Here is a 110,765-nt window from a genome sequence, read left to right on the forward strand (position 1 = left end):
CCAGCACTCTCATTATTTTAAGTGTTATAGTGAATGTTATTTGTAAATACTTTGAAACTAAGCAAAAACAGCAAATAAACATGAACAAAGTAGCAGAAACCAAAATGACCCTTAGAGCCACCTTGTACCTGTTTGTGGCTGACAGAATTATAGTGCTTTATTCTGAAACTTATTTTTGTTCTTAGCTAGCTTTTGAGTTAAAAAATTGGCAAGCATAATGGTTGACGAGTGTGTCATTATACGTTTGTCAAAACCCATAAGATGCACAACACAAAAAGTGAACTCTAATGCAAACTATGAACTTTAGTTAATAATGTGTCACTGTTGGCCCATCGACTCTAACCAGTGTACCACATTCTGCAAGATGGGGAAAGTGAGAGGTGTAAGGGAACTCTGTACTTTCTACTCAATGTTAAATCTAAAACTGCTTTCCCAAAACTATTACTTAAACAAACAAACAAACTGTAAGCAGAATAGCTTCTGTATAATGGTAAAGAAATTTCCATTTCTCTAAACTTGAGGTTCAAGAGCAGAGATCAGCAAATGTATGGAACAAATCTGGACTGCTGTCTGTTTTTCCAAGGCCTTCCAGCAAAGAATGGTTTTCATATTTTTTCAATGGTTGGGGCAAAAAAAAAAAAGGAACAACATTTTGTGACTTTTGAAATTTACATGAAATTCTCCTTTTGGTATCCATAAAGTTTTATTGGAACATAGTGTAACAAATGAGTGTAAATTATGGCTGCTTTTGTACTACAATGGCAGAGCTACAAAGACTGGTTATGTTACACAGATTGCATGGCCCACAAACCCTCAATATTGACTACCTGGCTCTTTATAGAAAACATTTATTGGGAGTACCCTGGCAGTCCAGTGGTTAGGACTCTGTCCTTTCATTGGGGGTTAGGAGGGGCACAAATTTGATCCCTGGTAGGGGTCCCACAAAGTGCACTAGGCAAGTAAAAAAAAAACCACAACAACAAAGAGTTAATTCCTGAGTTAGAGAACGCAGCCTTCATGGAGTCATGAGATCTGAGTTCTAATGTGTGTAAACGTGTGATGTTGGGTGAGACACTGCTCTCCTACAAGATTTTTGGACAAAGCTTTTGGGACTGCCTTCACAGCTTATAAATTCTCTTCAGGTTGGATTTGACTTCCAGTCATAGCCAAAAGCCCTGTAGTAAGGCCCAGTAAATCAAGCTAGATATTATGGTTTTGTCTAAAATGAAGTGTAACAAAAGACTTTGTTATGTGACTTGCAAACTGGCAGTTCCAAATGCTTCCCAAAACATGTTCACAGCAACAACAATAAATTAAGTAGATAATGCAACTAGGCTACTATGGGAAGATGAGCTTTAAATGGATATACTCTGTTTTGTCTTTTTTTTCTTAAAAAAGTTTGTTACTCCATATTCATTTATCCCTGTGTACTTTCCTATTCTTTTTCCATTTCTCATCAGCTTCTGCAAATTGCCAGGTATGTGACATTAGGAGCCAGAGATATTCACAAATTTCAATATTGTGTAATATAGTACTAGAATAAACCTTATTAATGAACTTGTTACAATTACCTCCTTTGTTGCTGATATATAATAGTTTGTTACTTCATGCTTTGTTAAAATAAAGGGCAAAAGTTAAGTCTTTACTTTGCCCAGGACCTATCATTAATTTATAATTGACCTTAGTGAAGAGTGAGCAAACCCTATCAGTCAGGTCAGTTGCTCAGTCGTGTCCGATTCTTTGTGACCCCATGGACTGACGGCAGCATGCCAGGCTTCCCTGTCCATCACCAGCTCCTGGAGCTTGCTCAAACTCATGTCCATCAAGTCAATGATGCCATTCAAGCATATCTCATCCTCTGTCGTCCCCTTTTCCAGCCTTCAATCTTTCCCAGAATCAGAGTCTTTTCCAGTGAGTCAGTTCTTTGCATCAGGTGGCCAAAGTATTGGAGACTCAGCTTCAGCATCCATCTTTTCAATGAATATTCAGGGCTGATTTCCTTTAGGATGGACTGGTAGGATCTTCTTGCAGTCCAAGGGACTTTCAAGAGTCTTCTCCAACACCATAGTTCAAAAGCATCAATTCTTCAGTGCTCAGCTTTCTTTATAGTCCAACTCTCACATCCATACATGACTACTGGAAAAACCATAGCCTTGACTTGAGGGACCTTTGTTGGCAAAGTAATGTCTCTGCTTTTTAATATCCTATCTAGGTTGGACTTCCCTGGTGGCTCAGATGGTAAAGCGTCTGCCTACAATGTGGGAGACCTGGGTTCAATCCCTGGGTCGGGAAGATCTCCTGGAGAAGGAAATGGCAACCCACTCCAGTATTCTTGCCTGGAAAATCCCATGGACAGAAGAGCCTGGTAGGCTACAGTCCATGGGGTTGCAAAGAGTCGGACACGACTGAGTGACTTCACTTTCACTTTCAGGTTGTTCATAGCTTTTCTTCCAAGGAGCAAGCATCTTTTAATTTCATGGCTACAGTCACCATTTGCAGTGATTTTAGAGCCTGAGAAAATAAAGTCTGTCACTGTTTCCATTGATTCCCCATCTATTCAGTTCAGCTCAGTCGCTCAGTCGTGTCCGACTCTTTGCGACCCCATGAATCGCAGCACGCCACGCCTCCCTGTCCATCACCAACTCCCAGAGTTCACTCAGACTCACGTCCATCGAGCCAGTAGCCATGAAGAAATGGGACCGGATGCCATGATCTTAGCTTTTTAAATGTTGAGTTTTAAGCCAGCTTTTTCCCTCACCTCTTTCACTTTCATCAAGAGGCTCTTCAGTTCCTCTTCACTTCATGCCATAAGGGTGTTATCACCTGCGTATCTGAGGTTATTGATATTTCTGCCGGCAATCTTTATTCCAGTTTGTGCTTCATCCAGCCCAGCATTTCGCATGATATACTCTGCACATAAGTTAAATAAGCAGGGTGACAACATACAGCCTTGACGTACTCCATTCCCAATTGGGAACCAGTCTGTTGCTCCATGTCTGGTTCTAATTGTTGCTTCTTGACTTGCATACAGGTTTCTCAGGGGAGCAAACCCCATAAGAGAGACAAAACTATTTGACTGCTATCCTAGTGTATCAATATGTTCTGAAAAAAGGGGACATCAGGCATTTTTTAAAATTTCCTAGACATTTTAGAAGAACTGAGTTTGCTATTTTTAAAAGATAGGACTTAAAATGCTAAAAGAGTGATAATAAGGGCAAAAGGGGAAAAGAGGTTATGGCTCTTCATTTGAAAATTTTTAGGATTACCACATTAAACTGTAAGCAACCTAAACCTAATCTCTTCGTTTTAGGGAGCTGGCTTGTGGTTTGGATTTTAAGGATGAGAAGGAGGTCAGCTGGGGGCCAACTGCAGGGAGAGCGCCCTAAGCATAGAGTCTGATACCTTCCAGTCCTTAGATCCCAGTGGGCTGGTGAGCCAGCCAAGAAAGATGCCAGCCCAGCCTTGCTAACAGCCTCCTCTCCCATCTGCCTTCCCTCACCCCAGCGCCCCCATCGCAGCTCTCTCTTAACGTTCAAGCCCGACCCTACTCCAGCCTCCTCCAACACCCTTCAGCCTCCCCTGCAGCGCGGCCTCCCTCAGGCAGGTGTCTCTCCCGGCCTCTGCCATCAGTTTGTGGAGCCTATCCTCAGTGTCTTCCCTCTCTTTGAGGGCCTGTCATCAATCCCTTCTTAAATTTTTGGACGTCTCCCTCTATTTTCAGATGTTTTCCCTCAGGCTCAACTTTCAGCCTTCCCTCCGACTGTTCCCTCCCTCAGTCCAAGGAATCCCCTTCCTCAGCCTGCAGGTCTCCTCGCTTGGTCTGAAGTGTTTCCTCTCCGTCTTCGGGATCCCAACTCTCGGTCTGTGAGGTCCCTCTCATTTTGAGGTGTATCCTTTTCGGTCTTCGGGGTCGCCTCACGGTCTGGGGGAGGTTCCCTCTCGGTCTGAAGTATCTCCCCTCTCGGTTTGAGAGGTCCTCTCTCCCGGTCTGAGATTTCTCCTCCAGATTTCTCCTTCCTCGGTCTGCGAGGCTCCTTCCCTCCGACGGAGCGGTCCCCTATCTCAGGTGTGCAAAATCTCTTGTCAGCCCTCACCCTTGGTCTGGGGTGAGGTGTGGGAGGGTGGGCGGTGGTGGGGTCTCATCTCTCCGCGGGCTGCGAGCACCTGCTTTTCCCACTCACCGCCCCGCCACCAGCTCGCTTAAGCTCGCTCCCGCTGGTCACGGCTTGGGGCGCGCACGCCGGGCGGCGGCAACGCGTGACCGCGCGCGCAGCGTGCGCGGTGACGTCAGTGCGCTGGCGGCGGCGGCGGCGGCAGCGGCGGCACGGCTGTTTGTTCTGCTCTCCCGCAGCCGAGGAGCCGAAGCGGGGGCTGCGGCGGCGGCGGCTGCCGGCAGTGCCCGCGGCCGAGCTGGGCCTGTGAGCGCGGCGGAGCGGCGGGCGGGCCCCGGCGCCGCGCAGGCAGCCCGAAGAGGAGGGGGCGGCGGCGGGCGGCCGGCGGGGGCGGCGTGCGGCCTAGCGTCTCAGGTGAGGACCGGTGCCCTTCGGGGCAGCAGACGGCGCGGGGCAGCCTGCTGGGGCCCGCGGCGCGGTTCGCGTAACCTGCATTGCGTAATGGGGCTGGTGCGCCAGGAGCTACGCCATCGGCGCGGCGCGGGGGCGGGGAGGCCGGGGCGACGCGGGCTCCGGCCTGCGGGCCTCCCGCGTCCCCGCGCCGCTCGCGCCGGGCTAGGGCCGCTTGCGCCGTTGGCGGCGGGGCGGCAGGGCGGCTCGCGGGCGCCCCGCCGTTGGCGCCACCTCACCCCGGCTCCGGCTGGACGGTCGGGCAGGGGCGCGGGCGGGGGGCGCGGGCGCAGCGGCTGGGCGGGTGGCCGGGGGCGGGCGGGGGGCGGGCCGAGGCGCCCGGCACTTCCTGTCGCCGCCATTTTGTCAAGTGAGGAGGAGGAGGAGGAAGCGGCCGCCGCGGAGTCCGCGGTGCGCCAGGCCCGGGTAAGTCCGGGCCCGGCGTGGTGGTCACGAGCGCCACTGTTCCCGGCCGCGGTCCCCAGGGCGGCCTCGGCCCCGGTGTTCACGTGGGGCGGCCCGACGCGCCCGCCCTCTGGAGCTTTGGTCCTCTGGCTCAGGCCGGGGCAGCGCGCCCCCGCCCTCATTTCCTCACCTTCCGGACTGTCCCCCGGAGCTCTGCAGAGAACGGAGCTGGTCTCCAGGTGGAGGGAGGAGTCTGCCGCCGTACACCTACCCGGAGAGAGGCCGTTGGGGGCAGGAGCCGTGCTCGGAGGGGCGAGCCTGGCTCCCTTTACCCACCCACTCCCGGCCCAGCAGCCCCTCACTGGGTGCTTTGTTTTGCTCGGTCGGTGCTCGCTGGCGTCCTTGGCCACCGTCTCGTCTATTTGCAGTATTGTGCGTGGTGGTGGTTTGGGGTGGGGATATGGGGGAGTTGTGATTCAGCGAAATAAAATGACCCTCCCCTCCAAAACGGAAATAGCACAACTTCTCCCGACTGAGATACCCCTAAGGCCCAGGCTTGGATGAAGATGGGAAATCCCACTCTGGTGTAGTGGACTGTACAGATACTTGTGTTCAGGCCTGTGGATGAGTCATGTGCTTTTACTGTGTGGCTGACCTCTCTTTTACTCAAGATCACGCATTTGTATTTTGAAGTGTTATTTTTGTTTACTCATTTAACGTTTTGTGCAACCTGGTCCTGTGTATGGTCTTGGCCCTTGGGTTGCTTTTTATATGTGTGCTGGATGCAAGAAGTAACCTCTTGGAGTCTGCGCCTCATGAGAATTAAAGTGCCTTTGCTTACCTTCAAGAGGGTTTTCCCTGCCCGTTGTTTACAAAGACCATCAGAGTACCTCTAAGCCAGTGGCTCTTCGGTGCTGTAATAATGTTTGGGAGATTTCTATGAATGGGGCTGTCAGGTTCCTTAAATTGTTGGTACTTGGGATTTAGTTCTTGGAGGTTGTAAAGAAAGGAATTACCAGTAGGATTTATGAGTATGTTACCAGTCTCAAGAAGTTTTTGGATGGCACAGTCTGTTTTATGACCTTGCCAGTCATATGATAAAACATTATTTTTGGTTGAATTTGGATGGGGTTTATCTTTCCACCAAGGTTTTAGGTAACTAACCTGTTCTCTCCGCGGTCTTCAACCTGGGAAAGATAAACTTCTCCGATGATTTCCCTCAACCAAATCGAGAGAAGTGTGATCTGAAACAAATGCATTGCTCCCTGTTACCTGCCATACCCACTTAACCTTAGTAGGAAACAGTATTTAAGGGCTCAAGCTGTGGAGTGAGTCTCTTAAGATGGTTTTAGTTTGTCTTATCTGAGGACGTGAACCCACATGTGTGCATCTTGCTAGAATTCAGCCCCAACCAAATTGCTGAAGATAAGAAATTTTGCCAACAGATGAAAGTTAGAACGCGAAAGTGACTGCATTTTAAGGATGGGTTGGCTGTTTGAAGTGTCTTTAAGGCTACTCTCCCTGGTTGAGAGGGTGATGAGAAAAAATATTACTCAAGAAGTGCAAGAGAATCATTGGCCGCTTTGTAAAATTTCCACTAAATTATTGAATTGTTTAATGGAATTTAGACTTTGTTTCCAAAAGTTACCCTTTTGAGCCAGTTGTTGTGATCTTTGAACTAAATTGCACTTTTGCTTTTGGAGGTAGAGGAGATGCAGTATTTTCGTGTTACACAATTCAGGTTATTGAATGACTTGAGATTATGAATTTTAGAGGGAGATTGGAGTGTTTATTTAGATTTTCAGTAAAAACCACTTGGTTTCGATGATTTGAAGACCTTGGGCTGCTAAATCTGCTCTGAGAGCCCACTGTCGTCGTCTGTATCAATAGACGTTGTCTGTATCAACGTTTCAAATTCTGATTTTGAATAAAATTGTAGACGCATTTGTCTTTATGTTCCAGGCACATCTGTAAAACTTGGGAAAAGGGGCCTGTCATTGAAAACTGCTGCTGATGTTTAATAAATCTTTGTGATTTTTAGTGTTTAGAAAAGACTGGACATTTGCAAGGTGAGAATTGGGATTCTTTGCTGATGCTGACATTTAATTCATAAGACATGAGTTTGTTAAATAAAATTTCGTTAAATTGTACTTTAAAAACAAAAAACTGGAATGTGAGTTCTATGAGGGCAGGGTTTTGTTTGCCAGTCTTTGCCTATTTTTATTCTTTAGTGTATCCTCAGCACCTTTGAAGAGCAGCTGTAATATTCTTTGAGTGAATAAACTGGAGAGATAATTGAAGAATTTGGCATGCCCATAATAACAAATGCAAATAATTTTTCTTAAATCAATAAAATATTAACTGGGTATAATTAGTAGTTACTTTCAGGGAATGTGAATTTTAACTAAGGTAACGTTAAGGTCTCTCATTGTGGTAAACTTATTAATAGTCGAAGCAGCATGGCCCGCAGTTGCCTCCATGCAGTGTCTACTGCACATTTCCCACTTTGCAGTTTGAAATGTGGTGAGTGGGTTTGGGTTGTGGTTCAGTCCTGACCTGGGAAAAGTATTTTAAGAGGGAGGTGAAGTGGGTAATGTTAAGTATGGGTAGCATTTCTTAATGTGAATCTCATTTTGTCAGTAAAAATAATTTTTTTAAAAAAAGCATCGAGTCCTGATTTCACGTAATTGACCAGTCTGTTTCATCGATGATTTTTTGAGCTCCTACTATTTATAAAGGAAGACAAAAAGATATCTGCACAATGATTTCTTTATGGCACATATAATTTACCCCCTTTCATTGGATATAAATTATGTGTATTGTGAGCATTATACTATTGTAAACTCTTGCTGTTTTGCTTTTAGTCATTTTGTAATAGCTTCATTGAGATACAATTCACAAATGATAGTTCTCCAATTTATAGCGTACAGTTCAGTGGTGTTTTAGTATATTCAGAATGGTGCAGCCGCCACCACAACCAATTTTAGAACATTTTCATCCCTCCAAAAAGAGATCCCTATTAGCAGGCACTCTCCATCCCTTCAATCCATGGCAACTGCTGATGTACTCTGTGTGTCTATAAATTTGCCTATTCTGGATATTTCAGGAATTGTATAGTATATATAACCTTTTGTGTCTGGCTTCTGTTACTTGGTGTAATGTTCTCAAGGTTTTGCATGGTGTAGCAGGAATCAGTACTTCATTTCTTCTATGAGTGAATACTGTTTCCTTCTATGCATATGTCACATTTTATTTCTCTGTTCTTCAGTTGATGGGTATTTGGGTTTCCACTTTATTGAACTATGGTGAATGGTGCTGCTCCAAACATTCACGTACAAATTTTTGTGTGGATGTTTTGTATTAATTTCCGTTGGGTGGATAGCTAGGAGTGGAATTACTAGATCATGGCACTTAACCATGCTCAATGACTTTTTATTGCAGTGATTTTTCTAGTGCTTTCATGGAGGGGGTTAAAAAAGAAAAAATCTTAATGGAATGTGGTGTAGCCATCTAAAAGAACAGGGAATGGAAGTACAAGGATGTCAGCACGTTGACCTGTGGTACAGTCTGTATGCTTTGATCCCCGTTTGATTTCTTAATTTTAATTGTTAGAGAACAGTGCAAAGTGCTGATGAGGCACAGAGAACAGTCTGGAAGGTGCACCCCTGACTTGTACCATTGCTGTAAAGTGTTTGAAAACACTTAGGGTTGTTTTTTCCCTGAGTCCAAACAGGCTTCAACTGATTAAACTTGATTAAACTGCATCCACGTCTCCCAGTGTAAATCAGGGGATGTATTCCATTCTAAAGAAATAGATGGAGAGTGAGTTCAGTCTCAAAGTTAGGGCAAAGCAGCCATCTGTCCATCTGTCCTGTAATAACACTGGTTGGTCCACATCATCTGCAAAAGAGATTGTAAGGGTTTTTTGTGCTTAACTTTTCAAAAAATATTACACTGTGAACATTTCCAAAATGCTCTATTTTAAGTGGGTGTCTAAAATTCTATTATGTGAACATACCATAATTCTGCTGTTCCTGGTCATGATTTTCAAGTTTTCCCCTTTTTTCATATCTGGAAATGAAATTACCAGACCAGAGGGGATGTGTTTTTGGAAACTTGGTACAATTTAGTTTTCTGGAAAAGTTCTGTGACTTTCTTTTTATCCAATCAAACTTTACAGTGTCTTGTTTATAAGGATGAGGCTCTTAACAGTCCCCCAACCCCCAACAAATAGCAATTAGGTAAAACCCAAGTGTGGTCTTTGTGTTCTGTGAAGCTTTCTGAGAAGCAGAAGTGTCTCTGAGATCTTGCTCTTTGACCTTTCTTCTCTCCTGCCCAGAGTTGGCCTTTGCTTCCTGAAATCAGGTCTCAGAATTCCTGACTCTGTGATAGAAGTCCAGTGTAATATGAATGCTCTGGGGAAGGCTTGAACAGCCTCTTGGCATCCAATCCTGTCTCATTTTTGCTGACCTGCTCCAAGGACTGATACTGTTTGAATCCTGGCCCTGTTGCCTGCTGTGTGACCTTCAGCCTGTCACTCAACCTTCCCCAAACTTCACTTGTCTATCTTTTAGTTAAGGGTAAAGTGAGGTGGTGCTCTCTTAAGGTTATTTGCTGTCATTACCCGGGGTGAAGAATAGAAGTGGGGAGAGGTAGCCAGGTATTAGAAAGGAGAGCAGCTGAAGGTTTGGAAGATGTGCCAGCTGACATGCCTGGACACTGTGTCATCAGGTGATACCAAGATCAGTGAGGCGCCTTTCAGATCCCCCTCTGTCCTGTGTCTTCCTTCGAGTGAAGTCTTGAGTAGAGCTCAGTGGGGGAGGTGATTTAAAGTGTGGATTGGATTTTTTAAGTGAGGATTTGTCTTTAGCTGATAATGAGATTAAAAGTGGAGGGTAATGGGATTAATGGAAATTCAGCAAGTTCTGGGGGTTCCGACCCTGGGATATTGTTGGGTGCATAGTTTTGGAGAAATGATCCAGCTGGGGAAGGTGGTCCAGTGTATTCTCAGTCCTAAGATGAAACTTAACCATTTCATTAAAACCCAGTTATGTGAACAATGGCAACAGTCGTCCAAAGTTGCTGGTCGAGGAAGTTTTTCCAAAGCACAAGCACAGCATCTTTCTATACCTTCCCTGCCTATTTTGACTCTGAATTAAAGTATGTTGATGTTTGGACATAGTGAAAGGATTCTGGTTTCCAGGAAGGTTTGTATCACAAGTCAGGGACTCCTTGGAAAAGGAGGCAGGCAGTTGTGTGGTGGTCCAGGAAAGTGGAGTTCCTGGCTGGGAGGTTAAGTCCCTGCTGATGGACTCTGGGCCTGTTGGCCAGAAGAAAACCAGTCAACGCCAGTCAGCTTTACTGGGGGCTATCAGGATCCAGTTCCATGTGGAATGCGTTGTGTGTGTGTCTGTGTGTGAAACCCAATTGGAGAGTCTGTTTTTTTCAGAGATTGATCAGATAGGAGCGTTTAACTGAAAATTAAGAGCACCTAAATGAATATGCATTTCTTCTTTTTGATCTGTGACATACTTACAAATAAAGGCTTTTTAAAGGTCATCCTAGGTATAGGTTATTCTGTGATCTGTTCCTTGACAAGTGTTGGCCTGTTCTCAATGTAGGAAGTTTCAGGACTTTGCGCTATGGCTAGCAGAGTTGGGCTTGGGTGGAGCTGTGTACTGAAAAGGGAGAACTGTGGAGTCCTTGTCGGGGGATCAGCCCCAGCCCCACCTCCTTCTGACCTTGACCTCAGCCTCAGGCAAGTTACATAATTTCCCTACACCTCAGTTTCCTTATTGGTAAAACAGGATCTGTATGTTTAAGCATTGACTGGGTAGACAAAAGATGGGGGTGCCTGGCATCTGGGTTGTACTAAGATGGGGAAGGGAAGGGGGTCTCTGACTTGTACTATATTTGTTTGGGGTGGGGGAGAGTGCTGCTTTTGCTCTGCCGAAGGGGTTCAAGAATAGCTGAGCAGGCCTCACTGTGCCTGTGGTCACTTCTCTTGTCTTGGTGTGCACTTAAGGCTGAAACTATTTGTTTCTAGTTGCTGTCATGCCAAGAGACACTGGCACATTGTGGAAGTGCCGTCAGGAAGAGGTGTTGGGCTTGGTATTATGCAATTTCTAGAAACAGGAATTCGTAGTTTCTGTGTCTTCGTGTGTGGCTAACATCCCCAGTTGTCATACCCCAGGCAGTAACATATACATGCCTACAGGCGAGTTGGGCTTTGAGATTATTTTGTATAAAAGAGAGAGTAAGATAAATTGGGGGATTTTACACTTAAAACATTTCCCAGTATGTTTGAGGAAACATATATTTCGGGTGAGCAAATTCTGAAGGTTGAAACCAGAGGACTGCATGGTGTGTGAACCTGCCAGTGCCCGTTGTGCGAGCCGGTGCCTCCGCTCACAAGAGGGAGAGAGGAAGGAGCTGGGCGGGACTCTGGATCTGCTGTGTGCCTGCCTCGGACAAGGTGCATCCTTCAGGCCTCAGTTTCTCATATGTTCAGCTGCTCAGTCGTGTCCGACTCTTTGTGACCCCACGGACTGCAGCACGCCAGGCCTCCCTGTCCCTCACTAACTCCCGGAGCTCACTCAAACTCATGTCCATTGAGTTGGTGATGCCATCCAACCATCTCATCCTCTGTCGTCCCCTTCTCTCGCCTTGAATCTTTCCCAGCATCAGGGTCTTTTCAAATGAGTCAGTTCTTTGCATCAGGTGGCCAAAGCATTGGAGTTTCAACTTCAGCATCAGTCCTTCCAATGAATATTCAGGACTGATTTCCTTTAGGATGGACTGGTTGGATCTCCTTGCAGTCCAAGGGACACTCGAGTCTTCTCCAACAGCATAGTTCAAAAGCATCATCAGTTCTTTGGCGCTCAGCTTTATCGTCCCACTCTCACATCCATACATGACTACTGGAAAAACCATAGCTTATATGTAAAATCGATACCTCATATGTAAAATGAGGTAATAGATTTGGGCTCCAGTGAACTTTGACCACAGTCTAGGTTTTAGGAGAAAGTAAGTCTTGTTTTGGGTCTTGTTTTTCAAATTCTGGTTTATGAAGTGAATTTAGTAGGTTGCAATCATTGTTGAAGGGGGGAGAAGAAGGAAATGTCAAAGGGTGTTACACATTCAAGGGTATTTCATAAAACCTTTGCTGTGATTCTGTGTATTGTGTACATGGCGATATCTGTTTCCTATTGTGAATCTTTTCAGACTAGTATGAAATAGCCTTGTTTTAGATACCACTCATTGTTAACTGTAGGTACCCTGAATTTTTCTTTTCTTTTTTTGATGGTCATTTTACCATCTATTTCTTTACCATTTGCCCAAAGTGATTGTCCTGGATATGCTTTCTAGTAGCATGTGAACTGCACTGGTCTTTAGTTTCTTTTCTTCCTTGTGCTGTGCTTGCTAGAAACTCTTTGGAGGGTAGAGTGGGATGGGGAAGTTGAGGAGGAGGCATGTGGGGAAGGCTGTCAGCAGATTGCAACAAGCAAAACAGTAAATATGTAAAGAGTAGTTTGTGTGTGTGTTGGGGGGCAAGTTATTTTTACCCTTGAGATAGTGTCCTTCCAACTTTTTAATCAAGCAAGATGTTAGTTCTTAAGGAAATGGCTATATTGGCTACTTACTTATGGTATCAATAACAAACATGAAACAAAACGGGATTTGTTGAAACAAAATGGAATTTACTGGTTGATGTAGTAAGTCTAGAGTGGACCTCAGGCACAGCTGAAATCAGGGACTCAAATAGGGACATCAGAACTGTTTTTTATCTCTGATATCCTGACTTCAAGGTCAAGAGTGATTCTTCCCCAGTAGTGCTCTGATGACAGAAGACATGGGCTTGGATCATTGCCCATCCCTGACCATGTTCAGAGTGGGAATGCCAAGCCACCTCAGTTGAATATAACACATTCATTCATCTCTGCACTCCACTTGCTCACCTCCAGTGGTAACCCCAGCAGCATCTTGCTCCTCATTGTGAGTCATGCTAGATGGGATACTTTTTTTGAACAGTCTACATTTTATGTTTGAAGTAGAGTGTATCCCCTATTTTGAAGCAGTAAATTTTGGATGGCTGAAGGGAAGTTGATTTTCCATACTTGGTCATAAAAACCAGAATTAGCTGCAATCAGCTTATAACGAGTTACTCAAGAAAAAGGATAAAGTGAAGATAGTTAAGGATGTGGGTATTCCAAATCCTTGGTCCAGAATTAAATGAAAGACATGATTTATACCAGGTTCAGGCACAGAGGAGTTTGCTGTGGGGACTCAGGGAGGAGTCAGGCCAAGTCTCAGTAGTCTCTTGGTGGGGCAAGAAGACTCCAGCCGCTGGTGATAGAGCCTAATTTGATCAGTAAACAGCCCTTAGAAAGCACAGGGCTGAGATACGCTTATAACATGGAAGGAAGTGCAGGGGAAGACTGGGTTAAGAGACCAGGTAGGTGAACATCAGCATATGCATTCATGAATGAAATTGTAATGGAGACTGTGTCTGTCAGTAGACTGAATTCATCTTTGTCCACACAAAAACTGCATTTGTAATTTTGCCATTTGTTAAGCTGTTTCTATACTTACATTCTTGTAAAGTCTGCTACTTGGCATTCCTCTAGTATTACCGAAAGCTTACTCAGATTTCCATAATCAAAAACAAGTGTTAAACATTGCTAGAGTAATCATCTTCCTACAGTTCTGTCTGTTGGATTTATTCAGTTTTTTAAGGGACTCAAAATAATTGAGGATCCAGTGGCCAAGGATAGATCAGCTCTGCTTCTCATTAGAGCATCAGTTCTTAACTTAAGGGGAGGTTGGAGGTCCCTTTGAAAGGGTGACAAAGCTGTGGATCCTTTCTCCAGAAAAATGCGTATGTGTGAACATTGAATAGTTAGGGGTAGAGGCATTTCTTAGAACCCTAGAGCCCATCCAAGAAGCATGTACTAAAATGAATTTCCTGGAGTTTACTTTGAGATTGAGAAATTATTGTTATTAAATGACCCTTCATGATTTCGAAGACTTTTGTTTTTGCGTGTATCCTGCTTTTCCAAACATTTGCAATTTTTATGACCCTAGGAAACAATGTGGAGCCCCCATTTTGGTTTATCTTTGTCGAAAATCCTCCAGAGACTTTCACAGAGCTGTCAGCCTGTGTCAGCTGTGGTGCAGATCTGCCCAGGGGCCTTCTACACGCCTCTTTTTCAGCTTGTTCTCTTTCTTGGGTATGAGGAATGTCTCAAAATGCCAGACGGGGCCTATTGCAGTGGATGCAGATGAAGGAACGTTTTTGTTCTAGGGCTCTTCACTGAAGCAACTTCTGCTGTTCATAAAACTGTTTCCAAGATTTGGTGTTGGCTTGGAGCCTTTGCTGCAGAAGGTGATCAGTGGCCTACTAGCTAGCCTGATCATTTGGTTGTGCTGGATATGGATAGACTTAGAAAGACTCGTGGCTATGGTCCCTTGTGTGGCTTAGCGCCTCCTCTTAGCTGTGAGGCCTTTTTTCCATGCTTGCATTTGAACCTGCAAACTGAGGGAGACAGAGCTTGTGGGATGAGAAAATACCATTCTTCAGCGTGATATATTTGTGCTTAGGGATTGAAACATGCTGCACAGGTGGTGTGCATGATACCATTCTTCTCTCTTCCAAATCCTTTGTCTGGTAGAAGGAAGGGGAAATTCAGTGTCATTAACTTGAATAATTCATGCTTTGTAATTGGGGCAGAGTTGTCAAAGGATGGAAAATAACTACTACTTCTAGGAATATAGTGCATATTGTTTTAAAAATTCAGTGGAGTAAATTTTAAGATCTTAGGGACTTTCTTCAGTGATTTGTGAATGGGCAGCATCCTGTCTAGCAGATAGGGAGGTGCTCCCATGGAGCTGTACAGAGGAAAGACAGAGTGTGGTGGGGGAAACTAGGCCGCCGAAAAACAGATTGCTTGTGGCAAGGTCACTTTCTTTTTAGGGATGGCAGGGGTCTGTCAGGCAGATTACCTCACTAGTGCTGACCAGGTGATTCATTTCTGGAAGAGTAGAAATGAATTAAGCTGTGGTTTGTTGACATGGGGCTCATTTTGGGCCTGTTGTCCTATTTTTAACAATATCAAAACCTCTTTGCTGCTAAGTCACTTCAGTCGTGTCTGACTCTGTGTGACCCCATAGATGGCAGCCCACCAGGCTCCCCCATCCCTGGGATTCTCCAGGCAAGAACACTTGAGTGGGTTGCCATTTCCTTCTCCAATGCATGAAAGTGAAAAGTGAAAAGGAAGTTGCTCAGTCATGTCCGACTCTTCACGACCCCATGGACTGCAGCCTGCCAGGCTCCCCCGTCCATGGGATTTTCCAGGCAAGAGTACTGGAGTTGGGGTGCCATCGCCTTCTCCACAAAACCTCTTTACTCTCCCCTAATCTCTAAAGTTTGAATTAAATTTATATGTGCTAATGGATATTTCCCCCATTCATTTTCTGTTGGTCTTTGGCTGTAATGAATTCGTTTGCTCTGCCCAGTTGAGTTACATGTGTAGGTTGTTTTCATTCATAATCTTCATTTAAAGTTATTTAGCTCTGAAGTGCTTTCAGTTATATTAAAAAAAAAAAAACGACTAAGTAGTGAAGTTTGCATATTTGTCTTCATTTTGCTTTTGATTCCAGGAAACTATTGGGCTCACAGACTAGTTGTCTGGAAATAACACCACCTTCATGTTCATCTGTTTCAAGATAATAGCTCATATATATTTGTAATCCCAGGAGTGCAGTTTTGAATTCTTAACATTGGAGCTGATAGCCTGCTCTTAGCTTGCCTGTCCTCAGTGTCATTTCTCAGGACACCTGTGGGCCTCTGCTCTGGGAGCTCATCTGAACACCCTTCCCTTACACTTGTGAGAGCTGGGTACTTCTTTGGCCTATGGCTCTTTAAACACCCCCGCCCCCGAATTGTTCACCTTGACAGTTGCTAATCTTTGATCATTGACTCTGTGTGAAAAGGACTTTTAGCAAGTAGTTGCCTATGAACAGATTTTCCTTCAAAGGGTAGAAATACCTTTTCTGAATAAATCTTTGTTTCTTGTTTAGTTACCAAGGCGTGTCCAACTCTTGTGACCCAATAGACTGTAGCCCGCCAGGCTCCTCTCTCTGTCATGGCGTTTTCCAGGCAGAAATACTGGAGTGGGTTGCCTTTTTTTTGTTTCTTCAGTTCAGTCTTGTGTGACTCTTGGCGACCCCATGGACTGCAGCGTGTCAGGCTTCCTTGTCCATCACCAACTCCGGGATCTCACTCAGACTCATGTCCATCGAGTCAGTGATGCCATCCACCCATCTCATCCTCTGTCGGCCCCTTCTCCTTCTGCCTTCAGTCTTTCCCAGCATCAGGGTCTTTTCTAGCGAGTCCGTTCTTTGCATTAGGTGGCCAAAGTATTGGAGTTTCAACCTCATCATCAGTCCTCCCAATGAATAGTCAGGACTAGTTTCCTTTAGAATACAGTGGTTGGATCTTCTTGCAGTGCAAGCGACTCTCAAGAGTCTTTTCCAATACCACAGTTCAGAAGCATCAGTTCTTTGGCGCTCAGCTTTCATCATAGTCCAACTTTCACATCCATACATGACCATTGGAAAAACCATAGCATAGCTTTGACTGGACGGACCTTTGTTGGCAAAGTAATGTCTCTGCTTTTTAAAATGCTGTCTAGGTTGATCATAGCTTTCCTTCCAAGGAGCAAGCGTCTTTTAATTTCATGGCTGCAGTCTGTTTCTTACTGCTGGCCTATTCTGAAGTGGTAGATTTGAACAGAACTCATTCTGCTTGCTGTCTGAGTCAGCCTTCATGTATGGAACTGCAGGGTGAATCACTTCCCTTTCTCCACTATATTCCCCTGCACAGATGGAGCTTGTGCATCCGTTTATGGTCACTCCATTTTAGTGAATATTTGAGTGATTACTGTGTGCCAGGTGTACTGTATGTTGAATTTCTAAGACCTTCTGTATTCTTAAAGTCCTCTGAAGATAGGTACTGGTATCATTTGTATCTTACGGGTAAGAAATTTGACGTCCAGAGAGCTCAGTCACTTGGACAGGGTTGCTGTTAAGTGTCAAGGCCTGGCTCTAGAGCCCAAGTGTTCATGACTAGGGAGGAAGGAATGTAATGCATGCAGATAATTGGAATGGTACCTAATAGCATAAGGTAGATCTTGGAAGTACTCTCTGAGAGGTACAGGCCAGGCAGTCCTGGAAGGAAGAGTCCGTCCAGCTGTGAACATTGGAAAAGAACTGATGTTTAGGCTGCTCTGTCAGTGAGGATAGCTGAGGCTTGGATGGAGACCTGGATAGTGCTGCAAGCAAACGAGACAGTCTGCATGGCAGAGAATTATCAGAGGAGGGTCATTGCTTTAACTGGACAGATCTTTTCATCCAGAATTCTGTGCCACTCTCCTGAAGAGTCTCATGAGGAAATTCAAACAAGTGGAATTAAGCTGCACCCTCAAAAGGTTTCCACCAGTGCTTTGATTTGGTTTCACCTCCATTTTCCCCTTGATACTCCAGTGGAAGTACGAGTACAGAAGAGGAATTTTGGGGGAGTAGTAAGCTGGAGTGTCACCTTTAGCCCAGGCACTCCATCCAGGCTTGTTAAATTGGTGTGAGCTGGATGATCTCTTATGATTACTGTGAGCTCCACAGTCTCTGAGCTCTGCTTTTTGCAGGGTGAAATTGAATTCCAGCTCTTGGGTGCTTATTTCCCACTTAGGCACTCTTATTTACAAGGAGTTTCCTGCTGGAAGCAAACTTGCCGACTTGGACGATTCCTTCATCGTGTGTGCATGGAACTTCCTGCGTAATCAGGTACTGGGTTCAGTATTCTGTATGTGCAGTGAGGATTCAGTGATGAGTAAAAGTGTCTCCTGTGTTTGTATGCCATTACATTTAAAATGTGATTGGGGCTTGAGGGAGTGAGACAGGTGTTTCAGAGATCTTACTCTCTTTGGTGGTGAGCAGCAACCCAGTGTTAGAACGATGGTAATTCATTTAACAAGTGTGCCTTGAAGAAATAGATGTTTCATTTTACTTTTAAAACTTTTCTTTCAGTTTGTAAAATGACAAATGATCTCATTAAATAAAGGTTTGGCTTTGAGTATCTGAGAAAAAAATATCCAGTCAAGAGAAAATAGTAGATGTTAAACAAATTCCCTGCAAAACTTGACTAGTAAGCTAGTTAGAAAGTACTGGGTCGGCCAAAAGGTTCATTTGCTATTTTCCATAAGATAGCTGTAGTAGTGGTTAGCTGTCTTTAATGTCATCCGAAACAACTTTTGTTGGATTGTATGGTGACGCCTGTCATATCAGCATGCATTAAAAAAAAAAAAATTTAATGAAATTGGTTAATTTTTGTGTAGTCATCTTAATATTGAAGATGAAATAAAAAGCAGCATTTTCAGCATATTATGCTTTATTGTTTCAAGAAAGGCAGAAATGCAACTGAAAAGCAAAAAGATTTGTGCAGTGTATGGAGAAGGTGCTGTGACTGACTGTGTCAAAAGTGTTTTTCGAAGCTTTGCGATGGAAGTTTCTCACTGCATGGTGCACCATAGTTGGGTAGAGCAGTTGAAGTTGCTGGCAATCAAATTGAAACATTAGTGGAGAATAACAATCAACGTTACACCACGTGGGAAATAGCTGATATACTCAAAATATCCAAATCAAGCGTTGAAAATCTTTTGTACCATTTTGGTTATGTTGATCACTTTGATGTTTGGGTTCCACATAACTGAAGCAGAAAAAAACTTTCCTGACAGTATTTCCGCCTACAATTTCTCTACTGAAATGTAACAAAAATGTTGTTTTTTAAAACAAATTGTGATAGACGATGAAGAGTGGATACTGTACAGTAATGTGAAATGAAAGATTGTGGAGCAAACGAAATGAACCAACAACCACACCAAAGTTCGGTGATGTGTCTATGGTCCTTCTGGAAAATCAAACAATTATTTCTAACCAGTACTGCTCCCAGTTAGACTAGCTGAAGGCAGCACTTGAAGAAAAGCATCTGGAATTAATCAACAGAAAATGCATAATCTTCCATCAGGATAATGCAAGACCACATGTTTCTTTGGTGATTAGGCAAAAATTGTTACAGCTTGTCTGGGAAGTTCTGATTTGTCTGCTGTGCTCACCACACATTGGACCTTTGGATGTCCATTTATTTTGGTCCTTCTAAATTCTCTTAATGGAAAAAAATTAAATTCCCTGGTTGACTGTAAAAGGCACCTGAAACAGTTCTTTGCTCAAAAAAGGTAAGTTTTGGGAAGATGGAATTACAAAGTTGCCTGAAAGGTGGCAAAAGGTAGTAGAACAAAATGGCGAATACATTGTTCAATAAAGTTCTTGGTGAAAATGGATAATGTCTTTTAGTTTTACTTTAAAAACCAAAGGAACTTTTTCCCCAACTCAGTACATTATCAAAATATAATAGATTTATTGCTGCATAATTCTGTTGCTCTAAAACTCTAAAATTGCATATAGGATAAAATTGAAATTCCCATCCTGTGGTACTGTGAGCTCCTGGCTTTTGTCCCAAGACCGTTGCCCAATTCCATGGCTTGATTCTTTGCTGCTTATGTACTCCCTCCATATTTTAGGGTCCAGTTTGGAGCATTCTTATTTTACAGTGATCTGCCCAGTTTCTAGGGTTTCCCTTGTGGCTCAGCTGGTAAAGAATCCATCTACAATACGGGAGACCTGGGTTCCATCCCTGGGTTGGGAGGATCTCCTGGAGAAGGGAAAGGCAATCCACTCAAAGCAGTGCTCTCCAGTGGAACTTTATACAGTCATAGAAACATTTGTTTTCTGGGTTATTTAGTGTGTGAATACTACACTAATGTGGCACATAAGGCCTTGAAAGTGGCTGGAAGACTACCAATTGTGCTCGGTTTGACAGATGTTAGAGAAGCTGGACTCATTTTAGTCCCATGGTGCTTTCAGGTATCTATGTTAACATTGGCCTGTGGGCAGGTGGATGTGCAGTTCTAGAATTCCGGGGAGGGTTTGCCAGACTTGGAGGCTTTGGGCAATTGTCAGGAAGGTGAGAGAAGTCTCCCTGGGGCTGTGGGGGGTGGAAATGAAGGACCTGGGGCCAGCATTTAGATGAGAAGATAGTGGGGACTGAATCCTGATTGATGGATAGGCAAATTTCTCCTCTGTTCCTCTCCCCCACCCCTAGGAGGTTGGAAGAGGAATCCCAGAAAGGGCCTGGACTTCAGAGCCAAGCCTGTTCAGGATGAGAACTCAGAGAATTAGCCCTCATCAGGGTGAGGTCTTTGTCTTTGGAAACTATTCATCCTGGAGTTAACCTGGAAAAGATCATATTCTCTAGTCTCTGCCTGTCTTTATAGCCTAGAAAATCCCCCATTCCTCTTTGGAATTTGCTTTACCTGTCATCTTCCCTTCCACTCTCATTTTCGTGACCTTTCGGGGCAGGGCTGGGTCATTTGGCCCCATTTCCTGTGTGTGGAGAATGTGAACTAAGGTTCAAGCAGAGACTGAAGACGGAGCTGTGACTCCAGAAGGTGCTGGTGGTGGGTCCACCTGGAGTGAATCCACCGAGCAAGGTGGGCAGGAACCCACCCACTGAGCTGTTGCTAGCGGGCTGCCTTTGGTTTTACATGTTTCCTAGTTTACAGCTTGTGAAACGTCAATATTTTCAGAGTTAATAGTGTTTATCGAGCACTTTCTGTTGCATCTTGTTGGCTCTTACACAAGCCTTGTAAGGGCCGTATTTCCATTTTAGAGTTGAGGAAGCAGTGACGCCATCTACCTATTTTTTCTGGTCAAAAATGCATAAGACAATTTGCCATCTTAACGTTTGTAAGTGTACGATAGTGTTAACTATGTGTACATTGTTGTGCAATAGATCCTGAGAGCTTTTTCATCTTGCAAAGCTGAAACTATAGCCACTGAAACTCTCCCCTTTCCTCTCTGCCTAGCCACTGGCAACTACATTCTACTTTCTGTTTTTAAGAAGAGTTTGACTGTTTCAGATACATCATACAGTGGAGTTATGCAGTATTTGGCTTTTTATGACTGATTTGTTTCATTGAGCATAATGTCATACAGGTTCATCCGTGTTGTCATAAATGCCAGCATTTATTTCCTTATTATTTCCTTACTTTTTAAAAGGCTGATTACTAGTCCACTGTATATACACATTTTCTTTATCCATCCAGTTGTTTGTTGATGGACATTTAAATTGCTTTTATCTCTTGGCTATTTTAAATATTTATTTATCTGATGGGTCCTTGTTGCATCATGTGGGATCTTCATTGCGGCTGGTGGGCTCCATAATTGAGGCATGCGGTCTCTGGCTGGTTGCAGTGCATGGGTTTAGTTCCCCATCCAGGGATCCAGCCTATGTCCCCTGCATTGCAAGGTGTATTCTTAACCACTAGACCACCAGGGAAGTCCTTGTAATTTTGAAAATAAGTTAGAACTTGAAACAAGCTTGCAGAGGACTAAACTTCTCATGTTCTAATTTTGCTGTGAAACTGATTTGTGGTTGGGGGATTTTTATCAGGCAGCTATGAAAAATGGTCAAAAGGTATAGGAGATGGTTCAAGCGGTGGCACTGTGGTATTCAGCCAGCTGTCTTTCAGGACATCCTAAAAGAAGCGACTGGTTAAAATTGAAATGGATCCCACCCTATCTTGGTTTCTCAGGGTCTGTCAGTTACCCCACAGCCCTGGCTTCTCAACCCCTAAAGTACCAAGACAGCCTTTTCCACAGCAATTGGTTTGACGGATGTATTTTTCTTTCAATTGTGGTATAGTTGATACACATTATTATATGTTTCAGGTGTACAACATAATTCACACTTTCAAACAGTTATATTCCATTTATAGTTATTATAAAATATTGGCTATATTTTCCGTGACTTGTATCTTGATTTCAACCAGTCGAACCCTAAAAAGACTCACAGAATTATTGTAATTGAGCATTTCTCCATGCATTGCCTCAAAATGTGACCAGAGCAGCTTACTTTTTAAATCCTGTAAGTGGGAGGGCCTTACCAACTCATGAGCAGACATATCAGAGTTGAGAGGTACCTATAGCACCAGTCTCAGCAGACCATGTCTCTGCATTCAGTGTTCTGTGTCTTAAGCCTGGACAACTTTAGTAATTTTTTAATTTATTTTTGGCTGTGTTGGGTCTTAGTTGAAGTACCCAGGATCTTCCTTGCAGCATGCAGGATCTTCCTTGCGGCTCATAAGCTTCTCTCTTGTGGCATGTGGCTCAGTAGTTGAGACTTGGGGGCTCAGTTACCCGATGACCTGTGGGATCTTAGGGATGGAACCCATTTCCCCTGTCTTGGAAGATGGACCACTGGATCACTGGAGAAGTCCCAAGCTTGGGTAACTTGAATTGCTTCATCCTGCATCCCTGTGCCTCCTGAGTACCAAGCATCTCCTTCAGAGGGGAGTGCAATAAGCTAGACAATTTGCTCCCCCAAAAGGAAGCAGCTTAGATTCCCTCCCCCCCCCCCCCCCCCCCGCCACCGTTTTCAGAAAATCTGGTTATATCGTTATGAATACGACTATCCATCAGTTCATGAACATTTTAGTTTCTGCCTTTCGGCTCTTGGGAATAATGCTGCTGTGAACATTCATTTGCAAGTTTTTGTGTTTTTCTTTCTCTTGGGTGTATAGCTATGGTAGTATTTCTGCATCATATGTACTTTTGAGGAGCTGCCGGACTGTTGTCAGAAGTTGCTGCCCCATTTTACATTCCCATCAACAATGTATGAGGACTGCAAAACCCCTTATCCTTGCTGGCACTTAGGAATAATTTTTTGATCATAGCTTTTTAAACCTAGCAGAAGTTAAGTAGTTTTCAGGTTTTGTCTTTTTTTTTTTTTTTAAACTTTCTTCTGATCTGTGAGTTGACCAGCAACTGCAGGATACTTTGTTTTCTCAATGTTTATGAAGGCTGTTTCCACCCAGATGAGTCTTGTCATGTGACACAGAAGGTACAAGGTGACTCTGAATGCGTGTGAAGCACCTGGATGCACGATGTTTCAAAGAGGTTGAATTTTAAGTGTTTAATGGACTCACTTTCTGTAAACTTTTAGTCTAGTAGTGTCTTTTTTTTTTTTTAATAATACAGTGTTGGGATCTTGGGGTGAGGGTTCCCATCCACACACTCCCTCCTGGTTTTTAGTCATAGGCACACATGCGTATCTGAATATAAAGATGTGTTTCAGAATCCATCTTGTTGTACGTGTTGCCAAACAGCTTCTAGTCAAGGACAGAGGATGCAGACTTGATTCATAAGGATCTTATGCAGACTGCATCAAGTTTTGAAACCAGCAGTAACTTTGAAGTCACTTTTTTTAACTGTTAAACTGCCAGTGTCATTTCTTGTCCTGGGAAGGGAGTGAGCTAGTCACTAAGTGTTTCTGCTTAGCTGACGTTCTCTGTACCTCCGATGTGTTTTATGCTGACCATTAGTGCATGCTGAAAATGGAATGTACTACCTAAGGAGGTGAGCAGATGAGCTGTGACTGATGGTATTGAAGCTGAAAATGGACTCAACAAATTTTGGCAGTGATCTGGCAAAGACCTCTCGCCTCTGTTCCTCTATCAGTAAAATGGGATGATAGCAGCACTCCACCTGCCTGGAGATGGTGAAGATTTGTCTGGTATCAAGTAGCCCTACTGTTAGGAGAATCGGGGACAGCAGAGCATTGCTTTTGCCTACTCTGGGGTGGTCTGATTGCACAGAAGATACTGTAGTCATACTGATTAAAGCTGCAGTGGTTTTCACTTTAAATTTGAATGATTCTAATTTGTTTTCCACCTCCAGGGGACCTGGGACTACCTCATTCATTTCTGGTTCCATTGTGTTCCTTTCCCTACACATTTTCTTGCCCCACCCTGAATTTTGAGGAGACCATCTGATACTTTGTCTCAGTTGCTTGTATTGCTGAACTGTATGTTGTTCAGTCTTGTTTTTCAGCTTTGTTATCAATGCTGCATACCATTTGCAGACTTCTGCCACTTCTTCATTTAAAATTCATCCGTGTTGTGGTAGCTGTCTGGGTAACTTATTTATTTTCACCTAAGTGTGAGTGTATCACAGTTTAGTCCTGTTGGTGGACATTAGGTCAATAGATTTGCTTTTATTGAACAGGGAAGGAAGGGTGGAAGAGGTGCTATTAATAAGCATTCTTGCTATCTAGCGTTCTCCTGCATGCTTGCGTGCATCCAAGGGGTATGCAGTTAGTTGTCTCAAGTAAGTGCCCTGGGAGTGGGATTACGAGGCCCTCAGGGATGCCTTAATGCCAGATTACTTAAGAAAAAGAAGCAGGTGCATCTGTTTACCTTCCCACATTGGAAGATGTTGCACCGTGTTTTCACCAACATTTTGACATTAACAGACTTCTTATATTTGCAAGTTAACTCAGCTGTGAGCATCTTCTCATGTTTGTTTATTGCATTTGTTTGAAATAACCTGTTTCTGACTTTTGCTCATTTTTCTTTAGCTTGTTTATCTTTTAAAATTGATTCGCAGCAGTTCTTTTATATTTGAGTACCAGATCTTTGTGGATAGTACATTTTACAAATATTTCCTCCTAGTTTGGTATCTCTACCACCACCACCACGTACACACACTTTTTAGTATCTTTTAAAAAAAATATTATTTGACTGTATCAGTGTTTAGTTGTGGCATACAGAATCTTTTGTTGCGGCACTCAGTGTGTGCAGTGTGCTTGTGGCACACAGGCTTAGTTGTTCCAGGCAGGTGGGATCTTAGTTCCTTGACCAGGGATTAAACCCACATACCCTGCATTGCAAGGTGGATTCTTAGCCACTGGGCCACCATCTTCTAAAATTGATCAGGTTTTGCCTTTCATCCGTCAGGAAATGATTTGGCGGTGTAGGGTGAAGAATCATGTAGCCTCTGAATTCCTTGCTGGCTTGGTGACCTCATGTAAAAGTCTGATTTCTTCTACATCAGTGTCCTTGGCTACAGAATGAGATTGTAATGCCTACTGTGTGCAGGGTTCTTGTGAGGTCAGACAGCAAGCCTCAGTAAGCATTCAGTAATTGCTCCTTGTTCTGAGTCCAGCTGCATTCCCTAAGCATGTGGACACTCAGGGAAAGTTGGCACTTAACTGGGAAAGTTGTTGGTAGTACATTGCCTGCCAACTGCTACAGCCATTGCAGCCAGGCTGGGTTTGACTGCTCAGCAAATCCCCCGGCAGGGCACTGGTGGCTTGCAGAATGTTCAGCAGCTTGCAGACTTGCCTGGTGCAGGCAGGTGCTCGGTTTTAGAGCTTATTAGTGTAGATCTGATGCATTGTAGAAGTGACTGCTTCCTAACTCTCCCATACAGTTTGAGTTTGGACATTCTAACCAGGAGCTGTGGTCCTTGAAAGGAGCTTAAGTGACTGCCAATGACCACAAGTGCAGACATCCAGAGTGCAAATCCTGTGAGCAAACAGAAGGCTGGGGATCTGGTGATGTTTGGCATTTGTGTCACAGTATGCTTTCTCTGACTCGTGGAGAGAATGGGCTGGGATTGTGTGGTGAGGTACAGTTAGAGATCCCTATGATCAAAGAGGCTTTGCTTTTTCCTCTGGAGGAGAGTAATGACAGTGAAGGATGGGTGGACATTTTTCCATGTGTTCTGGGAGATCAGCTGTCAGAGGATACTGAAGGCATGGATTTCAAGCATTGCTCATGGAGTCTGTTATGGTGGTTACTGGCCTCTCTTGAGCCGTTTCCGGTTTCACTCTCCAGCGTTCTGCTGCCATTTTGATCAGGGGCTTGTCATAACACCTTTCACGAAGGAGACCACAGAGCTGAGCAGTTAATATTAAGCCATCAAACATGTGTTGAGCCTTCTCAGTCCTGTAATGTCCATACTTGAAACACTGGAGATGTCCCAGTGTAAAAGTGCTAAGGAGTAGTGAACTTTGCCCTTTGGAGTGGCTGTCAGGGCCCATGGAAAGGTGATAGGCAGGGTCTGTACGCGTGTCCCGTCAACGCCAGAGCACAGTATGAGGGGAGTATTGACTATAAGTGACCCTGTGAGTTTACCCATGTGAGAATAGATGTTCATGCTTTAGGGTGACCTTTCCCCTACTTCTAGCTTTGTTACATTTTATTATAGTAGCACCTAAATGTTTTAATCAAGAGCTCTAAAAATATAGAGCAGAATTGCCCTGTTTAACATTGTTTGTTCCTCCTGAACTGGAAGCTGTTCTTCTGTCAGGGTGAGTAGGCCGTTTGGTTCTCTGGCACTTGTTGTCTGGAAGTCCCACTCCCAGCCCTGCAGCAGCAAGTCTTTACTAGTTTTTGAGATTTAACCAAAACTGTAAAATTGGACTGAAGTCCTCAAGGAAACATTTACTATGAAAAATTGCTCTGCAGAATAGCTTTGTTCTATAAGGGTAACTTAATTTTCTCAAAAGATTAATAAACTTTCTTGTACATTAAACATTCTTGAATAGCCAGGTATCAACTTTCTGAGCTAGGAGTAGCCTCATGTCCCCATGGATGTGAGTGCAGGAAATGTTGGGATTGTGCAGCCCACAAGGATTTTTTTATTACTCCTTTAAGATTGTTGGTCTCGCTGTTTTGTTGTCTTAAATGTAAACCACAAGTCATAGAACCTATTCTTTACCTTAAACTTTCCTTTCAGAAAAGCACTTCATAACACTTAGTTGTTAAGCAGTGCTCCAGTAGCTGCTCTCATCTTGGAGGTGTTTCCAGTCTGCACAAAGTGGATGGCTCATTCCCACAAAGTAGAGCAGTTTGGGTCTTTCTCAACCCCACCCCCCTCCAAAAGCTGTGATGGAGCAGCACTGGGCACTGCACATAAGGCAGGCACTGTCTGTAAGCCTTCTAGACTTGAGGCAGTCCTAAGGATGGGCCCTGGCAGCCACTCTGTCTCACAGATGAGGAGTCACAAGTCTGATGACAGTGTCTGTTGCTGAAAGTTTCAGAGATTAGCTCTGGAGGTTGACCGGGCTCAGGCCAGCCTGCTTTTGTTCTTCATCTGCAGGTCTGTCTCCACGTTCCCTGCACAGTGTAAAGTCTGAAGTAGGTGGGGGCACAGACGTGGCTTGTTTGTTTATTCATTTTCTTAAGTGTGTATGCTATAAAATTCACTCTGACAAATTCACCACTGCAGTCAAGATAGAGTATTTCCAGCATTCTTCCAAACTCCTTTTGTGCTGCTTTGCAGTCAGCCCTTCCTCCTGTCCCCAGCTGTACACATGAGGGTTTAAAGCAAGATCCCTAAACAGTTCTCTGTGCAGCTAGAGATGAGCGCCGCCGCCTTATGAGCTCTCTCCAGAGCGGCAGTTATGTCATGTTTTTGCCTATGAGCCTGCTGGGTAAGATGCAGAAGGAGGTGACCACTTGCTGTAAGGAGAGATAGCCCTGGAATATTGGGCCTTGTTCTGAGTGGTGCTGCCTGCCTGCTGTTGTCGCTGCCTTGCCTGGGGAGGGAGGAGGAAGTGTAAACATCGTGCCACAGAGTGCACTCGTGCTGAAAGCTATGAAAGTGTGTCCCCCTTGTGTGCCTGCCTGCGTTTGTCCATATTGGGAGTTCTGCCTGAGGCGAAGGCTTCTCTTGCCTGGAATCACAGAGTAAACTGCTTTTTAGCTGATACTGGCCATAGCTTGGATGCCCCAGGTCCTGTCCTATCCCTTCTGCCCCTTCATCCCCTCCCCCACCCCTCCCCCACACCCAGGGACTCTTGAGTTGGTTACTGTGCCTATGGAGCACAAAGAAAGAATTGTGTGAAAATTGCGAAATTCTCTAAAGAGAGGATTTTTTTTTAATGGCGAGGAGGGGTGCTCTATCCATTCCATGCATGATGGTCCCCTTCTAGTAAAATGCTGGGTCCTTCTGCTGTGAGATAGTCACATGGGTCACAAGTGTGAGCGGAGCCAGTCCAGAGCCTAAGGCATTCAGGTGGGCAGTTGGAGGTAGCTAAGCACGTCTACTCCCCAAGGAACGTCTGTGTCCACAGGTGTTCATAGTGCCTGGCTCTGTGCCAGCAGAAGAGGGCTGTTGGCGACGGTGCCAGAGGCACAACATACAGAAGTGACGGGATGAAGTGTCAGCGGTAACCCAAGGGCTGGAGTCCAAGGAGGTAGCCTGGACTGCTTCGGGAGCTCTCAGTGTGGGACTGATTTTCTTTCTCGAGGCCTCGGGTGGAGTTGGATTGACTTTGTATTCTACTCGGGATAAACGATTTGGCTTTCTTTTTATTAACGCCAATTTTCTGATTGTAGGAAATAGATTGTTATAATTTGGTCTAGTTCACAAGTGTTAGGGAGGCTGTAGAGAAGTGTAGTTTCATCCCTTTTTCAGGGAAAGAGTGAGGAGAGGAATGATGTGACTGCAAGCTTTTCTATTAAGTACTCAAGGAAAGCATTTTGTGATTCTTTTCTCAACTACCATTGGCGTTAACCACAGTCTCATATAGACTTAGGCAAGATTTGGGCAAAAAGAAACCTAGTATTCCAGCAGTACTTACAGTAAATATTTCCGTTTGTGGAATTTTATCCATGTTTGTGTGTGTGTGTAGAGCCCACCAAAAAAACCAGTTTAAGAATCAAGTCCCAGTTGGGTTGTGAGTCTTTGCGCCTGCCGTGTGCCCCATTGCCTTTGTAGAATAGGCACACAGGAACCTTTATCACAGTTAGCTGCTGCATACCTGGTGCCTGGCCGCCTGTTGTACTGTGGCTCATAGTGGTTCTCCCATCTGGGGATATTGCTGGTTGTAACAGCTCCCTGTTGTTAATACCTTCACCTCAAAGATGAGATTGCAGAAATGCCCGAGATTGGGAACGAGGACCTGCAGACATCACCTCTTCCTTCCTGCTGTGAGGGTGTTTGCTTTATGGGCTGGGCCCATATATGCTGCTGGTTCCATTTTCAGTTTCCAAGTGAACCAGCTGCTTTCTGCCTTTTGCCACCTCAGATAAGAGAAAATGAGGACTCTCCTAGATGGAGCCTACCTCTGTTTTCCCTTTATCAGCAAGTGGGGCATCTCCCACTAGACCTGAGCCCCTTATAAAGATAAATCTAAAAGCTGATGACTGAAGCCTTGAAATCAGAAGACTGTTGCTCCTTAGCAGGAAAGCTATGACAAACCTAGACTCTGCAGGTTGAAAAGCAGAAAAGTTAACATTACTCTGTCCACAAAGGTCCATATAGTCAAGGCTGTGGTCTTCCCAGTGGTCATGTATGGTTGTGAGAGCTGTACTGTAAAGAAGGCAGAGTGCCAAAGAACTGATGCCTTCGAACTGTGGTGCTGGAGGAGATTTCTGAAGGTCTCTTTGACAGCAAGGAGATCAAAGCAGTCAGTCTTAAGGGAAATTAACCCTGAATACTCAGGGTTTGAAGGAATAATGCTGAAGCTGAAGTTCCAGTATTTTGGTCATCTGATGTGAATAGCTGACTTGATTGGAGAAGTCCCTGATGCTGGGAAAGATTGAGGGCAGAAGGAGAAGAGGGCATCAGAGGATGAGATGACTGAGTGGCATCACCGATGCAATGGACATGAAGTTGGGCAAACTCTGGGAGATTGTGAGGGACAGGGAGCCCTGGCGTGCTGCCGCCCATGGGGTCGCAAAGAGTCAGACGCGACTGGGTGACTGAGCAACACCACCAAAAGCTGATGAAATGTCAGCAAGCCCCTGAAGGAGGGTTAAAAGTGAAACTGTTAGTCTCTCAGTCATGTCTGACTCTCTGCAACCCCGTGGACTGTAGCCAGGAACCTGCCAGGCTCCTTAGTTCATGGAATTTCCCAGGCAAGAATACTAGAGTGGGTTGCCATGACTCCTCCAGGGGATCTTCCTGACCCAGGGATTGAACCCAGGTTTTCCACGTTGCAGGCAAATTCTTCACCATCTGAGCCGCCAGGGAAGCCCGAAGGAGGCTTATTAACTATGCAAATAGAAAGTTCCTTGTACTTGTCCAATAGAATAAAGGAGGGTATGGGAGTGTGTCAGGCTTTGATAAGTAGAAGACTTGAGAAGCAGCTGAAGCTATCCAGAGATTTACAGACTTTGTGAAGATAGGTCTGGGGCGCTAAATATTTCTGTCTTGTTTGTGCATTGCTTGTTTGTGACGATAGGGGGTAACATATTCTACCTGACCTTTTCTTAGAGACCGAAAAGAGAAAAAGCTCTCATTAAGTTTAGAACTGTGAAGGAACAGCTTGGAAAGTCCTCCCAGTTTGTGTGGCCTGGGCGGCAGGATACCCTGGCCTTTCTGACATTTGGAAGTGACATAATGCAGTGATGCCAGACCTGGGTGCCATGCTGTGCCCCCCTCCTTTTTTTTTTTTAAAGAAGCAACTATTCCTCTTTTTTAAATTAATTTTTGGTTGCACTGGGGCTTCATGCTGCGTGAGGGCTTTCTCTAGTTGCAGCAAGCAGGAGCTACTCTTCATTGAGGTGCGTGGGTTTCTCGTTGCAGTGGTTTCTCTTGTTGCAAAGCACAGGCTCTAGGTGCACAGGCTCAGCAGTCATGGAATGTTCCTGGCATGTGGAATCTTCCTGGATCAGGGATCGAACCTATATCCCCTGCGTTGGCAGTCGGTCTCCTATTCACTGTAGCACCAGGGAAGTTCCATGCTATGTCTTTTCTGAGGATTATGACACTTGTAACTGAGGGCTACTAGTGTTTCACAACTTCTTATTACCTATTTGTGTGTGAGAGGTGAAGGAACTTTTTTTTTCTTTACTCTTTTGCTGGAAGCTGTGCTGACTTCTTATCTTTTTTAGTTTTCAGAAGAACACAAGAAGATAAGACAAAATCCCAGGAGAAGAAGGCCCCTGGCTAAGGTGCCTGCCTAGGGTCACACAGGCAGGATCTGAACCAAGGTCTTCCTGGCTTTGAAGTATTGTTAAGTCTTTCACCAGGGGGAATCACCACCATCAGAGACCAATCCCCCAGGAAAGGGAGGCAAAGGGAGTTATGTGCTTAGATAACCAAATTAGAGGTGCCTTTTCCACACATCTCATTTGTTAAGTGGATTTTCAGAAGATTGAGAGTAAGTTGGTCTGTCTCCCCTTTGTTGTTTAGTCGCTCAGGCTTCCCTGTCCTTCTCTATCTCCCAGAGCTTGCTCAAGCTCAACGTCCATTGGGTCGGTGATGTTGTCCAACCATCTCGTCTTCTGTCGTCCCTTTCTCCTCCTGCCTTCAATCTTTCCTGGAATCAGGGTCTTTTCTAATGAGTCGGCTCTTTGTATCAGGTCGCCCAAGTATTGGAGCTTCAGCATCAGTCCTTGCATTGAATATTCAGGATTGATTTCCTTCAGGGTTGACTGGTTTGATCTCCTTGCAGTCCAAGGGACTCTCAAGAGTCTTCTCCGACACCATAGTTCAAAAGCATTAGGTGTCTGGATTTCCCAAACTCAAATTTAAAGCTCTGTCCTTGGGTGAAGTGCTGCTTCAGAAGCTCAGTCTGTTCAGGAGGTCAGTACACTGCACATTGGGCTTCCCAGGTGGTGCTAGTGGTAAAGAAACTGCCTGCCAATCCAGGAGACAAAAGAGATTTGGGTTCGATCCCTGGGTCAGGAAGATCCCTTGGAGGAGTCACAGCAACCCCCTCCAGTATTCTTGCCTGGGGAATCGCATGGACAGAGGAGCCTGGTGGGCTGCAGTCTATAGGGTTGAACAGAGTTGGACACGACTGAAGTGACTTAGCATGCACACACTCACACTGCATATTGTGGCGCCACCTTGATGATCAGTGATTATCATTGTTGATGATCCAGCCCCCACACTGATCCTCTAGGTTCCCTGTTCACATTAGCTGACATGTCGTGCTCTGCATTACTACTGTCTGAAGACACGCTGATTTGCCTGCAGACGTCCTGCCCTCCCTCTGGGGTTGGGATGCCTCTGTCCCAGGCTTTGGGCTTTGTATAACTGGCAACTGTGGTTGGTTTCTAGCTTTCTTCTAACTTTTATTGAGACCTTTCCACCTGTCAAACACTGACTTGATGTTGTCGGTCGCAATATGAACTTGGAGAAGGAGAGCAAACATGACGACAGGTCTGTGTGCGCTGTGGTTATAATTTCCAAGGGTTCATTGCTGGTGTATAGGAAGGTGGTTGACTTTTGTACATTAACCCTGTATCCTACAACTTTGCTCTAATTGCTTCTTAGTTTCAGGTGGTGTTTTTGATTGCTTTCAGATTCTCTGTAGATGCAATCATGCCATTTTCAAATAAAGGCAATCTTGTTTCTTCCCAGTCTATTCCTTTTATTTCCTTTTCTTAATGCATTTGTTAGGACTTACAGTACAGTGTTGAAGGAGTGGCGAGAAAGGACATCTTTGGACTTCCTGCTGGTCCAGTGGCTAGGACTCTGCCCTTCCAGTGCAGGGGTCCCAGGTTCTATCCCTGGTCAGGGAACTAGATTCCACATGTCACAACTAAGAGTTCTCATGCTTCAACTAAAGATCCTAACATACCACAACAAAGATCGAAGGTGCTGAGTGCCACAGCTAAGACCCAGTGCAGTCAATAAATAAATAATAAATAATAAATATTGAAAGAAAGAACAGAAAGGACATCCTTGCCCTGGTCCAAGATCTTAAATGTCTAGTTTCTCAGTAGTAAGCAGATCCTGTGATTGTGATAAGACAAAATCTGGCCACAGGAACTCTTGGGAAAGCCACCTGCGGCACACTTGGGGTGGCGAGGGGTTGGGGACTCAGCAAAGGCTTCTTGAAGGAGAGTGGTATGCCAGGATGGGTAGCTGTGGAGGGCAGGGTGTTTTTAGACAGGGAAGGCCTAGTATCGTGAAAAGAAGATGTCAGATGTGTCAGAATGGTACATATGTGAGTAGCAGCAAGCATCTTTTTGAGAAAGATGGGGACCAGGAGGTGGGTTCTGGCTAGAATCCTTGGGCTCCTGTCCAGGGCCCAGTGCCCTGAGATGCCAGGGCCAGTACCCGCAGACTTCCGGAGGAGTTCAGTTGTGGTGCAGCCCCCTTCAGCATGCTGGTTCTCCGGAGTGGGCAGACTCTACCAAGGCTTGGCTTCAGTGTGTGGCCTGTTCCCTGGGCCACTGGCCCTATTCGTAGCACCTCCAGCCGGGACCTGATTTTGAAATTCTAAACAAGATGAGTAGTAATATGGTATTAAGTGTTGAGACAATTGAGGAAGCGATCATAACTGAAGAATAATTTTATCTTTTCTCTTTTTAAACACAGATGTGTTAGTTCTTTGTTCTCTGGCCTCTGGGGTCTTGGACAGCCTGCCCCACCATTCATTAGCCTTAACTGTATCCATGACTGCTTTGCCACTTCACCACACAGGGCCCAAACTCCAGGCCTTGCCTCACACTAACTCTCCGCATCCTGGGAATGAATCTTGGATGTCAGCCAGATATTAGAGCCCTAGGCTCCAAGGAAATCAGCCGGTTCATTTTGGATTAGTCCTGGCACCCAGCCATCTTTTACAGCATTCTTCCCTGGGAACCCTGCAGAGACATCCCAAGAGCTACTTGATGAACCTTTGGAACAGGAGCCTACCCTAGGTTGCTGTGGTATATTGAGAAAACTTTTTTGGAAAAAAAAACAGTGGGAAGAGGGAAATTCCACACCCAGAAGTTAGCCCTGGAATTATAGCCAAGTTTCAGTTGTATTCAGTGCTGGCCCTGGAATCGTATTCCTCTTCCTGTCTCCTTGGCTTCTGGATTGGAAAGGAAACAAGGACCCAGGAAATCTCTGCACAAGGTGGTTTTCCTCCTAGTTGGCAGAGGTCACAGACGGTATGACAGATGTGTTTGTAGAGGCCAGCATGTCTTTCTCTTCTGTGAACTTGCACCTTCAGACCTTTATTTTATCAGTTACAGCTGAGGAAATGCAGGGGGAAGGAGAACTTTAGACTTTGGTGTTTTCATTTGTGTTTTACTCAGCATATAGTTGGAGAAAGTTGTGAAGTACATTTGTGAGAACTCCAGACCACTGGTGTGTCCTGGCGTTGGCACCCCAACTCTTGGTTTGTACAGTAGGTCAGTCTTGGCCTGAATGTTAAGAATCCCCTTGGGAGCATGTGAGACTCCTAATACTTGGCCCTTACCTAAGACTCTTGTCACCGGACTCTCTGAGGAGAGGCCCAGGCGTCTTTATTTTCTTTCCTTTTTAAAAATGTTTTCCAGATGCTGCCAACTGTACAGGTCTGTAAACTATTGTTTACCCAGATGTCACCCCAAGTTGAGTGCTGAGTATTGAGAATCTGGAAGCTGCACAGTCTTGTGAAGAGAGACATACACTGGGCAAGTCACAGACTCTTCTGGGCATGCTTGGCTTAAAGGCACTGGTTTAAATCTGGTACTGGATTTTTCCTTTGCTATCTTCATTGTAGAGCATCTTCTCAGTGTGAGGGCAGAGGGAATGGTGGTCTGGTTTATTATTAAAGCCCAGTTAACTATTTGGGCTATATTTGGGCCTTGTTAAAATTGGGGATGCAGGCCCCTGACTGACTGAAGTGTTGAAGCCGTTTCTGTCAGTCAGTTGGAGGTGGACCACATTCTGAACTGAACTACCAGAATCTTTGTCCTGAGGCAGAAAGAGCTGTGCCCTCACCATTGCTCGTGCCGCCACTCCTCACAGTAGCAAAAAGCTAGAAGCAGTCCAAATGTCCGCTTGATGAGTGGTTAAACAGAGCGTGGCATCGCCATATAATGGAACATCATTCACCTGCAAAAGGAGGGAAATTCTGACATGTGGTTACAACATGGACAAACCTTAAAGACCCTGCTAAGTTAAGGAAGCCAGACACAGGGCAGACACTGCGTGACCTCATCTATGCGATGCCTGCAGCAGGCTAATTTGTAGGGACAGGGAAAAGAACACTGCTTGCCAGGAGCTGGGGGGCGGAGGGGAGTGGGCGTTCTTGTTTAATGGGGGCAGAGTTCATGTTTAGAAAGATGAAAAAGTTCTGGAAATGGATGGCAGTGATGGTTGAATAACTGTGAATGTGCCTCATGCTGTGGAGCTTTACACTTTAAAATTGTAACCCTTATGTATATTTTACCACAATTTAAAAAAATTAACGCGTGTACCTTATCTCTTTCAGGTGACTAGCTGTATATTGATCATGTTCACTGCAGACTAATGGCTTCTGGTCTGCACAGGTGGCCAGAGGCTGTTGTTCTCTGCCATGGTGGCAGTTAAATTGTTGGCTCTTTTTTCCTTTAGTAAAACAGTGTAATTGTCTCCTTGTCTGCTATCGCATTGCCAGCTGTTGCTTCCTCCTGTGCCTTCAACTGCTCCTCTCTGCTTTCAGTGGGCTGCTGCTAATCTGGTGTCCCAGGAATGGAGATAAGCTTGTCTTCTCAGTGGTGTTGGGCTCTGTGGTAGCCTTACCTGATGCCACCCTCCTGGGCCTTCAAGTAGCCAGAACCACCTCCCTCTTCCAAATAGCTACTGTGGTTGCTGGGTTTCATGGTTTTCCCAGCTTCGGTTTTACACTGTTTTCTGAGGTTCAGCTAATCTTGTTTTGAGTTAAAGGTGACTTTATTATTCATGGATTTTTTTCTATCTGGGTGTCATTGACTCGAGTGGTGCTTCTCTTGGCCCCCTTGAGCTGCTGGCATCAATGGTAGATGGCTGTTGTCAGGACCCCCACGTGTGCACTGGCATGGTGGTCTTGCACGAACCAGCCCTTGCAGGGGCACTGAAATCCAGAAGGAGGTGTTCGCCCTCCTCCCTGCCCAGTGAGGAGGACAGATGTGCTCGTCTTCCTTTGCTGGGATCCTCTGCGGCCTGAGACTGTGAAACCCAAGGCCTGGGCAGCTTCAGGTTGGGCTCTTTGTGCTTGCCTCATGTGCTCACAGTGCTGTATTTGGCAGGTTTCTTCACAGCGCATTGCTTAGTCCAAATAATGACAGGGACTTTCCAGCAGCAAAGAGGAGACCCCTAGGGTGTAGACTAAATCCCCCGAGTCAGCAGTCGTGGATAGGGGTTGTGAAGGCACCTCCCCAGGTGAAGGCACATTTTTACTTTTGGCACATGGGAGCTGTGAGACTTCCGAGGATTCTGAGATAGACGATTAGGATAGGGAATGTGTAACAGTGGCTTGTTATTACTAGGGTACTCTCTTTGACCTGGTTTCCTAATTAAAGGTGGAATATGTTTGTGAAATGAAAAATCTGGCTTTGATCAACTAAGAAGTTGTCATTCGGCAAGGCTTACAAACTGTGACATTTATTAAGGGAATCATTTTGTTTTTAGTTACTAAGTCCTGTCGCACTGCATAGTCTGTAGCCTGCCAGGCTCCTCTATCCGTGGGATTTCCCGGGAAAGAATACTGGAGTGGGTTGCCATTTCCTTCTGCTGGGGATTTTCCTGACCCAGGGGTTGAACCTGTGTCTCCTGCTTTGTAGGCGGTTTCTTCACTGCTGAGCCACCAGGGAAACCCATCATTTTGTTATTGCCACCCAAGTAACTGGTGTACCAGAAGGAACTGCATTCTTCTGGCTGTAACAAGGTAAACCTAGGATTTGCTGTCTTTGTATCCTGCCTGAGGGGTGGAATCAAGGATGACTTGCCTCTCAGACACGACTCTGCAGGAAAATATGCTTGTATAATAAATGTGAATGGGCTTCCCAGGTGGCGCTAGTGGTGAAGATCCTGCTTGCCAATGCAGGAGACATTAGAGACACTCGGGTTCAGTCCCTGGGTTGGGAAGATCCTCTGGAGGAGGGCATGGCGACCCACTGCAGTTTTTGCCTGGAGAATTCCATGGACAGAGGAGCCTGGCAGGCTGCAGTACATAGGCTCACAAAGAGTTGGACGCAACTGAAGCAACTCAGCGTGCGTGCATGCAATAAATGTGTAGGCAAAAAGTGAATTTGTAGTATGGAACTGGCTTAATGAGTTCTTTTGTCTTATATGTAAATTCTTTAAGGTAAATTAATTCTGTCCTTTTTCATTATCTTTAAAGGTGAGTCTGTCACTGAATGAAAGCTGTGGTTTTAAGTAAGCCACAAGCCCCTGAGTTCAAAATAGATACAGACCTGGGAAACCATCTTTAGAGTAATTTGCACACGAATTAGATATTTTAATGGAGAAAATGTGTCAGCTAGATTCCTTGAACACATAATATAGATGAAATGGGGAGAGCTCAGAAACCAGTCTTGCTTTTTGTGAAAGTCCCAAGGAGTAGTTACTTGTAAAAGCTCCAATGCTATATGCCCCCTATCATTTCTTTTTTCGATATACATCACATAATTTTAGTTGTTGTTTTAGGTGTTGGTTGCCTGTCTGTCTCCATTGCCCCACCTCTCGGCCAGAATGTAAGCCCATGAGGGTAGGTGTCTTCGTGCTGAATCCCAAGAGCCTGTAGAATTAAGAGATACACAGTATGGTGTTTGTTGAAAACTGTAGCAAATCCAAAGTTTTCACCTAAACTAGGAACACCTCAAATGACAGGGTTATACCCAGTTATCCCCAGGCCTCTGCTGCTTGGCCAGACTGGACCAGTTGGTTTTCACCTTGTTCTTAATCTTCAACATCATCTCCTTACATACTCACACAACACAAATACGTGTTGTATTAGCATATATCTGTGTAGTGAAGGAAGCAAGAGTAAGAAGCAGGACAGGCCAGATAGATACTGGTTAGTGAGAAGAGCTGCAGTTGGATCACAGAAGCAGTTTAACAAGAAAGAGGAGCAAGCTCAGCCCTTTTCAGAACCCCTTGATTTGGGGTTCTGCAGGGTCTGTAGTGCCGTCGTGCCTATCTCTTTCCATCTAGGTCTGCTGGGGACCGTTACCTCTGTAATGCAATAGGCTTTTCTCTTTTTAAAGAACACTTTTTAAAATGTTTCAAATCATGCCTTGGGTTGAAGTCAAATCTATAATAGCTTATATCTCTGTCCTTACTCACTAGAGGTAGTGAGCCCAACTCACTAGGGAACTTGAATCTACTGGGAGTTAAAGCTTATGCTTCCAAATATGGGTCCATCTGAAAATGGAATACATCAGGAATAATAGAAGACTGGGCTTGGAGTGGGGATGTGTGTGCATGAGCTCTGTTGCCTCTGATGTGTGTGCCCAGGCTGGGGGCCGGGTGTGGAGGGTCCTGGTCAGGATAGTTGGGCCAGGTTGGCTGTATTTCATGGGAGGGTCTTCCACAGGCCTGGTGTTCTGCGTTTGTGTTGAGTGAAATTTCTCTTTCTTCCCTAGACCTGGAGCACAGCTGTTCGAGTTGTGTTCTTGGTATACTTATACCCATTTATTTTTAAAGGGATTTGAGTTTGAACTGGGTTTGATAAGGGTTTTTCTTAAGCACCTATGGTGCGTTTCTACACCTGAAAGTATAATACATTTTGATGCCATTCCTGTGGCAACCAGTGAACTCCAAAGGAACAGATTCTATTTTTGTGCTCTAACATGGTAACAGGATTAGTGAAGGCACATCAAAAATACCATTATAAGTTTGTTGCAGTTTGAAGAGAATTTAAATGGTCCAGCGCCAAATTTTCAACATTGAGTTCATTTGAGTCCACTTCCAATAATCAGTCAGCATGGCAGTCAGGTTAGTCTGGTTTTAAATGTCATTTGGGTGGGTGTTGGGGGTGTTGATGGAAGCTTATTTTTAATCCAAAATGGGTCTCCTGTAAAATGTCCATTCTCTGGGTTTCAAAACTTTGTTTAGAGGCTTCTATCATTGGAAATTCTTGTGTTCAAGCATGTAACTCTCTACCCCAGCCTGAGCCTGGAGATCAGGTGATTTTAACTTAACTTATCCTGCCTCTCCAAGAGACAAAAGGTGAATTCCTTCCTCAGGAACCCTTCCTTGACCTGAACCCCTTTGGCACGTGGAGAGAGAGTGCCCTGGGCCTTCCTCTCTCTGTGGATATGGTCTTGGCAATGGGTGGTGCCCCAGGGGGAGAGAGCAGTGGCCTCCACAAACCACACCTTTCCCAGCTTCCATTCTCTTGATTTCATCAGCTTGAGCTATCCTGTTAGTAGTTTGGGGTTGGGGAAATGATGCCTGCCTATTTTCTGATTTTAAGTTGGTAAGAAGCCTAGCTCTCTGCTGGAGTCATTTAGAGGCATCTTGGTGAAGCATCTCTACCCTCGCTGGCTCTGGGTGCTGATCATGTCTAAGCTGAGGAACGGGGTCGGGGTGGGGGTGAGCTGGGGATGTGGAGTTGAACAGGGCAGCCACAGTTGGAAGTTATGAAGCGATCTTGAGATGGCTCCGCACTTTGGTTTCCCCACTTGTTGCAGAGACTGTAGCTCACGTGTTGCACTTCATGTTCAGGCCTTGCCTGCTCCAGCAGCCTTGGCAGGGTGGAGAGCCAGGTGGTGGTTTCCACCCGGCTCTGGAGGGCTGAGGATGCAGTGCCTGTTCTCTGACCTTTCTCTCCCCATAGCAGATGGCACTGCTGCACACTCTCCTTTGCCAATGAAAGAGCTCATTCATGCCATTCGTTGAGGGTGGACTCAGAGCTCTGCCTTCCTCCATCTGCCTGGGTCAGTGCCCTCCACCCTATTCTGAAGCCACCCTCATGGGCTGACTTCCTCACATCCGCCTGGTGCAGCACACGATCCTGCGTAGCACCAGCTGCTGAGGCCAGAACAAGGGAAATGCAGAATGGCTCCGTGTTCCTTTATATTAGTGGGAGGAGCCACCCGAGTTTGTGGAGGGCTCAGGGCAGGGTCAGTAGTTCTGGCTGAATTCTGCCTTGTCTCACAAAACAGCCTCTGGGAAGGAGCTGAGTTTATAACTAAAACTTGTGTTCTAGTCCCCACCCTCTAGTTATGAGGAACGTGGGGGCCCTGCAGGATCATAGCCCAGGCTCTGGAATCTTCTTTGAAATTTATTTTCTTTTGGTTTTTTTGCCTTGATCTAAAATTCTCCTTCCGTGTCTTGATGTGTATCTAAAACGCTCTTTCAGTGACTTCGTGTATCTCACATTTAACGTTTTCTGACATATTTTCCACTTCCTCCCCTTTCATATCCATTATTCAACTCTTGGAGGACAAAATTCTATGGTTTGAGTCTCCCTACTCTCGCCCCAGGTTGCCAGCCGACTCATTGAAAACCCAGGAGCAGCCGTGATGCCTGAGACCGTGACCCACACTTGCTGCCTCCAGCCTGTTTCTGTGGTGTCGCCATTCAGGAGGCTGCTGATTCCAGGGCCTCTGTCTACCTCCCTGGCAGGGATTTCAATTTGGGGCACTCTTATCTCTGGGCATGGTGTCCTGAATGGCCTCACTCAGCCTGGCTACTCAGCTCTGCTGTGCTCTGCTCCTATGCCCGGATGCAAGTTTGTCTTATGATGGCTCATCAGTTAATTCTGGTCTTCCTTTGGGCCTCAACAGCTGGGATTTGTGCCCTTAAGTTGTCTTTGGGTCTGACCCCATCGTCCGCACGCGCCTGCCCTGCCCCGCCTTGGTCTTGCTTTGTCCCTGTGGTAGCCTCCATGATGAATTTGCTCTCCAACCCCTCAGTAGTGTTCCCAAATTGTGGGATGCCTAACCCCTAAGTGGAGTGACTTTGGCAAGTGCCAGGGCTAGCAGTCCTCATGAGAGAGGGGCGCAGTTGCATTTTCGGTCTCCCTCAGTGCTTCTGTTCACTTTGTGGAAAAAGTGTCAGCTGTTGCTAATCTCTCTTGGTGCACTTCTAATGCCAGTCAGAATCTTGGGCCAGTAGTCATGCCAACATTGCTTTCATTGTCCTTTTTTTTACATGGACTTTCTCTTCTTAGCAGCTGGTGCTTGTTTTTAAGTTAATGACTTTTTCTTTTGAAATTTTTCATAGCTTCAAAAAGTAGATTCACCAATTAATATTTTGCCACGTTTGTTTTGTTTTCCAGTGCACAGGTTTCCTCCCACCCCAGTAGTTGAAAGTAGGTTGCAGGTGTGATATTTTACCTCATGTACTTCACCAAGCATCTCTTTCAGAATAAAGGTGTTTTCATGAAAGCAGGGACTCCCAGCAGATGTTTGTGTACCCATGTTCATAGAAGTGTTGGTCATAATGGCCAAAAGATGGAAGCAGCCCAAGTTGCCGTGGAGGGATGAACGAACAAATACAGTCTATCCACATGATGGAATATTATTCAGCTGTAAAAGGAAGGACATTCTGAGACATGCTATGTGTATGAACCTTGAGGACGTTATGTGAAGAAAAAGATCCAGTTACAGAAGGACGAATGCTTTGTGATTCCACTTGCATTAGGTAGTGAGAGTAATTGGTTTCATAGAGACGGAAAGTAGAATGGTGATTCCTAGGAGCTGGAGGGTGGAGGAAATGGAGAGTTAGTGTTTCATGGGTGTGGAGTTTCGGTTTTGCAAGATGAACAGTGTCCTTGAGTTGGAGAGTGGCGGTAGTTGGCCAGCTGTGTGGTTGTGCTTAGTGCCACTCAACTGTATGCTCGCGTGCGTGCTCAGACGTGCCAGTCAGAGCCGACTGTTTGTGACCCCACGGACTGCAGCCCGCCAGGCCCCTCTGTCCCTGGGGTTCTCCAGGCAGGAGTCCTGGGGTGGGCTGCCATGCCCTCCTCCCGGGGATCTTCCCAGCCCAGGGAATGAACCAGTGTCTCCTGAGAATCCCACGTTGCCACTGAGCCACCTTGCAAATAGTTAAAATGGTAAATTTCATGTAATGTGTATTTTGCCACAATAAAAGGATAAATAATATAGAAGCCTACTGAAGTTTTTATTTTATTTTAAATAAGGGCATTGTCCTATTAAACCACAGTAAACATTATGGAAAATCAACAATAATTGCATTCCATATTAAGAATGCCAATGTTGTCTCAAAAAATGTCTGCCTCCCATTCAAACAGGTTGACACATCACATGTGATATGTTAGCATTTTCTTTTAAATAAATAAATTTATAAAAAGCAAGTTGATGTAAAGTGCAGGTGGATCTGTGGGTGATGAAGGTGATGGGTTTGAAATGACTAGGGGCAAACCAACCCTGAATGTGTAGTGATCTGGGTTCTTTGGCCCCGGAGCTGAGTTTCTGACATGAGTGCCCCAGCCTACCCGGCTTCCGCAGGAGGAGCCTTCTGCACCTTCACAGTCAGTGTCAGTGCCAACCTCGTTGGGGTTTTAGGCCTCATCAAAATGCGGAACTGCGGCTAAGGGACTGAATTTTAAATTTTTAATGAATTCTAATTAAAAATTTAAAACTGGTGCCACCATTTAGTTTTGGAGAACTTTTTAAGTATGTTTGGAACATCTTGGGCACGTGCATCTATTTTTTTCTTTCTTTAGCCATGTAACATGGTATGCAAGATCTTAGTTCCCCGACCAGGGATCGAACCCTTGCCCTGTGCAGTGGAAGGTTGGAGCCCTAACCACGGGGCCTCCAGGGAAGTCCGTGAATCTACTTTAAATGTCAAACTGTACACACAGATCAAATATTTTGAAGGAAAATTTAGCTCCTAAATTGAGATGTGCTGAAGGTATGGAGTACACACCAATTTAAGACGTTTAGTATGAAAAATGTAAAATGTCTCAGTTTCTTTTATGGTTACACATTGAAATGGAATTTTGAGTATATTGGGTTCCACAAAATACGCTGTTAACTTCACCTTTTAGCATTATAATCTGGCTACAAGAAAATGAAGGTGCTTGAATGGTCACATTTATTTCTGTCAGACACATGTAGATAGGATGTGTAAGAGTGAAGAATTTCTTTCTCTGTGCGGCTGCCTGCACTGCCATCTTCTACCAGGTCCTTCTCTGACTTCTGAGGACTCCTGAAAACTTTTGGGCCCTGCTGTTTTTTTGGTGAATTCTCAGCTGGATTCTCTTTCTCATTTCTGTCCTTCTGTCTTAATAAGGCCTGGGAGCACCTCTTGAAACCTTTGCTTCTCCACTTAGTGTTAGACCGGTGGAGGGAAGGGGCCCAGCCACATCTCATCTGTGTAAGGCGTGTGGGGGATGGGAATTACATGGCAGCCCATCTGTGTTCCTGGTTAAACGGGAGGAGACCGTTTCTTTGCTCCTCTTCTGTCTAGCTCTTGGCCCCAGGTCCCAAGCTGCACAGAGTTGTGGGGATCGTTGGTGGGAGCGCACTGAGACCCCAGAGAAGATAGTGGGGTCACTGGCCCTGTTCAGCTTTGCTCTCTTCTAGGTGAGACATACCTGACATGGAGTCTAGAAGGACTCAGAATTCCAGAGAGTTATGTGGAGAGATGGGGAAGGGCGACGGGCCTCAATCTGCCCAGCATGTGGGTCTCCAGCTTTCCCCATGCACTGGGAAAACCAGTTACTAAATCCAGTGAATGCAGGTGGCATTCCCAGCCAGAGACGTGTGTGCACACATTTTTTTATTCAGTCATTCTGTGCACTGGACCTTGGTTTGAAGCTTCATGTGGTGTATGTTAGTTCCACATCCTTAAGTATTTTTCCTGATATTAATAGAAAAGTGGCAGAGAGTTCCAGGAAATACTGTGGGTTCATTGGGAGTGTGGTAGTCTGTGCACTGGGGCAGGGGTTTTGGCTTCTGATGGGCTGAGAGCTCCTCACCAGTGAGCAACCTTTACTTTCCTAAGTGGACACTTAGGACAAGCTGACCTGACTGTGTCTGCCAGGGAGTAAACTTGGGCTGTGCAACAGGATCTGAGCCTGTGAGATTCAGCTGCAGCTGAGGTCCCCCAGGGCAGAGCACTGCCTGTGGCAAGGCCCCTCTGCCCAGAGCACAGTGGCTGAAAAGATCATATGTGCTTGGTGAGGTTTGACCTGTTCTCTCCAGCACCTGTATCCACCTTCCTGTCTGTCAGAGTTGGGGCATTTGACTTCTGTGAATCAGTTGCTTTGGTGGAAGTTAGGTGGAATTAATGACAAACAAAAACATCAGTTTTTACAAAGAAACAGATCCCTGTCAGCTTTTTTTTTTTTTTTTTTGCTTCCCTTGCTGTTCTCATCTAAAGCAGTGTTGAGTTTTGTCCTTGATTGGCTTTGCACTCTGAAAGTTACTGAGATCTAGAGGAGGTTGGTTGTTTAAATGCACACGTCCTTCTCAAGCTGACATGGTGAGATTGTGAGGGCAGAGTCAACACTGAGTGTTTCCTGAGGGTAGAGACCTCCTTGCAGCACATGGAGGTGGCTTACCCTTGCCTGAGAGAAGCACCTGTCTGGAAGTCAGTGCATTTTGGAGGCCAGGGCCCCTCGGTCTATTTCCCTGGTGCAGCTTGACTCTCAGAGCACCAGCCTTGGCTGTACCCTTGGCAGTGGATATCTAGTTCAGACATTGTCAGCTCTCGCTATTATTTGAGTTCTGTACCTGGTGAAAGGTGAGGGGAACAGGTCATCCTAGCTGGATCCTCCTCTTGAGAGTGCCTGATAATGACAGATAATTCCTTTCTTGAGAGTGCCTGATAATGACAGATAATTCCTTTTTCTGAGATTTTTCTTTTAAAGTTCAGCTTCACAGTGAAGGTCAGAGGGTAGTATCATTAAAGAAGAGGTCACCCATAAGCATCTGCTCTTCATCAAGGTAACTAGGCTCTCCTGCTTCGCTAAAGCCCGAGTCATTGTGTGCCCTTGTCCTTGATCAATGCATCTGTTCCTGCCTCCTTGTGGTCATGGCTGAAGAGGTTGGGGTCATGGTGTCTTGGGAAGCTCTTGTGTTAGCCCTCTTCCTGGGCCCCTTCTGTCCCCAGCAAGTGCAGTTTTAAAAAATACTTATTTAGCAGCACTCGGGGTCTCTAGTTGCAGCATGTGAGCTCTAGTTGTGGCATGTGGGGTCTAGCTCCCTGACTAGGGATCAGGCCTGGGCCCTCTGCGTTGGGAGTGCCCTCATAACGGGACCACCAGGGAAGTCCCAGTTCAGTGTAGTTTTGAGTCTCCCTCTCAGCTTCCATTCTGCTGCTTTGGAGAGATGCTTAGAGCCATGATACGCTTTTGTGGGATATCTCTCACCTTTTAGCTTGGCCTTCTTGTGGAGACTGCTTCTCGTTTCAGGGAATGACTTTGTGGGAAAAATTGGGATGTTGCTGTTTCCACTTAAAGCAGACCTGTATGCCTGTGAGCTGGCATGTTCTGGAACATTTCAGCCACAGACAGTAGACTGCCTCTCCCCCGTGTGGTGCTTCCTGTTGCCTGTTGCAGGTGGTTCATCATCTGCAATTCATACCTTCCTCTTGGCCTCCCAAATTCCCAAACAGCTCGATTTTGACCACTAGCTTGAAGGTTAACACTAACGTGTTTTCCTGGTGTTTGGTGTGCTAGAAACACCACAGTTGTCTTTCTTGTACTAGTTTTAGTTTTAAAGTTTGTTCATGAGGATCATGAACTTGCTTTTTATCTTTTTGTTGGAAATGGGAGGGTTCTAGAGAGTCAGTGTGCCGGTCCCAGAGCACCAGTGTAGCATCGCCCTCAGAAGCTTTATGGCTGCATGCAGGCCACCCACGGCACTGCTGTCAGCCTCGTTCGGCTGATCCTAGTTTCTCACTCCTCAGACGTTTTCTTCGTTTCACACTTTCTCTGTGTTGCGAAATGAACACCAGCTCTCGTTCTTGCTGCCTTGCAGATTATTCAATTCTGCATTGTTCCCTATGCTTCCTTCCTACTGGGAAGCTCTCATCTAGGCAGAGGAAGTGCCTGGCCTCTCTGCCTGCCTTGGCTTTGCGGTCTGTGTGTCTCTGGCCATATTGGAGTCCACCTCTTAAAGCGAGCAGGAATTTTCTGCATGACATGACAGTCTGTTCTATTGGCATTACGTGTTGTAGTGTGGGTTAATCTTAGTGTTACATACATCAAAACAGCTCTTTTGGAAAATAAAATCACTAAAAATAAAAGGTTTAAAAGTAAAGGCAGATAGACTGGTAGGAGTAATAACTTTAAAAGAGGCAACCAGAAGAAAGTGTCACTCTTACCTTACCTATGAAGGGCACAACCTTAGACCTAGGTCCGTGGGAATGGAGAGTTTGAATTAATGGCAGATTATGTTTCTGTCAGTCTTCCAGCCTCTAATTTGTAGACTTGGGCAGGTCAAGGCTGCTTTGAGAAGCAGTGCCTGGAGGCCAGCTCACCAGGTAAAGAGGCAGACAGATCAAAAAACCACCTCAGCAGAGGTCAGTGGGGACTTGTGAGAGGGGGGCATATTGTTGGCTGGTTGGTTTTTAAATGGAAGTAGGTATAGTCACCCACAGAGCTGCCACCGTGTCTCACTTCCATTTTACGGTTCCGTGTGCACACCCAGTTGTCTGTCTTTACCTAAGTTCACCTGTAATTGTGTAATTTCATCTGCTTTTCTAACATAGCACTCCTGTCACTTACAGTTTCTTCATTTTGACACAAAGTCTAGAAATCTATGAAATGGGTTGTAAACTAAGGCCTGCCCACTAGTCTGAATTTTACTGACACACAGCCACAATTCCTCGTCCCAGGATTGTCAGCAGGCTGCTTTCATGATACAGCAACAGCAGAATGAAGTGTTACAAAGACTGTGTATCCTGCAGAGATGACTATTTTCTCTCTGGGAAAAATTAGCGTCCCCATGCCGATGTATGTTTTAGTAGTTTTGTTTTCTTTTTAACTGCATGCCCATCTCAGGAACACTTTAAATTCACAAATCATCTGTCCAGGTTTAACCGTCAATGCCATGATGTAAGCCGTATGTAACAGTGGACCCTTTTATTGTACCTCCAGCTGCTGGCAGCTTTCATAGGGAAGTTAAAGACAGTGCACATTTCTCACTGCCTCTGATGTAGTGTTTCTGCTGATTGGTTTCTAAAGCAGAGCGAGGGGATTTCTGATTGGCGGGGTTGTGGCCTGCCCAGCCTTCTGGGTCCTGATCTTCCGGCTGCAGGGTCCCCATGGGCCTGCTTCCCTCCAGTGGGGGACAGAGAGCATGAGTGAGTCTGTGCATGCTTAGCAGCATGGCTGACTCATTTCCACCGGGAGCTGCCGGGCTCAAGGCAGCTGCCAGCTTGACTCTGAGGTGATGGGGCCCTGCTTGGCAAGTCCGGGGGTCAGGGCATGTACAAGCTGCAGGGAGGAGGATTAAGGCTTCTGAGAGCTTCCTCAGTGCATAGCCACTGGCCAGCCTCCAGACACCTCAGTCTGGCTGATGACACGATTGCTGTTCTCACCAGCCGTCTGAGCCGGTCAGATGGAAGAGTAATCCTGTTTGTGCTTCCCCGCTGACACAGATCGCACAGTGAAACAGGCCTTCACTGTGAACAGGAAGCAGCTTCTCCTCTGGGACCAGGAGGAACATGCTTTCTGATATTGCTGTTCCATAACCATTGTAACTAACATTTCAACAAAGATGTTCCTAGGACAGGCTACAATTTGCTGCACATTAAATAGTAATGAGAAATTGCCAGGTTTTTTTGTGATTTTTTTTTAAAACCAGAATCAAGGTCCCCTATCGTCTTCTGTGTCTCCTCATTATTATAGAAGAACCTTGTAGTAGTGAGGAGGGGATCTCCTTTGTTTGAAGGCGTGCTACTGTCAGCTTATACATTCAGGAGACACTGGGGTCATCCGGCATTGGCCAGCTTTTTTTCTTGGCATGAAAACAGTTAAAGCCACAGCCCCTCCAGCCCTTTGCTGCTTGGGAAGCATAAATGATTTCGTCTCCACTCCCCTTGGGTGACCCTGCTCCCCATGGCATCAGCAGGGGAGTGTGCTGCTGATTTCACCTATGATGTTGGCCAAGTCACAGATGGCCAGGTGCTGTGAGAGTTATCTTGACTTTGGTTCGTTTGCACGGGTGAAATTCTTTGGAAGCTAACCTCATTTACTCGAGGGTCATATGACATTCAGCTGCTTCTGCAGAGAGAGCAAGTCTGTTGATTAAATACATGCCAAGGGCTTCCCTGGTGGCTCAGTGCTAAAGAATTCGCCTTCCAGTGCAAGAGACACAGGTTCAGTTGCTGATCTGCCGCATGCTGCAGAGCAGCCAAGCCCCTGTGGCACCACTGCAGAGCCAGCGCTCCAGAGCCTGGGAGCTGCGACGAGAAGCGGCTGCGGTGAGAAGCCCGCACAGCACAGCCAGAGAGGAGCCCCTGCTTGCCTCAGCTAGAGAAAGCCCATGCAGCAACGATGGGCCAGCACAGCTCAAGTAAATTTTCTAAGAAATAACATGCCAGAATATGGAAGTGGGGTGCCTTCAGCTAAACCGCACTCTCTGGGCCCAGCAGTTGACTGGGCCTTTGCCCCTGCGCTTCGTGAACAGAAGCAGCTGTGAAACAGAGCACTCGCGAGACACACAGCCATGGGCGATCTCCTGCTGACCAGACTATCACCCACTATGCTGCTTTGTTGCCAGGACGATGAAGGCGGTAATGCCACCACCTCCCTTGGATGCTTGTCTTGAGGGTTAAGTAAGTGTTCAGTACAGGGCATCAGCCCAGGAAGCAGCAGTTATCTACTGACAAGCTTTTCTAGGTCCTAGCACAGATGTTGAGCGTCGTCACTGTATCTCACAGGAGAGTTTGTGAGGCTTCCCAGTTAACCTGCGCTTCTCCTGCCTTCTCTGGCATCTTACTGCCTATGTGCCATGTCACTTGAATTCAGAGGCGAGTGAATGGACGGGAAGGAGTCAAGGTGGGGTCAATGGGCTTGTGGGCCCTCTGGGAGGCCAGGAGTCAAGGTGGAACTGCAAATACAAAGTGTAACTGTCAGCCTCTCTCCAGAGACAGAGCTGGGACTGAATCTCCAGGAATCAAGTCTTTCTCTTGTCCTCTCTTGGTTACTTTCAGAAGCCTAGACTCAAGCCTCTCCCATGTCTGTCTCACCTCCTAATCTCCAGGAAAGAAAATATTTCTGTTGAAATTTGAAAAACATTACAGTTGTATTGTCTGCTAACCAGTGTCCTTAGATGAATTGGAATGATAGCAAGCAATATCCTTCACAGCAGGAGTAATTAATCATGGGACTGTAAACATAGGAAAAGAATTGGCATTTTGGACTTCCCTGGTGGTTTACTGGTTAAGAATACAGCTGCCACTGTGTAGGGGACAAGGGTTCAGTCACTGGTCCAGGAAGATTCCACATGCTGCCAGGCAGCTAAGCCTGTGTGCCCTAGAGCCTGTGCCCCGCAGTGAGAGAAAGCCACTGCAGTGCAGAGCCTGCACACCAGACCGCGAGCGCAGCCTCCTCTCGCCGCCAGAGCCTGCGAGCAGCAGTGAGGCCTAGTGCAGACAAAAAGAGAGCGAGCTGACAGCTTAACTTTCATTAGTCAGCCCAGAGGTTCCCGTCCTTTAGTTCACAGCAGGAGTAGCATATCACTTTTTAAAATCATGATATTAGGCCACAGGAATACCTAACAAGTTTGTTTATTGGATAGTTAGGTACAAACAACAAAGTAAGTACTAATATCCCAACAACAGTTTACAACTGTTTGAAGAAAACATGAATTGAAAAAATATTATATTCTTGCATTACTGTAGCCAGTTGCTTACGGAATATGTGTGCCTAATGCTATAGCACAACTCCATAAACCTTAGAACTGGAACCTTAAGACATCTGTCACCCACATTTTCTATCCCGTGTTGAATTTTACATGGCACAGCCGTCCCTTGGTATCTGTTGAGGATTCCGTTTTAGGACACACGGACACACAATCACACCCACTGCCAGGCATCCAAATCCAGAGGTGCTCGAGTCTCTTATATTGCAGCAACATGGATAGACCTAGAGATTATCATGCTGAGAGAAGTAAGTCAGGAAAAAATGAGTATCATGTGATCATTGCACATATCATTTCACTTGTATGTGCAATCCAAAAAAATTGATGCAAGTGAACTTAGTTAAAAAACAGAAATAGAATCATAGATGTAGAGAACACACTTACGGTTACCAGTGGGGGGAGGGAGGGGAGGGTTAAGAGCGGAAGATTGGGAATGACATATGCACTGGTCTATATAAGATAGAGATCTTTTAAGGACCCACTGTGCAACACGAAGAGCTCTACTCAGTACTCTGTAATGACCTTTACAGGAGAAGAGTCTAAAGCAGAGTCAGGGACTTCCCTAGTGGTCCGGTGGCTTGGACTCTGCACCGCCATTGCAGGGAGCTCAGGTTTGTTCCTTAATCAGGGGACTAGATCCCACATGCCTCAGCTGGGAGTTTGCATGTTGCGACTAAAGATCCCGCATGCTACAGTGAAGATGGAAGATCTGTATCCTGCAACTAAGACCCAACACAGCCAATGAATCAGAATTAAGAAAGAGTTGGTATATGTATAAATGGAACTGATTAACTTTGTTGTACAACAGAAACTAACACAACATTGTAAATCAGCTAGACTCCAATAAAGAAAATTTGATGGCATAGGGTTTGCATATAACCAACTGCATGTCCTCTGTCCTTGCCTATACTTTAAATCATTTCTAGGTTATTTATAGCTAATGTAATGTAAACATTATGAAAGTAACTGTAGAAAGTGTAAATTCTGTGTTGCCAGTGCCTACCAATTCAAATTTTGCTTTTTAAAACTTTCTAGAATATCCCCCCCCCCCCTAAATTTTGTTGATCTGCTGTTGGTGGAATCTGCAGATAAGAAGGACCAGCTGTATTTGCTTTTTATGACAGTAACTGCTGAATGCAGGCTGTGGGAGATGGGACATTGTTGAATATGGTAGGGTGTAACATTATCAATTACCTTACACTGATAGTTCCCACTGTGACACTGTGGTGCCTCAGCAGTCAGTCTTTGAACCAGGACACTGACCATCCAAGTTTTCTTCATCTTTTTCTTCTTATTTCTCTAAACTGGGAACATGCTGTAAGATACCTGTTGGGAGTAGATCCAGAATTGGACACCCTGTGGGGTCTTTCAGCCTTCTTTGGGTTGAAAACAATAGGTGAAATCCTCTTCCTGTCCCTTGACCTTCCCCAGTCTCAGCTCAGTACCTGGGGGCTCCTGCCTCCCAGCCACAGGTCAGTGTGGAAACAGGGGACAGCATTTTTGAATCTTCCAGCTGTAAAACTTTGGTTGAATTAGTTGAAGGTGATTTATACTTTGTCATGAGAATTTAATTAATAAATCCCTCCATATCTGCAGATTTATAAGTTTGACTTTTCAGCCGCCTCTCTCTAAAGAGAGCTCTGGTGCTGAGAGCTATTCATTTCCTGTAGGACTCAGGAGCAGACAGAGAGCCACCCTGTGTTCACACTCATGATTTACCCTGTCCCTGCGCATCCCATCTTCTGCATCTGTAAACAGCATGCTGCTGTGTGTAGGTATAGTTGAGGATGAAACTATATTCCAGGCAGCAATGAGATTCTTTATGGTCTTTACCTCGCGGTGTCCCTAGAATCAGACCTCAGTGCCTCTTCCACCCGCCTTGCTCCTTTCGCTGTCTTCCCTGCCCTGCAGTCAGGGACTTAGGGAGGACACGAGGCCAGCGTGGCCACATGCTCCTGTGTGTCCTCCTCTTGGCTCTGCATGTGCCCTGGTGTCTCTCCTGCCTCCAGGCCTGTGCCTGTGTTCCTGCGTCAGTGGCGCCTTCCCCAGGCCATCACAAGCCTTGTCTCTCTGTACCTTCCCCACCACAGGAGTGCCCATGCCCTGTGTCAGTGGTCACAGCAACCCTGCCATTCTTTTTCACAGTGCCTGCCCAAGTGTTGCTTAATCACTCAGTGGACGTCATGTGGACTGCAGAGTCCCCAAGCATGGCTTGCAGCTCAGATGGGATGCATTCTCACATGATTCCATGTGAGAATGCAAGCTGGTTTCCTTTTCCAGAGTTTTGAAATTGATGTAGAAGCCCTAGAGTGACCATTGTGTGTGGTCAGTGTAGGGTGACTTCAGTACTTGAGTCATTCAGTAAACACCTGCTGTGTGCTAGGACAAGAGTGAAGTAAAGATGGCCCTAGGGCTCCCAGCTGCATGTATGGGGGAGGCTGACCATCAGAACTGAGACAGATCAGGGAAGCACCAGACACAGCAGATGACAGTCGTGAAGGTGACAAGAGAAGGGGCCCGTTGTGGCCACCGTGGTGTCTGGAGTATTGATATCAGGCTCTGGGACAGTGCAGGCTAGGGGCGACTACTGTGGGACCAGTTTACTTGAGGTGGCAACCCAGTTGGATCTCTATCTTAGAAAAGTCATCCTGGCTCTCACACAGCGCTGCTCACCAGTGCCTCTCTTTCTTGGCCCATAACAGATTGGAGATTCTTGTTGGTTTCCCAGGTGTTCTTGCTGCAGTAGGAATGAATGGCTTCTGAAAGTTTCCTAAGGAGTTTACCCAGTTCTTACAGGCTCGAAAGGATGTTTTGGCTTCTGTCATAGACATACTGGTTTAAAATAGAGATGAAGCAAAGTTAAAGGGTCAGATTTTCTGTAGAAAAAGTATTCATTTTTTTGAGCAGAAAATTTAACTTCCTTGGCCCAAAGGCCCATGGCTTGAAGGTGAAGGAAAATGGTTGTGTCCAGAGCCCACCATCCTTCGGCATTTATTTTGACTCCCTCTTGCCTTGGGGACACTGCTTGAGGATTTTCAGAATACCATCACTTAATGTGCGGCTGTTTCCTCCTGGTGGGATGTGCTTGGCTCCACCCTCTGGTGGCCTGCATTCTTGTAGCTGACAGAGCCCCACTGCCCTAGAGCCAGACTGTCTCCTTCAGGGTGGGGTGGCTCCTGTCCCTTGCCTGCTGGAACTCACCTGGTACAGGCTTGGCTGTGTAATTCGCGAGCTTCTTCCTGGGAGAGATCTAAGAGGAGAAACCAGACTGTGCATCAGCCTTTATCCTCATAGCTTGATTCCTCCCTTCATGATGGGGCCTCAGTTAACGTTAGTCCCCTTGCGCTCCTCTGGACACGTTGGTCCTGCTGCATAGAAACCCTCCCCCAGCCAACTCCACGTGTTCTTTTTTTTTTTTTTTTTTTTTATAATTTTATCCTCCAGGTGTTCTTAAATCCCACTGACAAATTCCCTTCTCTGTGTGCTGCCCCTGTCGATGGATATGTCCCGTACTCAGCATATCTTATATCTCTGTGTATCTTGCTTGTGGCCACCAAACTAAAGGCTCCTGGCCAGCTGGTGTGTTGCCTGTGTCATTTGTCCTTCTGTCTCCCCCGTATTGGCCCCAAACTCCAGTTTCTATTTCTACCCAGTGAATGATTACCTCCATTCACTTACCTGTGGAGGGCTTCGAGGGAACGCTGCATGGTCTCCACCATTTTGGGGATGCCTCTCCATCCTCCCTGCATCTTCCAGCAGTTTCCTGCAAATTTTCCTAGCCTACTGACTTCCCTGGGCTTCCCTAGTAGCCCAGCTAGTAAAGAATCTGCCTGCAATGCAGGAGACCCCCATTTCAGTTCCTGGATTGGGAAGATCTGCTGGAGAATGGATGGGCCGCCCACTATAGTGTTTTTGAGCTTCCCTGGTGGCTCAGCGGGTAGAGAATCCACCTGCAATGCCAGAGACCTGAGGTTGATCCCTGGGTTGGGAAGATTCCCTGAAGAAGGAACATGTACATACTCCAGTATTCTGGCCTGGAGAACTCCATGGACTGTGTAGTCCGTTGGGTTGTGAAGAGTCGGACATGACTGAGCAGCTTTCACTGGCTTCCCCACCTGGAACCTGCAGTAGGTCTCGTCTGGCTCCCCTCTGAAGAGGATCACAGGGCAAGACCAGGTTGCCCTTACAACTCCCACTTTATCTTTGTCATCTATCTTGATACTTGTATCCTTTACTGTTTTTTTTGTTTTTAATCAGTTTACTGTTTTGTTTATAGTACCTTTATTTTGAAAAGAAACTAAATCAGGAGTCACAGTAATAAATGGATAATCAGTAACATTAGAAACCATGAGAGCATGACAGTGGTGTTAAATTTCATCCAGAAAATAGTATTATTGTCTGCTGACACCTCTTAGTACAACCTTTAACACTGGTACAAACAGGAGCTTTTCTTATCAATGCTGGGGTGAGAATAAAAAGAAATGAAGAGGGGAATAAGTAATTAAACGGCAGCTACCTAAAGGCAGTCTGCATTCGCCTGCTGCCGTCAGGGACGCAGTTGTGTGAACTCGCCTGCCTGAACTTTGCCATGCCTTATTACTCTGCGGGTGGCTGTAAGACCTAGCTTCCGTGAGACTCAGGTCCCACTCTTTTATCAGCTAAACCTGAGAACTAGAGAAATTTCTTCTCTCTTCCTTGTCACTCACTTCAGGAGTGAAAGGCATGCTTTTTGTGTGCAAGGTTCCACATGCGGCCTGATGAAGCTTCCAGGGGGCCGCCTCCCTCTGTCATCCCCTTAGGCCGCCCTCCACATCCTGCTTCACCTGAGGTCAGCAGTGACATGCTCTCAGCCAAATTCCTCCCTTCCTCCCGAGTCACACTCAGCGTTGAGTGATTCAGCCTAAGCCCTTGTTCTCTCCGCCTCTGTTCTCTGAGCACTCTTTCAGATGACTCCGCACATTATCCCACCTAGCCGTTGGAGGCTTCCCCTCCCTGAATCTGTATGTGGCCTCTTTCCTCCTTTCACTGGGGTGTGTTTACTCACCTTAAGGCTCCAGGGTCCACCCCATCCTTTGCAGGCTCCCAGCCCACTGTGCTCTAAGTTCCTCCCTCCCGTTAGGAGCACCTCCATCGCCACTGTCACACCACAGCGCATTGCATGACACGTGTTCAGGAGCACGTGGCCCTTAGCTCTGCCCGTACTTGTGCCAGAAGTCCCTTCGGTGGAGAAAGGAAAGTGCCTTGTATCCTCAGAGTCTGAAGCAGACCTGTCCTGTCACGTCTGCCTTTGGGAGCGATTGCATCTCAGCAGTCGTGCTCCTGAGAGTGTGTTGTGCTGTTGCAGTGTTCACTGGCCCGCCATCAGATTATGTTGCTTCTGGAAATGCCCCTTCGTGGTCCTCAGCTCCTAGCACACTGCTCTCACGGCTTGGAGGATGCTTTCCACAGGCTGCTGGCCCATCAGTCTCCATCACATTTTTATGCCGGACACCTGTCTGGTTTTAACTCTGGGTGCCCCTTCTCCATCTCCAGCACCATATGTGCAGCAGAGGCACCAGGGATCAGCTTTGCACCTGCAAAACCCCTTTTCCTGTCAGCGTTGTTAGAGCTGGGTTGGTGTTCTCCTTGTAGAGGACTGGAGGTTGTGTAGGAGCTGTCCCTTCCTTCTTGGGTCTTGGCAGTTACCTGGAGGGCATAAACCTTAAAGTCTTACTAGCATATTGGGAGCAGCTGGACATCATTGAATAGATGCGTGACCACCTCCAGACACCTAACTGGCACTGCTGTAACACACCCATCCTCTAGCATGAACAGTATTGACCTTTCCCTTGAGTTAAATGATTAATCACTTATTCGGAGTGGTGGGCTTCTTTGTTTGTTTGTTTTGAGTGGTTGGTATCCCGTCTCAGAATAGGCAAATGGCACTCTTCCCCTGGTGGCTCAGAGGTTAAAGCATCTGTCTGCAGTGCGGGAGACCTGGGTTTGATCCCTGGATCGGGAAGATCCCCCAGAGAAGGAAATGGCAACCCACTCCACTGTTCTTGCCTGGAGAATCCCAGGGACAGAAGAGCCTGGTGGGCTACAGTCCATGGGGTCTCAAAGAATCGGACATGACTGAGCGACTTCACTTTCACTCTTAAGTTTTGTATCTATATGGTGAAAGGGGGTAGAGAACAATCCTTCCTCTTAAACAAGGATTCGGATCCCTAGGACCCACAGTCTGCCATGCGATGGCCATGGGCTCCCCACGTGGGTTCCTGCCCCCGCATCAGCCTTTTCTTTGGAGCAGTGCTCTCTTCTTGGGTTCTCTAGCCATTTGATAGCTAGGCCTGTAGTCAGCCAGAGGACCCTGGAAGGAAAGCGGTCTCCCTGGCCATGTCGGCTTTGTCAGGCCTCCAACCAAGAGGTTCAGCTCTCCACCCCCTCCCCCCGTGACGGACTTCACTACTACAAGTGAGTTCTCACCTTGTGCATTTAAAATTCGGTGATTATGCAGAAGCTAAAGCTGCAGTACTTTGGCCACCTGATGTGAAAAGCTGACTCATTGGAAAATACCTTCATGCTGGGAAAGAGTGAAGGCAAAATGAGAAGGGGACAGCAGAGGATGAGATGGTTAGATAGCATCACCGACGCAGTGAACTTGAATTTGAGCAAATTCGGGAGATACTGGAGGACAGAGGAGCCTGGCTTGCTGTAGTCCGTGGGGTCACAAAGAGACATGGCTTAGCGACAGAACAACAACAGTAACATTTTGCCAGAACTGCATTCATGGAAATCATTGTGAAAACCTTGTTTTAAGTTACACTTGGACTGAACCAGAATGCCTAGTATGCGCTGAGCATCTTCCAGAAAGAAAGCTGGGACAGAGCCAGCCAGTATGCCCCATTTCTTCTTGTCCCCTCTGCCTGCCAGAGTCCTGTGGTCCCTCTTTCCCTAAGCCCTTGCCTGACTTCCTCAGCTCTGGAGGTTTTCTTACCCGCACTGAACTCCTGGGTTTATTACTGGAGTTGCTCATTACATGCAAGGAGCTCCTGCGTCACTTTCTGATGTCCTTCTTGCTAGTAGTAAAGTGTCAGAAAAGTACTGCACAAGAGTGCAAATGATCAGTACGCTCTTAAGCAGACGTTTCTTCTCATTAAAAGAGTGAAGAGTAAGGGGTGGGTTAGTGTGTTTTCTGAGGGGCAGTTCGACATTAAAAACATGAACCCACTGCCCTGTGGTTGTCCTGTAGAATAACTGGACGGGTGCACAAAACCGCCCTTGCAAGAATGTCCATGGTATGGCTTGGAGCGGGGGTTGCTGGGGGCAGTGCATGGACAGAGTGCTAATAAGGCACTGATTGGGGTGGAGGGAGGTCACATGGGCTGTCCCCCACCCCAAGCCCCCAGAGAATCACAGGAAGTGCCCCTCTATCCCTTTATAAAGAAACTTTGACAAGCTGGTTAATAAAACCAGTAGGTCAAGTATGGATTCATTTTTATGTTATCAGCAGTTACCGTGTGGTATCTCTTTAATCTCCAAGCCTACATTATTTAAGTTACCAAGAAGATACTTTTCGTAAGTGTGAGCACTCAGTAGTGGACTGTGTGGGCTAAAAAAGGAACAGGCAGCCTGGCCTTCCTGCTTGGCCCCCACTCACCAAGTGGAATTACTGACTTGGCTAGATGTTTCATGAGCCACAAAGACAAACAAGAATGTTAATGAAGAGATAATTTGAGGCTTGCAAATCATCCTCTCTCACAGTGTCCACTAAAAACTCAGAGGTTAAAACCTGGTTTGTTGTTTATTGTATCCACCTTCCCCTGAGCTCCTTAGCTCCCACAGCCCCTTTCAGCCCCTGGCTGACTCTAGACTCCATGGCCTCTCCCTCAAAGTTGATTCCTGGTCTCTGTTCCCTACTGGATGATGAATCTTTGAGGGGAGCAGACCTTTTAGTCAGTGCCTGGAGTGTCTTCATCAGAGGCGCTCAGCCTTTGGAGGCCACAGCCCTGGGGGCTGTCTCATAGTGAATGGCTCTGCTCTGCTGGCTCATCTCTGACAGTGGCTTTTCCTTTGTAGATTGGCCGGTGAAGAATGTGATGGGATCAGTAGCATGTCTGCGGAGAGCGGCCCTGGGACGAGATTGAGAAATCTGCCAGTAATGGGGGATGGACTAGAAACTACCCAGATGTCTACAACGCAGGCCCAGGCCCAACCCCAGCAAGCCAACACAGCCAGCACCAACCCTCCTCCCCCGGAGACTTCCAACCCCAACAAGCCCAAGAGGCAGACCAACCAACTGCAATATCTGCTCAAAGTGGTGCTCAAGACACTATGGAAACACCAGTTTGCGTGGCCTTTCCAGCAGCCTGTGGATGCCGTCAAGCTAAACCTCCCTGTGAGTAACCTGGGCAGGGTCCTGGGCTGCCGTCCTCCAGGTCTCCTCCTGTGTTGGCTCCTTTGAGGATGGATTGATGGGAGGGTGGAGTCAAACTCCAGTATCCTTGAGTGAGTGGTTTCAGCAGTCCTGATGAATGGAATTGGGGGAAGAGAAGAGAGGTGCTGACTGGATTAAACAGTAACTGGTCTCTTTGATACTACGATTCTGGGACATATTGTGTGACGAGATTGAAATAGAAGTGGAGGGTTGCTTGCAGCTTGCCCTTGCTTCGGGGGACCTAAAGTGGGGTCATTTGGTGGTCCAGGCCCTCCCTCCTCAGACTTGGTCGGCCAGACCGACCCAGTAGGTTCAGCAGACGTGGTTGGTCAGATTCTGAGAAGAATTGGCTTGCTGCAGTACCTGTTCTGGTGGTGGCATCCTCGTTGTCACCCGGAGCATGGGCAGGGAAAGGTGGTGGGATGGAGCCAGGCGCACGGGGGTGGCCTGGATTGGAGGGGGTGTGTTGTGGCCATGCTGCGCCTGCGGTTGTCCTTTTGTGCCCCTGTTCCTCTCCTTTTTGCTTTGTGAGCTTTCTGTTTGCCCACATTCCTAGCAAATGGCTCTGGAAACTTAACTTCTGCCTTCAACTGAACCTTGGGGAGGAAACAGGATAAACGTGTTAATTTTTCCTTTCTTCAAAGCATCAAGGACTAATTGTCTTTAAATTGTCTTCTGTTGTTTGCCAAATCCCACACACACCTGGACAAGGGCGTTGGAATTAGATGACTGTTGCAGCTGACCCAGACGTGAGACTGCGAGTCAGGGCTACCTTGGCGCAGGACCCCAGCCTCTGCTGGGCACCTGGTCTCTAGGAGGAGGGACCTATCAGTGTGACCTTCCTTGCTTGACCGTCGCTGTGTCTCTGACAGCTGTCCAGTACTGTCTGTCCATTGAATACCCATCGCGTGCACCCAGGAGGAGAGTCAGGTGGGGGCGCTGCAGGCTCAGGTCGTGAACTGGCGGAGGAAAGCCAGTGGGAACAAAAGAAGGGTCCTCATGGAATCTGGGCTCCAAAGGTCGCTCTCCTCACTGACCACACCAGGAGGAGAGGCAGTGAGCCCATCACTGGAAGGAGGTTCTTGGGAGAGCTTGCAGTACCAGCTTCTAGCTAGACTAAGGGCTGGGCTGTGCAGGACCCACAGGTGAGGTGACCTTTCTACAGCACATGCAGAGAATGGGGAGAGGAGGCACTGCGGTTGGAATCCAAGGGGGCCCACAGCTTTTATAGCACTGGAGGGAGCAGGAGGCTAGGAGGGTCACCAACAGAGAGCAGCCCCTCAGGTGTCCACATCAGAGACTACAGGAAGGTCAGAGAGCTGAGGATTCCACCCTGACCCTCTTGTTGGCCTTTAGGAGGGCATTGGTGACCTTAGGAAGATGTGGCGCAGAAGTAGAAACCAGATTTGCAGTGGTGTGGATAAGAAGGTGAGGATGTGAAGCCACCGGTTCAAGAAGTTTGGCTTTGAAGGGAAAGTGTGGCAGGGCCAGGTGGAGGAAGGAGGGGTTGGTTTGTTCAGGTGAATGCGGAGGGAGCAGAGGCACGGAGAGCTAAAAGGGTGAAGACTGAGCAGAAAGGGGGTCGGGGGACCGGAGATCCTGAGAAGGCGGCCTGCCAGCCAGTGGGACAGACAAGGGTGTACGTGGGCTGGCAGGCTCAGGGGTTTGGGAGTTTGAGGTCATTCTCTGAAGTGGAGGCCAGGCTCCCCTGGGGTCCCAGTGTGACTTGGTGTCACCCTCAGCAGCTCCAATGGAGGAAGAAGAGGCTGGGGGGTGGCGACACTGATCTGGAGTCTTCGCAGAGGTGGCCAAGCTAGGGGCTAACCCAGAGGGCTGGGGCAGGGCTCTTTGGCTAGGAACAGTGTCATACTGAAGCCCAGTTTCCAGGGATGGCCCCGCGCCAGGAAATGGAAATAGGGCCATCTCAGGGAAGAGTTTATTCTTTCTCTATTTTCTGATCCCTTCCAGATCTTTACCTGTGTCTCGGCCTCTGGTCCCTGTTGGCGTTATTGGAATGCCTGCTTCTGTCATTCTGTACATGTGTGCAGATGAGTTGTCTTGCCCTTTAAGCCCCTGCCTCCCTTTCAGTCCCCCCAGCCCTCACCCTCACCCGTCACTGTCTCACCACCTCCTCCCTGCTCTGTCCTCAGCTACTGTCTTGTTGGGCCTCATACCACTTTCGACACCTCATGGCCAGTTCAAGCACCTGATACCAGTCTGAGGTGGTGACCCCATGATCTTTGGCCATGGAATAAAATCTGAGTTTCCCCCAGGGCAGATATATTTGGACTTGGCTCTTTTGGGAAAGGTGGTCAGAGCAAATAGTGTAGAAAGTCTGGTTCAGTGTCCTCTTGAGGCCTGTTCGCCAGGGTACGTATGCTTGTGCCTGCAGCCCCGTTTGGGTCAGGGGTGTGAGCTGTGCCAGCTCTCAGGTGTATGCCAGCGACTTCTGTTCCTTTCTTGTGGGTGTTAGAGCAACTCAGAACCTCACACCCTTGGCTCACTTTTTCAGCACTGCCCGCCTCTGTTTCTGGGCAGGACCTCAGTGCTTACCAAAGCATGGACTTGCCCCGCTGCCATCAGGCTGCCCCGGGAGGTGACGCGATTCTGGTACTTCACCTGGGCCTGACTGTGGGAGCCTCAGAGAGAGTGGCCCTCAGTGGGGCCGGTGAGCTGCGTGCAGGTGCACCTTCTCGCCTGCCCCTCTGTGGTCCTTCCTCCTGGAAACCCAGGCCCTGTCTGATCATAAGCATTTGCTTTTAAGATAGGTTTAGATTTGGGGAAAGGTATGATGGTAGAAGAGAGTTCGATTGAGAGGGCTTTCGCCACATCTATACCTGCTGTCTGGCGTCTTCTGTTCAGCGCTTGTAGAATAAGATCCAGAGGTTTGAGGAGTGGGTCTGCTGGAATTTTGAATTTTTTGTGTGTTTTTTTTTAAACTAAGAATAGTGAGGACTCTCCGTTTGATTCCTCATCTGGCACTTAACCTGGTTAGTTGTTGAGCTGTATCCAGACACTACTGGATCCTTAGTGATAGACTGTAGACGATATGTAGGTAAAAGGAATGGACGTGAGATGAACTGAAGATAGAGGCTTTTGCTCCATGGTGCTTCATTGTGACAGGAAGCAAGGGGTCCAGTTGTTGAGGCTTGAATATATTTTACAGATGTGGATAAGTTCACATGGTGGAGAGAAAGCAGAAATTCCCGTGGGTTAATTTACCAGATAAGAACCACTTTTTTAAAGGTTGAGCGACTTTCCCTGTTACTTATTCTAAATTGCCACTCAGCTTTTAGCAACTCTTCTGTGAACCACTTTATCTTGGAGTCCACCCATGAGATGGCTCACTGATGCGGTGGAAGAGCTTAGGTCTGCGTGTCTGTGGCATGAGGTGGGGTGAGATCCGCGCCCCACCCGTGAGTGCTGCCTGGCTGCGGAGGTGACATTGCCCTTTTCGCTCTCTCTGCTCTCCAGGATTACTATAAGATCATTAAAACACCTATGGATATGGGAACAATAAAGAAGCGCTTGGAAAACAACTATTACTGGAATGCTCAGGAATGTATCCAGGACTTCAACACTATGTTTACAAATTGTTACATCTACAACAAGGTGAGATGTGGGGGCTGGTGGAGAGGCAGAAGGTAGTGGAGGTGGTGGGCACGTCTGGAACCCGTGGGCAGGGCTGTGGGTGCAGGTAGAGTGCAGTCTGGCCAGAGGAGACTGCTGGCGGCAGAGGTGAGTGGGACCTTGTGTGTGAACTGGGCGTGTGTCTTTTGAGGCCCGTAGCCTTCTGGCTGTGTTTCTAAGCCATCCTCGTTAGCTGGAAGCATGTGCTTCTGATGCCCTCGGGACTTTGGTTCTTGAGCATGTTTAGTAGAGAAGATGTGAAAAGAACAGTAGTGAATCACTAAAAAGTTTGTTAGGATGGCTCAAATTGTCGGGAAGGAACCTACTAAAATGTAGAGAAAAATGTAAAGAAAGTGAAAGCTGCTCAGTTGTGTCCGACTCTTTGCGACCCCATGGGCTGTACAGTCCATGAAATTGTCCAGGCCAATAATACTGGCGTGGGTAGCCGTTTAGTTCTCCAGGGGATCTTCCCAACCCAGGGATTAAACAAAAGAGGTCTCCTGCATTGCAGGCGGATTCTTTACCAGCTGAGCCACCAGGGAAGCCCAGTTGTAAAGAAAGATGTGCTCAGACAGAAGCCTAAATGTGAGAGAGGGTACAGTGTCGGGGCTGCTGCCTCCGCAGCTGTGAGCATGACCATCAGTAACAGCCTGTGGCCGTAGAACTGAATGTCCCCTTGCAGGGTCTGAATGGAGGCCTAAGGATCACGTCTTAACCCAGTAGCCAAACCATTCATCTTGGCTATGCCATGAAGCCAGATCATTTGTTTAAAGTCTCAGTTCTCATCACTAGGTGTAAGGGAAATATGTGCAGGTAGAGTTTTCCATTTGGAGCTGAGGGAGTTGAGGGATACCCGTAAGGCAGTGAGGAATGGGCATTTCCCCAAGCCTCAGTGAGCTGCTTTGGCAGTACCCTGGGGAACGCTGTTGGAGCTCTGCTCATGCATCCTGTGTAATCCAAGTAATTCTGGTGAAATTGCATCACGTCAAGGGAGGGACCCCTGTCTGTGGTTGGCAGTGCTTGATAGATACTGCAGGCATTAGGATGGTTTCTCAGGCCAGAAGGTAAAAGGCTGGAGAGGCAGCAGACTTGCAGGCCTAGGAAGCCTCCATAGTGCCAGGTAGTATAGCTGTGTTGTGGCCTTTTGCAGTTCAGATTGGAGGACTCTGAATACGATGCTCCACGCCTGGGACCTAGGATGGGGAGCTCTTGTTCTGTCTAGAAAGGTGGGGAGGGCTTTCCAACCCTCACTGTGTGTGTCTCCTCTTTTAGCCTGGAGATGACATAGTCTTAATGGCAGAAGCTCTGGAGAAGCTCTTCTTGCAAAAAATCAACGAACTGCCCACTGAAGAAACTGAGATCGTGATAGTCCAGGCAAAAGGAAGAGGACGTGGGAGGAAAGAAGCAGGTAGGGTGCCTTCAGTGGCCCTAGCACTTTTAGCTTCACATTGAAACAGCAAGAAAATTGGCTTTCTCTCTCCCTAGTTGGGCAGCCTTCTCCGAGTTCATTGGGAGACTAGAGTGGTGGGAAGATGGCTATATTATATGCTACCTGTGTTGTTGCTGTTTTGGATATGGTGGAGCCAGGTTCATCAGGGGAGCCAGCCCGGAGGGTCATACGACCCTCCACCAGAGTAGAAAACATTGGGCCTTGCCTTTCTCGATGGACTTCAGTTAAAAAGAAAGTGTAACTTTTTTTTTTTTTTTTAAGTATTTCAAGATTATTTGAGTTCTTCATCTCACCAATGCCATAGATTGTCTTTTTCACTTTGGATAAAATTGATCTGATCAAGGGCATTCTTAGTCTTAACTAATCCTAGAGCCTTAAGGTTTGTCACTTGAGTTATCTTAATCCACTTGTGTCAGGGTCATACCTGCTACTGGATAGTCTTCTGAAGTCAAACTCTGTCTGTCTTAGCTCCCACCCAACCCCTGCCTCCCAGCCTGACGTACCATTCTGAAGGCCAGTTGGTAGGGAGTAGCCTGCTTGTGAAATGTTTCTGTCCAGGAAGTTTTCACAGCTGCCTCTTGCATCTTGCCATCTGCAGCACCCAGGTTGCAGAAAGATGATGCTTGCAGGGTGGCCTGTGCTGTGAGTTGTTTGCTTCTCTAAGGAGCAAGCTTTCACCTGACTTCCTATCTTGCTTGGAAGGGGTATTTTCATGGGAGTGAAGGGGGTTGGCTATCTTCCCTGCATTGCTGAGGGGGAGCCAAGGAGAGCTGGTCTTGAGGGTCACCTCTTAGCTGTGGAACCTGCCCACGGGTGTCCAGTATACTCAGAACCAAGGAGCCCCAGCCTCCCTCCTGGGAGGGATTTGGGCTTCATTCACCTGGGTAGCTGTGGGACCTTGTGTGTTTTGGCTCACCCACACTGCTGCAGGGAGGCAGTGTGAGCCAGTCTTGAAGGGCAGCAGCTGTCCATCCTGCCCCTGTGATTCAGAGGGACGGGGGGCTGCCAGTTTCCAGAAACCTTGGCATGGACTGCCGATCCTGGCCTCCTGCCAGAAATGCTTACTCAGAAGGCAGCGTTTCTGGGAATGAGGACAGCTCTGCCTGAAAGTGCCAAGGAATATTTTTCTGCTATCACTGTCCTGGTGCTAAGTCTCAGCATGAGTTTCCTGTTCCTTTGGCTCAAGCCTTCATGCTCATGAAGGGGTCTTTGTGCCTGAGTAAGGACTTGGAGCCAGGACACCCCAGGAAGTGTGGAATGTGGTGAGCCGCTGCTCTTGGAGCCTCCTAGGACAGGTGGACAGACTTGTCTGAGGGCCAGGGTGTTCGGGCTGTTCCATCTCTTGGACAAATCGTTCTGGTGACTCTGTGTGCCATGCCCATGCCACTGTGCTCACCACCTGTGGCAGTGTCCCCACAAGGTCAGCCAGCATGCAGGCCTGGCATCTAACCACCTGTCCCTTTTATGATCAATAGGGACAGCAAAACCTGGCGTCTCTACGGTACCAAACACAACGCAAGCGTCAACTCCTCCGCAGACCCAGACCCCTCAGCAGAATCCTCCACCTGTGCAGGCCACACCTCACCCCTTCCCTGCCGTCACCCCAGACCTCATCGTCCAGACCCCTGTCATGACAGTGGTACCTGCCCAGCCACTGCAGACGCCCCCGCCAGTGCCCCCCCAGCCGCTGCCCCCACCTGCACCAGCCCCCCAGCCCGTGCAGAGCCACCCGCCCATCATTGCAGCCACCCCACAGCCTGTGAAGGTGAGTGTCCTGTGTATGTGTGGCCCAGCCTGGTCACTCTGTAGCTTCCGCCCCGTCAGCTAAAAGGACTGCCTTCCCACTCCCCCAGTTGCAGTGAGGCTTATAGGAGACAGTCACTCATCCTTGCCAATGCTTCTGGTTCCCAGGGCACTTGTGGGTATTTCGAGGGGACATCAAGCTGTGTTTAAATCAGCACAGCCCCAAAGCTGCTGACCCAGAGATCCCATAATTGAGTAATGCCTCCCAGGTGGTTGCCGCCCCCTTCCCGGTTCTAATTTAGACTGTGTGTTTGCAGACGCTGTCTTAAGTAGCCTCTGAGTGTGCCTTCTGTGGGTGGCCAGTGACAGGGGTGGGCTCTGGGAGAGGTCCCTGGCCTGTAGGAAATTGCTTGCAGAAGTCCCTTTGGCCTCTGGTGAGCAGATCCCACACTCGGTTATGTGCTTTCTCCTGCCACTGGGTCCTGTCCCAGCTGCAGAACAGAGTGGTGGGACAGAGTCTCCCTGTGTTCAGTCCTTCACCTTTGGGCCCTGTTCCCTGTGAGAATTGAGACCCTAGAAAGGACTTGGCTTCAGGAGTGACCCTGAGGGCCTGCTGTGCCAGCTGCTGCCTCTGACCATACCTGTCGCGCCTGTGCTCTTGGCAGACAAAGAAAGGGGTTAAGAGGAAAGCGGATACCACCACCCCTACCACCATCGACCCCATTCATGAGCCGCCCTCACTGCCCCCGGAGCCCAAGACTGCCAAGCTGGGCCCCCGGCGGGAGAGCAGCCGGCCTGTTAAACCCCCGAAGAAGGACGTGCCTGATTCGCAGCAGCACCCGGCGCCAGATAAGAGCAGCAAGGTCTCAGAGCAGCTCAAGTGCTGCAGCGGCATCCTTAAGGAGATGTTCGCCAAGAAGCACGCGGCCTACGCCTGGCCCTTCTACAAGCCCGTGGACGTGGAGGCCCTGGGCCTGCATGACTACTGTGACATCATCAAGCACCCCATGGACATGAGCACAATCAAGGTGAGTGGATGTGTCCCTGACCCCGTAGGACAGGAAAGGCCAGCACCTCTGAGGCTTGTCCAGGAGGAGGGCCCAATCTCAGGAGCTGTCTAAATCTCCTCACCAACCCAAAGCGGCCCAGCGCCCCCTGCTGGGGGTTGTGGAGGGCTGCAGCCCCCAAGATCCTGGGACCCTGCTGGTCATGGACAGCAGAGCTGCCCCTTCGTCCATCTGAGGCTAGCCCTCTGTGGTCTCAAGGCCCAGTGCCCATAGACACCCTCGCGTGGCAGGCGCTCCAGGAGGGTTTGGAGAGTGGTGGCTTTGACAGGCCCTTAAGAGGCATATGAGTGCTGGCATTTAAAACATATGTATGTTTATATATTTATATATATATATATATATATATGTTTTAAGCATATATGTTTGTATATATATTTAAATATATGTTAATATATATTTATATATATGTTTAATATATATATTTTAAACGTACGTGTGTGTGTGTGTTTTCTTTGGCTGTGCTGGGTCTTAGTTGCAGCACATGGGATCTTTAGTTGCAGCATGCAGGAGCCAGTTCCTTGACCAGGGGTTGAACCAGGGCCCCCTACATTGGGAGCTCTGAATCTGAGCCACTAGACCACCAGGGAAGTCCCAAGTGCTGGCATTTTCTTGGCATTTTTGGTTTTGTTTATTTTAATCCTTTGGCATTTTTTCCATGTGGGAGTGGAGTAAACCTGTCCAAACTTGGGCAGAGCAGAGGACATTGCTGTGTTGCTTTTGATTGGTGTCCTGTCCGACATCAACAGGACAAGTACAGGCCAGGTCAGAACTAGGCCCAGCACTCTCTTTACAGTTGTAGCTTAAGCTTTGTCTCTATGGATCCTGTGTACTCTTGCCAGGCACAGTGGGTTAGATGCTAGCAGGGCATTTCCTGGCCTTGAGACTTGCTGTTAAAGTATCTCTGTGTCCACCTGATGCTGAGGACTGAGGTAAATAACTTCTCCCCACTGCTACTGCTGCTAAGTTGCTTCAGTTGTGTCCGATTCTGTGCGACCCCATAGACGGCAGCCCACCAGGCTCTGCCGTCCCTGGGATTCTCCAGGCAAGAACGCTGGAGTGGGTTGCCATTTCCTTCTCCAGTGCATGAAAGTGAAAGTGAAGTCGCTCAGTCGTGTGCGACTCTTTGCGACCCCATGGACTGCAGCCCAGAGGTCTGTGTTAAACTCCGAGCCATTGAGAGGTTGACTTGCTCCTGCAGACAGCCCTTCTTGGAGCAGGGGCAGCCATGACTAACCAGGACCTGTCCTGTCTTTTCAGTCTAAACTGGAGGCCCGTGAGTACCGTGATGCTCAGGAATTTGGTGCCGATGTCCGATTGATGTTCTCTAACTGCTACAAGTACAACCCTCCTGACCATGAGGTGGTGGCCATGGCCCGCAAGCTCCAGGTGAGGCTCCGGGGCAGCTCCGGGCGTGGCACCCCGCAGCAGAGCAGGCTGGGGTCCTGGGCGGGCCAGGCCTCTGGGGGCCTCAGCAGGCTTTACTTGTCTCTTGCTTTGGTATAATGCCATGTTGCTTTGGAAGAGTGGACTGAAGTCAGAATAATACATATATTTTACATTGGGATTATTTCCTTTTTGATTAAGGTAGGGCGGTTGGTTTTGGTCTCGGGCATATTGGGTTTGGGGTGTTCCACTGAAAGCGCCCCCCCCCCCCACCCCCTGCATCCGATTCCCCTTGGCCGGAAGCGTGCGCATCCTGTGCATGGCCCAGCTCTTCTCCAAAACAGACCTGGCTCAAGTCGGCGAGGGACACTCTGGCCAGGTAGACACTTTGTCCCAGCTGTGAGCTGAAGTAACTGCTCACCTGCGGGCATTCACTAGAGCCTTGAAAGCTGTGATGTTTGCCTTCCTGCTGCAGGGTGGCTGCCTCTAGACGTTCTGTGTGGCCTTGGAGCCCTAATGGGGTGGGATTCTGGCCCCTTCAGGTTGATTCTAGATGGTGTGTGCTGTGGAGTGCACACCTGGGTGGGGGCGAGGGGGCAGATTACAACATAAATATGTGAACTAGCTCCACTTTTCTTTCTTTCTTTCTTTCTTTTTTTTTAACAAGGAACAACATATGCCCAAATTTCAGCAGAGACATATCTTTGGAGTAGGAAGATCAGGAGTTAAAAATTATGGAGAATAAAGTCGACATTTAGTACTGTTACCTGTTTTCATTATTATAATTTTTTGAAATCACATGTAATGAAAATTCCCAGCCTCTTCTCCCTGAGACCCCAGGTTGCACTTCTGCTTTCAGGGTCAGAGCAGGCTAGACCACCCGTTGTCACAGGGTCCACGTCACACATCCCATGACAGGCTCTCTCCTGGGGTCTGGGTGGGGCTTCCTCGCCCCAGGCTTTCTCTGTCAGCTGTGGAGAGCTTCAGGAAGCGAGGACTTGCACAGGGCCTCTGGTGACCTTGGGTCGGTGTCTGTCGGAGGCCGCTCTGGCTCTGCTGCCCACCTGCCTCCCAGCTCTGCTGGCTTCACACCCTGTCCCAGGCTCACCAGCATGTTATCTCCTGTGTCATCGTCTTGGAGCCAAGATGTTCTTTCACTTGGGCCTGTCTGGGTCAGCCTTTGGTGTCCTGAAACTCTAGGTATTTAAAAAGAAAAGAAAACCTTACTAGGATGAACCTGGTTATTAATTAAACATGCACTCAGACTTGAAGGTTCTTATTTCTGGTGACTGTTTATTATTTTATTTCATTTGAGGTTTTTTTGTTTTTGGAAGGGGCACTCTCTTCAGTTTGGTGCTATGTCATCTGCTTTCTTCACAAAGTTGCCTTTTCTGCTATTTAGTTTTGCATTTGCCATCCTAGCTGCTCAGGCTTCATACCTGTGCTGCAGTTCTGAGACATCACCACCAGGTGGCAGTGGTGCCCTCAGAGAGAGAGACACACACACACGCACACGCACACGCACACACACGCGGCATTTTTTTTGTTCTGGGAGTGCCATGAGCACACCCAAACATGGGATTTACTCATAGCACGGACACCGAGGTGTTTGCCACACGGCAGCTCTGTGCTAAATGTTGGTTCCAGATACAACGCTGGAATGGGACAAGGTCCTTACCCTCGAGGAGGGTCCACTTAGGAGGGGGGCAGACGCAGTGCCCAGTGTGCCACTCAGCACAGGGCTGCCTCTGCCCCCAGCTTGTTTTGCCCCTCATAGGATGGGTCTCCATGCTACTGAAAGTAAAATGCCTGGAAGCGGGTAGGGGTGTCTGCTTCAGCAGAGTTGACGTGGCAGGTCCCGTGTGGGTATTTCTGGAACGCAGTTCCTGTATTTTGTAGCATTTAGAGCTTTGTTTTTCTTCTTTCAAAGTTTTCCAGGATCAGCATGGTTTAGGTGGCTAGATTGCCTACTGGGGAAGAGGAGCAAAAATATTCTGGCCCTTGTTTGTGTCACTAAGAAGAGTTGAGACCTGCTGTGCCCAGGGGCTGGGGTTTACCCAGGAAGTTTTATGGGAAAGGATCCACTTTATATTTTTTCATCCAGCTTCCAAATGCTGGATCTTTAGAAAGCCCACATCCCACCTCCTGGCAGCTGTGGTCACAAAGATAGCTAGGAACCCTTGGGTTCAGGGTGTCCTTGAGAACCTGCAGGTGACTTGAGCTGAGGGTTGCTAGCCTAGCTACTGGGCCCAGAGCTGCTGCTGGTACTGTCCATTGCTTTCTGTTCTGCTGTGAAGGGAGGCGTAATTTAGGAAGTTTTGTGCTTATGTGCATTACCAGAGTTTTATTTTGGCAGAAAGTGCAAATTCATGGTGGTACACAATTGTGTCACAGCAAGGGAAAACGGTAAACTGAGGAAGGAACATACATGTGCAGGGCCCCGATGGGCCTCCAGTATATGTCTGGTTGTGTGTGTATCTGAGTGTCCCCTCATGGCTGCGTCTTCAGCACCTGGGGCCAAGTGGGCCTCCATGGCCTGAATTCTACTTCCCGCTTGCGTGCCCCCAGCCCCTGAGCCTGCTATGCCCAGGTATGGCTAAGCCTGAAAGCAGTATCCAGGCGGGGCAAAGACAGGCTGACTGGACAGCACCTCCCCTTTGGTCTCCAACTGTGCTCAGCTGAAGGCTGGTTTGTCTGAGAGTCTTCAGACACCACCGCCTCCCAGCACCTGAGCATCTCTGTCACTAAAGAGGGTGGGGAGCTTCCTCCATGAGTCTGATACAGCCCAGAGTAGATGGCCCTGGTCAACACTATAGTGAGAGGAGGTAATTTGCTCCCTGAAGCCAGGGTTCTCTCTGATGTTGAGAATTGCGACTGTGGCCCAGGTCCTTGGAGGGGTGGAGGTCATGTCATGCTAGGCAGAGTAGGTGGGTTCACCTCAAGACACTACCGTCCTAGCACAGAAGGCCTGAGCCCTGCTCCCCTGGTGTGTGCTGCTGATCACTGCTCCTTCCTGTCACTCCCCCCTCCTGAGACACTTGCCCTGGCTGCGGCTCACTGGATTTTACTGTCTCTTGCCTGACCCCACGCCACTTCGATCTTCTCTCATTTGTACCATCCTGTGTGTCTGCAGCCTTTGTTACTTTCTTCTCATTCTTAGGTCTCAGGTTCCCCCACAAGCTCTTTGCCAACTCTTGCTGTTTCTGCCTTAGCACTTAGGACACATTATAACAATCTGTATTTGCTCCCTTGAGGACAAGGAGCACATCAGTCTTGTTGACCACAGAGCAGGTGCATGTTTGTCTCGGTCACTTGGGAAGGTTTTCTGCAGCAGCCCTTAGCTCACTGGCGCACAGGCTCAAGTGTGTTCCCGGGGTGTCCCCACTAGGGCTGGAACAGACGAGGGGCTGAGGGATCGTTCAGCTGGGCACAGCCCAGGAGGCTGGCGGCCCATTTGGCCTTCTGTCACATGCTCCTTGCTGTTTGGTTTTGGGGCCTTGGTAGGTCAAGGGCCAGAAGCAGCCAGGGAGTGTAAGGAGGCTTCATTTCCACAGCAGCCTTAGCCTGTGGGGGCAAGAACAGGGGTGCCCTTGTGGTAAGGTAGAGCTGTCTGGCAGCTGGTATGGGGGGCTGGTTCACAAACTGGTGACACAGGTAGCTTCTGCTTGGTAAAGGATCACCTCCCAGCAGCACCAAGTGCTTGCAACTCTTGGGGTCCAGCTGCCCCAACCGCCTTCTTAAACACACTTCTCCAAGTGTGGGCCCGGCTCTTCTAGATGTTTGTGGGGGGCAGTCGTGGGCCTGAGCCTGCCCACATTCAGGGCCCTGTGGGCAGAGATGGGCTTGCCCACAGGGTCTTATGCCTGGCAGTCTGAACAATGATGATGTCTGGTCATCTCTCCTGTTTTTCTTCTTCATTGCCTTTGGATATGCTCCAGGATTTATTTCTGAATAAATATAGAAAGCTATTGCCCTTCTTAACCTGAAACCCACTCAGCAGAGTTCAGGCAGGCACCTTGTTTGAGGGGAGAAACTGCCTTGGAGGAGGTCAAACTGAGTGATCTGGAGGGGAGGGAACAGTACCACAGTCTGCTGCCCAGATCATGCTTTCCCAGGTCTCTGGACATGGGGAAATCTGAAGATGTGTTTCTAGAGGCATCAAGAGAGTCTCCTAGGTTGCGCCCTGTCAAATACACCCCAGTTTGAAACAGCAGTCTTGGAGTTTAATCCTGTGGCCCTTCTGTTCTCTCAAGCGTCAGTTCGCGCTTGAGAAAGGTCCCCCCTTCTGTTGAGTGAGTTGCTGTATTAAACTGGGCTTAAAACAGGTCTCAACATCCTGCTGGGAAACCAGCTCTGTTCCTTCCACCACTATCAGTTCTGAGTCATCATTGGATTTCTGGTGACAAAGCCCCCTGGGTAGAGAGGGAATGGCCAGCTAGCAGGCGAGGCAACACACAGCTGAACCCCTGGAGCCCAGGAAGGATTGCTGCCCCCCTGGGTTCTGTGAGCCACACAATTCCATCAGATTTCTGAATCTCAGAGTCGGAAGGTCTTGGGATCTCCTGGGGTGGCCTCTGGTGCTCAGTCCCCCCAGGGTGTCTGCTCAGGTAGCCTCTGCCTCACAAAGCCAGCCCTCCCCATGGCCGGTCCGCAGTGCCCCACACTGCCTCTGCACTTTCTCGTGTTTCTGCTGTGTCCTGGAGACGCAGGTTGTGGCTCTGTGCGGCACACACTCCCACCCTGGGGCCTTCACACCCTCTGGAACTCTAAACCTGCAGGCCGTGTCTGCTGCCTGTGGGGATGTGAACCGTAAGAGAGCCTCCTGTTCTGTTCAGTGTTGTGTTCTGGTGCCCAGCCCAGTGTCCAGCAGGCTTCCCTGGGGGTTGCCGACTGAGCACCAAGCTGTCAGGAGCCTCAGAGCACTTTCTCTGTGAGTCTGTCCAGGTCTGCAGCTGTCAGGGGTCCCTAGCCTGATGTCCTCATTGGGCCAGCCATCCACTGTGAGATGGGTCCTTACTTAGGCCACGTCTCTCAGGGAGTGGGCATCAGGCCATGTTGGGAGTGCCTTTCACCTCCAAGTGAGATTTGAGAGAGGAGTTTTGGAAGAGCTACTGGGAGCCCTTGCGCATGCCTCAGCTTAGTGGCAGGAAGAGGGTCACCGCTGACCCAGCCCTCTCTGCTTCCTGTCGAGTCAGCCCTCCCAGCCAGGAATGGCATGGTGTGGGGCCACAGTCCAGGCGCCGCCCCCCGGCACCCAGCAGCCCTCATGGGCACGGCTTCCCCTCCCTCTCCCGCCTCCAGGATGTGTTCGAGATGCGCTTTGCCAAGATGCCAGATGAGCCTGAGGAGCCTGCCGTGGCCGTGTCCTCCCCAGTGGTGCCGCCGCCCACCAAGGTCGTTGCCCCGCCCTCCTCCAGTGACAGCAGCAGCGACAGCTCCTCAGACAGTGACAGCTCCACTGACGACTCCGAGGAGGAGCGAGCCCAGCGGCTGGCCGAGCTCCAGGAGCAGGTGAGGACAGAGGCAGCCCAGTCTCCTTCTAGCCCCCACCTCTGGCCTTTCCAGTCCATGGCCCGGGGCAGCCCTGCTAGAGGGAGGTGTCCACATGATGCCCTTGGCTTTGCTTGCCGGCAGGTCCCCTTGTGCCTAGTCAGGTGCACGTTGTTCATACTTACATGTTCCCTGTGGGTATGGACGTGGGCTGACATGGCCCTTCTCTGGGCAGAAGTCAGGCTTCTGAACTTTCTGGTGTCTCGAAGGAGGTGGTTGAGCCAGTTTGTCCGTCTCCTGGGGCCTCTTGGATGCTCATCTCCCTGCAGTTTGGCTTTTAGAGCCCACACGTGTCTGTACACTTGCCCAGCCGCTTTAGGGACCAAGGATGGTCATGAGGCTTGAGTGTCAGCTCCTCTGACAAGGAAGACACTGGTCTGCCCTGGGGGTTCAAGGGTCTGGGTGGGCCTGTGCCCCGCGGATATCTGGTGAGATGACAGGTCATGACAAGAGTGTGTCTTGCTTGTCTGCACCACAGCTCAAAGCCGTGCACGAGCAGCTTGCAGCGCTTTCACAGCCCCAGCAGAACAAACCAAAGAAAAAGGAGAAAGACAAAAAGGAAAAGAAAAAAGAAAAGCACAAAAAGAAAGAGGAAGTGGAGGAGAATAAGAAAAGCAAAGCCAAGGAACTTCCTCCCAAAAAGACCAAGAAAAATAATAGCAGTAACAGCAGCACGAGGTCTGTGGCCGCCCCGCCTGACGAATGCCCCTTCTCTGGGATGGGCCCTGAGGGGAGGATGGTAGGGCCTGGTGGGCAGCCAGACACCCCCAGCTCACTGGTCTTGGTCTCAGCCACAGCTCCGCACTCACAGAGGGGCGTTGCCAGTGTCCCCTGTCCCCTGTGAAGACCACTGGGAGAGGGTGTAGAAGCCTCCCCAAGCCCTAAATGAAGGGATGGGTGCCCACCTTTCCTGCAGGGACCCATTCCTAATGGTATCTGCATCACCCCTTCGTAGCAAGAAGGAGCCAGCACCCTTAAAGAGCAAGCCCCCTCCCGCCTATGAGTCGGAGGAGGAGGACAAGTGCAAGCCCATGTCATATGAGGAAAAGCGGCAGCTGAGCCTGGATATCAACAAACTGCCTGGCGAGAAGCTGGGCCGTGTGGTGCACATCATCCAGTCGCGGGAGCCCTCCCTCAAGAACTCCAACCCCGACGAGATCGAGATCGACTTCGAGACCCTGAAGCCATCCACCCTGCGTGAACTGGAGCGCTACGTCACCTCCTGTTTGCGGAAGAAGAGGAAACCTCAAGGTGCCCTTTGGCCCTCTGGGGTGGGGCTGGGGTGTTCCCAGTCCCGGGTAAAGAAGAGGGCTGGCAGGTGGGGTCCAGCGCTGCCCTTGCACCCCTATTAACCAAGCCCCATTAGCATCTTTAGTTAATTTGGCCTTCCAATTCTGGCCCTCTCACTCCGCAGGCTGTTTAAATTTCTGATTATGAAGTCTGTGTCCTCGACATAGATGCCTCTGGAGGGTGGTGACATCAAACTCGACCCTAGGCTGTGGGGCACCTTTCTTGACCTATCTGGCAGATGGCCCTTGGGGTCCTGAGGCACCCCCCTCCCTCACCTCTTCGGGGTCTCTGGGGTGGGGGCATGGCTAGGAGGAAAGCATTAGGTTGGCACTGCGTCTGCCTGCTGTCTTCTCTAGTTCCTTGTGATCCGCTCTGCAGGTCTTCCGAGTGGCTCTTCGGTGTTATCGGTGCATTGTCTTGGCTCATGGTTTTGTCTCACGACCAGTAGGATTTAGAATCTGAGTCAGGGTTTTGCACACAGCCTTCGTTCCAGCCCAGACTGACTTGGGGTCCTTGGCACCCCCTCCCTTCTGTTCAGGGTGTCACACAGTGACACCCAGCCTCACTCTGCACACTGAGGTGCTGGGAGGGCCCCTGGGGCCTTTTCCTTGTCTTGCTTTGTCTCTGGTTGTTGTGCCCCCTTTAGGTCTTCTCCCCGCTGCCAGAAAAGTAGCTGAGGGGGCACACTCCCAGCAGTCCCTTGTTAGGGAGTCCCCTCCTGTGCTGGTCTCCTAATCCTCGGTGAACCCTGTGAGGGGGTATTTTGAGAGATTGAAGGGGCCTTGAAAGTTGAGTATAAGCCAGGATTTCAGCTGGCGTGAGTGGTGGTAGGCTAGCTGCACCCTTGGGAAGTGTGGGTCGGGCCAGGGTCTGGAAGGCCAGCAGCCAGTCTTTGGGAGCAGCCCTTTGGCTCATGGGGCTCTGGGTCCTGCCTGACTCTGTTGTCCCTGTTGCTTTATTGCAGCTGAGAAAGTTGATGTGATCGCTGGCTCCTCCAAGATGAAGGGTTTCTCGTCCTCAGAGTCGGAGAGCACCAGCGAGTCCAGCTCCTCTGACAGCGAAGACTCTGAAACAGGTTAGGTGTCTTTGATGTAGTCTCACCACACTCCTGCCTGTGTTCCACTGTATGTCCAGGCTACCAGAGAGCAGAGACGGCAGTCATAAGAACCTGCTGGGCCCTCCCATCTGTCCATCTGGTCACCCTGTTGGCCTTTACCTGGGGTGGTGGGTATCCCAGCACCTACCTCCACCCCACCCCTGACCTGGGCTGGGGACGGAGACAAGTGGCCAGTGGTATTGACACTGCAGAGCCCTGGGAAAGGAGGAATGGGGGCAGACGATGGAATTGATCTTCGCGCGACCCTGCCCAGCCTCAGAGTCCCCCAGCGGCACTGTTGCACGCACCTCGGCCCTTTCAAGTGATGTGCTTCGGCAGGTGTGGAGCAGCCTGCCTTTGGCCCCGCTGTTCCGGGGCTTAGAGCGCTGCCGTTCTCCCCGGAGTTTGCTCGCTGCTGCATTGGCTGCTCCTAACTGCACGCACTTGGACATGCGTGTCCTGTGCCTCTAACAGTTCCTTCTCTCCATGCTCCACGGGTGTGCACGTGTGCCCCCTGGTGCGGCTGAGCAGCAGCCTTGACGTGGGAGGCAGGGGCAGGTGGAGATGCCAAGAGCTGTGCTTGTGGTGGGACAGGAGATCTTTCCTCCAGACAAGCATTTCTGGTTATTCTCAGGGGAGCTGATGCTCAGACTGGCCCAGAGGGGAGGCTGGGAAGAAGCCTGGTGGCTAGGCTGCTCAGTGAGGTGGAGCTGACTTCCTGTGTCTGGATGCATAGGGTTGGTGGTGGGCAGGCAGGTGCCTTCATCGGCTGAGTCGACAGTCTGCAGACCACCCAGAGCCTGCTGTGGGCCCGTCCCTCCAGGCAGGCTGCAGTACGCACATCCGCAGTGGGCAGCAAGACTCCTGGTGTGTTCTTCCGTGTACCTAGTCCTGTCTCTGATACTTTACTGTAACTGGAAGGAAACGACAAACTCCAGTTAGTTCACATAGGTAGATAATGTGATCCGGCGGTGCCGAGGAGGTATGAGGATTATTTGTAGCACTTGAAAAGAGTGGTGCTGCTCTGAGGTGTGTGGGTCTTGTGGGGCAGGGGCCCCCTGGACCTTGTCACTGTCCCTTTTCCTTTGTAAGGACACTGTATTTCCCAGGGGAGGGGGAGGGGAGCCTTCTCTAGGACATCAGTGCTCTGGACTACCTCCTTTCAGTGGGCCCAAGTGATGTGAATTCCATTGAGGATATTCTGTATTTATTGAGCTCCTGTTGTATGCAGAGACTGCTGTGGGTAGTTTGCTGGTCACCTCTCTATCCTTTACCCTTTTTTCTTTCTTAGTAACCAGCTCCCTCTTCCAGTGCGTTTTAAAAATCTGCTGGCCAGTAGGGGGGGCCACACCCCGTGCTTGCTGAGGCAGAGTGGGGCCTCAGGCCAGGGCCCAGCGCGCTCCCGCAGGGTGAATTGCTGTATTCTTGGGCCTAATTAGCATTCCAGGTGGCTGCTGACTTCTCACTCTCAGTTCCGGCCAAACCTCAGGTTTGCCTTTGCTTCTGGGGTTTTGGACCTCCTGTGTTTTCTAGCAGGCTTCTCCTACTAGGGGTGTTGCAGCCCTTTCCCCTAAGGATCTGAGCAACCAGAGAAAACCCCAGAGATTGAAATTGGCAGAGGACCTGAGGGCTAAAACCATGCCACCAGGCCCCGCCCAGTGTGGTGCCTTAGGGCGTCGTGACCGTCACACCCTGGTGTCCCAGTCTTGAGTCCAGACCGTGGCTTTTGTCCCTGACTCCTGAGCTTCTGAGTACCCTGCACCCCGCCTGATGCCGCCTCCTGTGGAGTAAGCATGACGGCATTTCCAGCAGCTCTCTGCTGCTGCCGAGATTTTTTTTTTTCCTTCACATTTTTTCCTCCTTTAAAGAAAGTGGAAAGATTGTGCAACAAGTAATCTGAGAGTCCTGGGAACAGCTGTCCTGGCGGGAAAAAGGGCAAGATTTACAGTCTCAGAGCCGCCAGCCTGCAGGCTCCCAGGCTCCAGCAGTCCAGCCCTGGCGGCTCCCTCGGCTGCCTCAGCTCCTTCTTCTCCCCAGGCGCCCTCCCTACCTTGAGTTTTGAGAGGCTGTCCTTTGACTGTGTGGTTCTGGCTTTTCCTTTGCCATCTCTGTGCTCCGGGAACTGACCCGAGAGCTTCTGCTCTTGGGGGGGACCAACTCTGTAGGTTTGTTCCCTGCACCTCAGATGCTACAGGTCCCACGTGGAAACCTGGGTCCTGGTTCCAGGGGATGGGCTGTCTGCCACCACCCTCCTGCACAGGAAACTGCTTACTTGCTAAGTGGTTCCTCGTGTGGGGTCCATGGAGCTGGGTAGATTGCTGTGACTAGGTACAGGTGGTTCTGCCTTGGCAGGGAGGACGAGTGGGGGCCTGGTGGGGGGGCCACTGGGGGTATTTCTCTTGGTCTCTGGGGGCTTAACTGTTTCGCCCTTCTTCTTGTGTTTCCATTTGGATTAGAGCCGAAATTCCTGAAGGGCCTGTATTTGTCAGTTCTGCCAACACAGCCCCAGGACTCGAATCACCAAAAGAAACTGACCAGAGGCACTAAATTGGGGCTAGGGCAGTGGTAAGTGGCCTCATCTCTGGCCACTGTTCGTAGACAACTGCCAACTGCTCAGGACAGGGGGGGCTGGCTGTTGGGACAAGGCTCCTGTTCAGGGATGCAGTGCATCCACAGACTGGGGCTGGGGCTCTTTCTGCCCCAGACACCGTGTGCTCCTCCTCCCGTGAGCAGCACTGTTGGCCAGGCCCACCACATCTTTTGACCCCAGCTATTACCTGAGGCATAGTCTTCCACTGAGCTTTGATTGCGATTAAACTCTGAATCTGCTTGAGAGGTTTAGTATTGGGACAAAGACAGTCGTACAAGGGCCACCCTCCCACTGCCCTGGAGCCAGCGTAAGCTTTCACCCCATCCCATTGCTGATTGATGTCTGGCTCCTCCCCAGTGCTACCCGCAGGTTTTATAGGAACACAGGGCTGGACACCACCTCCTGTCCCTCTCAGGAGCATCCCTAGCCTGGGCTGGGATAGGAGTTCAGAGCATTCTCCTGGACTTGGTTTTGGTCTTCTGGTTGCAGAGGGAGCACACACCAGCTATTTTAGTCTCCTGGTTTCCTTTTCCCAGGATTGGAGCATGTGGGTGTTTCTTAATAGCTCCAGGGGGAAAAGGAATGCTTTATGTTTTGGAAAGATTTGAGCTGGAAAGTGCAGACAGAGGCCGTGGGGCATTCTTCCTAGACAACCAGCCTCAACTTCCGCGACCCCGGGTCTTGGAATGACTCGGTTCCTGTCCCATCTTGAGGCCTGCTGCTGCCCACTCCAAGGGTGTGATGCTTGCTCTTGGGGAAGGGCTGAGTCCCTGGCGGGGGTGGGGGTAGGAAGAGATCTGGAGGATGGGGCTGTAGCCCGTCTGTCTGCAGTGCCAGGCGACCCCTCACACCCACACACATGCAGGGAGGGATGCGAGGGCTTCCCGGGCGAGGGCGCGCCTTGTGGAATGTGCCTTGAATGAGAGAGCAGCCGGTGGGCGGGTTTTTCCCACACACACACACACTTGGGGACCATGGGAGTGCAGTGTTGGTTGCATCCGTGATTCTAACAGAAGCATCTGCTCTGCTCTGTGGGTGGGAAAGAGCCCCAGCCCCTCTCCCCAGTCAAAGGAAGCTGCATTTGATGCCTGGGAAAAAAGAAAGGACAACTTTCTTCCTCAACTTTTTATTTTTAATTTGTTTTCTTCCTTAACAGTGTATGTCATTGGCTCCTGTTTTTTATAATTTTTTTTGTTTCTTGGAGTTCAGAGGAATGCAGAGGCTGTTAGCTAGAGGTCTTACACTCCAGAGCTCCTTTCTTAGGGGCATTCCCTCCTTCCAGCTGAGCCCCAAGGCAGGGTCAGCATTACCTCGCTGAGATAGGGTGCAGAAAAGTGGACCCTGGGGGGTAAGGACAGAATCCGTGGGTGCCCAGTGGGTGTGGCACACCATGCAGGACTTCAGAAGTGAGGCAAGGAGAGGACAGGCGGGATAACCTCTCAGCTGCAGAGCCCAGCAAAGGAGACCCCAGCACGCAGTGGGCACGTGGAGCTCGTTACTGGAAGCCGTCTGTCTAGAGGCATGAGCAGGCTCAGGCGGTTCTGGAGACATCCATGCGTGCCTGATCCGAGGCCCTTCTTAGGGGAAGGTGGGCCTGTCCCCACCCGCAGCTGGCCAGGCAGGGGTGGAACTCACAGTTGCGGCGCTGTCTTCTCGTGCCCTGACAGCAGGCGGGGCACCGGAGGCTGGCTTGGTCTGCAGTTCTTCTGTTCTTTATGACTTGAACGATACATTCCACACCATTTCTCTCACACTGGTTTCTCTCTCCCTCTACGTAGGTCCTGCCTAATCATTGGACACGGACTCTTAATAAAACGGTCTTCAGTTCCAGATTCCTTCCCAGCAAGCTATAGCTTAAGTCCATTTTCTTCCGTGAAAGGGACAGGACTCCATCAAGTTATGGAATTCCTCAGAGCCCTGGGCCTGTCCCCCGGGGTGGATTAGTCATGTTCAGCAGCTCACACCTAGTCCCGCCTCCGGGAAGGCTGCCTGCCTGGCCGCCCGCCCGCCCGGGCCTCCTGTGTAAAGACTGCCTGGCTGTTCTGCCCAGCCTCCCTGGTCGTCTGGGGTCCTCTGAGTGGGTGGCATCTCCCAGAGGGTGATGACAATCCCCCTGCACACACATTCATGCGGTGCTGCTCCGTGTGCAAGGCCCCGTCACAGATGCATTTTCTGTCTCCACCCCTCCCTCTTTTGGGGGGACTCTGGATCCTAACTGCTTCCCTCCTGGACCTTCCGATGATGTTAGCCCAGGGAAGATCTCACTCAACTCAGCCTCAGGAAGAACATTGTGACATCTAGAGTCTCCCCAAGTGAGGAGCGAGGCTTTAGAGGCAAGGCCAGCTGGGCCCAGGGCTCCCTGGGGCTGTCCCTCAGCCTGCCTTCTCTGGTGGCCCACGCGGCTCTGTTGGCCAGGGTCGCCCACCAGCCACAGCTGACTCACAGCCCCCTGGAGTCCTCTCTGTTTCCATCGTTCCCACTGTTGTCTGTTGGGCATCTTCCCAACTTCTTTGGCCTCTTCTAAAGTCGCACAGGGAAAGTACCTCCTAGGCGGCCTCCTTGCCCCTCCCTTCCCAGGTACATAGACGCAGACCGCAGGAGCTGCCAGGCAGGCCGGGAGAGAGGGACGTCTGGGGAGACATGGCCATGCTGCCGGTGGACCTGACTCCTCCAGCCCACAGTCCTCGCCCCCACTGGGGGTCGGGATCGGGGCTAGTAGCACGAGAGGGCTGGACCAGTCGATGAGGGCATTGGAGCCTTTGGGCCCTTTTCGTGCACATGCAGGTACTCCTCTCAGTTCAGCTCCCAAGAGTGATGGGAGCTGCCGGGTGGGCCACATGATCCAAGCCCTCTGAGAGGCACTGGATAGGCTTTTTTTTTTTGGCTCTAAAAATAAACATCAGCCCTTTTTTGGTCATGAATCCAGCATCTCAGCAGAAAACTGCCTGGCGTGAAAAGTCCCCTAAGGAATAGTGTTTGTTTTAAGTGTAGTTGGTGTGTACTTCGAGGCCTGACCGTCTCCTGGCATTTTGGGATCAGCCTCCTCCTGCACCTGGGAGCGGGCTTGAGGAGGTGCAGTTGGCCAGCGCCTGCGTGGAAGCCCTGGCCCCCTCCCCAGCTCCTTGGGACCTTGGGCCCAAGTAGCTGTAACAGCCCCAGACTGGCCTTGGCCTTGGGTTCTGCGCTCAGCCTCCCCAGAGCCCCTCGGGCCCTGCAGTGATACTTGGGAGTTCCTCAGCTGCTCCCGGATCCTCCAGCCGGTCAGCTTCCAGTTGAGCTCATTTGCCAAACAGACTATTTTGAGCTGCCCTTTGGCCTGTTCCTGATGTGTTTCCAGTACTGCTTGGCCTGGCTTGGGTCCGGGGGCTTCATGCCCAGAGATTCCCACAGGACAGTTGGGAAGCTGCTGGCATTGTCTTTCTGGGAAGATTCTGCCGTCTTGGAGCAAATGGCAGGCTAGATTCCCATGGCGTCAGCCTGTGTGCCACCCCACCCCTTCCCACTCATGGGCACAGAGGCTGGAGCCCCAGGCCAACTCTTCCTGTGTGATCCTTGCATCTTCTATGTTCAGGGGTCCTGTCCTTGCCCATGGTGCTTCCGTCTGACAGAGAACTTGATCGTTTGATTCGGGCTGGCACCGGTGCCGCAGGAAGAGCAGAGCGAGCAGAAGCCCGCCCACCCTTTCAGCAGCCTCCAGTGTGCGGGCGGTGGGCGGTGCCAGCCGGGCCTGAGAAGTTGCTCTAGGGAAGGGTGGGAGGCTGGGTGTCTGCCGGTGCGGAGGCTTCCAGTCGGTTCAGTTGAGGGGCTCTGCACCTCTGCCCTTGCCTTCGGTCCTGTCTCCTTCCCTTGAGTTGTGGGGGAGTGGGGAGGAATCAGTGTTTTAATCAGATTTTACAAAAACGTTTTAATTCTTTGTACAATTACCATCCTATGTAAAGCTGAAATTTGTGTTGAGTTCAAGATGTTCATGGAATAAAGATCACACAGTACTTGAGGCCATCTTCATGTAACCCTTTCTAGAGAGTTTTGTGTGGGGGGTGTCTTGGGGCTGGTGTGTGGTGAAGTTGTGCACTTCCTGTCTTGTCTTCCTACCACGAGGCGAGTGGTGCACGTGAGCCAGCTGTGACAGCCTCAAATAGGCTCCGGCACCCCTTGGTCCCCGCCGCCGGCCCCTTGAGTCCTCTGGTCCTGGTGGTCTGCTGGGTGCCTTCTACCTTCTCTCCCGCTCTAGGCCAGCCCCACCCCGTACTTCTGTGCAGCCTGGGGGTGATACTCCTGGTGACCTTTCTAAGGCAGCTGATACCCACTCCCTGGATCCTTAAGGGCCCCATTGCACTTTGTCCCCGGTAGTTCCCCGGGTGGGCCTCTCTCACTCATGGCTGCAGGAAGATGGTGAGGGCTCAAAGCCACTTGTCCTCCTTCTGTGTTGGAAAAAAAGTTTTCCTTACTAAGGCCATGAGATGACAGGCCACCTCAACCCCATCCAACCTTCTCCCTGCGACACAGTGTCCTATCCTGGTCATACTTAATGCACTGACCGCTTTCCCACCCCCAGGCCCCCCAAAGGCAGGCCAGGGTGTGAGCAGCTGCCGCCAGCCTCCCTTGAGCTGCAGTTTCTATTGCTGGAATCCACCCTGGGAGGGGAGCCCAGCCTGAGAGAACGCCCCGTCCTCTTCCTCCTATGTGCCATGCTCCAGCCTTGTGTGTGCAGGGTCCCCTCGGCCCTGGGCTTCCAGCCTCTGTATGGTCCAGCACCCCTTCACCCCGAGGCTCCCAGACACCTGGCTTGTGGCCCAATCCTGCAAATTACCCAAACTGCTCCCTTTCATACGTGTGACTCAAGAGTGTCCTTTCTACCAGGTCTCATATGTGACCCGTAGAGTCCTGAGCCCTGTATCCTGGCATCTTTAGTATCTGGGTTTGGGGCTGGGCCTGCAGTTCCTCCACCCCAGGTGTCCCTAGTCACTGCCACTCGTGTAAAAATGTGTCTAGCCGCAGAGTTCTGTGTCACTGTCTTACCTCTTGCATGGAATGGTGAGTTCTGGCAGGGCACGAGGTCTCCCTCACCCCTTTAAGTGGCACGCTGCACCAAGGCCATACGCCTCTCCAAAGCTCCCTTAGCACTGCCCTCCATGAAGCAACTACCAGCGGAGCTAGCCCCACTTTGGGCAAAAAACGTGTCTTCCAGCACCAGCGGCAAGAGCCAGCACCCTGGTGAGGAGCGCAGGGGAAGCCAGGCGAAGCAACAAGGTGCCTCTCAGTGATAGACACCCCAAAGGCACCACGGGCGGGGGTCCCAGCTCCCACCTGGTGGTTGGTGGCTTCACTTCCCAGCCCTTGAGCCCTTGCCAGTCTTCCCCTCCCTGTCTCCCGCTCCAGGATGTGCACCCAGTGGTGTTTGGCGAGGGGAATCCCGTGGGCCAAAGCTCCTTAGTGTGAAGCTCTATAGAGTGGGGGCAGAGGGGCTCAGGCTGGCTCTCACACACTCCTCACAGAGACGGGCACACCCCAGGTGTGCCCACACAGTGGCCAGCACCAAGCCACAGGCTCCTGAGAAGCAAGGACACGTACTTTGTCTCCCTGCAGCACATGAACCGTGTTCCGACACAGGGACTTCTCTGAGGCCGGTCTCCTGAGAGGAAGAGGAGTCTGGCCAGTGGCTGCCGCCTCTGCTGGCCGCAGCACTGAGTGCCTCCCTCATTGGTTCCTGGGTCGTCCAGAGAGGCTGGCTGGCTGGCTGGCTTGCCTCTTTGCCTCTACAAAGTGCACACGCTTGTCAGCACTTACCACTTGTCAGCACTCTCCTCACCTGTCCCACGGCTCTGTGGCCAGGGCCTTGGCCCGTGCTGGCACCCGCGGTCCCTGTCACCCCAACCTATATATTTCTGCTTGGGACAATGGGAAGGCGCAAGTGTCACAGGGCAGTGCAGCTGGAGGCCGCCGAGTTGTTACTTCCTAGTCTGTGTGGCTGGGGCAAGTCCTTCGACTTCTCTGAGCCTTACTTGGCTAGTTTCTTAAATGGATAAGATCATTTCAAGCACCGTGGTGGTCCCGGGGTGAAGCGGGTTGGGGTGCGGATGGTCAGATCCCTGTGGAGGCCTCTGACTAGCCAAGAAGGGGAGATGGTTGGGCCAGGAGGTCCCTCGTAGCTCAGTCCCCCACACGTTTGGGTGTGCTCTTGTCATGAAGCTGGTGGTCTGAAGTTTGGCGGGGAAGCTAGGCATGGTCCCCGCTAGGAAAAAAGCCGTAGGCAAATGGGTAGGTGACACCTACACATCTTTCTCTCCCCTGTGACCCCCCCCAGACGGAACCCGGCCACCCTCCCTTCTCACTGTCACTTGGCCCTTCTCCTGAACTCACCCTCTGTTCTCTCCTCGCTCCGCGTGGAAGGCCTGCTCCCAGTCTTCTCCCTTAGAGCCTCACCGCCTTCTCTTTACCTCCACAGAGATGGCTCCGAAGTCAAAAAAGAAGGGGCACCCTGGGAGGGAGCAGAAGAAGGTAGGTGGTTTCAGGGGTGTCTCTGAGCAAGTGGGCGGTGGCCGCCTGCCTGTGTGGGCCCTGGCGGGGAGGGGTCCTGTGTCTCGCCTGGACACGTGTGGCCTGCCTCATGTCAGCCTGTCCTGTCTGTCTGCAGCACCACCACCACCACCATCAGCAGATGCAGCAGGCCCCGGCCCCGGTGCCCCAGCCGCCGCCGCCGCCGCCCCCCCAGCAGCCCCCGCTGCCGCCGCCCCCCCAGCAGCAGCCTCCGCAGCAGCCCCCGGCCCCGCCCCCGCCCCCCTCCATGCCGCAGCAGGCGGCCCCCGCGATGAAGTCCTCGCCTCCGCCCTTCATCGCCGCCCAGGTGCCTGTGCTGGAGCCCCAGCTTCCAGGCAGCGTCTTCGATCCCATCGGCCACTTCACCCAGCCCATCCTGCACCTGCCTCAGCCCGAGCTACCCCCTCACCTGCCCCAGCCTCCTGAGCACAGCACTCCGCCTCATCTCAACCAGCACTCGGTGGTCTCTCCTCCAGGTGAGCAGCGCCCGCGCCCGCGTGGGTCTTAGCACGGTGACGGGCTCCTCTGAGCGGCGGGTAGAATCCCTCTTAGCCTCAGCTGTCTGGTCAGTCAGGAGATTAGCCACTCCTTGGGCCCATTCTGGAAATGATGCCAGAAGTGTGGACAGGACAGGCCTTGCATAGAGAGACAGTGCTTTGGTGCAGAAGATACTGATTCAGGTCAGGCCTCACAGCGTGAGGTGGGAAAGGATGGGACTCCTCTGCAGCTCCCTCTCAGGGGTGGGAGGGCACGAACTCTCATCCTGCAGGGGATGTGGGGATGAGGAAAGACCTGGAGGGTGAGTGGAACGGTTGGAGGGGAGGGAGGAAAGTTGGGGGCACGGAGCACCGGGCAGGATGATGCTTGTTCCTGTAGCCCTCCCTGGATGTCATCCTGACTCTTAAGTTCTGGGGAAGCCTAGGAGGGTGGGGAGAGGTTGCCAGTTGAAGGGAGACAAGTCAGAGGGCGGGGTGGAGGAGAAAGGCTGGGCCGGGGGCCGCACAGTGTGTGAGCCTCACCACCCGGCTCCCATCCTTGCAGCTTTGCACAACGCGCTGCCTCAGCAGCCATCACGGCCCAGTAACCGAGCTGCTGCCCTGCCGCCCAAGGCTTCCCGTCCCCCCGCTGTGTCGCCCGCCCTGGCCCAGCCACCCCTCCTCCCGCAGCCCCCCATGGCCCAGCCCCCCCAAGTGCTGCTGCAGGAGGATGAAGAGCCACCTGCCCCACCCCTCACCTCCATGCAGATGCAGCTCTACCTGCAGCAGTTGCAGAAGGTGCAGCCCCCCACGCCACTACTCCCTTCCGTGAAGGTGCAGTCCCAGCCCCCGCCCCCCCTGCCGCCCCCTCCCCACCCCTCCGTGCAACAGCAGCTGCAGCAGCAGCAGCCGCCACCCCCACCCCCACCCCAGCCCCAGCCCCCACCCCAGCAGCAGCACCAGCCCCCCCCACGGCCTGTGCACATGCAGCCCATGCAGTTCCCCACCCACATCCAGCAACCCCCGCCACCCCCTGGCCAGCAGCCACCCCACCCACCCACCGGCCAGCAGCCGCCCCCGCCGCAGCCCGCCAAGCCTCAACAAGTCATCCAGCACCACCCTTCACCCCGGCACCACAAGTCAGACCCCTACTCCACTGGTAAGTGTCCCCACACAGCGCCCGGGCTTTGGGGAGGTTGGCTGCAGGCCCAGAATCTCGTCCCCGAGGAGCCAGGTGGGTCAGCTGGGCGCGGCAGGCTGACATGAGCTCAGAGCTGAGCCTCGTAGGCTCTGGTTTGGTTGGAGAGAGGCAGCTGAGGAGGGGCAGTGACACTTCATGCAGTGTTTTAATCAGGTGTGCATCTCGCTTGCAACCCGAGGTGACAGATTAAGGCCTCAGTTGGTCAATGTTTTGGAACTCAATTCCTGCTAGGAACAGGAGCCGAGAGCCCAAGGAAGGCACCTTCTCTGCCTCTCGGGGTTGGGACAGGCTTCCTGGAGGAGGTGACCAGGATGAGCAGGAGCTAGTTTAACAAACAGTGGGGTGTAAGGTCCAGGATGAGCCAGGAGCAAATCTGGGCAACAGGGGCTCTCTGGATACCTGCCTGGAAAGGTGCTTTGCTTTTGGTGTCAGGAGGCTCCCCTGGTGGAGCTGGAAACATGTCAGGTAGAATTGGGCTGAAGCTCAAAGGTAGTAAATAACTTCCCTGGGAAACGGTTCGCATCTTCTGCTCCCAGTCTGTAGCCTGACCTCAGCTGCCCATTCTCAGTTAGCAGCATCAGACAGGCCAAGCTCTCCTGCCTTTCCTGAGTACTTGTTTTCTAGGTGTCTCTGACCTAAACACTCTGGCAGTATTCTTGTTGATGCCTCATGGTGTGGTGACATGTGAGTGTCAGAGCTGAGGGTCCTGGGCTTGGCACATGCAGCCTGGCTTGAGGGATGCTGTGGGTGCTGCCGACAAATGGAATAAAGCTGTTGGCTTTAGGCTATGACTATTCCTAAACCCGGTAAAAGCTGCCAGGTGCCAAGTGGCTCGCTGTGCACCCTGAGCTGAGAGCAGCTGGCTGTTGTTTCTAGGGAAGACCAGTAGTGGTCCCAGCCCCTTGCAGACGGCTGGGGGTTTCCTCAAGCCTGAGACCAGGGGTGGGCTGGTGATGAGATATCTTTGGAAGAGTCAGCATCTGGGGCAGAGCAGGTTCCCTCTGGCTGCCTGTGCTTACAGTCCCTGGGCGCATTTCCGCTTGAGTTCTGTGGCCTGGACTGGGTCATAGGGAGTGATGTGTGTTGGAGTCCAGCTGGGGGCTCTGGGTCAAAGGCCAAGTTTTTGGAGGCTAAGGAGGCTTGGTAAGCATCCCTGGGGAAGGCCAACTTGCAGGCACTGCCCCAGGCTGCTGGGCTCCCCTTTAGGTGCTGCTGGGTGAGCCACCAGGAGTCAGGAGATGCCTCCGTGTCACAGGCCTGGGAGCCATCAGCTAGGTCCACCTCAGGAGGGGCTCCCAAGGGAGCGACCCGCCCGGGGTTGGAGGTGGCTTGTTGGACTTGTGTGTTTGTGGATTTCTGGCAGGCCTGGGCCAAGGCTGCCTGGGTCCCCCAGCATTGGCTTGGATGAAGGTGGGTGTGCCAGCCCACTTTCTGCAAGAACCGCGTGTCCATTGCCTATTCTACCGTTCTGCTGTGGTGTAGGCCAGTCCCAGGCTTCTCCCCACTGTGTGGGCCTTGCAGGTTGAGTCGTGTTGGGGAGATTCCTGGGGGTCCGGCCTTGGACCCGAAGCAGCTGTCCAGGCAGACTGGCATAGTCACATGGGGACAGCTGGATACCAAGGCTGCCTGCTCTGTGGGGTCACTGACATCCCTCGTGTTTGACCCAGATCATACCATCAGACCACCTGAAGAACTTTTAAAAAGGACATAAGTCCAGACCCCACATAGGCCCAAATGTATCTGTACTTCTTAAAGTTTCTTAATGAAGGCTGTTTTTCCTGACACACAGTGGTATCAAACAACCAGGATTGAGTTCATGGCTCCGTAGAGCCCTGTTTTACAGTGAGCGCAGTGAACACAATGAGCTCAGCTGGTGGAGAATCCGCCTGCAGTGCAGGAGAGCCCGGTTTGATTCCTGGGTTGGGAAGTTCCCCTGGAGAAGGAATTTACCCATTCTGGTATTCTTGCTTGGAGAATTCTCATGGACAGAGGAGCTTGGTGGGCTGTAGTCCATGGGGTTGCAGAGTCAGACACAGTTGAGCCACTAAGCACAGCACAGTGAGCAGAGGGCCCAAGGTGCCAGGGGCTGAGCTGTTGTGGCACTTCCCTGGCTGGGCTCAGGGCCTGTTGACCTCCACACCAGACTGGCTGATAAGCTCCTTGTTCCTTCTCTTAGGTCACCTCCGTGAAGCCCCCTCCCCGCTTATGATACATTCCCCCCAGATGCCACAGTTCCAGAGCCTGACGCACCAGTCGCCACCCCAGCAAAATGTCCAGCCTAAGAAGCAGGTAAAGGGCAGGGCTGGGCATCAGCCCCCAGGGGTGGGGGCGGGCGGGGCCAGAGGTGGCTGTCTGCCTCACCGGCTCCCATGCCTGTGCTGTCCCAGGAGCTCCGAGCGGCCTCCGTGGTCCAGCCCCAGCCCCTGGTGGTGGTGAAGGAGGAGAAGATCCACTCACCCATCATCCGCAGTGAGCCCTTCAGCCCCTCACTGCGGCCGGAGCCCCCCAAGCACCCGGAGAGCATCAAGGCCCCTGTCCACTTGCCCCAGCGTGAGTGCCCTCTCCAACCCCGGCAGAGGTTGAGGGCCTCCGGCCTGCACTGGGTGTGAGCTTTGTATGGGCCGGTCAGCTGTGCCCTGCTGAGGTGGGTAGGGCCCAGGCCCACGGGCTGTTTGTGTTCCAGGGCCTGAGATGAAGCCTGTGGATGTCGGGAGGCCTGTCATTCGGCCCCCTGAGCAGAATGCACCCCCACCAGGGGCCCCAGACAAGGACAAACAGAAACAGGAGCCGAAGACACCAGTTGCACCCAAAAAGGTAGGAGCGGTTGGAGCCGCGAACGCTCCTCACTCCCACCCCCCCAGGGCACCCGGGGAGCTGCCTTGGTGGGCGCATCCTCAGACTTCGGGCCTCTCGAGGAGTCTAGGCACAGCAGAGTGTTTCACCAGCCCTGTGGTCTGTCTGTCTCACAGGACCTAAAAATCAAGAACATGGGCTCCTGGGCTAGCCTGGTGCAGAAGCATCCCACCACCCCATCCTCCACAGCAAAGTCCTCAAGCGACAGCTTCGAGCAGTTCCGCCGCGCAGCCCGGGAGAAGGAGGAGCGCGAGAAGGCCTTGAAGGCGCAGGCTGAGCACGCAGAGAAGGAGAAGGAGCGGCTGCGGCAGGAGCGCATGAGGTGGGCTCGGGATCGGGATGGGGCGTGGGGCTCCCTGGGCTCAAACCCGTCCCCATGCGGACACTGACATGGAGCCCTGCCCTGCCTAGGAGCCGGGAGGATGAGGATGCGCTGGAGCAGGCCCGGCGAGCCCATGAGGAGGCACGGCGGCGCCAGGAGCAGCAGCAGCAGCAGCGCCAGGAACAGCAGCAGCAGCAGCAACAGGCAGCTGCCGTAGCTGCCGCCGCCGCCCCCCAGGCCCGGAGCTCCCAGCCCCAGTCCATGCTGGACCAGCAGAGAGAGCTGGCCCGGAAGCAGGAGCAGGAGCGAAGGCGCCGGGAAGCGGTAAGCGGGTGGGGGGGGTCTCTGCTGGGCACCGCTGGGAAGAGGTCCATCCCTGGGGGAGTTGAGAAAGGGGACCCTGAGGTCCAGGAGGTGGCGGGGTGCAAGCAGAGAGCCGTTGGGCAGGAACTTGGGGCTGAGCTCTCCTTGTTTGTGCTGTGCTGGCCCTCTGGGCCTCCAGGGTGCTGAGGCCCGATTCGGGAAGTGCTGCAGTGTGGGCTTGTGGGGAGAGCCATCGCTGGAGGGCAGGGCACTGAATTTCACTTCCTCCCACCCTCCTCTCTCCTCCAGATGGCAGCTACCATTGACATGAATTTCCAGAGTGATCTGTTGTCAATATTTGAAGAAAATCTTTTCTGAGAGCACCTGGGTGACTTCTGACTTTGATTTCCTGGCAAAACGTTGACTCTCCATAGTGTTAGGGGCAGCAGTGGAGGCAGTGGCAGCGGCGAGGGGTTGTCTCCAGGCCTGGCTCTCCTGCATGCTGTGCCTGGGGCAGGCCTGGCGGGCAGCTGAGGATCGCAGAGCCTGTCTGCCTTACAGCCAGCCGGACGTCCTGCCACCCCCACAGGACGTCGGCACAGGGCACGCCTCGCCATGAGCAAGTGCCGGCTAGACCCAAGCCCCGAGTCCCCGCGTGTGGGGCAGAGGCCCTTCTCTCTGCCAAATGTCTACACAGTATACACAGGACATCGTTGCTGCCGCCACCGTGACTGGTTTACTGTCCCCAAGAGCGTGACGTTCGTGACGTCCTGCCCGCCGGGAGTCCTTTCCCACACCCCAGCTGCCGCTGCCCACACCCAGGAGACCAGGGCAGGCTTGCAAGAGCTGGAGGTGGCAAGGGCGCTGGCCCACCCCCTTGCTGGCACTGACTTTGCCTTGAACAGACCCCACCCCTCCCTTCCCCTCCCCCCACAAGCCTTTAATTGAGAGCCGCTCTCTGTAAGTGTTCGCTTGTGCAAAAGGGAATAGTGCCGTGGAGGTGTGTGTGTGTCCATGGCAATCTGGAGCGAGGTGACTGTCACCCGCGTGTGTGTGGGCCGGCCTTGCCTGGCAAGTGAGGCCACCAACCAAAGTCAGTTCCTTCCCACCTGTGTTTCTGGTTTTGTTTTGTTTTGTTTTTTTCTATATATATATTTTTTGTTGGATTCTATTTTATTTTTAATTCTTTCTTCTCCTCCAGACACAATGGCACTGCTTATCTCTGAAATGGTGTGATCGTCTCCTCATTGAGCGGCGGCTGCCACCGCGCTGTGGGTAGTGTGTGACCGTGGCTGTACTGTGTAGTGAAACATAGTTGGCATATCTTTGTTTGAAGTTTGTTGGTGACTCCACCAAACTGGTGTAAAAAAAACTCAAAAAAAAAAAAAAACCCACACACACAAAAAATACAAAACATACAAAACACACACAAAAAACTGCCTATATTTTACTCAGTTTCAAACTTTTACTAGTCTATTTTTAATTCTAAAACCAGAAAACTGCGTTTTCTTATCCTTTTTTCCTCCCCCCATTTGTTGGCTTCTTTTTATTTTTAACGTAAAATCTGTTGGGGTTTTGGGGTTTGTTTTTTTTTTTTGAGTTTTTTTTTTTTTTAAACCAGGAGAGGAAGGGCCAGGGGGTGAGGCGGGTGCAAGGGGCCATAGGCCACAGACTGAGGCAGAGACTCCCTGCCTGGCGCTTGGCCCTACCAACCGGCTGCCCCTTCCCGACTTTTTTTTTTAATTTTATAATTGGAGCCCTTGGTGAGGTTACGCGTGCCATGAGAACCCACTCTACACCATGACGCTGGCGCCTCAGTGTTGGCCAAACTCTGGAGTCATTGACTGGTTTGACTTTCATACGGTGAATATGCATTTGGTCTGTACTGATCATGGAATAAACACATCTCTCTTTTTTAATGCTGGCGTCTCCCTGATATTTCTTTGTGAACCACCTGCTGTTGCCTAGGCTAAGTCTCCCCCCCAACACACACACGCACACACACACACACGCACACATGCACCACCACGGTATAAGAACTACCGCATGGGACCACCTGGCCTGTCCCTGGGCAGGAGCTGCCCCCTCTAGACTGAAGCTGTTAACTGGGAGCCCAGGTACCCCTTCTCCCTGTGGACTCAAAGTTGGTAACATGCTCCAGCAGAACCTGGCCAAACTCCAGACAGTATTCTTTCCCTTCCTCCATCCTGATCTCCTACTCACCCAAAGGACTTGAGCCACGTCTCCCACCTTGCCTGCCTCTGCCGAACTCCTTTCATTTAAGCTCAGGGTTAACAAGATACTTAGATAATGTACATCCCCCCCAGATAGGGTCCTCACCCCACTCCACCCCTAAGCCTGCCGGGTGGACACCCTGCTGGGCCTGCCTGTGCACCCATCTGTACACACATGCCCCAGCCACAGGTCAAGGGCAGTACTCAAGAGCAGCCCCCAGGATGTAAGATGAGAGTTTATCACTTAACACGTATGCAAAGACACAGTGGTTGAAACACTTCCAGCACTGTTTATTAACCCACATTCTCCTTTTTTTCAAGCAGAAAGGCCCTGTATCTTGGGTTTGGGATCTGCCAAACGTCCCAACTGATGGTATATGTAGTTCAGGCATTCAGCCAGAGACCTGCCCCACTCCTCCCCCCACCTTCCCCCTCCCACAGCACTTCCTTATAAACAAACCACTGTGCTGGTTCAAGTGTGACTTATATTTTGGTTCCATGGGGTTTCTTCCTTCTCATCCCACTCTCATTTTTTGTTCCGTGTTTTGTTCAGAAACTTCCCCAGGCCAAGTCTGTTTAGCTGGAGAAACGGTTTTGTCTGCACCTTCCTTCTAAAGATTTAACTCTGCCATGGCCCTCTCCACACCTCCTTGAAGGGTGTTTCTCTAACTGGGTTGTAATTAGAACTTGGATCTACTATTTAATTTCTCTGGCCACTTCCCCATCCCCTCCCACAGTACTAGAAATCTTAGTTCTATACAAGAGTAAGAGGTGTGTACGAGCCCATACTGTACTGTATGCACGGATCGCTTGGCCAATAATTATGTCAGTGAATCTGAGACTTGTATTAAACACTTTAGACATTTGTAGAAGGGAATTCGTAGACTTTTCACTTATATACTAAAAGTTTTTTTTTTTTGTGCAGTTCTCATTGCAAAAATAAACATTTGTACTGAATATAAAATTATCATCCTGTGACTACTGCTGTCTCTTTGTCTAAGGGTAGAGCTTGGGGATGGGTCTGGGTAGGGGGAATGTAGGAGTCGGTGTTCTGCAGAAGGGAGATCCACAAACACCCCCCAGCCATGGCTGGTGTGTGCAGCAGCCAGGTTAGAGGCCTCAGGAGGAGGGATTCCTGGATCAAGTGGTTGGAAAATTGATTTGATGGAAACTGTAAGTGAAACCAAAGCCACGATACAGGCTAATTGTACAAGAAAAGGTAGGTGATAAATGCGAGGTGAACAAATGTTTGTATATCACCAAGACAAGGAACGGACCTATCTGAACACTGATTGACCTTAAGTATAAAAGAAAAAAAAAAACAGGTGTATAAATGTTTTCCTTGAGAAACCAGGAAACTACACTGGTTTGACATGTCCTCAGCTCCGACATGCCTGTTCATGCCTACACCACCCCCAGCCCTCCTCTACAAGCTGCTGTTTTCAAGTTTGCCCTTTCCCAAATTTGGATTTTTATTACAGATCCAAAGCTCTTTCAATTTTATACTGATTAAATCACTACTGCAGTATTTGATTAAAAAAATAAATAGGGACCTATGAACTTAATATAGTCCCAGGACAAATGTTGAGCAGCTTTGACAATACAAAGGCAAGGTTAACTGGTAGATGTAAGGGAAGATTTGATGATGATCAGTAGCTAAGTCATGTCCGACTCTTGTGACCCTGGGGACTGTAGCCCACCAGGCTGCTCTGTCCATGGGATTTCCCAGGCAAGAACATTGGAGTGGGTTGCCATTTCCTTCTCCAGGGGATCTTCCCGACTCAGGGGTCAAACCTGCATCTCCTGCGTTGGCAGGCGGATTTTACCACTAAGTCACCACGAAAGCCCATGTAAGGGAAGATGAGAGGTGACAAAATGGGGTAAAGTTAGAGGGAACCAGTAGGAAAACAACATGGATACGGCTCCTGCAGTGGTGGTGACAATGACAGTCAATGCCCCAAATTGGTAGTCAAAAGATAAATCCACATAAACACATTTAGAGATGGCTATTAATAAATACCGAAAATCATCCCAAAGCCTGCCTCTGGTTGGAGGAAGAGGTGGAGCCCAAGACTGCTATTTTTCTCAAGTCCTTGATTGCTGTTGAGTCAGCTGTTAGGCTTCAGGCAAATGACTTAATACTCGAATTTCAGGCTCTTGGTTTATAATACAGGAGGGTGATAGTATCTACACTTAATAGGATTATTATCAGGGTTAAGTAATGAGTAACTTTGAAATGTTTAGGATCTTGGGAGGAAGATTGCAAAACTGGAAGAGGAAGAAGCTACCCTGCCGGGCTTCTCATCCAACCCTACTCTTTTTCCTCTTTTGGCCAGAGCCCCAGTGATTCGACCAGTCCGATTCTCCAGCGCCCGGGCCGGGCCTGCCTTCTAGGAGTTAAGCTCTGGTCTTCACTGGCTGAGTCCCGGTCTCAACAACTGCGGATTGGCTCCGGGGGTGTAGCCTGCACGTCAATAACCGCCGCTATCCAATCACAGGCGTACAGGGGCGGGCCAACGGATCCGGCGGACCAACTGGAGCCGGCGAGGGGTCTGAGCCACTGGACCACCGTTGGAACCAGAGCTTAGTGTAGGTGCTGCCAGGTCCCTCGGAGTCAGACTGAGGGGAGGGTCGCGCGCTCCAGGGAGGGGAGCTCCTGGGAGATGAGGGTAGCGGCAGAAGCTTCCGAGGCCTCCTTGGGCCGCGGCGACAGCCCGCGATTCCCTCCTAACCTTCGCCATGGCACTGCTTATCCCCCTTCTTCCGCTTCCGGGCCCTCGACCCGCCATATTAGGTTCCGACCCCGGCCCCCCGCCTCATTGGCCAGTAACCAGGCCGACTCCCAGCTCATTGGTCCATCCCCGTCACAGAATCCATCCAGACCCTGCCTCGGGCCTTCTCCGCCCAACTTAGGCCCCGCCTTCTTAGGCTCCATCCTCATTCCCAGCCTCCTAAGCCGCGCCCCTAGCCTACTTAACGCTCTTAGGCCGAGTTGGGGCCCACCTTTCCAGCTAGTAGGCCGCACTTACCCTGCATTGCCCCGCCCCTTTGCCCCAGACCCCGCCCATTTCACCCACAGCGCCTCCTGTCTTCGGTTCATGCAGGACCTCAGTCTCCCTCTAGACTTTAGACCCCGATCACCCAGCCAACTCCGTCGTCCTACTAGACCCCCGCCCCTTAAGACTCGCCTAAGCCTTTCTAGATCTCTCCCACAGCCCCAGTCTTTAGCATCCCTTCTCCCCAAGACTCCACCCCAATCACCTGAGTCTGGTCCTCGCAGCCTCCTCCCCCGCACCTCGAGCCTTGCTCCCTGCCACTGTCGCGCCCAGGTGTTTATCTAGCACTTAGTTGAGTTGTAAGCCACGGCAGTTTCGGTCTGAGCCGCCCGCCTCTTCTCTCGGTGCGTTCGGCAAACCCCGACGACACGGAGGGGCTCCAGACCAAAGGCGGCGGGCTCGCCAGCCCAGATCCCGCCTCGCTGCTGCAGCCCGCGCCCCTCGCCCATACCCCAGACGTCAACGCGGTAGTCCCGGGACGCGGAGACATGCCCGAGCTGGTGGTGACGGCGCTACTGGCGCCCTCGCGCCTCACTCTGAAGCTGCTTCGTGCCTTTATGTGGAGCCTCGTGTTCTCGGCGGCGCTGGTGGCTGCAGCTGTCTATGGTTGCATCGCGCTCACACATGTGATGTGTCGGCCGCGACGCGGCTTTTGCGGGCGCCCCCGGCACAACCCACCGGTCTGCTTGAGCGACCCCACGCTGGGAGAGCACTGCTTCCTGATTCTCAGGGTGAGCATGATGAGGGGAGGGGGGCGGGAGGGGGCGCCGTCACCGGGCTTTCGAGGGTCAAGGATCCTGGAAGGCCGGCCTGTGTTGGACAGGTGCGGAGTGGCAAATGGTTGAATCCAAGTCTAAGTACGCATGTGACCCGGTAGAAGGGAGGTGTTCAGGCCCGGGGAAGAGGGGTTTCCCAGGTCTCAGACTGTGCCCTCCCCCAGAGCTCGGGCCTGCGCCTGCACTATGTCTCCGCTGGACGCGGCAAGGGGCCCCTCATGCTGTTTCTGCATGGCTTCCCTGAGAACTGGTATGTTGGAGGCCCAGGGTCCTGGGACGCACAGGACTGGATGCGGGAGGGAGGGGTGGGGTGGGGAGGGACGGGGGTGGGGGGTAGGGTGGGGCGGCAGGTGTGGAGCTTGGACCACTAGAGCACTGAGGAGGCAGAGACAAGTGCTGGGTAGACTGGGAGCCGCTAAGGCAAAGTATATCGGGCCTAGACGGGGTGCTGGAGGACAGGGGTCCACACGGAGATAGATGGAGACAGGAGGCCCTGAGGGGATGGGGTGAAGAAATATCCATGTTGAGGCTGCCCAGAATCCAGGGCACAGCTGACCTGCTGTGGTTCCCCATCCTCCCTTCTGCGAAGTCCTAGACAGGAAAGTGGGGGGTCACCCCAGGGTCCCTGCTGGGTGTCATGCAGAGGTGCTGCCCTGGTATCCTGACTCAACCTCCCTCCCTGGCCCGCCTAACAGGTTCTCCTGGCGCTACCAGCTCCAGGAGTTTCAGAGCCGTTTCCACGTGGTGGCTGTGGACCTGCGGGGATATGGCTCCTCCGATGCGCCAAAGGATGTGGATTGTTACACCATGGACCTGCTGATGGCAGATATCCAGGATGTCATTCTGGGCCTGGGTAGGGAGGTGCCCCCATCCCAGCCCTGGCCCCCCTCACCCCTGCCTCACCACTACCTGACATCTCACTTAAACAGTCTCCTCTGACCTCCCTGCCAGGTTATTCCAAATGTATCCTCGTGGCCCATGACTGGGGTGCACTCCTAGCCTGGAATTTCTCCATCTACTACCCATCTCTGGTGGAGCGAATGGTAGTGGTCAGTGCTCCCCCCATGTCAGTGTACCAAGGTGTGTTGGGGAGTCCTGGATGCTGGTGTGTGCTTGTGTGAAGGGGTGTGTATGTCTGTGTCAGCACTTCTATGTCTGTCCACCTTGTCACCACTCTGGGGGCTGGGGGCACAGTGGTAAACCTGGGTTCCTTCCCCCATGGTGTTCTCAATCTATAATCCATGATGGTACACCTAGGAGTAATCCACATTTTTGTGAGCACTTACAGGTTACAATTGCTTCCCCCCCTCCCCCCCAAGATCTACTGTTTATTTATTTTTGGCTGTGATGGGTCTTTGTTTCTGCACGTGGGCTTTCTCTAGTTTCGGTGAGCAAGGACTACTCTTTGTTGTGGTGCACAGGCTTCCCATTGTGGTGGCTTTTCTTGTTGCAGAGCATGGGTTCTAGGTGTGTGGGCTTCAGTAGTTGTGACATGTGAGGTCAATAGTTGTGGCTCCCAGGCTCTGGAGCACAGGCTCAGTAGCTGTGGTCCACGGGCTTTGTTATTCCACAGCATGTGCGATCTTCCCAGACCAGGAATTGAACCCAGGTCCCCCTGCATTGCAGGGTGCATTCTTAACCACTGGACCACCAGGAAAGGCCCTACAGTTGCTTTGACAAGGAGCCTGCATAGAGTAACCTACACAAGCCTCCTGGGCTTCTGAAAATGTTATTATCCCATGGTCCAGTTGGGGAAACAGAAGCAACTACAAAATAACATTTGAGGTGTCATTTCTCTGGCCACCCAGTGTCCATCACATCACCTAATTTTAAACCCCAGAATTGTAGTCAGAGCTGTATTATCTCTCTTTCTTTTTTTTTGTTTCTTATCTGTCTCCGTCTCCAGCTTCCTGAGGGCAAGAGAGTTTTGTCTGTTCCATTCACTGCTATATCTCGAGTCTAGAACAGGGTCAGTAGGTGGTCAATAAATGTTAGCTGAATGAGGCAGGAGAAACGCATTCAGACATGGCAGGGGAAGCACGCCAGTGGCTCAGGGAGCTCCTGGGGACTGTGGAGGAAAGTGCCCCCATTCTGTGGGTACAGTGGCCACTTAGGAGAGAGACAAGCTGGGGCCCTGGCCGAGAGGACCACTGAGTGTCCCCACAGGCTCAGGCAGGCAGCCGTGGTATTCCTGAGTCTTGGCATATCTATGTGCATGATCTGGGTATGTGTCAAGTGCAGAGGCATGGGGCCCGCAGAAACCCAGGCCTCACACCTGCCTCCTTCTCCCTACCCTAGACTACTCTTTGCACCACATCGGCCAGTTCTTCCGTTCCAACTACATGTTCCTATTCCAGCTTCCCTGGCTGCCCGAGAAGCTGCTATCCATGTCTGACTTCCAGGTGCAGTAGGGTGAAGGCCCAGGGCTGGGTGGAGGGTCGTGGGTTGGGACTGAAGCCGGCGTCTTGTTGTGTGCCCAGATCCTGAAGACCACCCTCACCCACCGCAAGAGGGGCATCCCACAGTTGACCCCCAGCGAACTTGAAGCCTTCCTTTATGACTTCTCACAGCCTGGTGGCCTCACCGGGCCCCTCAACTACTATCGAAACATTTTCAGGTGAGGACCCAGGGCCTGACAGGCTCAGGAGAGTTGTGGGCATGGGGGTGGGGGTGGAGCAGCCATCCTTCTGCCTGTCTGTCTGTCTGTCTTGATCATAGGACCTTCCCCCTGGAGCCCCAGGAGCTGGCCACACCCACACTGCTGCTATGGGGGGAGAAGGACCCCTATTTTGAGCAAGGGCTGGTAGAGGCCATCAGCAGCCGTTTTGTGCCAGGCCGGCTTGAAGCCCACATCCTGCCAGGCATGGGGCACTGGATCCCTCAGACCAACCCTGTGGAAATGCACCAGTATATGTGGGCCTTCTTGCAAGACCTGCTGGACTGATGGCCCTAGCTCACTGGCTTGCATGCACCCAGGAGTTCTCACACTGGCTTGCATGCTCCCAGGTTGTATATATACTGATGGACTCTTGATGCACATGGATGGAACTCCTAGACTGCACACAAGTGCCTCTGTGGATACCCTCAGGCACACCACCCTCATATGCTCACATACAGGCAGGCATGTATGCACGTGTGAGCAAGCACTTTGACCCCTGGGAACCAGGTATGCCTCTCTGCGGAGCTAGATACTGAGTGTCCTACTTCTCCTCTCCATGAGGCCCCACCCATCTTGCCAAAGTCAAAGCCCAGAGCTGCGTTGACCATGAACTATGATCTTTCTGTCCCTGGCTTCCACCACCAGTCTGGAGTCCTCAGCTAAATGCTGCTCTGTCCAATACAGTACTTGTAGCCACGTCTGGCTACTTCCATTTAAATGCAAGTTAATTAAAATTAAATACGATGAAAATTTCAGTTCCTCACTCACATAGGCAGGTGGAGGTCCAAACTCCTCTCCAGCCAGGCCCTGGAAAAACTCCCATGATCTCCCTCCCGGTCATGACTCCTGGCCTTGTGAGGTCAAATTCTACCACCCCAGCCTGGGAAAGATCCCTGGGATCTCTGTCTCAGATCTATGGGAAAACAGCTCTTGGCTCTGTTAGGATAAGTAAGATTGGGACCAGCTCCCTGAATAGCCATCTGGGGTGTCAGGCCTGCCTCCCCAGTTCCTAGACTCTTCTGTTCCAAATTAACCAGAGTTTCTGCTGATTCTTCATGGGGACTCCTGGCTCCAGCCTCCGAGTGAAGATCATACATGTCGAAGGTGAACCATCCAGCCCCAGGCTGGTCACAGCATTAACTTTTATCTCCCTAGCCTTGTCCTGGCCTCTGGGAACACTGTTACGACTTGCAGCAGTGTGATGAATCAGTCTGAGGGTCTCAGAAATAATACCTTTCTCTTATCTCTGGGGGCTTCTCTGGTGGCTCAGATGGTAAAGAATCTGCCTGCAATGTAGGAGACCCGGATTTGATCCCTGGTTGGGGATGATCTCCTGGAGAAGGGCATGGCAACCCACTCCAGTGTTTTCGCCTGGAGAATACCCTGGACAGAGAGCCTGGTGGGTTACAGTCTATGGGGGTCACAAAGACTTGGACATGACTGAGCGACTAACACTTTTTACTTTTTCACTTTTATCTCCTGGATGGACCTGCCTAGCCAAAGCCTGCCTGCTGGTTACCCCGCTCTGTCCTCTTTTGTCCCCTGCATAAAAATCCTTTCACTCATCCTATGTGTCAGGAGCTGTTCTAGGCCCCGAGGATAGAGTGTATTCAAGGACACAGGCCCCCTTCTGGAGTTAACAGAGAAAAGGCAGAAAGAGCAACGTGGGTGTGTGACCGGTCCCAGGAAAGGTTTTCGTTTCAGGGAGTGGGAAGCAGTGACAGGAAGGTCAGAGGCTGGGATAAGCTTGGGCTACTCGAGTAGCAAACAGTGTGGAGATTAGTGCCTGCTAGGGTAGAGCGAGGGGGCAGGCGCGAGGAAGAGGCCACAGCCAGACCGCCAGGGGCTTCAAAGAGTTCGGATCTGATTCTCAAGGGGAGCCAGGGAGGGTTTTCAGCAGGGGAGGGACATGGTTTGCATTTTGAGAAGCTCCCTGTGGCGGCTGAACTTCTCACGCAAGAGTGAGAGCGAGGAGATAGGCCCAGAGCTGCGCACAGCCTCAGAACCAGATGGTCTGTTAGCCCCGATCTGAGCCAGGACCCCCAGACCCCACCCATCCGGGCTCCCCGCCTCTACTCTTCCTCGCCGCAGTCGAGGGGCCAGGAAGATGGACGAGAGGAAGAGGGCGCCCGGGACCTCAGCTAAGGTTTAGGACGAGGAAGCCTGTGTGCAGGATGAAGACGGTGTGTCGCGGGGGCGGGGGGCGGGCAAGGTTGGCGGTGGGTCTGGTGACCGTTGCTAGGGTGACGGGGAAAGGGCTGATGGTTAACCGGAACGGGTAGAGGTTGTCTGGGTGACCGGAGGGGCCCAGGAGAAGGCTGACGAGAGGCCTCGAACAGTTGCCAGGGCGACGGGGGGGGGGGGTGGTCCGCTGACGGTTGTCAGGGTAACGAGAAGGCGCCGTCTTACGCCTCCGCGGCTGCTGGCCGGCGAAAGGCGGTTTGGTGGGGAGAGGGGAGAGGTGATCGCGTTGATTGGGCAGAGTCCTGGCAAGTGAGCCAATAGCAACTAGAGGCTCGGCCAAAACCCGCCTCTCTCAGCCTGAGCCAATCCGGGAGCGTCTTTCTTAGAGCTGAGGAGGAGCCGACACCCGGAGGTTTTGGACTCTGATTGAGGCCCCTCCCAGACACCGCGTCTGCCTTTTCCTGCTCCGGGCTCACGTCTCCAGATCACGTTCCATCGTTTACTCCCTTATCATTCACTCATTCATTCGCTCACCCACTCATGTACATGTCCTTGCTACCAACTGTAATCCGTGGCCACGCACCAGTGGACGGACAAGGGAGATAAAGCCGGGCAGATTCTCCCAGCCCTGTGTGGTCAGGCCCGAGTGGAATGAGGGACTAGGGGCGAGGGGATGGGATGGGCACCTACCTGGAGGAGGCGGCCTTAGAGCTGAATCCTGCTAGAATGTGCTCCAGTCCACAGAAACCTCCTGTGCACAGGTCATTTAGCATTTCTGTGGGACTGGGAGGAAGGTTTGGGATGGGAAGACGTGGGAATGCAGAATGCTTCCAACACGAGGCCAGGAGCCACATCTCCAGTATGACCGGGGCCGCAGGGAAGGGTCCCAGACAGATCTGCATGTCTGGAATATTACTTGGGAGCTGGTAAGGGGGCAGGACCAGAGGGGGAAGACAAGGTGGGGAGGCTTGGAAGAATGGGTGTGGTCCAGGCAATAGAGGATGAAGTCCAGGCCCTTGAAGGAGGAGTAGAATCCCAGGGAAAACCAGAAGCACGTTTGGGGCATATTGAACCTGAGGGAGCAGGACCCCTGAGGCAGGAACCTGGAAGCATCTAATAGGTTAAAGATAATCCAGCAAGCATCCGTGTTTGGTGAGGCAAAAGGGCACTGAAGCTGGGAGAGAGAATGAAGCCTTCCCAGAACAGAGTGGAGAACAAACAAGACTTGGGAGTCCCCAGCATCTAAGAGACAAGCAAAGGAGGAGGGGTTAGGGATAGGCAGCAGAGGAAGTAGGCAGGGGTGATGCCCCAGAAATGGTGGGGGAGGAGGTCAAGGAAGAGAGGCATACATAGCCCATGGTATCAAAAGCTACTGAGAGATTTGGAGGATTGAGGCATGCAGACTGTGAGGGAGGAAACCTGAGAATTCAAGCTGAGGACAGTGGACTTGGATGCTCTGAATGCAGTTAAGTGGAGATGGGAGGGAAGAGCGGGGACCCCAGTTGGGAGCCTGGAGGGAACAACTAACATTCAAATGGGGCAATTTGAGACAGATTTGCTATAGGGACCATGTACAGTGGGCAGGGTTTGGGGAAACCAACAGGGGTTAGTGCAGCAAACCCCAGTGAGCAACCCTGAAGAGCCATGACCACTTCCGGATCCCCCTGCCTGGGAAGGGGGAAGGAAGGATGTTAGCAGAGCCCAGAGAGAGGTTTGTGTGCTGTTTGTTGTTCAGTCACTAAGTCGTGTCTGACTATTTGTGACCCCATGGACTGCAGCACATCTGGCTCTCTGTCCTTCACTATCTCTGGTGTTTGCTCAGAGTCATGCCTGTTGAGTTGGTGATGCTATCTAACCATCTCACCCTCTGTTGCCCCCTTGTTTCCCGGGGGACAGGGTCTTTCCCAGCATCAGGATCTTTTCCAGTGAGTCAGCTTTTCACATCAGGTGGCCAAAGTACTGGAGATTCAGCTTCAGCATCAGTCCTTCCAATGAATATTCAGGATTGATTTCCTTTAGGACTGACTGGTTTGATCTCCTTGCTGTCTAAGCGACTCTCAAGAGTCTTCTCCACACCACAGTTCAAAAGCATCAATTCTTCGGCACTCACTTTCACATCCATACATGACTACTGGAAAAATCATAGCTTTGACTATACAGACTTTTGTTGACCAAATGATGTCTCTGCTCTTTAATACCCTGTGGATTGTATGGACAGGACCTTTGGTCAAGCGATACAGTCAGCTGAAGTGGTGACCCTACCAGGAAAGATACAGGTGAATTAATATCCCGTTTCTCCTTCTCCCTCTACCTATCCCCTGCCCCACCACTTCATCTTCTGCCAGTGCCTCCTATTGGCCAAACCCACTTGGAAGCCAGAGGACAAGGATGTCCATTGATACAGTCTGTAGAGGTCAGCCTCTTGGGGCGTAGAGCAGAATGGAGAAGGGGAAGAATGGAGCAAGCAGTGGGGAGAGATGCAGGGGAGAGAGACAAGAGCTCTGGGAAGGGGTGTGCCTGTGAAATGAGCGTTTGCTGCAGGTTTCACTTTATCATAGAATCCCTGGTGGCTCAGATGGTAAAGAATCCGCCTTCAATGATGAGACTTGGGAGATGTGGGTTTGATCCCTGGGTCAGGAAGATCCCCTGGAGCAGAAAATGGCAACCCACTCTAGTATCCTTGCCTGGAGAATCCCATGGACAAAGGAGCCTGGCGGGCTACAGTCCATAGGGTCTCGAGGATTCGGGTATGACTGAGCAATTAACACTTTGGTTTGTCACAGAAGAGACCTCAGCCTATGGCCAAGGAAAGAGGTAATGAAAAGCCAAGGTGAGGGGGAATGCTCCCCTTCTCTGAAGCAAGAGGAAAAGTGTGTGTGGGGGGGGGGGGGGACAAGTGCCACACCTGCAGGAAAGAAGGAAGGCAAGTTTCAGGAGCTGGGACGGCAAGGAAGTAATAAAGGGTGTCAGAGTGTCTTGGGCTTCCCAGGTGATGCTAGTGGTAAAGAACCTGCTTGTCAGTGTAGGAGACGTAAGAGATACAGGTTTGATCCCTGGGTAGGGAAGATCCCCCGGAGGAGAGCATGGCAACCCATTCCAGTATTCTTTGCCTGGAGAATCCCATGGACAGAGGAGCCTGGCGGGCTACAATTCCTAGGGTCGCACAAAGTCTTACATGACTGAAGCAACTTAAAAAACATACCCACGCATGCACACAGAGTGTCTTAGTTCAGAGGTGAGCTGGAAGAGATGAGGTCCTGGGTGAGGCCCTGGGCAAGGAAGGTTGGAGTGGTCTGACCACATAGCCCATGAGGCCAAGACATCCATTGGGATGTCCTGTCCAGTGGAGGGTCTTAAGGCAGGGAAACCACTGCCTGCCCATCCCCCACCAAGGGTGGGAGTATCGCTTCCCTTCTTCCCCTGCCCAGAGCTGTTGAGCCAGTAGGTGCTTGATGGAAGTGAGTTCCTTTCTTTTCACCCCCTTTTCTTCCACTTTAAGCCCTCACACCCGCTCCTCCTTCAGGAGGCCCCATCAGCCCCCATCCTTCCCTCTGACTGAGCCCTGGTCTCACTGAGGCCAGACATGTCCATGTCCAGATAGGGACTGGCTTCGAGCAGGTTCACGTCCCAGCACCTCGGTCCTGCTGTTCCTCTAACATGTGCTGGGTATATTCATTCTTCAGTTGACCGTTATTTCACCAGCTGTGTGCCAGGCTCTATATACTAGACATCGGGGATTCAGCAGTGAGCAAGACAGAGGCCCACAGAGCTCAGAATGCTGTGGGAGCCAGGTAGGATCACATGGAAGGGTCAGAGTGGAACTGAGAGAGGCCATGGGAGGCAGCAGAGTCCATGGGAAACTGCAGGGAAGGATCCCTGGGAGAAGAAATGGCAATGTTGGGACTTCCCTCGTGATCCAGTGCTTAAAGACTCCATGCTCCCAATGCAGGGGGCCTGGATTCAATCCCTGGTCAGGAAACTAGATCCTTCATGACACAACTGAAGATCCCACATGCAGAAATGAAGATGCCACCTGACGCAACCAAGACCCAGCACAGCCAAATAAAAAAATTAAAAAAAAAAAGAAATGGCAGTGTTATCATTTCCAACCTTGATCAGGTCAGCTTCCCTCGGCCTAACCCCTCCAGTGGTGTCCACTGTGGTTTTCATTTAAACCCAGATCTTCGGCCCCTTGGAACTCAGCCCCCATCAGTTTCCCTGAGCGCCTACCCTTGCTCACTCTGCACCCAGCACCCTGGCCTCCTTGCTGTTCCTCTTATCCACCCACCCCTTTCTCCTCTGGGCCTTTGCACTTTCTTTTCCTTCCACCTGGAACATGCTACCAGACTGTTTGCCTCTCTGGCTTACAGCTTACAGTCTGAAAGGCTCCTCATTTCAGATCACAGTTCTTTTAGCTCAAACCAGTCCATCCTAAAGGAAATCCACCCTGAATATTCATTGGAAGGACTAATGCTGAAGCTGAAGCTCCATTACTTAGGCCACCTGATGCAAAGAGCCAACTCATTGGAAAAGACCCTGATGCTGGGAAAGATTGAGGGCAGGAGGAGAAGAGGGTGACAGAGGATGAGATGGTTGGATGGCATCACTGACTCAATGAGTTTGAGCAAACTCCAGGAGATGGTGAAAGACAGTGAAGCCTGGCATGCTGCAGTCCATGGGGTTGCAGAGTCGGACACGACTGAGCAACTGAACATAACATAAATATATTTATTCATTTATTTTTTTGGCTTCACTGCAACACGTGGGATCTTAGTTCCCTGACCAGGGATGGAATCCGCACCCCCTGTAGTGGAAGCGCAGTGTTTTTACCACTGGGCCTCCAGGGAAGTCCCTAAATATTTTTATTTATTTATTTATTTGACTGGTCTTAGTTTTGCTACATAGGATCTTTGATCTTCATTGTGGCATGCAAACTCTTTAGCTGTGGCATGTGGGATCGATTAATAGTTCCCTGATCAGGGATGGAATCCAGGCCCCCTGCATTAGGAGCTTGGGGTGTTAGCCACGGGACCACAAGAGAAATCCCATGTCTTAGTTCTAATGGTCCCTTGTCAGCAATGCCCATCTCGATCCCCTACACTGAGATATCTTCATCTCTCATGTCCCATTCTAGGGTTCTTATTTGTTTGCCTCCTTGTTTCTTATCTGTTTCCCCTTTATCAGGGCAGGAACCTGCTCGGTCTTCATCACCTCTACCTGTAATAGGGTCAGGCACAAAGTAGTTGCTCAGTGTGTGTTTGTCAAATGACTGAATGAAGGTGAGGAGAGCTGGAGGGCTAGAGTGAGCTATCAGGTGAAAGGAGTCTCCCAAATTGGAGGAAGGTGTTCCAGGCAGTGGGTACAGCCATTGTGAAAACTGGAAAGGCTGAGGGCTTCCCTGGTGGCTCTGCGGTAAAGAATCCACCAGTCAATGCAGCAGAGGTGGGTTCAGTCCCTGGTCCCAAAAGATCTCATGTGCCACTGGCAACTAAGCCTGTGCGCCACAACTGTAGAGCCTGTGCTCTAGAGCCCGGGAGCCACGACTGCTAAGCTCACGGGCCACAACAACTGAAGCCCGAGTGCCCTAGAGCGCGTGCTCCGCAACAAGAGAAGCCACTGCAATGAGAAGGCGGCACGTTGCAACTAGAGAAAGGTCTGCACAGCAGCCAAGACCCCAGCACACAGCCAGAAAAAGCTGGGACGGCTGGGAAACGGGGAAGGGAAACTGGTGAGGAAGATGTCGCTCTGGGCAACGGGAAGCCATGAAGGGTTTGTGCATGAGAGGGCTCCAGGGAGGCAGTAGTCAGGATCGCTGGCCGGGTCTGCAGCCCACAGCCCCTGGGGTCCATCCCGTCCCCCTGTTGCCCAGGCCCTATAACCCAGCGGCCCTCACTCCTGCTGGTTCTTGTTGGGCTCCCATAGCCTGGGTGTAAGGGCCCAGCCCCAGTATTCATGTGCAGAGGACAGGACTGTGGTCCCAAGAGGATAAGCGAAGGGCACATTCTCAGGTTCCCGGTCAGCGGGCCTGGGCCCAGCAGCTGTGTCTTGGCCTGGCCCCAGGTCCTGCATCCCTGGGGACTGAGCTCATTGAGGAGAAATGCAGTCCCTGGCCAAGGCAACCAGCAGGGGCAAGGGAGACGGCTCAAACCCACCCCTACCCCCACCATGTTGGGAACTGGGTGTCTGCCTGCTGCAAAGTCATGGGAATAATTGCTCTGACTGTCCTAACCCCCAGGGATCTGGACACCTTGGGCTATTCCTGCCACTGTGCCTGGAGGGCAGCAGAAAGCCGGAGCAGGGACCCTCACTTTCTGCCTTGCTGAGTTGGTGTCCTCAGAAATTGGGGGCTTCAGAAAGGGACTGACAGGGCTCCTTGCAATGCAGGGGACGCTGGTTCGATCCATGGTCCGGAAAGGTCCCACGTGCCGTGGGACAGCTAAGCTTGTGCACGACGACGACTGAGCCTGAGCTCTAGAGTCCGTGAGCTGCACTTACTGAGCCTGTGTGCTGAAACTACTGAAGCCTACACGCTGTAAAGCCCGTGCTCCACAGCGAGAGACGCCACCACCATGAGAAGCCTGAGCGCCGCAACTAGAGAAAGCCTGCCTGTAGCAATGAAGACCCCGCGTGGCCAAAAAGAAAGTAAATAAATAATTGGAGGGGATAAAAGAGACGGATGCACAGCAGGCGCTCTGTAAACCTATCTTCTTTTTGTCCTCACTCCCCTTGTGCTACACTCAGCCTGTGTCTTCATCATTACTGCTTCCTCTCTGTCTCTGTCTGCCACAGACCAACTAACAGAGTAGGAGACTTCGGACTTCCTGCCTAGCAAAATGTGTGTCCAGGTTCTTGGTTGCTCCTTGTGATGGGGAGCTCAGCACCCATTAGGGCATCTATTGCAGCAGAAAATCCTTTCTCAGAGGGGTCAGGAGAGGCACTAGCCCCACTCCTGAAGTCTCTACCTTTGTCCCCTGGGCCACTTGACCCTTTTCAGGACCCCCAGATCCCTAGAAGTTACTGAGGAGAGTAGCCTGGGCCCCCAGTGGTGGCTCCTTCGGACTGAGCATGCCAACTCCTTCAGCCCGTTCCCTCGCAGGTTGCCCCCTCAGTGCCCACCTCATGCTGTGTGATGTCTGGCCACTGGTAAGCCCCCATTATAGAAGAGGGGAGAAAGAGCAGGATACAGACACCCCCAGCCCCTTGTGGACAAGGCCAAGTGGTAGGGTGAGAGGGTGCTAGGAGAGCCAGGGGTGGGGAGCAGAGAGGACTTCCTGGAGCTGAAATCTTGAAGAATAGGAATTTACCAGGTACAGAAATGGAGGTGGATAGGCACGCTAGAAGGAGGGACCAGCGCGCAAAGCCACGGCATGTGTAGGAAATAGTACAGCATCCCCTATAGCTAGAAGGAAATGCATTTTAAACATTTTATTTATTTATGTACTTTGGCTGCACCGTGCAGCTTGTAGGATCTCAGTTTCCTAACCAGGGACTGAACCCAGGGCCGCAGAACTGAAAGCCTGGAATCCTTAGCCCTAGGCCACCAGGGAACTCCCAGGAAATACATTTATTTATCTTTATTTTTGGCTGTGCTGGTCTTCATCACTGTGCACTGGCTTCCTCTGGTTGCGGCAGGCGGGGACTACTCTTCATCACGATGCACAGACTTCTTGTTGTGGCGGCTGCTCTTGCTGCAGAGCACGGGCTCTAGAGCCAGCGGGCTTTGGCAGTTGCGGCACATGGGCTCAGTTGCCCTGTGGCATGTAGCGTCTTCCGGGACCAGAGATCAAACCGGTGTACCCTGAATTGCAAGGCAGATTCTTAACCACTGGACCACCAGGGAAGCCCCAGGAAATGCATTTTTAAAAAGAACACATCTGCTATGAGTTCCTGCTTGGGGAGGAAGCAAAAGGGTCCTTCTAAGGATGTCCCAGGCAGAAAGAAGAACCTGAGCAAAGGCCGTGAGAGTGTAGAGCCTGCTGGGTGACTCAGTGTGACGATGAAGGGAACAGGAGGGGCTGGGGAGCATCTGAAGGCTCTTAAAGCAGGGCTGAGGGGCTTGGATTTCCTCCTGGGGTGATGGGTATGAGAAGGACTTAAGCTGCGCCTTCCCCCATCCCCATAGGCCTGTTGACTCAGCACACTCACAGTGAGTCAGCTGTGCCCCTTCTGATTATGCAACTTTAGTCTTTTTCTCTGCCCAGTCCCCACCCCTACCCACACCCCACCCCTCCCTCTCATTCCATGTGGCCTGGAGTCACTAGGTTCAAATCTTAGCTCTTCCTCTAGAAAGCCTCCAGCAAATCATCATAAGATGGGCAGAGACCCACCCCTATGAGGGTTGACCCCGGAAGATGGGTTAATAGCTCCCCTCCCGGATGGAGGTTGCACTCATAAGTTGAGAGGCTGGGACACCCTCAGTTCCTGTCCCCTGGCACTTGACTCTCTGCCACACTCAGCAGGGCTGGGGATCATCTCCTGTGTTGGACCCTGGTCAATTGTTCCTTTCACCCTTGGCTTTTCACTCTTCTTTCTCTCTGATGGTACTGCCTCTACCACCTCTTCCTCTTCCAGTGTTTTAATACCATCCAAGGGGACTTTCACAGTGGTACAGTGGATAGGAATCCACCTGCCAAGGCAGGGGACACACAGTCAATCCCTGGTCTGGGAAAATTCCACATGCCATGGAGCAACTAAGCCCAAGACCTGCAACCACTGAGCCCACGTGCTGCAATTACTGAACCTCATGCACCTAGAGCCCATGCTCTGCAACAAGAGAAGCCACCACAAGGAGAAGCCCGCGCACCGCAACGAAGAGTGGCCGCCACTCGCCGCAACTAGAGAGAGCCTTCACGCAGCAATGAAAACTCAGCGCAGCCAAAAATAAATAATTATAAAAATCATCCCAGGTAAACAGAGGAATGGATCAGTACAATGTGGTGTAGCCATTCAATGGGATGTCGTGCCTGCATGCTAAGTCGCTTCAGTCATGTCCAACTCTTTGCAACGCTTTGGACCGTAGCCCATCAGGCTCCTCTGTCCATGGGACTCTCCAGGCAAGAATACTGGAGTGGGGTGCCATTCCCTTCTCCAGGGGATCTTCCCAACCCAGGGATGGAACCCGCATCTCTTATATCTCCAATGGGATGTTCGGTTCAGTTCAGTTCAGTCGCTCAGTCGTGTCCGACTCTTTGCAACTATTTGCAACCCCATGAATCGCAGCACGCCAGGCTTCCCTGTCCATCACCAACTCCCGGAGTTCACTCAGACTCATGTCCATCGAGTCAGTGATGCCATCCAGCCATCTCATCCTCTGTTGTCCCCTTCTCCTCCTGCCCCCAATCCCTCCCAGCATCAGAGTCTTTTCCAATGAGTCAACTCTTCGCATGAGGTGGCCAAAGTACTGGAGTTTCAGCTTTCGCATCATTCCTTCCAAAGAAATCCCAGGGCTGATCTTCAGAATGGACTGGTTGGATTTCCTTGCAGTCCATGGGACTCTCAAAAGTCTTCTCCAACACTACAGTTCAAAAGCATCAATTCTTCGGTGCTCAGCTTTCTTCACAGTCCAACTCTCACATCCATACATGACCACTGGAAAAACCATAGCCTTGACTAGATGGACCTTTGTTGGCAAAGTAATGTCTCTGGTTTTGAATATGCTATCTAGGTTGGTCATAACTTTCCTTCCAAGGAGTAAGCGTCTTTTGATTTCAATGGGATGTTACTCAGCCGTAAAAAGGAAGGAAGAACTGACACATGCTACAAAGTGGATGAACCTCTAAAACCTTATACCCAGTGAAAAAAGTCAGAAATAAAAGACTACACATTGTATGATTCCATAGCTGTGAAACATTCAGAACAGGTAAATCCATGGAGACAGAAACACATTAATGGCTGCCAGGGACAGATGACAAGTGACTACTGATGGGGACAACATTTTCTTTAGGGTTGATGAAAATGTGATGAGACTAGGTAGAGCTGGTGGTTGCACTAAATGCCACTGAACTGTACACTTTAAAATGGTAAGTAATTTTATGTAAAGAAATTTTATCTCAATTAAAAAAAATCAGAGGCAATCACCAGTAAATGCCCCAAACAGTGGTGATAGTTTGACAGGCATCAGGATAGTCACACAGTCTCAATATATCTCCCCACATGATATTGATATTTACTCATTACAAGAGGGGATGGGAAGAGAATGGTATGTTTACAGTAGAGAAACTGGACCAGCTTCATTCAAGCGATCAAAATCTAACAAGACCAGTGTTGGGGACTCATATCAGGTGCCTCCTGACACAACCCATGGAAGAGTACCAGCATCACTTCTTTGTCAGTTCTTGCCAAAGATACAGAGCCTGAACCTGGTCACGAGGAAACTGCAGCCCAGTTCACTAAGGGATGTTCTGTGAAACAAATGACCTTGCCTATCCAAAAATATCAACATCATGACAGATAAAGAAAGGCTAAGGAACTGATGCAGATTAAAGAACATGAAGAAACATAACAATTAAATGCAACAATTAAATGGTCAGAGATTAGATCCTGGACCAGCAAAG

General features: G+C 50.1%; 2 protein-coding genes across 7 annotated transcripts; both read left to right on the forward strand.

Annotated features, from left to right (window-relative positions):
• The first annotated feature begins 4,889 nt into the window (after nt 1–4,889).
• BRD4 (bromodomain containing 4) lies at nt 4,890–92,504 on the forward strand. Of its 3 annotated transcripts, none has more exons than XM_069590731.1 (20): nt 4,890–4,988; nt 57,455–57,773; nt 61,287–61,424; nt 62,715–62,850; nt 64,368–64,657; nt 65,301–65,663; nt 66,960–67,088; nt 72,387–72,596; nt 73,114–73,313; nt 73,552–73,886; nt 74,890–75,000; nt 84,057–84,109; nt 84,246–84,624; nt 85,190–85,783; nt 88,002–88,114; nt 88,213–88,375; nt 88,509–88,639; nt 88,795–89,000; nt 89,090–89,324; nt 89,613–92,504. In XM_069590731.1, the coding sequence occupies exons 2-20, from the start codon at nt 57,489–57,491 to the stop codon at nt 89,679–89,681; spliced, it is 4,140 nt and encodes a 1,379-aa protein (XP_069446832.1). In that variant the 5' UTR covers nt 4,890–4,988; nt 57,455–57,488; the 3' UTR covers nt 89,682–92,504. The 3 variants fall into 3 exon arrangements, with proteins under 3 accessions (XP_069446832.1, XP_069446833.1, XP_069446834.1); XM_069590732.1 differs by having other exon boundaries at nt 73,591–73,886; XM_069590733.1 differs by lacking the exons at nt 84,057–84,109; nt 84,246–84,624; nt 85,190–85,783; ... (4 more) ...; nt 89,090–89,324; nt 89,613–92,504 and adding an exon at nt 79,390–81,610 and having other exon boundaries at nt 73,591–73,886.
• A 1,138-nt stretch (nt 92,505–93,642) lies between these two features.
• EPHX3 (epoxide hydrolase 3) lies at nt 93,643–106,749 on the forward strand. 4 transcript variants are annotated; one of them, XM_069590735.1, is made up of 9 exons: nt 93,868–94,126; nt 95,050–95,324; nt 95,534–95,619; nt 96,065–96,222; nt 96,321–96,449; nt 97,668–97,771; nt 97,850–97,986; nt 102,431–102,488; nt 104,162–104,300. In XM_069590735.1, the coding sequence occupies exons 2-9, from the start codon at nt 95,082–95,084 to the stop codon at nt 104,204–104,206; spliced, it is 960 nt and encodes a 319-aa protein (XP_069446836.1). In that variant the 5' UTR covers nt 93,868–94,126; nt 95,050–95,081; the 3' UTR covers nt 104,207–104,300. The 4 variants fall into 4 exon arrangements, with proteins under 4 accessions (XP_069446835.1, XP_069446836.1, XP_069446837.1 ...); XM_069590734.1 differs by lacking the exons at nt 102,431–102,488; nt 104,162–104,300 and adding an exon at nt 98,088–99,593 and having other exon boundaries at nt 93,643–94,126; XM_069590736.1 differs by lacking the exons at nt 102,431–102,488; nt 104,162–104,300 and adding an exon at nt 106,597–106,749.
• The last annotated feature ends 4,016 nt before the right edge of the window (nt 106,750–110,765 follow it).

Source organism: Ovis canadensis, chromosome 5 (genome assembly GCF_042477335.2).
Source record: "Ovis canadensis isolate MfBH-ARS-UI-01 breed Bighorn chromosome 5, ARS-UI_OviCan_v2, whole genome shotgun sequence".
Lineage (NCBI taxonomy): Eukaryota > Metazoa > Chordata > Mammalia > Artiodactyla > Bovidae > Ovis > Ovis canadensis.

Excerpts from the sequence above, each read along its gene's own strand:
- BRD4 (XM_069590731.1), top strand. The coding sequence starts at position 57,489 with ATGTCTGCGGAGAGCGGCCCTGGGACGAGATTGAGAAATCTGCCAGTA. Across the intron at positions 65,664-66,959 it reads TGGACATGAGCACAATCAAG|TCTAAACTGGAGGCCCGTGA; the intron begins GTGAGTGGATGT and ends CTGTCTTTTCAG. Across the intron at positions 73,314-73,551 it reads AGCAGTAACAGCAGCACGAG|GGACCCATTCCTAATGGTAT; the intron begins GTCTGTGGCCGC and ends CCTTTCCTGCAG.
- EPHX3 (XM_069590734.1), top strand. The coding sequence starts at position 95,082 with ATGCCCGAGCTGGTGGTGACGGCGCTACTGGCGCCCTCGCGCCTCACT. Across the intron at positions 95,620-96,064 it reads CATGGCTTCCCTGAGAACTG|GTTCTCCTGGCGCTACCAGC; the intron begins GTATGTTGGAGG and ends CCCGCCTAACAG. Across the intron at positions 96,450-97,667 it reads CCCCATGTCAGTGTACCAAG|ACTACTCTTTGCACCACATC; the intron begins GTGTGTTGGGGA and ends TCCCTACCCTAG.